Raw genomic sequence first — 144,179 nt, forward strand, 5'->3', positions numbered from 1 at the left:
ACACTTTATGCATATGTCATGCAGTGAATAGTTTTAGAGGTATGTTTGTACTATCTCTCCAGAATTTTTACAGTCTGCAGGACACAAAATCTCTATAAAGTGACTTATTGAAATAGAAGCAGATTGGTAAAACCGTTTCTCTCTTATGAACTGTGAAGAATGATCCTCTAAATGAAATCAGGAAGGAACTGGACAGAATCTTGTTTAATGGTGTGACAAAATGAATCACAACTATTCCAAGCATCCATCACTGCTAAAAGGGGACCACAAATGATCTGTGAACTACTATATATTGATTACTCATGTACTACAAGTGTCGGATTTAATGTTCACACACCATGGAAAGGCGGCAGGGACAGATGGTGCCTTAACTCTTCTTTGATAGATTTTAATGGTGAAATATTGATTTCTATCTGGCCAAGGCCTGTTGTTAGGGGCCAAAGTCATTTGTTGGGTATAGCTGGACACCCAGTCTGCTAGGGGTAATCAATCATTTTTGGCAAGGCAGGTGAAATTCTGAAGAGAAGCACCTTGGGTACCCAAACTGTATCGAGATGAGGCTGAGCCCGACACTTGCGCATGCACGCGCCCTCCTCCCCCCACGGGTGCATACAAAAAGACTCCATGAAATTGTGCTTGTAAAGAATTATTAATGATAAGACATGTTTACTGAGGAGAGTCACAGCGAATCACAGCTGACATGAAATAGTCTGGGAGCCTCGGAGAGAAAATGAGCTTCTCGCTAAAAGGGACTATATTTTATTTAAACATCCGTCTAGGGCTGAAAACTCAGGTAATCTGTTGTGTTACAAGCCACTGGCTGTTCTTGCCATCCAGAGAGATAACAGTGAGGAGCTAATAGGAACACATCAATCACAATCAGGCTGCAATTCCACCGGTGTCTCCTCTTCCCAGCTCCTTTTTAAGCTCCTTAATAACGATGATAACATAGTTCTGGGCTTGTGAGAGGGTTTCTTCCCTTTGAGGGTCATATTCATAAAGCGAATGGCTTGCAAAGTCAGCATCTCACTCCTATGGAAAGGTGGGGGCTGAGCACGGGGAAGGGGATTGCAGGTGGGAGGGATGGGGGGCAGGAGGGGTGGATTTCCCCTGGCAATAAATCCGTGGACGCCCCTCTTTCCCCTGACAAGCCTTCCCATGAGAGGATTCCTGTTCAGAAGCAGGCAGGAAAGGGTAGGCTCTGCCCAGATGTGCCCCAGATGTGGGAACCAGTTGAGGCTGATTTTTCGTTTAGATTATCTTGCTTACCTAATGATTTTTGCTTCACTGCTCAGCTCGATTGTGTTCACTAGGACGGCAGGCTATTAAAATGTCAAGGTGCATTGAATTGTTTTTATCAAGGAAAGAGACCTTTCCAATCAGCCCGTGTTCCCCGGGTTGCATGAAGGCGAAGAAGGGATTGGAGGAGGAAGAAGACCTTCTTCATCATGGGGAGGGGGGAGAGGTGCAGTGGAGGGGGTGTGTGTGTGTTTCTGTGTGTAGGTGCAGATGTGTACGTGTGCCTGCTGCTGTACAGGTGGTAATTAAAATGCCATCTTTTATAACAGGTATGAGACACTTCTCTCATTTGTATTTACAGGGAGAGATGAAACTTCTCCCTGTTGTGCTTTTCACTGCAATCCTTATAAAGAAAATACTGGGAGGAGGAAACTTGTGTGGTTGAATCACTGGCCACGCATACTAAGGAGCTGCTGGGCTGGGCTGAAGGAGAAAAACAAAGGCAAATGCCTTCCTCATGTCTGCACCTGCCTTAAGGCTTGATAAGAAAATAAGTTCACTGACCTACTGGGAAAAACACTGAAGATTGTCCGGTATCACAATATTGAACAACTGGTGACAGGATGATACAAACCCAGCACATTTGGAGACACAAAAATCCCCTACCTCTCGTCACCACCACCACCTTGTTCATATAATTGCAGAACAGTTTATTACACAGAGGCACATCAGATATTGCCACAGATTGATTTTTTTCTTTCTTCTCCTGTAAACTATACCGTACATCATATTGGTTGGGAAAAAATATATTCTTTGGATTTACTTCTCTTTGTTTAAATCATCTCACAAATATTTTGCTTTTCGCCTGTCATTTCTCTTTCATTTTCATTTAAAAAAGATGGCTTTGTTTTTGCTTGTATATGGTTTTGTAGAATAATGACATCTATCCCATCCTCCATGCATCAAGCATCATTGATTGCCCCAAACATCATTGCCACTACTGGGTGTTCATCTTCACACTTGCCACTGGCAGGTCCCTCATCTGCTTTCTGTCTCGCACGTGCCCCTGTCCACAGCTGCACACTCACTCACAACAGGCATGCCCACTTTCTCTTTGTGCCTAGTACTCATTTCTCCTGGCCTGTTTGGCTCTCTGCATCTCCTCTTCACAGGCTCTTATTTCTCTCCCTCCAGATTTGTGCTGCTGTGCAAGTCCACGAGCACAAACTGCTCAATTCTGTGGTGAACTTCAGCTTGGTCTGCATTAAAAAGCCAGGACAAACCAAAGCCCTCCATCTTTTTCTGCATTGTCTTCACTGACTCATGAAACCTCCTCTCAAAAGATTTGATTTCTCAACATATTTAGGCACAGGGAGCAGAGAATACTGAAGGACTACAGGAGTCCTGCAGTGGTAGTGGAAAAGTGGTACACAGCCCTCCTTTCCCACCATGCTGTTGCTCTAGCTGGCCTGAATTTTTGCCCTGCCTTACATTTCCATTCTCATGTCTGTCTCAGGGCTTGTCTCCATGGAAAAATTATTGCACACAAGGCTGGGATGTGAATTAATGGCACATCCCTGCAGTGAACATTGCAGGTACATTGAGGACTTGTGTGCACAAGGACGTTACTGTGGAGGCAGCCGAGGTGTAAATCTCCCCTGTCATGGCACCAGCTCCCCCAGACACACTGCCAGTGTCTGTATGGTCCCCCCAGGCCCAGCTGGGCTCCACAAAGCCAGTGCCTGTGTGACATTCACAGCACATGGGCTTTTCAAACAACAGCCCAGGCGTATTTGCTGGTGTGCATCAACCCATACCCATGGTCCTGACAAACTTTGGAGTATTTATTCCTGCAAGTGGCTTGAGGGTAAGAAAGTGGTACTAATCATTTAGAGAAGGGAAACTGAGGCTCATAAAATGCCCGAAGTGCCTTCCCTGAGGACATAATAAAGTGTGTAGCTGAGAGTAGAAATTGTCACCCAGTCCCTGAATGCTGTACCCTGGTTATTAATACTCTAGTTATTAGACTAGTTTTATTTTCTCCTATTAATTTTTTTCATCTCCTCACTGCTCCTTTCAACATCTAGCAGTTTCCATGCTGTTCTTGCAGACCAAAGCTTCCTCAAGGAGCTGTTTTTGACTCCACCAGCTCCAGCCCAGCCAGAGGAAGTGAGGCTCCTGCACTCTCTTACCAAGTCAAACAGAGTGGATTTCATTGTGGCACAGGTGTGAGGTTCACTCATGGCACCACACAGGTCTTCAGCCTGACTCTGCTCTCAGCCGTGATGAGTCACCAGACTGTGAATAAAGCAGGAAAGGATTAGATTCAACAATTTTTAAGACTCTGAAGTGGTGCTGATCAAGTTTATTAGGTAATGAAAAATGTGTGATGATGCTTAGCCTGCAGTAGAAAAATGCTAGTGCTGGTAGGAAGCTCATAGTCAGTTGGATTAAAAAATGAGTCCAAACAACATAATCAGGAAATTGTCACAGGCTGGAGTATTTTGGTTGGAGGACATAGATGGACCCAGAATGACAAAGGAAGGTAAGGAGAGCAGCACAGCTGAAGCCAAGTAACCTGGAAATGGTCCAGGCCTGTGAGGCCTGGTTAAGGATAGAGATCTAGGCAAGGATGCAGGCTGGGTGTCAGTCACAGTGCCTCACAACAGGAAGAGCTGCATCTCTTTTTTTATGTTCAGTCCATATGCTGATCCTAATGCCACAGTGTGCCCTTCTAGGGCTAGCTGGGCTAAAAGGCTTGTTTTCCCTTCTGAAGCACAGAGGTTTTTCTGTTTATGGCAGGATGCAGTGGGTAGTGGCAGAGAGAGGATGAGCTCACAGTACCTTTTGATGAGATGTCACTGCTGTACTTACCTGCTGCCGAAGCTCCCCAGTCTTTTCAATGCAGCAACAATTTGCTGCTCTTGCTGCTCCCACACCTCCCAGTACACAAACTTCAGAGGCTTTGCAAAACCTTCAAAGAAGATCTAAGTTTCAGCACCAAAATCTAATTTCAGACATCTAAGACCTGCTTCTTCATCTGGTCCTTTGTGCAAGAAAAAACCCTTAGTAGTGGCTATTACATTTAAATGTAAGTCGAGTGGGGCCAGGAGAATTGCTCCCTGAACAGTGCCAAAACCCCTGTTAAGAAGTTAAGGCTGGTATACATATCAATCACACTGGCATGAAAGCACATCAAGGACATAATTGTCCCCCAAGCAAGCCTTATATTTCACAGAAAACTCAGCTGAAGTTTCCTCTGTTAAAAAATGTCTGAAGAGAAAGACACTAGAAAGTTCCTGATGATTTCTTGTGATATCATAAAATAACTTTATAATTATGATTAAAGCTTTATTTTCTTTGGCTTCAGAACTTATCTTCTTCCCTGGCTGCCTCTCCTGGCTTCCCAGTGACTTCCATGGAGCAGTGGAGCAGTTTGGGTTTGGAAAAGGTTAGTCAAACCCCAAGCCATCATGCTTGGCCATGGGGCACCCTTTCCATTGGAATTCATCCCTCTCTGTGGGGGCTTCCAGAATTTTTAAATGAACCCCTGGGCTGACACCATCAAAGATGTGACAGAGAGGCCAGAAACATGGGAGGGACACTGAAATAGCTGGTTCAGCCAAACCAGTTTGGGGGCAGATATGGTCCAAAGTATGCCCAGCTGTGTTTGAGCCTAAGCAGTTGCCTCAGCCTCCAGGTAATCTCATTCCTGAGGCAGTGACCAGTGACAGCCACAGAGCTGCTGCCAGATATGCCAGAGATGTCCTCTCCTGGCAGGTCCTGGTTCTAAGACACAGCACACAGCACAAACCCAATGTCAGTCAGGGCAGACCACGTATGCAGGGTGAGATAAAGGTGAGCAGTCTCTGCTGGTGCCAGCCCCCTGCTCCAGCCAGCCTGGGCTCTGTGCTTCAAGGGTCCTGCAAACATTCCCAATCCACACTCTGTCCTCTTCAGTGTGTCAAGGGGACCTTCTCAAACAGTCAAAACTGTTACAGCTCTGAACTCCTCAAAGGAAACACTGGAAGCAAGGCCCAGCCACAACTAAGGCACATCCTTTATTTTTATTATTTTACACACCACAGATTTATTTGCTTGCAAAGGAGCTGTGTAGGGCAGGGGAGCAGAGGGCATGGCTGTTGTTTGCAGTAGAGCACCTTGAAGAAACTAAACTAGCACTCAGAGCTGAATAATTGGTGCAGCAGGAGGCTGTGCCCATGCTAATAGTTTTTGCTGAGATGAAGCTTATTAACATGTGCACCGGTGCATCTGTATTGCCTCTGGGACTCAAACTCAGCATGGTTCTCTGCTGTGCTGCATAGAGGTTTTACCTTCCTCTGACCTTGCTCTGGCTCCTTTGTCCTGTTCTGCTGTGCTCTGAGTTAACCTTTTGTCTGCCTGGGCTTATAGCCTCTATTTTAAATCCAGGAAACTTTTTCAAGTCTCTTCTATACTAAGGTGCTGAAAGTATTTAGAGTTCCATTGTTATGATGCTTTTGATTTGAGGAAAGTTTCTTGTGAAGTGCATACTTCAAATAATCTGCTCATCTCTAAACTGAAATTTTAAGCTCTTACAAGTGATAAAAAAAATCTCACTCTGTGCTTGCCCTACCATTGTAGTTTCGGGCAAGAGGTGAGCATTCACTCCACCTGAGTTAACACACTGAATCCCTGTTTGAGAGAGAGAAAATAAAAATTAAATTGTTTTTCTAATATCCAGACTATGCCCTTGTTTCATCTATGAGAGGAACAGAAACATAACTTTTGGGGACTAATATGAAATAGGCTGGAAGAGAAAATGTGGTGTTTGCATCTGATCTCTGCTGTGAAGTGCAAAGCAAACCAAACCTCTGTGTTTTGATTTACTGCTGCTGGCACAGTGTAGGTGGAGTATGCCAGCGTGTTATCTCTTCTCATTAAGACCATAACAAAGTCCAGGTAGGGTGTGTGACACACCCAACTTATCACTCTGTGCAAAACAGCCACCTTGCTGCACCAACAACTTCTCTCACATAGTTCAGGCTATAACCCACCCAAGGCTTACAGACCAGAGCAAGAACAAGCCTCAGCAAACACAGGTTTTAGTAGTGTTTTGCTAACAGTGCCAACCATCCAATCTACATATTCCATCTTGAAATGCCCTCTGCTTAGCTGCAGTTAGTGGCTGTCCCAGCCCAAGGCCCCTTTTCAACATTCTTGTGCACCATAGCTGAACACCCACCAATTAATTAGGTGTATTTTGGCCCCAGACAGATTTCAGACAGCATCTGGAGACTCATCATTTGCTGGTGACCCCTCACTGTTGCAGTGCTAACCCTGTAAATGTTTCACAGACAGTCACCACACAAAGCATGAGCAGATTTTGCCTGTTCATCTCTTTTGTGAACTCCAGTTGTTTCGCACCGAATGCAGCTTCACATCTCCAGCATATGTGATTCAGGTCAGGCAATCATCCCACACTGTGTAAATCAATGAGATGAAATGTACCCATTGACAGCACTTACAATTTTGCCCATTACTATGAAATCCTCTTTCTTTAAACGGAAGGTGCTTTTATGAATCCACTGAAGCATAGCTGACAAAGCCTCCAACACCAGCTATTGCCTAAATACTGCAAAACATACCAGTTATAAAAGATACATGTGGTGCATATTTATAAGGATTAGAATAAGCACTTTGTTGAGTTGCCACAGTACATTTGTCCCCCTTTTCAGGTTACTTATAGACCTTGGATATTTTCTTCTTCTCATGACTCAAATAAACACTTCTCTGTGGGCTTACCAAGTCTCTCTGCCTTTCCCTGCACTGACAGTGTGAAATCCTTCCCTGCACTTCTAAAACTGTGTTAAAAAAAGTGCCTGCACTGTAATTATTCTTTATGCTAATATAATAGACTAGTAAATGTTCCTACACTTCTTGTAGGACTAATTACATTTCAATAATGTGAATCATCCCTGGAGCCACTACTGTTAAATATTTTTGGAGCAGTAGCGAGGGAGTTTGTTATTTGTACACACTAGAGAAGTGTGGATTTTTGAAACAGGGTAGCATGGCTTTACAGCACTAACGCTTCTCCTGATGTGACCATGCCAAGTCAGGGTGGATGGAGCAGGGGAACCCATCAGCTGGAGGATTTGCTGCATCCCATCTGATGCACCAACTCATCACACTCAGAAATCAGCTTTTGCAGTGGCAGAAATAAGTTTCGCTTGAGACACCAATTACAATTAGCTCATTAGGAGCTGCTGAATAAAATGTAAATTTTATGGATTGTTCTTGTCTAAAAAAATGTAAGGGATTCCAAACCCACATCTTGTTTAATTGGCTAAATTAAATGATTTACTATAATTTGCAGATCAGCAAATAAATCCAGAAAAGTGTTAAGGCAAGTAAACACGGTAATTTCAGATAAAGCAACAATTCCTTGTAAGTGTCCTATAACATTTTGGCAAGGCATCCTGCCTAGTCATTGGCTTCTGAGGAATACTTTGTTTTTGGACAAGGAGCTGACAGGGGGACAGTCATGTCATTCGTTGGGGTAAGCTGTCACTGACGCTCTAACCTTGCTGCTGTAGCTCCTGTCAGTGTGTTGGTGGTCAGGTGAGTCTTCACCCTCTGTGTTCTGCAACACAGCAATATTTACAATACTCCACAATTCCAGCTGCTGCCCTCCTCTAACACCAGAGCCCTGATCCAGGTGTAGCCATTCCTGTTCTGCACTTGGGTAGATCAATCTGGGTTCCTGAGCCACATCTGTGAGCAGCTACTGGTGCAGCCTGACTGGGCTGCTCTATCTGAACTGGCCCTGCACCAGGGCTGGGTGCTGTCAAACAGGTCATTTGGGTTTGGGTCAGGAACAGCAGGATAATGAACCTGCTGCAGCAGGGAGATAAAGAAGGGCTGGGAGTAGAGAGATGTCCAGTCCCAGGAAGGGCCACTGGAGCAGCTGAATGTGATAGAAATGAGCTAAGGGAGATATGGAAAGGGAAATCCTTGGCAGGAAAGGAGAGACTGAAAAAAGAGAAGAGAGACTGAAAAAAAAAATAAAATAAAGATGAACAAAGGTGAGATTTGAAGACAGAAAGTATAGGTCGGAGATTTTGAAGAAATTTGTAACTGCCAGAAGGAAATGAGCCTTTGGGGACAAAATGAGAGAAGTCAAAATACCTGTATTTCATCTATTCTTTCTCCCTACCAGGAGTTTCAGTTTTTACTTTTAATATTGTCATTGAAGATGCTAAAGAGAAGGACAAGGCCCTGATTTAATTAAGTCAGTGTTGCTCATGGCATCTCATTGGAATCTCTCTGGTCTGCAAGCAAACCAGCTCTTTGGGCTTTGAGTTTCCCACTGCAACACCAGTTTGTAGCTGCTCCTAGCTACTACAGACCCTTTGTCCTGCTGGTGAGAAAAGAACAAAAAGTCATATTCAGAATGTGTCTCCTCCTTCCTAGAAACATGGAATGAAATTATTCTGCTTGTAGTCAACAAACCCTTTCACAGGGTTAATGTTTCTGATATAAAAACAACAACAACAACAATAATAATAGTAATAATAACAATTATTATTATTCCATTCTCAGTTTAATATTTACCTGTTTCCATAGAGATGAAGTACAGATTTCCAAACTATTTACTACATGAACACACAAGACCCAACACCTAGGACATGTGAAGGGACAAGGGACATGGCAAAGAGAATTAGTGAGTGCCTCTGTAGTTTGTCCAGTGCAGACTCAGTCTGTAATAGTAGAAAATGAAATATAGACATTTTCTCAGGCTTTGTTTCAGCCAAAGAAGCTGTGAAATGGGTTTTTGAGCTGTGCTCATGAGTTGTCATATGGAAGCTGCCAATGCATGGCTGAAACGGTTTATTTTTCCTGTCTCCACACCGCCCTCTCCTTGTGTTCCCTTTCCCCTCTCTAAGTTCTTCCTGATAGAAAGGAATCAGAGCCAAAAGTTCCCTAATTCTGGAAACTGAGTGCTTTTGAGATTTTTGCTTATTTTATCTTTACCTGATGATGTGAGTGAACTACAGCCCTGTTGACTACCGTAGTGTTATCCAAGGCTAAATCAGTCTATACCTGATCCACAAAGGAAGCATTGTACAGCCTGCTGGCATTTGATCATGCTGAGGAATGAAAGCCATATTTGAGTGAGGCCTACAAGTGCCTCATTACTGCACTGTAAACAACTGGATAGTACAGTAATGGACAAGGCTCTGAGTGCTACGAACGCCTTCACATTCACTGTATTGATTTGCAATGTGCACAGTGATGGTCTGCTGTAATAAATACAAATGCCATAGAGTAGAAATGTCAGAACAACTTATTAAAAATGTGTCTCTTCCTTGCTCATGCAGTACAGCTTGTACATCTGTACAGCTGCAGGGTTGGGGTGAGGTAAGGATGGAGCTGCAGCTCCAAACTCAGCATTGCAAGAATATAAATTCAGCATAAAAACACAGCCACTACAGGCCAGTCCTTTCCTTTCTCTTTGTGCCTCCCTGTAATAGACAAGGATTCTCCTGTGCTTTAGAACATATTTCATATCACAGAAGATAATACATTGTTTCTCACATCTCAGGAGGGTTCAGGTTGTACCGGGTTTCAGCCTACATGCCACAGGCAATTCTCTGCCCACCTTCTGCCACTTAGAGAACCAGAAATGCTACTAGAGCCATCATTTCTCATAACAGTACAATTGTTTTATGCAAGCATGGAAACACCTCAGCATTTGCCAGGGCTGTAGTTCAAAGAAGACTCTTGTGGCAGATCACATGTGTTCTTCTGCTGGGTGCACATAAAGCCTGCATGTGTACTGTTATATACACATGTATCTCCCTATAGATATTCATGCATAGGTCCTTACTCTTTGATCAAGTTTGTATGACACCTGCCTGATTTGCTGGTCCACTAGATGGTAATTTTCCTTAGGAAAATGTGTGTCCTTCTGTATTTTTGTTGAGGTACCATTTCCCAAGCCATCCTTCTCTGTGACAACTGAGCTGAGCTGCACCTCTCAGCTGGACTCTCTCACTTCTGGCAGAATCCATACACCTACTGGTAGTTTCCTTTAGGGTTTCCCCACATATCCTGAAAAGTCTGTCCAATAGCTCTAAAAAAATCTGTCCCAAACTCTAGCCTATGGAGAAAAGTGAGAAACAAACCAGGAAAATGGCTTTTCTACATAGGAGAAGTGACAGGCTAATCATTGTAACCAAAATAAATAAGAGCTTATTTATTTTGGTTACTTATAAGTGCCGAGTGTGACAGGAGCTGTGGAAAGGCTGGGAGGAGAAGTGGATGGAAATATTTTGCTGGAAACTTCAGTGTGTTTCCACAGTCATGAATATAAAAATTTCCTATGCTTCAGAACTGTACACCTATACAAACATTCAGATAGATATTTCCATGATATTTCCATGAGCACTTTGCAGATGACAACTGAATTAAAACCCATCATAAATTATTAAAAGAGGATTACTGTGATCATCATTCAGACTGAAAAATGGAAAAGTTAGATGACTTAACTCAAATACATGGCTTGTGGCACAACTGAATCTATAAGTTCTGATTCCATCTGACTTTGTTCTTATATTTATAAAATATGTTTTATAAAGTTTAGCAACAGAAAGAATCTATGGCATTTCACAGAAGTCTGTAGATGTAGCTACAGGAACTGCCAGGACCACCTGTTTTTTTGGTGTTGTTCTCATTGTTCAGGTACTCCTATGGAGAGATTTTCTGTAACATCCTGCTGCAGATGCTGTAAGCAATGGGGGAGTCTTGAACAGGATAGAGAAGGTTTGCTCCCCAAAGCCTCCCATTTGGTAGGCGTGTCAGGAGAGGGGAGGGGAGCCTGCTGTTAGCCTCATCTGATGGATAGTCCCTGAGGCACCACTGCCATCTGGTGAAAGCTGGAGCAGCCCATGGGGAGGTGTTAGGGAGCCATAAGTGACAGCCTTAACACTACATTAAGCCCAGCAGAAAGGGACCAGTCTGGCCCACAAAATTTTATTGAGACTTTTCCTTTGGAATTTTTTTTAAAGTCTTTAGATTTCTAAACCAGATCCATAATTCTTCACACAGCCTTTGCACACTCATCAAAAACAATAGGAATTAAACTCTGAGGACCATCTCTATGAGGAAATCACAGGATGGTGTCCTCTCAGGCTCAGGAAAGTTGCTGTAGGTTTGCTACCTTTGCCTGGGCAAATCCATTTTCTGAAATGTGTCAGAAGGAGGTCCCCTGTTTGTGTTGTGCAAATGCCCTGTGGAGGAGCAGGCAGGAGTAGTTGCTTCTGCAACACTGAACACTCTTTATGGTCACATTTGTCAAAAAATGATGTAAAATGCTTTAGGATGTGAACATCTATTGTTTGTTCGGTTCCCTGGGCTTAGGAAAATAACCTGGTTCACATCCAGGATGCTCAAAACTTGTCTTGGCCAGACTGACTAGGCAGATGAGGGGAAAGGAGCTGCTGGCATGAGCAAACTGGTACAGGTATCCATCCATGCTTTGTGAGGAAGAAAGGAGGTGAAGGAAGTAGGAATGACTCCAAAAGCCAGCAGGTGTAGTTTTGTTACTGAGCTGATATCCTGCATGCCATGGGGGAAGCCTACAGGTGTGGTGCCTCCTGGGGGTTGGTCTGTTTAGACCTGTATGTTGAAATGAGTAGAAAACTGCTAGCTAAATAGACCTTGGTCAAGCATCAGCCTCCTGTTATCAGAGTTCCCTGTAAGTGGTGTGAGAGTGAAGAAAACCTCTCCAGCAGAATTGTACTCTTGGCTTAAGTGTCACAATTGGCTGGGGTGATGGATATACAACATTTGCTTTCTCTTTGCATTCTTAGTTTTAGAATCAGGTTTTGTATTTTTTTTTATAATATATCTTGAAAATTTATTATTAAACTGTTTATGGTGTTGTGGGTTATTTTGCCTTAAATCTTAGAATCATATTTAGAAATACTATCAACTGCTGTTTTGACAAGGAGAGATTGCATTACAATCAATATGATATATTATATCCTGGGGTCTGTTGTCAGCAGACAGTATTAAGACATACATAATTTATTAACAATTTCAGTAGGAGCCCAGAGTCCAAAGTGAGAATCAGGCTAGGTTTGGTCAATCTTTGGTTAAGCTTTTAATGACTTTGTAGGTGCTAGGTTACCTTCACTACAGTGCAAACCCATTAACTTCAGTGGAGTTAAATAGCCTGTTGTTCAGGGAAGTAGAAAATGCAGAGACTTAACAACTAAGTAATAGGTTTTTCAACACAACAAAAACAAAGGAAACGAAGAGATTTCTATTTTGGATAATCAATTTTGCATCCTGAAGAGAACACTGGCTAAAGCACTGGAAGCTATGAGAAGCCAATTCTTTACGCTTCCAGCCAGAACCTAGCTAGAGGCCTGAATACAACATGTCATTATGATTAATTATGGGTAATGAGTGTTTTATGAACCTAAGAAAGAAAAGCATTTATTTTTCTGGTATGATAGTGGTAGTGTCTTGTTTTGTTTAAAGCTGGGATTGCAAAGCCAAGCAGATGATGAAACCCCTTTATTAGCTCTTTTGTTTTGCTCTAGACTGTTTACTACACTTGTGGGGCCAAATCCCCATCACACAGTGGCTCTGCCAATGCAAGAGACAAGGATCCACTTCAGAAGCTCTGGGATTTTGCATTTTTGCCTTTTGCTCTGTTTAATTTTTTTTCTGTGTCAGAAACCCCACAGAACTATCTAGGATGCTGCTCAATGAGGTGGTAGGACTGGCCTGTTCCAAGAGTGGTCATACTCTGGGAGTTCATGAGTTCTGGGCCTGACTCAGAGCCTGCTGGAACCTCCAGGAATATTTATCTTTATTTTTGAAAGCCCTCAGACCAAATCCTTGAGGATTTCTCTAGAACCTTCTGGTCAGGATGATGAAAGCTCGAGAGCAGTGATGGCTGAGGGGACAGAGTTGTGACAAAGCAAACGATCCTGCCTGGAACTGCCCGCCAGTGGCAATGCCACCAGCACTGGCAGTTCAGAGTGCTCCTCTCCTTGCAGGCTTGGGAGGTTTCCATCCTTCCAGGGTCTCTGTGCTTCCACACCTGGACCGAGTAAAGACAGCAACATGCACAGCACTGGCTTTGCCCACAGTTGTGTGTTCTTGGAGATGGGCAGCAAGAGGGGATTAAAACCCCTCTGCTTCATCCCTGTGTTTTAGGGGCCTGCGGACAGCAGGGCAGCATAAGGGATTTTGGCGCTATTAGCCCCTGAGCTTTAAAGAAGGGATGGAAAAAGAAATAAGGGTGAAAGGAGAGAAAAGCAGGATCGGGAAGGGACGGGAGAGCAGGAGCCGAGCTCCGGCTGTTCCCCGGCGCACCAGGAGGTGGTGCCCAGCCCCTGCGCATCCCGCGGGCACGGACAAACCTCCTTCTGCCGGGGACAGCGCTCCGGCTTGCGCTGCCCGGGAAAAACACTGCAGCCTTCTCCCCGCTCCTCATGCCTCCCGAACTCTGGGGTTTTGGGTGGTGTTCAAGGCTGGCAATGGTAACTGTGCGAAAGGAGGCAAATGCAGGGGAACTTTACACTGCGAGCTGCTGTTGGCATGCTGCAATAATGGTAATAAAATATAGGTAATACCAAATGACCTCTAAAGTAATTATATTTACAGGACAAGCGATTCTTGCTGAGCAGAATGCAGGCAAAAATGTGATCTGATTTTAGATTCCTTGTGCTTTTTTTTTTCCATCTAGCTCAATTCTTTATTTTTTAAACTTTTTCATTAAATTATACTGAAAATAAATTGATAAGGGTAAAAATAAAGAGGATTTCATAAACCATAAAATCCACGTGTACAAATTGAAAAAAAAAATGTAATGAAATCAAATTATCAGTTAGCTCTTATTTAAAATGGGAACTGCCAAACATTTCCCCTTTCTCCTTACTGGAATAGTGTGCATTAGTAATATGGATTTTAAAATATATTATACAGCTTTTGGTGGTAATATAACAGATCTAATAATTTTTCTTTGTGACAAAATATGGCTTAATTGCTGAATTCCTGAAATGCTGGAAAAATAAACATATTAGTTTCAGGCAAACTGAAGAGTTTATTTCATTTTAAAATCCTCAGTGTGTGATTTCAAAGCTACCGTATGAAAACTCATTTTGCATTGTGAAAAAAGATTATATAGACATGAATTCAGCCTATCAGAAAATAAAAAATAGACTCAGTTTATTTTCCTAAAAGTTCTGTCTTGGTTTTTTGTTTGTTTGTTTGTTTGTTTGTTTGTTTGTTTGTTTGTTTGTTTGTTTTAAGAAGAGCAAGGGTCTGTAAAAGAGGCATTCATTTAAGCTTCTCAGTTGGCAGTGATTAACAAAGTCTGTTGTGGGATAGTTTAGATTGCTTGTATACAAGAAGCAGTATATGCCATACTTTGTCTGGACAAAATGAAATATAGACTTTTTACAATTTATTTTTGCACACCTTTAACATTTCTCCTGTCCTGGCTAACAAATCTTCTTTTCAGGTAAATGTTACATATGTTCCAGGTGCAGAAGCTTCTGCTGTTTTTATGAAGGCAGAGTTCTTCAGGCAGTATGTATATATGTTGTTAGAAGCATGTGTCCATTCAACATGTTATTAAAGAATCTTTTTTAGGGTGCAGGGGAAATTAAGTTGTATAAATATTAAAGAAACTATAGGATTAAATTTGTGCTGAATTCCTTGCTTTTTAGAATTCTGAAAAATGTTGGACAGGTTTTGAATCCCTATCTTCATAATAACACATATTGCTATTTATTTTGCATTTTGCTTTGAAGGTGGTTGACACTTTGGAACTGAGGGGTTGTGAAGGAAAAATGGTGGACAGCTGTAAATGTAAACACCCAAAGCATCATCCAAAACACTCAATAAAATATTATTTTAAATATTAGGTAGAAAAAGCTTTTAGAGAGTAGTATCAGAATCTCTGTAGCTTTATATCAGTGGGATTTCACTGCAGTAAGTAAAGCTACAATGGCCCGTGTCAGCCAAGAGTCTGGGCTATTGTTTTGAATCTGATTTTAAGACTAAGTGCTTTTTGACAAACCTTTAAAAGTTTAGCTTTGCTTATTCAAGAAAATTAATGTTTTGAACTCTGACTTAGAGTATTAAAAAGCCTTTTCAGAATAGAGCCAGATTTTCTGCTCTTTCTAATTTAACTTTCCCTTATTATCTTTAGAGAATGTCATTTTTCAAGCAAAGTAATGCAACAACTTTTATACCATCATTAAGGACCATGGTTTATTGGATTTCATCTGACTACTCAAGCAAACATTTGTTTAGTGACACTCTTAAAGACAAGATTGTACCACAAATATCAGAAATGCTGTTTGAAAGCTTATGAGTTAAAACCTCGTTGCTTTTAAGAGAACCTGGAAAGGAAAGAAAATGTAAAAGCATTCTCTGTGCTGCTTTGAGAAAGGAATTTGGCTCCTCAGATTTTCTTCAAGATTCTTATGTAATAGTAAAAAAATTTGTAGTTAAGTTTAGGAAACCCATGCATAAGATAGAGATATAGCTCCAGCAGTGTGGATGCAGGTGTATATCTGTCACTCTTAAGCAATCATTTTCATTGACAGCTCTTGATAGCAACAATTAAATGTACAATATTCTAACATCATGATGACTTTATCTGGATTTTCCTATTGTTAGCTGATGGAAAGTTTCCTATTTTATTTCTTTTTTTGGAACTTTTTTTGATCTTTTTTTTACCTGGTTAAAAAAATAAAAAAGTGGTGAAACTGCATTTTGCACTTTTTTTATACCCATTGCTGAAAATCTGTCACAGCTACCAAGGAAAGCAAAAGAAAATCAGAAACAGAAGGACTATTATTTATAGCTAGCAAGATACAGTATGGCACCATATGGTAGAATTTATCAAATTCTTTCCTCTCTCATGCAGGGTGAATAGGGTCTGCAGACAGTTCCCTCTTGCAGTCCTTGCTTTGCTGTCGACTCATTCATTTACAGCCTGGGCTGAATCCTGCTCGACCCACAGCTTTTACACCCCTCAACTCACTTCAGAGGGCCAGGTCAGCAGGGCTTGGCCCTCCGTGTTTATTTCTTCTCTGCTAATGCAGTTTTGCTTGAATGCTGTTTGCATTTCAATCAACTGAAACAAGAGGATGGATAAATTAATGCCTGACTTAGCTCTTCCCATCTGATACTGAAATGTAACAGTGCTCTGCCGAGGGTTTAAGTTTGCAGGGTGACACTTACCAGGTGTAAGGTGCTGTAAGGTTAAGAAGCATCAAACCTATAATAACAGTCTGACTTCCTCTTCATTTTGTCTCCCTTTGTGTTACATACTAGGGCAAGGAAGGTCTGCCAATCACTATCATTTCTTTTTCTTGTTCTGTAAAGACTGGGTCGTCACAGCAACAGGCCTGTGACAGGCTGGTATCCATTTAGAGCTCCAGGGGGGTCCTAATAGGATTGAACCAAAAGATCAAGTGAATAGCTTCCTATTTTAGATTTGTAATAACTCTGAACTGCTTGCATATACATGGACCTTACAGTGTTTTGAGGAGACTTTTTACCAGAGAAAAGATCTGTCTGTTTCTAAGAACGCTGTACTTTCGAAAGGATGCCCCTTAGCCTACTCCATCCTTAAAAAGAGAAAAAAAAAAAGACAAACCAAATTAAGCCCACTTCTCTTTCTCCTGAACACACAAAACTGGAAGGTGTCATTTCCTTTCATTAATTCATTTTGCCAGATCAAAGTAAATAGTCTGTTTATGGAGAACAAAGAAGCCCCTTTTTGGTATTCTGTTGAAGTCGCTATCAGATTCAGAAGTTTACTCATCTTTCTGAAATCTGGCAAGGCTGCATGCTGCTGAGATTACAGCCAAACAGCTCATGCAAAACCGGCAAGCAAATTCCATGCAAAACAAATTCTAACAGAGGAAGAATTAGGAGGAGGCATTTTGTTGATTTGGGAGACTCTCTAGAGGCCAGGGCTCTCATTCAGCTTGCCGAGGTTTTGGTAAATCCACAATATTCAGCAAGCAGACGAAGAACCACTGGGGGAGGGAAGAGCTTCATTTTGTTAATGTTATTTTCACCAATTATGAAATCCACCAGGAAATAGATGTTGCTTCATACGTTTCATTCCCAGCCACATTCTTATATCTATTGTTTACTAGGAACAGCACTTTATGTGGAATTTCTTGTAGGGCAAGATCCCACGAGTAAACATGTCAAGATCTAGCTCCAGGAACAGTAAAATACATTTTTAAAGAGGAATAAATTTGGGTAGCTAGTTAATTTTCCTAAAGTACAGCTTCTAAAGTTTCTGAAGGATCTCCTTCAGAGAGCGTGGGACTGTCATATTGCAGGTGGGACTGTCATGGGGGCAGCATTGGTTCTGCTGTCTCGTCCCAAGGCACACAGAACTAACTCCAACCATGTTACAGCTGTGTGTGGAAGATCCCTGATGCTGCCCAGCCAGGATGTCCAGCCCTGGAGGGGTGTGCTTTGTTGTATCAACTTTGACAACACCATGCCAGGTGAGGACACCTGAAGACTTGTCCAGGAAAGACTCTCCTTTGAGTATTCTCCTTGTGTTCCTTTTGTTTTGCTGCTTAGATTATAAAGAGTGCCAGCCTGAAACCACCTCTGAATCTCTCTTTCAGTAAGGAGAATTTTTAGTCCTTGTCCTCTCCACCCTGCCTCCGAAAATTTTTTGGTTTTAGCCACAGAATGCCTTCATCATCTTAAAAACAGCCCTAGACTCTTTCAGGAGGACCTTCCATTGTCAAATAACCTGCAGTTTCTGTACTGAAAGTGCAAGATTCCACATGTCAAGAAATACTCACTAAGACTATATCTGGGTAAGAAAATTCTTCTGTTTTCCATACAGGATATTGGCATGTACATACATCCCTGGCACTTTCAAAAATACAAATTTTAAAAAGAATTTTGCATAGATTAGGGACCCAAAGGCACCCAGTTAATTAGAATTAGGGCATCCCTCTGTGGGAAAGGATTAGGCAGGTAAAAGACTGGGACCATGATCTGTCACCTTATAGGGACAATGGTGAAACTGCAGTTCATTGGTTCAGACCCTGCATGTGGGGTTGAGATACATGACAATGAGCACCAAGATGAAGGGAGCTGGGGGAGGGACACAGAGCAAAACCCAGGAACATCTGGAATGGGCTTTGAATGGATTTTCCTAGGGCATGTTTGCCCTAACCTCAAATTTCTCAAACTTCCTTTTTGCATTCAGCCAAATCAAAAGAAAGACATGGTAAACAGATTTTTATAAAGGTCTTTACAAGCGTTTCTGTTGTTTTCACTCAGATTTCCTGGTGAATATGGTGTAACATGGTCTGAAAAACTGAAATGAATGTTGATGTTTTATGCATATTTTATTATGAATTTTTGATGAAACTTTTGGCATGCTTTCTATAGTTCAAAAAAGAAAACAAAAGAGGACTTTTTCTTTTGCTACAGCTTTCCTTTGAAAACCTATGTCATAAAGACTCATTCTGGCAAAGAAGCCTTAAAGGATCTTCTTAACAAAATGCAAAGAATATCATTTACACAAAAAATCCAAAGTTTTGATGAAATTATCTTAGATACTTTGAATGTTGCCTTCCGGTTGTGAAGAAGACAGAAAGCCTTTATGACAAAGAATGTATAAAATCCTGGTGCAATCCATCCCACACTTTGTTGCTCATTTTCTTGATAATCCACTATAATTCCAAACTTTAAAGCATGACATTTTCATGCCCAAGAAAAAGGAAAAAGATCAAGCCAAGTGTTTAATTTTTCCTCCTGTGTCATCTCTTCCATTCCGCCAAGTCTACCAGCTTGATGGTGTCCCTGGAGAAGCAAGTTTGGTTTCCTGATACCATTTATTCCAGATTAGCTTTCCATTCATGACTGTAGCACTATGCTGTGTCACAGCAACATTCTCCCCATAAAAATCACTAATATTTTCCTTTTTTGCTCTTTTTTGCTCTTTTTTGCTCTTTTTTGCTCTTTTTAAAATTTAGATCTCACTTGGCTGCACTAAGTGGTGAGGAATGTAAGGATTGGTCTATGGACACTTGAAAAATTACAGTTTTGACATAAAAAATGGAGTTCTAAATTTAATATGTTGGTTTGGAATTATTTTTTTCCACACAAAACTTCAGGCCACAGGTAAGAACTATGAGTTCCCTTTTCTTTAAAGGATTTAAAGGTCCATTTCCATGGAGAAGCTACCAGGCAGTGTTGAGGCCTGACCTCACACAAAAGTACAGTCAGAACCTGTCTGCTCAGGGGTGTGTTCTTCAGTCTTCACCTGCAAAAGGAAAAAAACTATTGGGCTTGAAGAGATATTTGTAATGTTTGCTTTTCAGCATGTAAGCATGGCAGTGCTTTGCATATGTGTTTGCAAATTAAGCACTGACTCAGAGGAAAATCTGTGTGTCTAATTCTTCTCAAATCATGGCCATTTCTACCACTTGCTGGACTAAAATTTCTCAATTGACTTCCAAGCAGTTTTCTCTTCAGCAGTTTGATGTCTCTGATAAAATGTTTCAAAAAGGACCTTGAACAAATACTGTGTGACAAAGATGTCTGTTCTCTCCTTCTGTCTTTTTCCAAGCGCTGCAATCCTGACTCCTGTTAGACAAAGACCCTCTCTGTGAAGAAAACAAATATTTTATTTAACCCTGCTATCTGATGTGTGTTCTCTTTTGTCCTGATCTAGACTAAGCTGTCCAGATCAGGGATGGTCACCTTTGCTATTATTCTGTAACCTGTCTGCAGAAGAGTATTACTTTTTGGTTTATGTTGTACAGCACCTGGCTCCTGGCACAGTGCTAGTACAAATAATAATAATGTACAGCACCTGGCACAGCAACACCTTGTGCTCTCCCTACGTGGCACTGCCATAAATGTGATAGTGCAATACTTCCAGTGAACACTCAGAATTACCTCTTACTGGAACTAAATGGATGTGGGTACTCTTGATGATAAATCTGCCCACCCTGGTCTTTGCTTTTCTTTATGCAGTTAGCTGGAGTGAGGGATGAGATTTTTTTTCTGACCAGCTACCCACTTTTCAGCTGCAAGCACAAGAAGATACTTCCCAAAGGCTTGTCTGGCCATGACATGGCAGAGCTGTGCTATTGCTCTGGGTGATGGATCTCCTGGGGCTGCCTTGGCCCTGGGTCTAGCCGTGGCACTTCATGTCAGCCCTGCTTGGAGTAGAGACTCCACCACACTCCCTTCATAAAAGCTGTCTGTCCTGGGATGCCTCTTCCTCTGCAAGGTTTGAAGAAAGCAAGCAGGCTTGGGTAGAATTACAGAGGCAACTCCAGAGGGAAGCTCTGGGATGAGGGAATCACTGTGTGAAAGGGATAAATACTGCTCCGCTGTCAGCATGAAAGTAAAAGGGCACTTAAAAATTAGAAAAAACAGAAGGAATTAAAATTAGCAGTTGTCCAGCCTGGCGTGCACAGAGCTCAGCTGTCCCCCACAGCAGTAAGGGCAGTGTGGGCCAGCAGAGCTGCTGTGGCCCTGAACCCCCCACAGCCCTCACAGCCCTGAACCTCCCACAGCCCTCACAGCCCTCACAGCCCTGAACCCCTCAGAGCCCTGGACCTCTCACAGCCAAGAGCCCCGCACAGCCCTGAGCCCCCCACAGCCCTGAGCCCCTCACAGCCCCGAGCCCCTCACAGCCCTCACAGTCCCGAGGCCCACACAGCCCGCACAGCCGAGAGCCCCCCACAGCCCTCAGAGCCCTCACTGCCCTCACAACCCCAAGCATTCGTCACGTGTCCAGCCTGGCTCCTTCACTCTGCTCTGGGACTCTCCCAAGTACGACATTATTTATATCATTTATGTTTATATTATACCCATGTGGCAGAAATGAGTGAGCCCATTATTGTGGTGGAACTGCTTTCTTCTAATGGAAAAGCCCTGCCAGAGATTTTGGATTCTCTTCTCTTTCGCTTGCAGGCCCAAAGAGCTTCAGCTCCATTAATGCTGAAATATCTTTTTTTTTTGCTTTGTCTGACTAGAGGCCACAGCAATAAGCCTCAGATCTGCCAGACTTGTGAAGGAGTTACACTTAGGAAAGCTCTAGAGCCTTCACAGAGAGTGGGGAAGAGCAATAAAGAGGGAGGCTGGAACTTAACTCTGTTTTTTTCTCTCAGCTAGTTTTATGGGACCTTGTTTACACCAACCTTCAGCAGAGAAAGTCAGCCTGTGGCATGGGAGGCTGTGAATTTTACATAACTTCTCTGCACCAATTTCCAACCATATACTCTGTCAGAGTGCCTCAAAAAACCACCCACGTAACAATACTCTTCCCTAAAAATGTACATTCAGAGCATTGCTGTGGAAAAGCATGTGGCTTGGCTTACTGAACAGCAAATTTCCCACATAGGCAAGCCCTCTGTCTGAGAGAGAGAAGACAATTGGGGCATAAATCTTTTAAAAGTGTAAAATGATAGCTGTCTTGGCAATGGCAGATCTGATAAAGTGTATTCCACCTGGTGTGGAGAGGCAGCATATGGCCACAGTAATCTGCAGTTCAATCAGAAATTCAAGAATTTAAGTCCTAGCATGGAAGGATTTCTTGTCACTGTCTCTCCTCAGCCCTGTCTACGGATAAGTCTGTTCATGTGGCATGAGGCAAAGAAAAGGGACGTTGTTCTGTGGTTGTGCTCTGGGTATGAGGAACGCTGGGCTTGGCTGAACTTTACAGAAATTTCCTTTCAGACCTTCCGTGCTTGCAGGGAAACCTGAGCAGTGGTTCCTGTCTACAACCCACCTCCCAGATCTAAAACATCTCCAAATGTGTACACCAAAGCTTTCCTCCCTAGCACCCACCACACTTATAACACCTTTAATGGCTGATAATTGCTCAAAGTTGTAATTTTCTGTGTTGCTAAGTCCACGAATAGACATAAGAATTGAGTACAGAGAATATCTATTAATGCCTCTTCTAGCCTCGTTCTTCCTAGATCTGTGAAAGGTTCTCTGTTTTTTTCATGTAGTTATAAACTTTTTCCATTTTATTTTTGTGTCATTTTTCTTTTGATTAGACAAAGTTTACAGAGGAATCCACAAGTTAGTATGTGATTGGAGTGTTGGTACAGACAATCTGGGAATTTTTCTTTTCATAATCATATTGAAAAGGTCTACCCAAGCTTCCATGTGAATCAGACATAGGCTGTGATTAAGTTCTGCTGAGGAAGATTGAAAGTTCCTGATGGGAATCTGAAAAGGCAATTTTAATGGAGTAAGGAAAATCTTTCTGAAATCAATACAGGAAAGAGAGGCTGACAGTTTTGTTATTCATTATCTTCTAGTTAAAAACTGTTTAAGAGTATTCCAGATACTTCCTAAAATTAGGGGGAGCAATTGATGAAGTTTATGCTTTATGTTTATGTTTAGTGACCCTAAAGATAGCTTTATGCTGGTATTTCTCAGAAGACAGGTGACCTTCAGCAAAGAGTTAAGTGTGTGCACAATTTAATCCAGGCCCCAGGGGCAGACACTTTACAGCTCAAAGCTTGACCTCTTTGGTGCCTCTTTGTGCTTTCTCCTGGGACTGATGTAAACCTTAATTTATTGAGTTTAGATGATCCTAAATGGACTGTAGGAATATGTTCCCTGCTTTTAGTTCAGAGTTTCATAATGTGACCAGTTTACAGGTCCCATTGCTGCAAGAGTCTGTGCTGAAAGACTGGCCAAGATCTCTGTGCCTTTACTGGAGCACAACCAGGCCAGCTCCAGCACATCTGTGTCCTGTAGATGTTTGAAGGCATCATGCTGTCCTGCAAGCAAGAGAAGAAATAATCTCTTACCAGAAGAAATGGTAGCACTCCAGGACAAACTTCCCACTGCTGAAGTGAGATGTAGGAGAAGTTGCCTTTCTCCCATATTGCTCTTGACCCGGTGACAGGGTTTATAAATCCCAGAGCCTGGGGGCTCTGTGCAGCTGGAACAAGAAGGGTCACAAATTTTCTCCCCGCCCTGTTTGGGTGCAGGGTCTCTGTGACCATCTAGATGTGTCTGTTTCTTTCAATTTTATAAGACTTTTGATCAGAGGGACCTGCAGTACTTTTGTGTAAAGTACTCCAATAAGAAGAGAATCTTATGGGGGTAGACAAATACATATACCTTCCCTAAACTAAAAATAAACTTAAAAAATAAAAAAAAAAAAAAAAAAAACCAAAACCCCCAAAAAAACCCAAACAAATAACCCAAAACAAAAAAGAAAACTGAAAACAAAACAAAACAAAAAAAACCCAAACTAACATGAATAAAGACAATTTTTGGCTGCAGTTTAAAGATAGCTGGAGTCCCTCTCTAGGAAATCAGCTTCTGCATTTTTAAAAAGTACTAGGCCAAAGACAATTTTCTGTCACTACTACTTAATCTTACCCCTTAAAAGGTCATTCAGTGGTACCACTAGGTTTTCGGCATGCCATTAAAAATGGAGAAAAAATGTTCTTATATGGTGATAGCATAATGAAACACAACCTTCCACTGGCCAGTGGGACTCTCGAGGCAGAGATATGTGGGGGTTTTATAGTGTTTGTGAAGGATACTTTATGTTCTGTAACATATGGTATTGTTGTTACCCTTTTGATTTGTAGTTTTGGGCAGACACATTCTCATAACCTCTGCGCCTTCGGCTTTGGAGGTCCTAAAGCTGCTATTGTTCAGTCAGTTTCCAAGCTCAAGAAGAATGTTTTCTTCATAAAGAACATGTTAAATATTACCAGAATTTCAGCATCAGTTTTATATTTCAGGCATATGATTTGGCGTGTTCTACAGATGACGGAACATAGCTTTTAAGTTATGATTTAATTTAGTTTTTTAAATTAAAAAAGCAGCTGTTTCTCTACATATGAAATATGAGTCCTCTGTAACTTCACTTACATAAGCGTTGTTTTCAAGGTATAACATATTGGATAACCAAAGAGCAGAATAAGGGCTGGATTCAGTCTAAGATCTGTCTAGCTGCTTCCTACCACTGAGTGAGTGCAAGGTTCGGGTAAGCTTGACAAATCATTGTCAGTCGCTTGGATAAAGTTTATTTCTCTCCTTTCACAGTTATCACTCTTCTGCCAGACATACCTGCCTCCTTAGCTGAGTAGAGTCTGCACATTGGTAATTAGATTTATGGGAGTTTAGGTGGTGGAGTGAGTTTCAGTAATGGGTAAACTGAAGGATTGCAAAGAGGAAGGCAGATCCTTTGGATTATATTCCAAATACCACCTCTGCTGGGTGAAATGCTCCTAATGCAGAGAAAGAGTGCAAGATCACTTTTATGATCTATTTTAGGAATGTAAGGACCTAGTGTGGGATATTGTGAAGAACTTAAGATTCCCCTCATGTTTATATCTTGCTGATAGTTTGGTAAATCACAAACAGCATGGACTATATATGGACACCTTTACTGGTGCCTTGATTTTTTTCAAATGACATGAAGTCCTCCTGGCTTTGCACAGTATTTGATGTTAGATTTTTTCCCTAATATTTCTTTAGGTTTTGTTTGCCCCTTTTTCATTTGTGCTTTCATGAATTTCTGAAAAACAGTGAATAAGTTGGCTGTATAATATTCTAAGAAGAGTGCAGACAGGATACCCAAATGTGTGCTAATAGCTGTGTTGCTGGCAATGCAGTGCCTTTGTGGCATGAGACGTCTCCTTTCTAGGAGTGTGAGAAAAAGTAACGTCTTAGGATTGAGTTTTTTCACACAAGACTAAACAGCTGTAACTCTGATATCAAACAGCCACTAAAAATTGTTCTTCTCATTCAGTATCTCTTTTGCTTACTGCTATTAGTCAGAAGCAGTTGTGGTGCAGTGGGGAAGCAGTGCTTCAGGATTTCTGAACAGGAAGGGAAGAGGTCCATTTTTCATGCACCTATCTGCTCTCAGGTTTTCACTCATGTCTCTTCTTGGGGCATCCTATGAAGCAGTGATAAAATGAATGTCCCTGACATTTCCTGCACCTCATTCCAGATATTGCACATCATTTATATGCAGTCTAACAATGCAATAATTTTTCTAACATATTGTGGGTAGCTGAAATATTTGGTACTACTTATATGAGGACAAAACCTTAGTTGAAACCTTAATGTTGTGTTGCTGGGATTTTTTAAAATCAGATTCAATGAGAACCTTAGATGAGATCTTCACACGCTTTTCCAGGCTGACCAATCATGGCCATAATTGCTGTGCCAGTGTCAATTGTGATGGTTGTTCATCCTTGGTTTCATAGCTCAGTACCAAGGGGAGGTCTGGGGTAATAATGAGATGGGTAAAAGGCATCTTCCTATTCCCACCTCCTATTAAATCACCAGATCAAAATAGTTGATTGAGAGGATCATTGTCCACAATTGCTTCCAGCAGTCTTTTAAAAATTCTTTCTTTCGTGGAATTGATTAAGATGATTTTTTGAGCTCAAGAGCTTTAATATAAACAATTTCATTATTTTGTTTTATTCTTTAAATGCCATTAAAATATTTATTTAATAAAGTAGCTAGTCCCATGAGATAAGGCAATAATATGATATCACCAGATCAAAAGTTTCATTTATCAAATATTTGAGTAAAATATTTAGCCATTATTTGTCTCTTCCACTTTGTTGTTTTCAAATTATTTGCTGAATTTGATATGAATTTTAAAATATTTCTATGCATGGTCACAACATTACATTTCCTGATGCATATAGTATTTTTTTCTGAAAAACTTTATCCTACCTTGTTGGAAAGGCCTCATGTGCCTGCAAAGCACTGGCAAAAAAGTGGGTTTTGGATAAAGAGCCAGGTTAATTCTTCATGTAGGGAATCTCCACCAAGAAATTCAGCTAAGAAAAGTGGAGTTGTTAATGCAAAAACTTTCACTAGGAAAAGTATGGAATAGAATGAAAGCAATAAATCAGTGATTTAAATAAAGGCTAGAAGTCCATAAATTCCTTTTTCAGCAGTAGGTTAAACTGTCAGGTTTAACAAAAGCTCACAGCTCTTGCTGGTCCTGATTCTGCACATGCTGTTGCTACCAGGTGTCCTGCTCCCTTCTGGGACCTGCTCCCAAGGAAACAGGTCTGCCTGGGACCTTGCCTGGGTGGGACTATGCCTCAGACTTGGCATTTGTGTGGATGTTTCCAGTGCTGCTGTGCAAGCCCTTTGATAATAAATACCAAGCCTGACAAGATTTTCCATCATCATGTATGATAGACTCAGTGTAAGAAGTGCCTCATTCTGGAACTACCATTCTGACTTTTTTTCTTGAATGGTCTGAATAAAAGTCACATAATTATTCATATATAAATATCTCAATAGAAATGACATACTTATATTTTTGTTCATTTGTATATTTTATATAAATTATACATTGAATATTTATTTATTTCTCACTATTTTATCTGATTTTTGATTTGAAAGAAGATCACTGAGATGTGCAGCTGTAAACCACATTTTTTCTTGTCAGGTAAATTACTTGAATTGTTCTATTCCTTCAAACAATCTTTCAGTGTAAGTTTTATCACTCCAGCTGCTGCTGTGTTGTCCTTGTCACAAGTCTCTCAGTGTATCCTACTCAAATCATTCTTCTCAGATTTTATAGTCCAGTCATCAAATTAACTTTGGATCATAATGTTTCTTGTGACAGCAGCAGCTCTGTGGAACACATGCTGACAAATCAGCTGCTCATCAAAAAGGGCAAGAAAGACCATAGGAATTTCAGGGCACTGGTGAACTTCATCAGAGTGTGTTTGTGTGAGGCTTACAAGGACCAAAAATGGGCTATTGCTAGAAATCAGAGGAGATCAGAGAGGGATAATACAGTTCACGAGTCCATTTTTGTGGACAGCATCTGCAGCACCTCTCTGGGAGCTGTTTTGCTGGGGCTTGCACCCTGTGCTTGAAACAAGTCCCTCTCTAAGCTGTTACCTGCTATTCCTCCTGATTGCTGCAATTGTTGAGTGTGGTGAGTGTATTGAAACACTGCCATTGAGGATAAGCATCAGCTATAACTGAAATAACAATAGCAGCAGAACTGGGAGCTGCACTAGGTCCTGCTCAGTCCCTTGAAAAGGAAAGTTAAGTTAATTTTAGGTGTTGCAAACGCCTTCTGTGGGGCATCTGCTCGGCAGAAATTGCCTCTGCAGTTCTCAAAGTCTGGCTTGGGTTAATAAATCTCTGCCTCTCTGTGGCTGCAAACATTTGGCATTTTACAGCTGCAGAAGGTAGAGAAAGAGAAAGTTATGTCTTGTATGGAAAGATAATTCCAGGGCAGCACCAAAGGAGTACACAAACTTCTTACTGCTTGATGCTCTCTTATAAGTAGTAGAGTGTGTTGTTTTATTACAAAACAAAGGCTGAGAGTGCAGAAAGATTGAGAATTGAAAAAACTGAATGGACAGAAAGGAAACAGATTTTTTTGCAGAGGAGACTGGGGAGATGTAAGGAAATCTGTATGTGTGTACATGATTTGTGGCTGTCTGAAGCTACAGAGTGGCCTAAATCAGATTCTTGAAACTGATTTATTCTATACCACTGATAAATGTACTCAAATAATATTGATTCAAGATATTTTCTTATTTTAATGGGTTTTGTGTATATCCAGTTTGAAATGCTCAACAAAGTTATAAAAATGTCCTATCAAATTTATGTACTTCTAAATTGTGATTAATTTGATTTACAAAAATAAAAGTCTAAAAAGAATGGAAACATTCATAATCCAGTGATCTAGTGCAAAACATAAAATTACTGGCAAAATAATACAGTTATGCATTTGAAAAGTGTAAGGAATAAGTTCCAATGATGCCATAAATTCCAGGAAAATATTTTAGCAACTACAACATAGAAATTTATTGAGGCTTGGCTGGAATAATGATTTCTCCTTGGCCAACAAAACACTTTATATCTTTAAATCTATGGATCAGTATCAAAGCTGATTTTATCAGAGTGGCTTCTTTTAGATTTATATGTAATTTCCTAAATTTAAAATATTAAAATAGCAGGTAAATTAAAAATTACTTTATATTTTAAATGTAATAATTTAAACTAAAATTAAAGTAGCTTATATTGCGCATGATAAATTTGCATGGTATGTAGGCTCAGCAAGACAATTCTCATTTTTTCTGCTGGGATGATGTGAGGACCCCTTCTGTCAGTGTTCTGTTCAGTTGTCCAGGCAAACCTGACAGAGGGTGAGTTTGATAGAATTGTCTGAGTTTGGAGGCTCAGAATTCAACCTCTAATAAAAGGCACACTTCTGTAAGCAAGAGAAAACTGTGCTATCCCTGATTGCCATGAGCTGGCAAGAGGGAGGTTCTGTTCCATTGCCTTCCAGGTCCATTTTCTCATGCACTACAGAGATGCTCCCCTGAACCCCTTCTTCTTAGCAGGGCAAAGACAGGAGTGTGGAAGGTCTGACCAGTTTTATTGTCCTCTCTGTAATCCTGCAAGATCTTTTCCCTTCTGTAGTGGCTTAGGGTGTTTTTGTGCGCAGGCAGAGCTGGGGTGCCTGCGATCTATTAATATGACCAAGGGTCAGTTCTGCTGAACCTTTAATTCAGGTGAGCCACAGCCATAGGGATGTTCAAAGGCTGAGAGCTGCACTGTTGACATCCTCACACTGATCATTTCTGTAATGCTCTAAGTGGGTGGAGGTTTAAGTGACTGTCAGGTTAATAAAACTTGATGTTCCTGCCTTAAGGATTTTACTGTCCAAAGTTCAGTTGCATGTTATGAACCAGATTCAAGGACTTTTGAAGTCAATTAAACTTTTTCTACTCATGCTCCAGTTGGTGAAAAACACTTGAGCTGTGCATTGCAGGGACTGGGAGCATGCCAGGGAGAGGCAGAGGGGGCATTGTTCCATTCATCCTCCAAGCAGGTGATCCTTGAAAATACCCTGACACCTGTCACCCTTACAGATGGATCCAGAGACCTGTGTGCTCAGCCCTTCCTGGCTGAAGCTTGATCTGCATGAATTTGTGAAGCCCTTCAGGGCAGAGAGAATATTATGTGTCTGCCATGTGTCTGCTGAAACCTGCTTTTCTCTGCCTTGTTTGTGGTGACATGGACTGATAAAGAGTGCATCATCTCAGGTGTCTTGTAGCTCATGACACCTGCAGGACCCTGTCCATTGCCTCCTTCCCAAAGAAATCATGGTAAAATTGTGGGGATGGCAAACTGGCATTGGAGTGCAGCAGAGATACATCAACACCCGCATTAAACTGTGGGGCGTCTCTGAGGGTTTCAGTCCCACTGGAGCAGCTCAGGACTTGGGGCACATGTGAGAATCTGTTCAAGGACAAGAATAAGTGTTTGAGTCTTGCTGCTGCAGGAATAATGCTGATAAATTTTTATGTGTATTTATAGATGAGCAATTCTCTGTCCAGCTGCTTCAAAACACAGTGTGCCTTCACTACACATCTCTGGCACAGGGCTCACTTGAAGCTTGTGTTTGCAGCTAATGCAAAGCTCTATGCAGAGAGTGTGGCTGCAGTGCAGTAAACAGCCTGCAGAGCTGCAAAGTCCCTATCTGAGCTGGCTGCCTTGTCATTTAACAGTTTAGTTTTAGGGTAATTCAGATCGGAAGCTAGAGTTAAGAATCAGATTTACCTCATTTGGTAGTGGAAATGTTGGTCTGGGACCTGCTTTAATCTGTCCAACATTTCTAGTCTTCAATATGGGTTGCTCATATTTGGCCAGGAACTGAAGTGGTTTCATTGTGGCTATGTGAGAGGGGAAAAATAAATCAAAGGGCCTAATTCTGAAGGAAGCAGCCTATTCTCTTGTGAGAAGTCTTCTCTCTTTTGAGAAGTCTTTGCTTTCATGTAGAGAATCATCCCAGAGTTCTGGCAAACTGAGTGAGGTTTTTCTGGGTTATTTTCTGGGGAAAAGGCCAATAATGCAATTTAAAACTGCACAGAGTCCAAATCTTATTTTTATCTAAATCTCCCAAAAGTGTTGTTTTTTGCATTCATGTCACTTAATAATTCAGTCCTGATCTTCCAGTCTGTCTTTATTTTCTATCCCATTTTGGGGTTTCAAATACACTCCCTTTTCCTCAAACATCCTGTCACATACCAGAGGTGTAACTATATCCACCATCTTAAGTCCAGGTGGCTGGAAGCTGATTCTGCATAAATTGGAGAAAAAAACTACATTCTTCTCTTCTTTGCCCCAAATTAGACTTATAGGGCACAAAACTTGCCAGAATAAAGCCTGCTCCTCTTTAATAGTTCTCCATATTTAATATTCGCACAAACAAAAAATGGTTTTCAGCCATCATTGGCTCTTATTCCTTTCCCTTCTTCTGTAATTTTCAAAGCCCAGATTTCAGTATAACCTGTTAGAAGCAAGAGACCTAAACAACCCCAGACTCATGAACAACCTGATTAAAAATGCAATGTGTATATCAATTACAGAAATAGAATCTAAGAAAAGGTCAGACTCCCATTACCACACAAAACTTAACTTTGTGTCACATAGCACAAACACATAAAGAAAGTGTTTCTCCTTAAATACAGCTTCTGTTAATGAACATCTGAAGGCGACTGGAGCTATTACAGCAGAAGAACTTGCTCCAGCAGCTGGATACTCCTAGGTTGGTGAGGGTGGAGACTATACTGCCATGAGAGCCTGCTGAAGCCTTTGGCTTAGAATTATATGAATCAGTGTGATTTGATTAACCCCAGTGGAATTTTTTAATTCTGTCCCTTTACTTGTGCATTTCCAGTTATTTCATGCAAAGTGTACCATTAGAAACAAACCCAAACTTACAAAAATCTGGGCTGTAATGTTTCTGTAAAGCCTTCACTCTTTATGGACAAAAGCAGGACATTTCCTAGATTCAGCTGACAAGAGCTGACATACATTTTGTGCTTGAACTGTTTTTTTTCTCTACACAGAATTGTATGTAGTGAGATCAAACCTCATCAATAACTGCAATTCTTGGCCTTGTGAGAATTCCTCCATTCTGGTACTGAAACTTCTAAGAGTCATTAGTTAGACATTTGCAGTTCTGAATTCTGATCAAATCTCAAACCAGCTTCACTGACAGACTTCTAGTCTGAAATTGGTGCACTCCAAGCTCACACAAAGCAGCTATAAAAAATAGGTGACCCTATACAATTCTTTTCAGTTTCCAGACAGAAAAATGACCTTCTTTCTATTCATACTCATATAACATTCCTGCAACTCTGAAGAGACTAGGAAAAGTAGTACTGAATTATTTCCCTTTTTCTAGGATACCACAGCTGAGCAAAGTAAGAAGGGTCACTGTGACCAGGGCTAACTAGCTTTTGGAAAAAGCAGCATGATTGTCCAGCTGATCCATGGGTTAATTTGAGAAAACTACAGCAACCATCATCATTGTACAACATTGCTGTCATTAATACACCAGCAAATATATTCACCCTCAAAATTTCTTCTCTCTTTCATAAGCGCTACTCTGTGCTATGAAATCAGTCCTGCTAGGTGAACCCAGCACAACTTTCAAACCAAGTGACAAATTTCTGGTTTTCTATTTTTCTACATGGCAAGTCCAGATAGTTTTTGATTTAATAAGAGTATCCATCGTTAGCCAAAAAAGAAAAGGCTTGTGGGAGTATTGTCTCCATGTGTTATTATTTTTACAAAATGCATTACAAGTTTGATATCTACTGTCAAGGATGAGATAAACAAAAGATGACTGCAATATGCTCTTGCCCTGGGTGAGCTTGCTGTAATACTCGTCAATTTGAAGAGTTTTTCATGGCTCCTAAACTCCTTTCTGAAAAGTTAAAGGTCTCACTAATCTTATCAGGTCGTTGATTACCACCTGCTGAGCACAACAAAGAGCCAAAGAATGTGCATTACCTTCAATACACATCAGTGGTTTTACTCTCTACTTCACTCTGAAATGATCCTGCTTCTTTAAAAGGTGTGAATATTGAAATTACCTTGTTCAAAATGTATGGGGGGTTTTTTGGGGGGGGTGGGGTTAGTCAGCATCTGTTTCAACATCGTGCCAGGTGATACAGTACACTGTGGTATGATAGCAGCTGTGGAATCCTGAGTGCCAGGGATCCAACTCAAACCCGATTGATGAAAACGGCCAGCACAAGGGAAGTTTCCATGGAGGCTCATCCCTTTCCTTTAGCTATCAGTCTCCTGAAACAAAGCTGTAAAGACAGTGTTTGTTGCTGGGAAAGATGTGGAAAAGACTTTCTTCTGCAGTGGAGTAGGAGCGCAGAAGACTTCCTCATTTATAAATAATAATAAGTACAATATATTATTCATATATATCATATCATATCATTTAATGTAGATATTATTATAATAAATGAGGTGTGAATTAGGAAAACATGCTGGTTTTCAATGCTGAAAATTGAACCATATGAGATGCTCCAAAAGCTCCAAGTATAAATCTTCCTTATACAGACATCAAAGCAGCAGGACTTGAAGAAACCCCAGGGGTTTTGTGGAGCTGAGTTTTGACTAAAGATGGGTACAACTAATATGGGTCAAAGCTTGCATTCAGTGGATAAGCTCTCAGTTTGTCAATTTATTCCTATTTACTGGACTGCCAAAATTTGGCAGGAGATACCAAGAAAATATCTATTATGATGCTTTTAGAATTTCCTGTTCTGGTTCATCTTGGACATGCTCCAATATCAGCTTTCTTGTGACATTTTGGCACTACTTTTTCATTTCTCCGTTATTTGTGCTTTGGCATTCCTTTTTCACTAGCTGAAAACTGAACTAAAACCTCTGTAGAGGAGGTGGCAGCATGAGGCTGGCTGAGTTGGACACTGAGGTTAGAAAAGAGCTTGAGCAGTGGGAGATAAAGGAATTTACTGCTTTAATCAGAGTGACATCAGCTGAGGAAATGGGACTGGGATAGTTTCACAGCAATAGCAAGGTCTGGGAGAAAAACATAGTGTAAGATTTTGGTTTTGTATCCAAAATACTGATGGAGAGCTAACCACAGGGCATTCAGTTAGACACTGAACACCTCTCAGCAAGCTACTCTGCAGCACCTGACGCCTGGAACAACTTTCCCATGTCCCTCTGATTCTCCATTTCTCTTTAAATATTTGAAAATATTCTCTTCCCACCCCCCCCCCCCCCCCCCCCCCCCCCCGCCGCCACCATACCCCTGGATTTCTCTGCTGCTCTTCCTACAGTTAGTGTTAATTGTTGTCTAAAATACCCATTATGCAACTGGGTTTTGGGATATTTTGGCTTGCACTTACATCTTGGCTGGGCCTGTGTGAGCAGTAAAACACTGGGGGGTTCACAGGCTGTATCATGCAATTCAGATTAGATGCTAGGGCAAATCCACAGAAGCTAAAGTACTGCTGTAAAACACTTTTTTTCAGGGGTGATGTATTAGTGCCAAGGATTGAGCCCTGTGTCTTGTTAGTGGAGTAATGTTAAGCCAAAGCCTCAGTGCAACAGATAAAAATATCAGCCTGTTTAGGTTCTTTCTACTTTTCCCATCTAGGCATTCCTCAATGTCCAAGAAACTTCTCCAGACCTTCCCCAACTAAGAAGGAATCAGAAGATAGAGCTGTGTTTCAGCAGGCATGCCTACAAACATGCACCTCCTCTCCCTGCTCCCTACCATGTGGATCACTGCTAATTGGCAGATTGGATTGAAGAGAATTCTTCCAGATGCTGCTAGTTAGTGTCACAAGTGACACTTTACTAGCGTAAGTGAAGCTTTTGTGAAGCAGCTTCCAAATCTTCTTCCGTGATATGTGTTGAGCTGGTGGAAACAGACATTTTGAACTTTGTTTTCTAGGGTGAGGTTAGTGGGAGAGGAAGGTGGGTTTTGTCTGGGGAATCTATTAATGTACTAGGAGAACTTAGAAAATGCAAGCCTTTCTACAGATATGCCTGGCCCACTGACTAATACTGCTGGCTGTGACAGGACACCATGAATCTCAGGGTTTTAAAGCCACATTTGCATTTCACAGTCCTTAGGATTTCATCTTTGAATTCCACCAGGAAATCCATACATTGATCTCACTTTTGGCACTATTAAACTCTGAGCTAAAACACTTGGCCAAAGTAACTGTGGCAAAAAGACAATGAAAAACAGTATTTTATCTATTTAAATTTAATACAGGATGTCAAACAAAACAACATCTTAGTGCAAAGTTTTGCTTCTGTAACAGACTGGAAAAATGCAGGTTTTAATGGTGTTGGCCAAGCACAATTCTTAGGACTTATTCCATTGCTCACTGAAGATACTGGAAGAACTCTCACTGACTTTAGTAAGATCAGTCCCAGAATGATGAAGGAAGTGTTTCATGAGGATTAATTCATTTACTTAAAGAACTTTCCCCTCAGTAAGGATTCCTTCTGAACACAGAGTTAATGGACCATCTTCTTCCTTCTATAGCTTTAAAAAAGATAACTTAAAGAAAAGATTAATTTGGGAATAATTGTGGAGTTACCTGAAATTCTAAAATATCAATGAAGAACTTCAACTTCATTCTGTATTATCTCCTGTTCCTCACCTACAGATACCTTTAATATAACCCAATAAACTGAAGATATTTATTGTTTAAATAGATTGATTATTTGTGATTTTAAAAAGTATAATGATTTCAGCACTCTTTTAAAAATTATGCTTGAGTTGGGTCTTTAAATCGTTAGTGTATTCCTGTTCTTTTTTTTTCTTCTTCCAATGAAATGACAAACAGTGACATAAGAACAAAATAACAGTCCGATCTTTGTGTTTTCTAATGAATAATAAAGTGTTTTTAACCTCTTTAGGGATTTAACACCACGTTAATCCTTTAATCCCCAGAAAAACCAATTTTGTTGACATGAAAAGGGGATATTTAACTTCATCCAATTAATTTTCTTCCTTAGAAATACCATGATTATGAAGATTAGATTGAGCAGATTCATTAGAATAACCTTATTTTGTACAAAGTGGTAGTTTTACCAATAGATAATTGTATCAGAAAAGAAAATTTTACATCACAATTACACTTAATTTTCCTCGCTATAAGAAAAGCACATACTTTGAAACCCAGAAAATTCTACCACTTTTTTAATACTCAGGTGTTAGGTATTGGATCTTCTTTTTAACTGTATTTGACAAGAAATGAAAGAGAACAGAATACTCACTACTTTGCCTGTCTTTGCTCTATGACTTCCAAATTTTGGTCATCTTCAAAGTTTTACCTAGGCAGCAAATCATTAAAGCAACTGTTCTGTGTTGATTTTCCAAATGCATTGCATATGTAAATTGAGACAGACTTTTCACTTTCCACTTTAGCCCTTCCAGGAAGGTCAGAATTTCAAAGATGATTTGTGGTACCTCAAAAGGATCAGGCTTTTTTTTTTGAAAAATCATGCCTTGTAGTTTGCTGTGTCTGGAATGAAAAGAATATGCATAAGAGTGAGGCAGGGTTTTATGGATAAGGCATCAAAGTGGTATTTGGAAAATCCAAATTAAATTCCCCCCTCAGACATAGACTTGACGTGCAGTTTTGGTCAGGTCACTCGACCTTACATCTTCCACTGAGGTTGGGTAGATAATGCATCCTCTATTCCAACCTTTTTTTAGTTGCCTCTCCAAACTGGAAGTAGTTTGGGGTACAGGCTGAGGCCACATTTCAATGATATAATAAATTTGCTTTCTGGTACAGGATCAAATATTTTGTGACTGAATGATGAGAAACACCAAAGCCTGGATAGGCTTTCTCTGTTAGGCTAAAGCTGTCACTTCTGATGACTTTGTATGAGTGATCTTTATGCTGGATGAGATATCACTGGATGTACCACTCAAAGAGTGTGGTTTGTGAAGCAGTTTAAGCCAAAGAAAGCCCGGGGTCCTGCTGTGTGCTCCCTCTCCTCTGAGTTAGCTTTAACAGGGCACAGCTGTGCAGCTGGCTGCGCCAGTGAGCTGATCCAGCACAAAAGAAATCTCACACACACACATGCACACACCCTGCACCCAAAATGATAATTTTTTGTTCACAGCTAAATGCATGATCATTGAAGTTGTCGTGAGGGAAAAGATGGGAATGCAAGGCTTGGAGAGGGAAGGTGGGACCACACTGCAGATGCACAGATCTTCATCAGGTTGGTGAAGGGCTTTGCAAGTTTGTGGCCAGTGTAAACATGCTGGCAAAATCTCCTGACACTGGCACAGCTGTACTAGACAAACAATAGTGCAGTAGTAGGTACCAGAATAGCTGGAGTGAAATAGCTCCCTGAATGTGTGCTTGGCCCTCTACCTGAATGGCACTGGCATCACAGAAATGGTGTTGAAAATACTCTTCTGCATCTAAGTCTCAACCCCAGGCACTCTCTCATGCTCTGGTGTTGGCTATTCTATATCTTATTCTGAGAAGTGATGAACATTTTAAGTGTCACTGTGCTTGCTCAGGGTCTTTAGGAATGAAGCACTTACATCTCAAATGAAAATAATATTAGACTGAGATTTTTTTTTATGGATTCCACACTTGATATGAACCTGATACACACTGATATTTCCTTTGCAGTTATTATTTTGTTTTCATAATGCAGATTAAACTGGACAGAACATGAATTCTTGTGATCCATTGGTGGATATTTTGCTGCCTATGACATTGATTTTGAAGTTCTGGTGCTACAGTGTTGCAGTATTTCTTAGTATTATCTACAGCACTCTTTAACTCCTCATTAAAGCACAGAGTTGCACTGAGTACCAGTTTTTGTAGGCTCTGACACAACAACATAATAGTTTCCAAGGAGTCATTACTTTCTGTCATGTCAATAATTGGCAAATTAAAGCTCTTTAAACAGACACCAACAGCACAGAGTGTAAGAGCTCCAAAGGAGCCATTACTGCTTGTGCTGTCAATAAACCATCAATTAAGGAACTCTGATAGGGTTCATTGGCAAAAAGGTTAGAATGGCTCTGAAGGAGACAGTTTGCTTTCTGTAGCTTAGTGTTTATTATTACACCTTTCTTCTATTCATAACTTTTATCTTCTCTTTTCTTATTCCTTTCCTGAAAGTCTGGACAAGTGCTATACCTGCATGACATAGGAATGTATTTTAATGTTACATTTAGATTCAGAATAATTCAACAGTATTGAACCTTTTTTTTTCTTGCTTTGTCCCCACGGCAGTGTGCACATGTGCTCCCACATGACAAAAACAAATGCTGTTCAGAAAAATTGAAGGTTATGCACATGCAGATGCCTTTTGAATTAAGACTTCGCTGAATCCAAAATGCATCTTTAAATTGTGTTCTCTACAGAAGCCCTCAGTGACAATATAAAATTAATATCCAAGCCAAAACCATAAGAACAAAACCCACACGTTTGGTATTTTATTAGGAAGTCAGACCTGGTGAGAATATTATTTTCATCCCCCAAAGTAAGATTCAAAACCATGACATTTAGGGAACAAGAGGTTCAGAGGATTATTACTTTAGTCAGGCAGAGGGATATTTCAGGCTGTAGTTTGAGCCCAATACTGCTACTCAGAAGTTCATTTATCAAAGCACATTAGCACATGCTAAGCACTGAGTTCAGTGAGTCCTAACAATATTCTAACCACTCTAACAATATTCTAACCACTCTTCATTCTAAATGAGCAAAGGAGTGAGCACCCAATCCTCCGTGCCTTTCCTGCAGAGTTCAGTGCTTGCCTTGGCTGACCTATATCTGTGCAATGGCTTTAGGAGGCTTTAAAGTCCCCAGCTATCAACAGTTGGAGGAAAAAAGTAAAGTATCTATTGCCTGAACCCTCCTGCTAACCTTGGGTATGGTCAAAGTGATTTTACATGATGGAAGGGTGGAGAAAGATGATAGAGGAGGAGATAATTTATTTTTTTTATTCCAAGTTCCACCCAGAAACTATATTGAAAAAAGGAATTTTAATAGTAAAATTCAGGGTTTGTTCTGCTTATATGGTATTAATAGGGCTGTCTGCACTACAAAGTCTTTAATCACATGAGCAGACACTGTGCAGTGGAATACCATTCTCACTAATTCACATTATTCAATGAGCAGAGCAATAAGTGCTCCTGTCATCAAGATCTTGGGGGGTTTGTTGCACAGATTTTGAAAATCATTATTTCATGCTAAACAAGAATATTCATTTTCAGTGGCAAAGCAAATCAGATTTAACATCCTTAAGAAATACATATGTGCAGTAACACTGTACTGCAGTGATATGCAGCTTCACACATCTGAATAGTGATGTGTCCTTAAAATATTTCAGATGAGGAAATTTTCACCATCCTTCACCAAAACCCTGGTTTATTCACTGTCCCAAGCCCTGGGATCGAGTTAGGATAGTGTGATCCATGAAGCTTTTCTCTGTGCAGAACCTCACTCAATTTTTTTTCCAATGCTGAAAGGCAAATGACAGAGACAATGGGGCAAAAGTAGAAAAAGACATATCCTGTGTTTAAGTGGGCAGATCCTCAGACTTAGTACAGCTGGGCCTTTTGGATGAGTTTCTCTTGTTCTGGGTTGTCCTGTGCAGTTCATCTATGGCCAAATATAGAGGGATGTTGAGTTCCTTCAGCTGAGGAGTCAACCTGAGCTATGATCTGAATGTAGAAAGTGCTGAGACAATGCTGGATACTCAGCGAGAAGACCCAAGAACAAAAACCCCAAACAAACTCATATCAGATGCCTGTATTGGTGCTGGCTGCTCTGTTCTTGGCCCTGCAGCTGTAAATTGGGGATAGAAACATCTGTTCTGCAAGGTGCTATGGAATGCCATGGGCTCTATGCTTGCGAAGCTGCTGGTTACTCTAGAGAGTGCAACAGACAGAGCTAAAAGAAGACAAGCCATGGATGGATGGATGGATCTAAATACTAGTGTAGAGCTGTATCAAACAAGTAAGCAAAATTATGTACCATTGCTGTCTGGACTGTGGCATATGCTGCGACACTTATCTTTCTCTCAAATTTGGCTGGCATTGTCTGGTAGGCTCAAAAATCATTTGTGAAGTGAAAGGGTGAGGGAACATTCAGACATGACATGGTTGTGGAAGCTCAATTGCCTGAGGAGAAAAGGAAAAAAGGAGCATGCAAAAGGCAGAGATTCCTTCTCCACTCTGACAAGCCATTCATCAGAGGACTTGTGGTCTTAAAGCAGGAATGGGTCTTACCACTAATCCTGCAATGGTGTGATTCCCCAATTGCAGCTCTCACAGGAGCGTGACCAAGAGACAAAAGAAACTCCACACTGGCTGATGTATTTCACCCAAAACTGAATATCCTTAAATTCAAAACTTGGGGCAAGAGTGAGTGTAAGTCTGGCAGACTGTGTTAGCAATCCCTTTTTAAAACTACTGTACTGCTGTGTAACAGCCTTCCCCCACTTAAACCTTCTAAACTTTTCTCAGCAGGCAAGTATAAAAAAAATATTACAGCAATGTGTGACCCTTGAAATTTGCTTCTTCCTGTCCCCCTCCCCAGATATTCACACTTATATTGTAGGAGACAGAACTCTATTGTCCTAATTCATTCAAGTGGTGTATATGTTTCATGCTCTAAAATGAATGTGCATAAAACATTATGCACATTCAAAATTATATTTGCATCAAAATAGATGTCTTGAGGTTTTTTTAATATCTAATGAGGAAAGCCCAAATCTTCTAAGTGACAACCTGATCCCCAGGACTCGTTTAGTGTGGAATTTATTGTTCATTAAGAAGGTGTTTCATATGAGGAAAGAGAAAGTTCTCAGATACTCTCCATCTACGCACATTTTGAGAGCTTTAAACAATTTCTGGAAATAGAAACAGCACTTGATAAGTGCAGAAGTATAATTGTTTGCATGCCCTCAAGCATTGCTGTACTGCACCACTTTTCATCTTGTTCTCAAGACGATTAACAACTAAACACTGAGGGTTAGAGTGGTGCAAGGTTAAAAAAAGATCAGAGCAGGCTGGGCAGGCAGGAGTAGGGAAAAATGTGTATTTGAAACTCAGCAATTTATAAGTCAAATTGCCACTGAATTCTGTGACTGGTTTTACTTGCATGGTGAATGAAAGTAGTTTGGATCTTTCTTTAGTGCCCTGCCAGCATAATGGTGCTTATCAAGAATTGCAGCTTCTTGTTTAGGAAGCAGAGTGTGAAACTGCACCATGCACCAAAGGGTGTTTGTCCACACCTATAGACCAAGGGCTGTTGGGGGCAGGGGCTGTCCCCAGGTGTTGAGTCCCTGTTGGGACAAAGTGTACCTGTGTCTCTGCTGTTGAAGCAATTAAACTTCTGAAGGAAAGGAATAGAGCAGGAAAGAACCTGAGGACAATATCTTGAGTTTTGGTGACTTTGTCTTTATGTGCACCCTTACACAGCCCGAACAAGTGGAGCATTGCTGGCTTAGGACCTGACCTTGTCATCACAAGGCTGGGGTTTTAAGTAGTTTGGAAGTGCTGGTGGGCTACAATAAATACCTGAAGCAGAAGCAGGTTGGTAGAAAGTGCTCACAGGATCAAAAGCCGTTTCAAAAGTGTCCTTAAATAATATATAAAGGAACACAATATTTATTATACAGTAGTCAAGCTCTTTAGACAGCTTCAAGCTGGGCATAGATGTTTTGACAGTACAGTGATTCAGACTTACAGTAGGAATGGATGGGAGATGCTGCATTCAGCTCTCCCTTTGCAAATGCAGCACAGCCTTTCATTGATTTACTGCCAGATTTCTGTGGCATGCTTCACAAGATTATTTTAAAAAAAATCAGAAGAATAAACTAACTGGAGTTATAGAACTGGGAATGTGGGTGAGGTCACAAAATACCCTAAATACAGTTTGTAGAAATATTTCATTGCTGTCTAGGGGATGATGTGACCTCAAACTGTTCGTTTCAGTTGTGGGAAAACAAAAAGGACTCTCTAGCTGTTTTAGTGGGTACTTCACTAAAATTAAAGGGACTAGTCTCAGCCCAAGTCAGGGACATGATTTGGTTGCTGTCAAGGCAGAGGATGGAACAGACACAGTCAGCTCACCCTTATGACTGCGGGAAGTGACATAAGGAAGCTTTGGCTTCCAAACCCACATGATGCCTATTTTGGGGAATACTTATAAGACTTCCTTTTTCTATGCTTTTAACTCAGTATCTTCCTGCAGAATCATACAAATATATGGTGTTACTGCAATGGAAGAGTTACTGTTCTAGCAGCTAAAAAGAAAAACAATAAAGAAAGCATTTTTGCTGATGGATTAATGCCAGATTAGTCTGCAGGTTTTGGTCAGAGACATGTCCACAGCTAGGTGCATTTTTGTTATTTGACATGAAATTCTAGTAAACCTTTTTTTTCATTAATTAAATAAGTTTCTTCAAGGGAAAACTATCTTTTTTCTACCATTTAATTTTCTTTGCATGTATGTTTTATTACCCTATCTGCTACCCTGTAATTAATTGGATTATAGAATAATTACAGCCTTGTTTGCTTTCTGCAGATTACATGGTAATTATATTTGGTATTACCATGAAAAACCAAGAATTTCTAACTATGTCATTACATGGTTGTTTCTACAATACAATACAACTGTTTAATTATACATGCAGTTTCTTTACTTCAATGGAAAAAATTATTAAAATAATGCCAATGCCTCAAAGTTTTGAACAAGTGCCAGCATATTATATAACATTGATAGTATTAGTAGGCACCTGTGTGTGTGTTTGCAAGTGGCTATTTACCTGTGCAGGGTTCTCCTTTACTCTTGCAGTCTCTTCTTTGTAAATGAGATATGTTCCAAATATTGCAATAGATACTGATACTCCTGGTTTTCAGTGTGCCCAGAAAAACTTGGTCCAGAAGCCCTGAGTATTTCCTTAGTTTCTAAAGTCTATTTAGAAATAGCCATGACAAAGGTGAGAAAAAGACGACTGTAGATAGATCTTTCTAACTGCATGAGCTTGGCTTTGACAAGGCTTCTTGTCAGACAAAATATTGGCAAAATATGAAAGACTGAAATCTTCTGAGATTCTTCCCTGAATTATCCTCTGTTGCTAAATAAGCTTCTTTACCTGGATCTTCTTAAAAAGAATGAGAACATCAATGCCACATGCTCCCTGCAATGAGAGGACAGAGCCAAACACATCCAATAAAGTTCAATCTGCCTTTTGTAGCTACACAGAAGAGCCATGTATGGCAAAGTCTACTCTTTTAATGTTTGGGCCTATCATACAAAGCCCTGATTTGCAACAGGAACATGAGTGGCTGGATCCTCATTTCACACCTCACTGATATCTGATGAATGAGGTAAAACAAAACCATGAAAGAAGTAATATCACAGACAGTAAGAGTAATTTTTGGGGTTTCTTTAGTGCGGTGACCTCTACATTAAAGCAGAAGTAGGTACAAAGTAGAAGCAGTTTTTACTGACTCCACCATAGATTCTTGTAAAGGAACAAATTAATAACTGCATGTTTCATGTGGGGAGCTGTGGGCCTGTGGGCCCATGTGAACCACTTTGGAAGAGGCATTACTGGTGAAGGTTCTTCCTCTGTTTGGCTTTTTGTTCTTCTTGGCAGGAAGAACAAAAAGCCAAACAGAGCAATAATGAAAAAATCCCAAACTTTTTCACTTCTTCAAGACTGGCATCTACCATACATATTTTTCTCCTATATTGTCCCAGGCATGAGAAAAGTACCTTCCATCAGCAGAGGCATGCATCCACCAGCACAATAATATATTCGTGAGACACCCAGGTAATACAACCATGTGGAAGAAGACAGAATTTAAAAGTCTCAGACAGACTACCAACACAGTCAGCATCTAAGTGATAAAATGCCACATGCTGTCTTAATGTAAAGCTGCAGGGTTTTCTTAATATCTATTATCAGAGAATGAAATAAAGATAATCAGTTAGGGTAGATTGTCAGATTTAATATTTTTATTTCCCAGATAGATAAAGCTTAGATTTGAGAAGGAAGAATAACACTTTTTCTTTTCTTTAAGTTTTTCTCTTGTATATTTTTCACTTTGATTGGCCCCAGAGTATTGCTTAGAGATTATTGTCATGTTGGGCAATGTCCATAGAGAAAAGGGGAACTAAGAGATCCTTCTGATCCTTCTGTTCATTCTGATCCATTCAGGTGACAACAAGATGTTGGAGGAGCACAGACATCCGGAAGAGACAGAAGTTGACATTTAGACTGTGGCTTGGAATCAGTAGGTAAAATACGATAAGCTAGAAAGAGCCTTGAAAGTAAATACTTCTGTTAGATACAGCTGTGACAGATGAATCAAAGGATGGCTTGTACAGTGAGGGTCAGAGAGGTTTTTAGGATGATATCAGAATCACTGCTGTTCTCCATCTTTATCCATTCTGGATCTGGTCATGCGAATCATTTGGGCCTTTTAAGTCAAGGGAAATCAATGGGAGTTCAGTCTCTGGGGGTCTTGCAAGATTGTGCCCTGAGGAGAGGTATATTTTATACTCCATCCAAATTAGTTTGAATTTGTTCTGTCTGGCAGCAGATAGCAATAGCTGCCAATGCAATCGGTGTCACTTGCTGCTGAAGATGCAGCATGAAAACCCTGTCATTGGACAAGACATTTTGCATCTTGTTCCTGTTGCAAAAAGCTGATTTCAACACAAGAAAATTCAGGAAAGCCATTTCCCAAGGCTTAATTGCAAGGTCTCAGTGTGAATATAGAGTGATCCAGGTCGATAACCTTAATCCCATCCTTGAAACACAAAGGGATGGTCCAGAGCTACTAAAGGGTACCTGGATCCTGCAGCTCTATATTAAACACTGACATTAAAATGCACTTCTACCATCATGGTTCTCTAGGTGGCTGTTCTGGGATTTCTACATGGATAGTGAAACTCATGAATGAAAGAAGCACATCACAAATGAAGGTTGCATATCAGTTGTCATCTGGGGAAGATGAAATGAATGATTAAATTTTGCTATGTCATGTTTCTTTGCTGAGTTTCTGTCACAGAGGATTCAGCATGGTGAAAGCTGCAAAAGCCTCCATGTTGAGTTCAAATGCTGCTTTTTGTCAGCATCAATATGTGCTGTAGTTAAGCATTTTGTTAACTTCAATATTGACAGACAAAATATTTTTGTCTGTCAATATTGAAAATATTTTTCAGGTAAGTACAGCTGGTAAATACTGCAAGCTTTAAGACTGGGAAAATACTCATTAAGCTATCTTAATAGGGGGGAAGGAGAGCCATTATTTGCTGTCATTTTGCACTGTTTGCTAATTATGCTCATCAGGTGATAAAAATGAATAAGTTAATTTAGTTTTTTATTGTTCTGCCTGAAATCCTCAGAGATTCTTAGGGAAGTAATTCTCCCTATTGAGCCTTTCCTCTCTCTGCCTTGCACATTAAGGACCAAAACTATGAAGCTGATGGAAGTGCTAGTTGGTTTTAATGGAAAGTGTGGATTTCTGTCTGTTGTGGTGGTCTTGTCAGTGTTGGGTTAATGGTTAGACTCAGTGATCTTAAAGGTCTTTTCCAACCTAGAAGACTCTTTGATTCTATTCTGTGGTTCTAAACAATGAATCCATAGGTATTTCTGGGAAACAGGATAGTCATTGTGGAGCTGAGCTCTGGCTACCCAGACTTTATCTGAAAGCTTCACATACAACCCATCTTTATCCAGGAAATATTTACTGCTGCTGCTGCAGTATAGTCACATGAGAAAACACCCGGGGATCCGATCACTGGCTCCCCACTGTTACTCTCTGAAGGTAGGGGCAGAGGTTTTGGACTCTGGATATTTTGTCTTTGTTCCCAGCTCAGCAAATGGATGACATTTCAATCTCACTTTCTTACCAGTATTTCTATTTTTCTATTTCTTCATTCATAAAGTACTTTTCCAATTCCAGGTGAAAAGCTGTATATGGTCACAGGTCACAGTAGCTATATATATATATATATATATATATATATATATATATATATATAATATATGGCAGGCGTATATACATATGAAGATTGATTCACAGATATGGCAATTCTGCAATAACCTACTTATCTCTTGAAGTTCCCTATGAATGGAATGAGGAGAGGAATTAGACCTTTGATTCCAGCAAAGGGATATTCAAAGTTCATTGCTTGGGGTTGCTTAGGGAGCCTCTAAGGGGGGAAGAAGTTCAAGTGTCATGAAATCTGAAGGCAGAAGGCCATCTCCTCAGATGGTTTAAATCATTGTGCAGCATAAATGTATCAGTAGTTTGCTGGCATGTTCTACCCCCTTTTTAGAGAAATGTGTTTTAAATACTCTACTATTACTGTGGTTTGATTAATGAAATTCCATTTGAAAATGAAACACACATTTATTTACAGAGTATGGCCTGTGTGCTACCAGGGAGCCTATTACAGTAGTGGTAGAACTTTAAGAAAACTACAAAAGTGTTTTCAGATCTTCTCTTGTTTTGATTCAATCAACTGTAGAAGTACGATGGGTGTTTATGTATGTGTAATAGAAAAAGCTGTATACACTTGGATGAGTAGTAAATTCTGATGAGCTTTCTTTTGTTCTATTATTTAAAGTATTTATAGAACCCATTTGCATTTAGCTAGATGATTCTAGGAGTTTTGTTTGTGTATTGAAATGCCAATTCTAAATCACAAGTACATATTGGAGTAATAATATACAGTGCTTTTTTCTTAATGATTTTTCATTTTGTGGTTGAGCCAAGTATCTATATGGGTTAAAATCTATAATTCCCAGAACTGATAGACAATTCAAAAGGCTTAACAGACTTCATGCATCGCTTGCTATTGAAACTGTATATCTAGAGGAAAACTAATATATTGACCCTAGAAGGCCATTTACTGTTATATGAAATAAACCCATCGCCTACAAGTCTATGGAGTGTTTATTTTGGTGGCTCAAAGGGAAACATGAATACTGTGAGCATTTGGGATTTTTGGGAAGCCCATTTTCAGATCCCAGAATAGCCTCTGTGTTTGATCTAGAGCTAAGTATTAGTTCCAATGGGAGCTCTGAAAAAATACCTATTGTTCCTGTGGTTATATTTATTCCCTGTAGGATGCCACTACCTAAGCATTTCAGAGGTTTTCTTTTATTTTGATCTCTGTGTGTAACACAACTTTTGAAGGGAACAACAGAAGTTCTTCCTGTTTCCCACAGCTATAAACAATTATTTTTTCAGCACTGAATTTTAAATGCACTTAAGTCCTTTAACAGTCATCATTCCATTTGCCTAAAGTGACTGGACACTTCATAGGTTGCTGTGAGGCAAAGAATAGGAGGGCAGCAATACATTTTTGTATCTTTAGGATCCTTCTCTAGTGTACAAAACACTTGGTGGTGAGATATTTAAACTCCACATAACAGCTGCACATCACAAGGAGATTTTTAAAAAGCATTGAGAGCTTCAACAAATACAATAAATGTTCAAGTACCAAACATAATTTCAGACTTGGGAATCTTAAAAGTATTATGACTATTTGATCAAAACTTATTGGGTTAGATTTAACAATCAAAATAAATTAGTAGTTAGTGATCCTTGCTACAACATAACCAGGGATAATAGAATAAAAATAGGCACATAGAAATGCTGGAAACTGCTTTCTAAGAGTAAGGAAGCTTTAATAAATAAATAGGATCCCTATGGAAGTATTGGAAGATGTCTTCTATAATACTGTAAAATGCAATAGACAACACATTCATAAATTTGACACCTTGCAGAAAACACAAATACCCTTTCCTTCCTAGATTCTTGAAAAAATAAATCTAATTAGATGAATATTTAAGATGTCAATATAGAGATATAGTTTGTATTCAAAGAACTGCACTTAAAATCACTCTTCAGCATCAAACAAATATAACAGGCAGAAGATGAAAAAGAAACCTGATTTCCCAGATATGTGTGGGAAGACCTACAGAAGAGATGTCCAATATTGCCTTGGGACATCTCTCTGTGGGGGAAAAGTGATTTTTCAAGGTCAAGCCTATTCTCCAAGAACCAACCTTAAAAATGTGTCTCAAAAGCATCCTTGCTATCAATATTTGTCAAAATCGAAGGCTGACGCTCAGACTGAAAGAATTAAGTAACCTCACAATAATAGGATTAGATGAATTTCCATGTATCTTCTGGTTGATGGTTAGCCTGAAATGAGATAATCTGTAGGGCCTAGAAGACACCAGCATTAGTCTGTTGTGACCTTCACAGCTCTGAAAGGGAATGAAAGATAGAAGCATGAATAAGATGTCCAAGGAGAAGAGACTTTCTGATGGCTGGTGACTTGACAGGAGCTGGTGCTCTCCTGCAGTGAAGTGCATGTAAGCAACAGCAGATGTTGGTCAGTTTTTGACACCAAGTATCAGAGAAACATTTAAGGACATGCTTACCTTTAAGCAAACATTGGTGTGATTGCCTGAAAGAGATATTTTTACATCTGAAAAAATCCTTACCTTGTGGCTGAGGCAGAAAGTATCAGAGCACACTGGTTCATTTATGGACATGATGGAAAAAAATTGACATATAGGGGACACTTGAGGTCACCTATATCCTGTCATAGGCAGTAGATTGGTCCCATTAATCCTTCTTCAGTAATTCTCATCATAAAATGTCAGTTTGCATCAGTTCACTGGCACACTGAGTAGCTTTCTTTGCCACCATCCACAAGAAATTTTCATTAATTTATGTACACTGATTTCCCACTGAAGTGTAACTTAATCTTATTAATTCCTGAAGGGGGTTATGTTTAGTTTACATACAGACAATATAGCATATGCATCCTGTTTTTCTGTTCAAAGGAATCTCTTAAAGGAGGAGAAGAGAGAGAAGAATGATTTTAAGGGAAACGTGTTTTAAAAAAGCTGATGCTTGTTTATTTAAGGTTTTTTTTTTTCTTCTAGTTTAATATATTTTTACATGTGACAGCTTTTATTTCTGGTGATACTTATAATTATTCTCCTGGTGGGAAAGGAAAACTTCCAAGACTTAAAAACACTGATTTTGTAATATGAGGGCGTTCTCTGAGGGAAGTTCCTCCACATGCATTTATAAGAGTTAGACAATGGAAGGCAGCTCATGGAAGAGTAAATACACATCCTAAAACATTGCTCTCCATTTCTCTTTCTAATATCCATGGTTAAATAACATAGGAAGGAAAACCTGCTCTAGGGCATCTTAATGGAGAGAATGAACAACACAAGCAGGCAAAAAAGCAGAATGTGCTTGTCTTGCATCAGAGGATGAGTCAGTGGTGGCCTGGAGTCAAGGCTCCCCAGACTCATTTCCAAGCCCAGTTTGTCCCATGTGATATGGTCACATGGACCAGTTTTGGTGGGTGAAACTTCCTTCAGAGTGCTCTGGCTTTCCATCTGGAGAACACAGAGATAGGTAATTTGGAAGAGCATATGTGACAGTGAGCCATGGTAAATGCAACTGATGATGACGTGATTGTTTTGCCCTACTTAAATAACCTATAGAATTGTGCTTTTCAGAAAGTGTGGCCTGTGTATATTTGATTAGAGGAGTTATTGTGATGGTAAATCACAGCATAAGCTCATTTTCCCCATTACTTGTTTTGTGAGACTTGTGGCTATTTAATATAAGCAGCGAACATATATTTCCTGGAGTCTTGGAGTGTTAAATATGTATGATCCTAAATCTCAATGGCCTTGCAATGTGGACATTTACAAAACACACTAAAAATGGGAAGTGGGAAAAACCAGGCCCAAATTCTGGCTTGCATTTAGATAGGAAACCAAATTTTTGTGTTTCATTATCAATCACAGGTATCTATTTGTGATTTGGCCACAATAGTTTCTTTCTAAAGCAAATTTCTTTTTCAAGAATCAGAGTGCTAAGATGCCCTAATCAGCAACTCAGATTTTCTAAAATAAGAAACTGGTTTTGATATGGTAGGAGTGCAAACTTGTCTCAAGCTACTAACTTTTAATTTACTGGTGTTCTTAGCAGTCAGAAATGATTGAAGAAGGTTTGGTTAGAGGAAAAATTAAAAACTAATTTGCTTTATCCTAAAACATCTTTGAGAGTAGTTTCCATGGAGAAGACACTCGATCCTAAAAGAGAAGGATTTGCCATTGAAAAAATGAATTATACATTTGATGATATCATTTGCAATTCAGCAGACATATGTTAGCCTATGGAATTATGAAACCTTGAAAAACTCAATGAGAGCAAGACAGACCATGTGTGTGTGTGCATGTGCAAAGGAGAAAAAGAGGGAGAGTGAGCCCAAGCAAAAAAGGAGGGAACATTCTGTTGGATCTAATTTTATGATGTGTTTTTACACTGAAGTTCATTTACAAGTGCTGACACTGCTGTGAAATGCCATGAATGTGGGATCTGCCACAAATAAGAATATTTTTAACTAACTTTAGCTGTGGATGATAATTTGTTAAAACAAACAATAGCTATTGCATTGCTGTTGAATGCAAAGATACCACTGCACTCAGCTAAAATCAAATAATCTTTTAGTTTCTATTCTCTCCAAACTGAGCTAAACAGTGGTGTCATAAAATGACAAATTACAGGATGAGCATAAAAGCAGTGCCTTCAAAAATACAATAGTTATACAAGCAATCTATTGTTAATGAAGAATATAATGCAATTTGTCTGTCTGTAATACAATTATGCAAATCAGAGATGGAACTATCCTGAAATCTCTCTACATTCCAAGTCATTAAAATGAGATAATTTATCAAAAAGAATATTACTGATCATGTTTATGTGTTGCACATTAATCCTATTACAATAATGTATCTTTCTACTAATGTAATGGATTTGTGCAATCTAACAGAAAATGACTTTTATACTACCCACAATTACAAAAATATTCAAAGCATATCCATCCCTGCATAATAACATATGCCTAAGACTGTACAATAAACTTATTAAAACAAACAAAGCTTATGAATGTAACCTTCAAACCAATAAAGACAATGCTAAATTCAATTTTATTGCCCTCATTATTTCAACAACTTCATATATAATAAACATGGTGAACAAATTACCTTAACTTTCTTTATGAAAAAATAAAATCTTATAAAAAAGTGTGATACAGAAATTGAGAATTGGTTAAATTGATGCCAGGCATGTAGAACGTGATAAAATCTTCCAGACCAACACATAAGTGGCAATCCATGTACTTGCAGTCCAAAGTCTCTCTAAATCTCAGTCCTCTGACAGATATAATTTTAACAAGTGACAAGTCAATCCTTAAAGTAAGAGAATCTTCTGAAATAGTTTCTTTTATCTGCAGTGAAGCATGTGAAAACATAGTGAGGGCGTTCTTCCATTCCCATGGAAAGATAATATTAGGCTTAAAAATTCCCCACACAGAGGTATATTCAGAAAAGTCATGGCTCTCCCTTTGAAAACTAAAAGGTGCAGAGGAAAAAGCATATTCATCTGTAAAACTAACATTGTACATGTGTATTGTAGTATAGTCACTAGGTGAGGGGTTACGTGCTTAAGAAACTAATACTAATTACTTTCTCCATAATACTGATTACTTTCAACACCCAGATCTGCACAAATGGACTGATGTATAATATTCAGTCCTGTTATTGTATATTTTCACTAATTTCCCTTTTAGAGTTCAACCCATCTTTATTGAGCAGAGTTTGCTGCACTCCTTTTTCATCTATAAAATGCTCCATTAGTTTCCTCAGTAGGCAGATCAGTGTACTGAACTGTTTTCGTCCTGGCAAGTAGGTTTTTCTTAGATGCAAGATGGAAATTGAGTTAGTTGGTGTCAGAATTAATGCAGCTGCATACACTCCTCCTGCTCATCCCATCACTGACCCTCCCTGACATGAAAGTCATACTGTGTTACCCACTTCACACTATTCCTCTTTCTTTGGAAGAATTCTTCTCATTCCTCCTCTTAAGCCAGTAGATTCTGCATATTGAGATGAGAATATATGTTAAAAGAGAGATTGAAGAAGAGAAAAAAAGTGATGATGCTCATGTAAATCACGTGTTTAGTGGTCTTAGCCCACTGTAGACTCAAATGTTTCTGCCAACACCTTCCATGTATGCAGTGTTTAGAAGATCCTGGGGTAGCTGGCTGCAGCTGCTTAAGAGCTCATTTTTGCCCTCTCTAACCCCTGCACTGCCTCCTGAAAGCTGGTTCCTCCTGCATTTTCAGAGCTGTTCAATGGCTTTCTGAATTGATACTAACCTTGAAGGACAGCATATCCCAGCTGGGCTCATGTTCTTACCCAGCCTGTGATATTCTCCTTTCTGCCATACCTGTTTTGCTTCAGTCTTGGAGGAAAGAGGTTTTCAATCTGGAAGCACCTGACTTTAACTCAACAGTTGTCAGGAGCTGTTGTTAGTGACAAAGGATCTTCCCTGCGATGCCTAACATGGATTTATGCTGCATTCTAATAACTGCCTGATGAAAACAGACTGTTCTATTCTGGGCATCTTGACCTAATGTAGAACATATAACACTGGAAATGCAAAATTGCGTTAACCACTCTACAAATCCATAAATCCGCCCCTGCTGTTGCAGCTACAGTATCATGTTCAAAAGGATTTGAATTCTTAAACTTTCCCTCTGTTCTGTACTCTGAACAGGATAACATGATCTCATGGGTAGAAATTCTCCTTCTGAGACTGGCTGGCACAGGTCTCTACTTTCAGCTTTTTATGGCATTTCTTTTTCAAGTGCCCGGGAGATTTAAAATAGTTTTGAACTCTTTGTCAAAGCCGTCTAGTACAAGCTTAGTAAACCTCCTGCACTTGGCAGAACCAAAACAGTAAAAAGAGGACTGGTTTATTTGAAGTCTGGCAGGGGCAGAACCTTCCCTGTCACACCATTTAATATTTGCTCACTCAGATTTATATGAAGTCAAGTCAAGATCCCACAGCAGTTCTTTTGGATCAAGCTCTGTCTTTGCTTCTGTCCTTCTTTAAAACACATATACACTCTAAGGCAACTGATGGATAACAAATATAAAGACTTGTGCTTCTGATACCAATAAGAACAAGTTGCCCTTTATCAGATAAGAACAATTTAAAATATAGCCATGTTTGCCACTTGAGGACTTAATACTTCTATAGACTCTGGGTAAGTATTAATTCAACCAGCCCTGTATGACATGTGCAGACATAAATTTCAAATGCCTTAAATAACCAGCCTGGAGCAAATTCATCAGCCTTAGAGACTTTATGTCATCATAAAACTTGCATAAGGTGGGGTGACAGCTGGCCCTAAGGATCTCAGTGCACTAGAACAACCCTTTTGACTTTGTTCCTCAGTGTTCATCAAGACAATGCCAACCCACTTGGATTCCTGCATGGTAAAGGCTTTCCACACATTTCTCCTTTCTTTTCAAATAAGCAGAAGCTTGCTAAGGTTTTGGACCAGGCTGCTCATCAAATAGAATATTGAATGTATTTTAGCCTTGCTTGTCTCAGTAGAAATGCCTCTTTCCCCACAGAGCCTGTCACAGAGCTTCTGCTCAGCTGTCCCAACAGTAACATCATGTAGTGACTAAGGGGCTCCTTCAGGCTTCTGCTTGCTAATATCACCTAAAAACTGATTGAGAAAATATTTAAATAGCAAAAGATATAAAGCATGTGTTCTCTGGTGTATTTACATCCCAGTCTAATCAGGTCTGTTGAGTCCTTAGAAGAGGAAAGGGGGAAGGTCAGGAAAGGTTTATAAACTTATAGCTACTACTTGTTTCTCTGTATTTTTTAACATCTTGAGTACCTTTAAGCCTGTACTTATCTCTTTTTGTGACACTTCCTAGAGAATGAAAGCTAATATTGCCTTATTTCACACATTTGTTGTTAACACTAAGCACTGTGGGATGCCCAGGTAGCACATCAGAGGTACCTAATTTTGCCATACAGTCTAATTTGCCTGAAATAGCTCAGCTAACCTAGTGACTAGGGGCAATAGCCCTGCTGGTTGTGGCAAACCCACTGAGCTATTGTGCTTTTCGTTTACTGCACACTCGACTGTCTGTGCTAGTGTGTGACCAGGCATTCTGGAGAAAAACAGCACCAATTTTCCATACCATCTAAGGAACTCAATTGGCTGAACTGTGTGACAAATCAGGGCAGATTAAAGTTCAAGCTGGTCAAATTCTGCCATATTGACATCTGTACAAAAAAACCCTATGGCATCCCTGTGTCCAAAAAAAGGCATCATTTGGATCACAGTCACAACGCTCAGATGCAAGAATGAAAAAATACCCAGTGTTAAAGCCAAGGCAAGACTCATTTTTGAGCAGAATGAGGCTGGGGCTTTTCTGCTCTGTTGAGGCTGTAATTACAGCCTCTCAAAACTTGTGTGACATTGCTAATTTGAGAGAAAATGGGACACTGATATCTCTAAGAACATTCAGGGCTGGGATTTTTATTTTAAACTCCATATATATCAGCAAATCAACCCTGTGAATATTAAAGCCATTTAGTATGTCTATATAAGTAATTACAGAAACCGTTCAACAACAAAAGATGGGGAGATGTAAATGTCATCCTCTAAGGAAAACTTAAGAGGTTTGTCTGATTTTAAGATACCTGAAAGTCAAACTGACCATCAAATTCTGTCATGAAATTATGAAATTGTATCATTCAACACTTTTCAAAGAGCAGCATTTTTTGCTAAATATCTCTGACCTACAGAGGAATCATTCTTAGATGGTGTTCTCCACTTAAGATACAGATCTTGTCATTTGATACATCCTATTTTGTTTCATATAGCTTTGTGTCACTTTGTGTCATGAAAAGACCCAGCTCTTTGCCTTAGAGTTTTGATGGTTGAGTGATTCCTCTGCGTTTGGGGAAGCTATATGCAATATATATTAGCATAAAAGAGAGGCAAAGATGCCATAAACACCCATTGCAAATAAGTATTTACTTATGGTTTGGGTCAGCCTAACTGTGTGAAGACAGAGTGCTCCTTGGCACAAAGTGTCAGAATATGTTCCTATTCCACCTCATCAGCCTACAAGGGTGCCATTCATCTTGCAGTGCCACAGCTGAAGCTCCCAGTGAAACTGGACAGGTCGCACGTATAAGAGGTGCAGGAAAATAAAAAGGCATGTCCTGGGCAAGCCTGTCTGAATTTATCCATCATTCTTGTCTTTCTACAGGTGCTTTAACTTTTCTGGGTATCTGGGTCCCTACGATGGGTCCTGTGCATCTTCTGTAAAGATGATGCACAGGACCTTAGGATGCTCATCTGACTGAACTAGCCACTGGTCCATATGCCAAGCATTCACATGGGAAGGAAGAGAACTTGACTTAGCCTTTAGCTCCATCCTTTTTCCCTCACAGGAGATTATTTCCAGCTCTTTCTCAGCATAGGTGAGAGATAAAGGTGCCTGGTACCTTGCCAAATAGGACCTGAAAATTTCAGTTCGCTGCAGTGCTGAGCTTTATCAAAACATTAAAAGAAACTAGCTGAGGCTTCTTTCCTCTTGCAGGTGATAATACCCCATAGCAGAATCATAGAAGAAAACTATTTAGAAAGGATGTTGTGGAAGGATCTGGATTTTGGGGGGCTTCTGAAATCATCTCTTGCTCTGCATGGGCCCTCTCTTGCTGATATGCTCAGCATCCCTTGACATCACCTGTGTTCTGGCTCTGTGGGTGGAAATGAAGATGTTGGTGCTTATCTATCAGTATCTAATTTACAGAAAGCTTTCAAACTTTTCATGCCAAGAAATAGTATTGCAGGGCTTTGGTGTCCAAATAAGGGTGGAGATGGGGAGAGAGGACAGATGAATTTAAAAAGAGTTAATCTGACATAAATCAAGATTGAACAAATTCTCATTTATTTATATCTGTTTGAGACTCCCTCCACAGCAAGGTGCAAGCATTAAATACAGAGGAGATGGCAAGCAGAGGAAAAAAGTAAAAGAGTTAAATGATAGCAGTAATCAGTATTTTAGTGTATTCCTTCTACAATCTAATAGATACAAACAGAAAAGGCCACAACACAAATATTTCCTATTATGAATAAACTAAAGTCGCAATTGAATCTGTCATGCTTGTGATATGAGAAACGGACAATATTCCTGAGCTGTTGCCATGATGGCACTTGAATACAGTTTGTACTTTTTTTGTGGAGCTGAATCAGAAACCCTTTCTCCCCTCCCCTTTCTCGCTTTTTTTTTTTTTTTTTTTGGCCCAGCATGTGTGATTCTTCTTCATGGAAGCTCGAAATGGCTGTGGAGCAGCTCAATATTCCATTTATTTTATTTATAAAATAAATTCAAAGCCTGAAAAGATGAAGTAATTGACTTACTGGGATGACAGTTAAACCCACTAAATTTAATCTTATCCTCTCAAGTACAACATATCGCGCTTACAAATTATCACCCTGCACCAGACAGGCCTGCTCTCTTCACCTAATCCAAATGGAAATGAAGGCCTCTGTTATTGTATTATCTGACTTTACTATCAGCATTAATCCGGCTTAACTCACTTAATGATGCCACTTGTGGCACTATGAAGGCAGCAAAGAAGTCTATAAACTACTTCCATTAAAATGCAAATCTGGCCCACAGAGAAAATAAGTGACACAAAAGTAGGAGAATTCGGCCATACACTGTATTAGCCTCTTGCAGCACAGAACTGATACAAGTATAATAACTGATGCTGTGATTATTATTCTAGCTGTGGATTTCCAATGAAAGGAAGCCAGTCTACCACAGAACGTCACAAAAGTGCTTCAACAAGCCAGGGTATTTAATTTCTGAAGAGATTTATATTTTTTGTTGTCAGGAAATGAACAAATACTTATCAATGTAAAAACTGCTATCTTAAATCTTCCTGCCAGGTTTTTCATACTGATATTATTTGCACCCTATAACACAGGAAATGAAAATCTTCTGTGCCTTTCACATCTCCACTGTATCTTAAAATTCTTTAGTAACAGACTTGCTTCTTTTTTTAACCCCCTTCTGTAAACATAAAGGAAAACTTTTATGGATTAAGTATAAGGAATTACTAATGCCAAAATCCCAACCCCAAATTCCTTCTCCTGAACATTTCTGTTTGCTGTTAATTTAATTATTTTTTTAAAGGGAAGAATAACATCTGTTTTATGGGAAAGTCTGATTTAATTTTAGTGTAAAGCTACTCACATTTACCTCTACCCCTCTCCTCCCTCACACACACACACATGCACACCAGCATATTCTGCCTAGCCATCCCTTTGTGAGAAAAATCATTAATGCCTCCATTACTATGAAAGAAATCCTAGTCAAAACACTAGGATTCGAGTCTCTTTCAATCTCCCTTGAGTTCAATAGTTTCCTCTGCCTTGATAACCCTAAGACTTCATTTCTGGCTTTGGCACAGGGACAGCATGCATATCTACAGGGAGACAGAGGCACAGACCTCCTACTGCTTAAATCAACATTTTTCTGGAGGCTTTGATAGCAAAATGTAAATGCAAGAATTTGGTCCAGCATATTTTATGTGCAGGGTGTGAGATGTGTGATGCCCCCTCACTTTTCCTTGGAAAGCTGATTACTGATAATATTACAATTAGAGATGGGGCCAAGCTCTGCCGTTGGGATTCGTGTTTCAGTCTCGCACATGGGAATTTGATTTAGCTCAGTGTGCTGAGAGGAGCAGCAATGAGATTCAGGTTTGCAACGAAGTTTGGATGATGAATCCCCTCCGAGGCTGAAGAATGTTTTGATCTGGAGCCCTGGTGTGCTCTCTGACAAAGACCTATTCTCTCTCATCCCCACCCACATGCTTACCCCACCCGGAGCATGACTTGTTGTTGGGATGGCCGTTCAGCAGCACACGGATTTGCTGTGATGTCCCATTGCTGGAACACTGTTAAATTGGCTTTTCTCTCACCTGAGGCCCTCACCAGCGTGATCTGCTACCCCAGCACTTCCGACCGGGATACACATCGCTGACCTCGGTGTCACCAGTGCTTCAGCAGTGGCTGTTCAATGCAAATGAAAACATCCACTTTGAGCCTAAAGCCATGCTCTGTGCACTTACAGCAAAGGGGCTTTCCACTTAAAAGGGACCGACAGCTCTGTAGATTTGAGCAGTTTCTCTTTGTAGCTGTTCATGGATGCTGGGAATTGTTGTGGCTTACAGGATGAAGTTAACCCCTAGGCACAGCAGAGCTGGAAGCTGTGTTGTGGCCAAACAGATGTGCAGTGCCACAGACATCCTGCTCATCTGATGGGCTTTGAGCTGTTCCCGGAATGGGCAGCACGAGCAGATGCCAGAAGAGAGCCCAGAAACTGCTGGTGGGGGCACTGCCTTCCACCTGCACAGCACCTTGCAATCCCTGTGCCAAATCCTGAGCTCATGTCAGCAAATGATTTACTGGGCTTTACTCAGGGCTTGTTAGTGGGAAATAATTGCCTAATTTACCAGGGAACTGCCCCAACTCCTGCACAACTTTGGTCTGAGGCCTTTACCTTCTGAGATGCAACACTCTGTGTAAAAGCAAGATAACAGCTAGGTAATTTTTCTTACCATTACACAATAGAACTTCAGTGGGTTAGCTTGAAATGTCATTTTAAAACTATGGAACTACTGAACTACATCTCAACATGAATGCTATTATTTAAATGCAAGTTGGGATTGCTTCAGTTTAGCTGAATGTACTGAATTGAATTGGTGTAACATAAACAAATGAACAGAAGTTTCTAGAGGCACAGGGATTTTTTTGATGCAGACTACAGGAGCCTGTGACAAAAACTGCTACAGATTGTCTTTATCCTAACACTGTAAATGACACAGGACTGGATTCTCACATTCTGTATTTGGTTTTCCTTGCATCATGATACATCTACAGCATCTTCATGCAGACAGCTCACAGTGATATCCATTGTACTTTTCCAGAAAATGGGAGGGTGTTGGACTGGTTGAGCTTCCAGCTGAGCTATTCTGTGCTTTTACTTCTTCTAGTGAATCCAACCAAATAGTGAGATATCTAATGAAATATTGCCTTGTACCATGGATGATACTAAAGGTTTAACATTTAATCTCCTAGAACACTGAATACACTGAATAATTAGCATGCTGCAATATCTGGGACACAAAGTGGTGTGATACACAGTAAATCTTTTTATTATTCTATTGGATTCACAGGAGGCATGAATTTTAGGTGTTTTTGTATAAACAAAAGCACATGTAGACCAAATAATGCCAAATTTATACATTAAATTGTCAATCAAGTTTGCATATGATTCATTCTAATTACAATTGAAGAATGATCAAACAAGTACATGCACAATATTTTATTTTTCCTGGCATTGATACAGGTGTGATGATCTAGTTGTCTACTTTTTATTGACTTGCTAACATATTTGTGGGAAAAACCAGACACATTTGAGGGCTTTTTGATGTCTGAAACAGAAGCACCAAACTTTAACTAAATATCACTTTAATTTAAATATGTTAACCAATGAGATTATTAGAGATTATCTCATTCACACCTGTGGAACAATGAGGGCATAGTGAGAATTGAGAAGAAAGAGTAGTATACCATAAAAGCTATCTCTGTGGTCTGAGGTGGCCTTTAGAGGCTAAAACCAGCCTCTAAATGGACAGACTGCTTTCAGTTGCAGCTTAAAAGTAACAGATGGATTTATTTGTTTGTTAGAGTATTAGATCAAGCCTTGACCTGATGAAATAGCATAAATAATAAAATTTAATTTCTTTTGGAAAGCTCTAGATCAGACCAAACTGTATAGGTATTTTTGTGGGGCGGAAAGCATGAAACTGAATAAAAATCAAAAGGTAGAACTTGCAGCCAGAAATCTCAGCCAGGGGATCTCCTGCACTCCCACCTCAGTTCTTACCCTGCCCACATTTTCCTTCCAAGGTCTGTACCTGGTAGAGCTGTTCAGAATACTCTCACTGGGAAAAATAAACCAAGGAGTTCTAACTAAAATTAAATATCTTGCCTGAACTTTCTTCTTTTGTATCATTCTGGTTTTATTGCTTTCTTTTTTCCCCATCCTTAATTTAAGATCATATTCAGCTACTTTTGTGAGTGTGTTTATACGTATCCTATTATTTTCTGGTTTTATTACAGTTTTAAGTGTTTCTTAGGCACAATATTGAACTTTACTGATCTTTCAAAGTTTTATTTCATAAGGTTGGGGTTTTTTTTCAAAGGAATGGGAATTCCTATTTTTTCCAAATCTATTGCCTACAAAAAGTACTTAGCCAGTCCAACAAAAATATGATTCAGTGTGAGGGTCACTAAAATATATCTCTAAGCAGAAGAGAAGGTGCTGGATTACTCAGATCTCCTTACCAGCATAATTCCAAAGTGTCAGGGAAAAAAAACCCCTCTTTTTTGTTCATAAAGAAATTTTGTCTCTCCTCTTGTGTAGCTCTGTTATTTCTTCTGTTACTGTCCTCTTTTGTCATAATTTTTGGGTAGACAATTGTTCACTGTGTGAAAGTTGCTCATTCATTTCTTTCAGAGGCCACTGGACAAGAGTCAGCAGGTAACAACTCACTGACCTAAAGACCTACCCATGCTCAGATAAATGAGCTGAATGTGAAAGGCTAAAAATCCCATTACCAGACCTTGAGCCATCCTGTCCTTAAGCAATTTTGCAATATTTCTAAGAAAGAAATAAGTAAAAGTTGTGGATTAAGGGACAAATCAGATAAACCAGCAGTGAACCATTCTTCTGAAATAAAATTTTTCTTGTACTTTTGCTTAGCTGTACTCCTGATGCAATGAAATGATAGTCTTAAGAGATGCATGGTCATTGTGTCCTGAGTGAAATCAAGGCAGAGACTGAGGCCTTATTTTACTATCTTGGCAATGATGTCTATCCTAAATTGTTAATTTTCTTTTAAATTTTTTCGTACAGTAGAGAACTGGAGAACCTGTTCAGATGACTACAACCAAATTTCTTTGAGAGATGATCTCATCTTTAGCAAGCCCTGTACTTTGCTCACCATTTCTAAAATTAGCCAAACTACATTTTCCAACAAGATATGGAAACTATCTTGGTATCCATAGCTCAATTTAAAATCTACACCTTTCAAGGTTTACGACTCCTGTCTATATGTGACTAGAAAAATCTTATGGAGACTCTCCTTCAAACTTCACCCATAACCCAGTTTTTCATGGCATTCAGAGTGAGGGAAGACAATCCCTCTGTGCACCTAGGAGAATTAACCTTTTAGTCATGTTACTTATTAGTTGGGTTTGGGATAACCTGTATTTCTGTCTTCTGCTGAGATCCAACAGTTTGTGTACAAATCATTAAGTCACCTGAGTCCATTGGAATTCAGGCCACCTTCAAACCTGTGCTATCAGGGTCCTTCTGAAAAAGGATCTCAAGCTGGTTTTTGGCTGTCGGATGTTGCTGCTGCAGAATGGACAGATAAAAGCTGCCTGAGCAAGGGCTGAGAGTATATTTTCAATTAAGGGATGAGAACGGGCAAGAACCTTGGCTCTGAGCTCAGCCCTGAAGCCTTTTACACTGAAATGAGTCATTGGAGTAAATTGAGTATATTTATAAATATATAACTGGGTGAAGTTCAGCTGAAAATACATTATGCAGTTATTCTGGTGAAAGAGGAAAACAATACCAATTTATTTAGCTTGCAGATTATTATCCTTTCTAAGAATTAATGCAAGAACTGTTTCTGAAACAAACAAAACAGGAAAAAGTTTATCTTCTGAAATGGCTATAATGAGGTCTTTTCAAGGGGTTTTTTTAGTTAGCTGAAGTCACTTGGCTGAATGAACCATGAATTGAATAATCCTGCTGATTAACCTAAAATTTAATTAACTAAAGAAAAAAAAATTTTGCTCTTTCAGATATTTAACTTCCTCATTATATGACTAAATATTCTTTTAAATACTATGGGTTTTTTGAAACCCTCTTTTTGCATCTTGTGGAGCCTGGATTATAAAGTATTCTGTCCCCTAATTCAATCACTCTTCAATAGGATTGAAATCTCTAGTCACTTCTAAAAACCCCACTAGGCACTTCTTCATTTTTAAGCACCTAACTACCTCTAAAAGTCTGGCCCTTGATAATTTTAGAAAATGGTCCTTTCTATCATGCAGAGTTTCCTGCTAGCAAACTGGAAAAGTAATTAGCATATAGATGCATCCCTCAGACGGTAGACTGGGTTAAACTGGATTTTTCTACCTTTTAATAACCATTGGAAAACAACAAGGAATTAATTGGTTTGGAAATGTGAACTGATGGAAAAAGTCAAGCTACAGAAAAGTTATTAACTATGCAACACTGAGAGTCCTTAAAACCATCAGTTAATGAAACAAAGAAAAGAATACATTGAGTGAGAATTGATTTAGAAGTGAAGAAGACAGATGAAAAAGGAATTACACTATAATATGATGAAGAAAATATTCTTGGAGACTGCAGTAGCTGTAATAAAGTGAGAATAGTGGTCCAGGGAGCATCTCTGAGATGAAAGGAGCCCCATGGTTCTGTGATGCTCCAGCATGTTCCCTGCTCAGGGCAGCCTCCCCAGGACTTACCACAGCCCAGCCAGCACAGAGCCAGGTGCTCTGGCAAATGACAGTGAAAATCTCTCCTGGCACCTTCTCTGATCCTATCCAGCCATGCAACACCCCCTCAATGTCCCTCCAGCCATTCAGGGGTGCCAGTAAGCAAAGGGAGAAGAGCTTTTCCACACGGGTGTTGTTGGGGTGCTCCAGTAGTGAGGCAAGACATGCCTTTGAAATCTGTGGATGAAAAATACTGCGTAAGAATGAGGATTTTTTTTATTATTATATAATCCTCAAGGGCAGAATTTGAAATAGCTGCTAGGCAAGTGTTGCCTATTCCCAGTTTACACAAGATATCTTTAATCATATTCTAGTCAGAGAAAGAATTGACTGCAAGAGGAATTATAAAAACTTTTCCTTGCTTTCATCTTTGCTTTTCCACTCAACCTCACATGAGAGAGGGAGGAATCTGCACCAAGACTGATTCTTGACTGTCCTGGATTGTTCTAACACAAGGGAATAATTATAAAAGACACATTTTTACTGCAAATGCCTCCAGGTTCATTTTTTTATTTTAACAGAACCCTGCTATCACAGCATAAAGTAAATATTTTCATGGTTGTGTGCCGGGGAAAAAAAATATCTTTTTTTTGGCTTAGTTGTGTTCATACTCTAATGAGGTAATTGAAAGAAACACTTAGTAGGAAAAAGCTCTTAGTGGAAGTATGATATTTTAAGTGCTGGAACACTTAAACTTTCATGTAAATAAATTAATTTCATAGAAATGAATATAATACTGAAAAAAGCATAATGCTTTATACAAATGGAATTCTGGTTTGTTTTCCAGAGTTTCTAAGGCTCTTGTGGAACTAAGCATGAGGCAAACTGAGGGTGTATCACTCCACAAAGTGCAGCATGGGATGTGTGTGCCAGGATCACCTTAGTGAGCTTCATTGCCTTGCTGTATTTCAAAGCCCAGGAAAATGTCCTCACATGGGTTTGCCCATCAGTCTCATCCATGTGTGTGAAATGGAACTTCCCTACTGCAAGATGTAAGAACTGGAGAGAAGAGAACAGAATGATATTGGGTGGAATGTCTACATTTTCCTCTCAGACCTACGTGAGAGAAGAACAAAACCTTTTACAGAGGTAAGAATTTTTGAGCTTTTACCTCTTGACTAAATCCAGCTTGAGCCCATTGGTGCCTGGAGGGCGTGAGCTGACCTCTGTAGTGCTTTTACCACACAGGCCTCATCTAAAAAGGAACCTGTTTGCGGCCTCAGAGTTTACTCTGTGTTGAGAGCTAAGGTGTGGTAAGTCACTATGTTTAGAAAAGTTCCTTTTAAAGTTCCTAGATCCAACTGAAGTACTAATACAGACTTACCCCATCCATGGCCTATGGGAAGCACTGTAATAAAGGAGTTGGATTTCAATGATCCTTGAGGGTCCTTTCCAGCTCAGGGTATTCCATGATTGTATGAAATGGGAGCCACTGCCCTTGTGGAATTATAATTTCCTGTATTGTAAGATGGTACCTGACACATTCAGGCAAAGGAGCACAAACTCCCAAATTTCTATGAGTTAAGAGAACCAGAAGGTGAACCCAAATGAGCTTGAAACTGATAGAAAGTATTTGTCAGTGAGGTCAGCTCCTTATTTAGTTTGTACCCATCTTCCAAATGGACAGAGATGCATTTCTGAAATCCTTGATGAACCCTGAGTGCTCGCTCATATCCTGTATGAAAGAGCCAAAGGCAGCATTTCAGTAGCACTGGAAAGCTTTGCTGTGCTAAGTCTCTCCTTGTGCCTACCTAAACTGAATAAACTTTTTCAATGTGAGCCAAATACCATTGACTTTCATTTACTTTAGAGAGAAAAAGATATTTGGGCTTTTATTTCTGAAATAGTTTCTCCTAGCCTACCTTTAAAAAGGTGGTGGTTTATTTTGAGGGTGTCAATGCTGCTGAAAGGAACGGTTGCGTAACTTCTGTCCTTATGAAAGCTGTAAAATTAGGCATCTTTGCTTATCAACTAAAGAAAAAAAATAGTTGGGATGATAAAAAGAGACTTTACAGGGAGATCCACTGGATTCCTGTGTATGCTAATGGTTGTGGCACTTCACTCTCTGCCACATGACAGCAAGGCCCCAGTCCACTGAAGCACTTAAGGCTGAGCAGTGTCTTGGATGTCAAGGCACTGCTCACAGTGTGTAAAACTTGGCACACACCTGTGCTTTACTGGCTTAGAGCCAAGCTGAGCAACATGAACATAACACTGTATTTGAATTCACTATATGCAGCTCTCAGTCCTGTATTGATCTGGATTCTGAAGCCTTCACTGAAGTAACTTCTAAGTTTCTTTTTTTTTTTTTTTTTTTTTTTAATAAACACAAAATGAATTTTATATAGTTGCTTCTTTCACTCAGAGATTTGAAAATACTTTAAAAATATGAATGTATTGATCTTTCACTATAGGAAGAGTTAGTAGCAGCAGCTCATAAAACAGATGAGGAATCTGAAAGTAGATGAGTGTAGAGAAGAGAAATCTAACAACAACTGAATGGAATTGGAAAATGAATTTTTCTTGATTGTATTCCCGTCTGCTTTGGGTTCAGTTTCATTAACTTTTTTGGAAGAAAGCTTCTGTCAGGAAAGTCTATGAAAACCCAGTTGTAGTAGACATTCAGAATAGTAGCAGAATTGTTATTTTGATTTTGTAATCTGGCTGCCTTTTAATGAACTTTTTTCTTTACATATGCACTCACATACTCTTTACATTCCTCTTTACATACACAAAAATCTTGAGTTATTGTACTGCTTAGCCAGATTAAAAACTTCTAAAGAAAAACTGAGCATAAAAATTTCACAGAAATAAATTCAAATACATTGTGATCTTTTCTTACCAAGCAGAGAAAAGTATAGAGAGGCCAAGGGCTGTATGTGTATGGCTCATTTTTTATTTATTATCTTTATTGCTACTGAATTTTGCATTTAAAGAGGGAAACTGTGAGGAAAGCATAAGATAAAAAAATCCTCAATAAGAATTAGTGCAAGATAGACAGAGTTTTTTGTTCATGAATAATATGAAGAAATGTCTTTTTTTTTTTAATAATAGAAATTGATTGAAATATCATTTGTACATATGTTAAATTGTGGAATTCATTGCATATGGGTAACATTAGAATAACATAACAATGACTGCAAGACTCAGTGGTTGTATGTGGGAAGAAAAGCTGCAGCCCCTTGAAACAGTAAGAGGGTACATAGGAAGAAGAGCAATAATGCTCACCATTAAGCATTGGACTTTGGAAAGAAGATTCTCTCATAAGCAAGTTATTGCATAATTCTCTGTTATGGGAGTTTCACACCTTCCTCTGAAACATCTGGTGTTAGAATGCAATAAAACACTAAATGAATTTCTGACCTGATGTGGCATGACAATCAATAAAATTCTTTTATTAACTAGCTCTAGTTTTAAAAACTTGTCATAGTAACAGCACGCAGCTTTGCAGAATGCTAACTTGTGATCAAACATTCAATTTATTTTGAAAACTAAATCTTTCCTGCCTTATTGCACATTTCCTCAAGTCTGGGGAGGTTAGCTCAGCATGCCTCACCATCTGCCTTTAGAGAAAACAAGCTCTCGGAGTTGGTTGTTTAACACCTAGTGGATGCTAGGTAGGAAATCTGTAGCAGTACAAAGCAGCTGAGATGCAACCAAAATTGCTTTAGACCAAGTAATCATCCTTTGGTTCATGTACAAATCTTCAGTCATGCCTCTTTCCCTTAAACAATGTTCCACTCAATGTCCTTTCTGCCACCCTACAGCCTCACAGTCCTTTCTGGTATATATGTAAAAATACAGTAATTCCTGATCTTCTGGTAGATATTCCAGTAAATCCAGGGTGGGAATGCAGTGTACATCAGGATACAAAGTCAAAGCTACTATCCCTGCATCAGACATTCATTTGACATACACCAGGTGATGCCTGGATTTTTGGTGTAGGACACAGTGCAGAAGGTTTGCAGCTCCTAGAGGTGCTCTGTGTCCCCACCCTCCCAGAAACACTGGAACTCTGCTGGTGTGGCTGGGCTCAAGGGAGGTTGATGCTGCTGGAGAAAAGGCCAGGGCATCCTGGAATGACCTTTTGGGTCTGTGGAGCAGTTCACAGTGGGAATTCCAGGAATCTTTCAAAGCACAGTATCACAACTAAGATAAAGTCAAGCAAATGCTACCTCATGATTTCAGTGAGGTGAAAATGGAAACCCCTCCTGAGTGCTTGGAAATGCCTAACTCTGACATGATGCCTCCAGTGAGAAACCCTGAGAGGACCAACACTGTGAATCCTCCCCACACTCCTTGCAAATGAAGCCATGCTGTAAAGCAATGAATTTTGATAGTGTGGCTTGCATTTCTCCAAGCAGCCTGAGTGATTTTTTCCAACGGGTACAGCAAAGCTTTAATGTGATATCTCTGTGGGTTTGCATTAAAAACATCTTCAGGTGCACCAAGAGTCTTGAATCAAATGTAAATGTCTACATGAGTAAAGGAAATATGTTTATGCATCAGGAAGGTTTATTTTGTGCTGGGTAGCACAAAAAACCAACATGATTTTAATAGCCATATTTGCATGCAAATGGACTGTAGGCAGTCTGAAGATATTCCAGGAATCCCAAACTTTATGCACCATCTCTGAAGTCATGTTCATATAGAACAACATTTAATTTGTCATTAATTAGTAATTTGCTGTGTGAAAGCCAGCAAACTATCTTGGCTGAATTGACCAGCACAGATTATTCTTCTGGAAATGAGCTGAAATTCAAACTGCTAGCAATTTCCATGAAAATAGAATTGCCTTTTGTCACTTTTATTTTAAAATAAGAATAAAATTATGTCAAAAAACAGCAAATAAAAGGGGTGAAAAATCCTACCTAAAAGACATAGGCAGGAAAATCCCAACTGATATGCCCATCCCAGCAAGCTAAAAAGACATTTCATGCAAGAGGCTCTTTGACACTTGAATTTATTTGAGACTATTTAGAAGATACTACTAAGTGTAAATTCCTTCTCCTAGCATCTCCTGGAAGTCAGGGTAGATTTTGTTGTATGAAATCTTTTCCTCTTTGAAAGTCAATGACTGGGGAGAAGAGCAGTGGGGAGGGGGAGACTTGGCAGACTGCCACCATCCTCTTTCATTATTTCATATGTTAAACGTCCCATCTAAATCTGCATTTGCTTGGTTCACCTCCCTGTATGTCGATGAGGGAATGATTGTTATTTTATACTTATAAATAATATATGTGCATTCAGAGACATTTCAAATATTTAGCTATCTTGAATTCTCACTTTTGCATACTTTCCCCTCCCTATACTCACCCCCTGCCTTCATGTCTGCTACTCAGTCAAAATAAAAGTCTCCCCCATCTCTATCTCCCATTGTTTTTTCCATGGTTGATTGAATGGTGTGCTAGGTTCAGTGAACTTGGCTACTGCTCCACCCAGAAACAACCTTCTCTTCTATACCAATTATCATATGAAAGCTACTAATGTCATTTTACTGCAGCTCTGCTTCATGTTTCAGAATTGAAAGTGGCATCGTGCAGCCCACATTTGCCCAGTTGCAGGGAACAACCCTTCTCCTTTCCTTTTGCCCTGCATTTCAGTGTAAAATATTGGCTTCTTCTTTGTTTGCTACCTCAGTCTTCAATAAATAATTGCTACTTCAGATATGAAAACAACTTTCAATCTTGGATGCTGGTGCTGTTAGAAATATTATTGGATCATGTATGCCTTATCCTCTGAGGGTGAATTGGTTATAGCAGACAATGGAGGGAGCTGGTCTCTTGGAACTTTAGAATGATGGAAATTTCTTCAAACAGAGTTTCAAATAGAAAATTTTGAATTTCAGCACCACACAACAATAAGAGAGAGAGTGTAATGCATTATAAATTTTAAATGTTGATGACAGATGTCACTAATTAATGGTCTGTCTTCAAACCTTGTTACGTATAAATATGAAATATCTTTGTACATTGAATATATGCATGAACATAGATGAATATGCTGTTGGTATTTTGAGAGGTTGGTATCGACAGAAATTAGTTTGTCCTTTACAATAGTGTCTGAGTGTCAAGAGTGATTCTTTGCTGTCCTTACAAGTTTAATAGCCCCATAGCATGGGTACAAAATCTCATTCTGTGCAGCCACCAAATGCAATTGGAATACATATTAAAGAGTAAACTAGTTTTCTGATGCGGAAACAATAATTTCACAGGAACAGGTATAATTTAAATTATGAAAAACATTTTTCTGTGTCTTTTTCCTAGATTTAGTTAGAAGATACAATATATATTTTACAACTGTCAGTGTTCTTATTTTTATCATGTCTACTCTAAAAAAAACCTTCACAAGAATCGACAAATGTTAACAGCTGGTGTTATGAATCTCAGGAGCAGGAAATACAACATGACTGCCTTTACTGGGGCTGTGGGTGAGAGGACACTTCACTTCCGAAAGGAAATACTGGGTTTTCATTATTTATATGTTTGTTGTTCCCACAAAAATGGACCCAAGTGTTTTGAAAGGATTATAAATATGGTTGCAATTTGGCACTGGAGCTGGTTGCAGCCGCTGTACGTTTGTGTCCCTGCTCGTGTGTGGAATTTGGCCAATTCTAACTCTGAGTTGGTCACAAGCAGCCAAATGGCTTTCAGTTTTCTTTTGTTGTAGCTGCATTCCCTACAGGGCAAAAAACCTTTCAGGCTTTATTTCAAGGTACAATATGCTCCTCTGAGAAGATAAATTATTAAAATGCAGTGTCTGCTTGTGAAAATTCCAGCTTTGCAAAGTTATGCTCATTTGGACTGCAAGAAATAACTGTTCTATCCCTCCAGGTCTCAGTTAAGCCAAGACATGTGCTAATTTTCTTTCAACTTTGAAGTTTTGATGGTCTCAAGGAAATCTGTGTTTAAAAGGAAAATGGAATCTGCTTCACCATGAAGGAGTCAACATGTCTGGTGTAGTTAATCTGGAAAGCAGTTTTTCACTAGTATTCAGAGTTATTAGGTGTGAGATCCCATCTATTTGGGTTTATGCATCATCACAGCTTATTTTAAATATCATGCGACAGCTGGAATGGGCAAACCATCTACTGTTTACCATGGAACTGCATCTTTTATTACTCGTCTGCCTAAAGACCTGGGGTGTGATAGGCTCACTCACGGGAGGGGTGGGCCCTCCTCCATCAAGAACTGAGCACTGCTCACTCCTGCTGTGGTCAGGCAGAGCTGAGGCTACAAGGCCAAATAGGTTCTTAAGACAGCCAACAAAAGTGCCAGACTTTCCTGAGGTCCTGATGGAGCCCAAAGGCCAGTATGAACTGCAGGTTTCTGTAAGCAGCTGCCTCCCCTATTTTTTGAGATCTTTAATATTGTGCTCTTTGCCAGGTTATCTGGGTGTTCATCTTTCTGTTACATCCTAGGTTATTGCAGCTACTAAAGAAAATGTGTATTATCACTTGGAATGAGATATATGTTCACATACAGGATGAATGTATAGAGTGAAATATGTGTGTGTGTGCATTGGACATACTGAAACAAACAAGCTAAAAGTAACATTTTGAGACATTTGAGAGTGTTAATATTGATTACTGAATAGATTAAGAGACAGCTACAAGAGGTTTTGTCAGGAGATCAAACTTTACCTGTGTGACAGTGTTAATAGTATGAGACATGAACATTTATCAACAAAACAGTTTCAGCTGCTTGGCAAAAAGCATTGCATCTCTGAAGTGTTTTGTCATACAGCTTCCTCCCACCTAACAAATCATGGTGTTGTTCACTTAAACTTGCTCATGTCAAGGAGAAAAATGTTTCCAGCAGGAGGCTGTAACAGTAAAGTTCTTGATTGAGGAATTTTTCCAAGATATTTTTTATTTAGAGTGCATAATTATCCCATTGTTGATAGAAAGGTGGCAACAAGAATGTCAGAACCAGCTGGTCTGTGGTCCATCTGGCCCTTCTTATCTCATGCAGTAAATTACTCTACTAGACTTTACATGGGAATACAAAACTTCAGCATAGGAGATTTCTTCTCATACATTTTCTTCCAACTGTACATGTTCAGTGACTTATCCAGGAGAGGTATGAATTTGAGAAGAAAATCACTGTCTATGCCAAAAAAAAAAGTCCCATAAGACTGATAAGACTGACATATGCAGAACAGCCATTCCATCTATATCTAAAAAGTTGTTTCAGGTGTATGTCAGGATCACTGATGGATATCTTTAGATGTGATTAATGTGAGGATTAACTGAAGATTTTCTCCTAACCTTCTCAGTCCACACTCCACTTTCTAGTCCACATTGTAACATCTGTGTTAATAATGAAGAAACTCTTCCAGAAATCTTGTTGATGTTTCTCAATGGAGACTACAGTGAAAGAAACTGAGATTCAATATCTACAAAACAAATTTTTACATGGTCAGGATCTTTACAAGTTTTTTGAGTAAATACTAAAAATATAGGTGACCCAGAATATCATTTACCTTGGCATATGTAGTACTGTTTAATGATAGGGTCTTACCAACAAATTCCAGTATTTAGGAGAATCTTGAGGCAGGTTACATTTGGGGAATACTACAAAGAGCTCCCTAGGTCCCTGATATAACCCCAAACAAAAGAGCTACAGGAACAGTGTTGGATTTTGAAATATCAAAACTGTTATTCCTGTGAAATGACATTTTTGCTCTCATAAAAATTTCAGAATTTTCTTATTACTTTAACATCATAAATACATTATTTTTGAAAAATTTCTATGAAATTCTCATATTTCTTCTGTCTGCCCAAAATTTGATTAAAATTTTTTGAAATATTTTTCTTTTCTGCAAGATGACTATCCTACATTTCAGCAGTCTTATTCTGTACATATTACTTTAAAGTTTATCTGATCTGTAACATACTGAAAATTAATGCTTGGTCCATTGGTTATATAATAAATGCCAACAGCTGTCAAAAGCAGAGTGAAGCAAAAGAGGGGAAAAAAAGACAGCATTTGTCTTATAAGACTGCCTCATGGTAATTCAAGAAACATTCTGTGAATTCCACCTCAGTGGGGTATGAAATAAAACCCACATTATGATGGATTGGTAAAACCTGGGGTGGCCCAAAGCTACTTTCTCTAAGATTTCTTCTTCTTTATTTTTATTTTCTGATAGCTTCCCTAACTCCAACAACAGTAGAAAAAAAATTGAGACAGGAAAATATATGACCACAGTAAAGAAAAAAAGAAGGGGGAAAAAAATCTTTTGCAATATCAGATAATCTTGAAATACAATAATATATCTTGCAAACCTGTGAGATCTATAGCAGGCTTATAACTGATCAATTTTCCACCCAGGTTTACAAGAAGAATAAAGACCAGTATAGTTCATAAATCAACATTTCTTAAGGCACTTGTGTCTCTTCTGTCTCCTGAAAGTGATTGGAAAAGTAAGCTATAAACATCAACCTGTTCAATGAAACTGAGGCATACTAGCAAAATGCTATTTGTAGGGCTGTGTATACATAAAGAGATAATGTTTTTGTACTATATACAAGGTAACCATAATTAGGTTTTGAATTTCATTGTATAACAAAGGGCTGTTGATGCCTGTAAAAGCATCAAAGTATTTTGATCCCCCATTTTTTGGCAATTTCACTGAGAGTTCTATTTTTATAGAGGCCCAAACACACCCAAACCTTAGAGCACAGCTTTGCTTTTTGCTTTTCTGTTCTGAACTGGCCACCATGGAGAGTTTCTCTGACTTTACACTGAAGTGAAACTGGTGGAGGGGCACAAATATTTGTGAGGATTCCACAAGCAGCAATATTGACTGGGCAGGACTTGGTATTTCTAACCAAGGACCAAATGAATGGTCTCTTCTCTCTTTGGGAGGACTGCAAACACACAGCTAGGTGCATTCCCCAACATTCCCCCTGTATTTTTAATTGGGCTGTCAGGAGTATTGGAAGACTCCATAGTTTTCCTGGGGCAATGTGAAACACAGCTCTGCAACTGCTTTACCTGAGGCACCCAAAGGTTTGCAGCTATCCTAAGGGTACCCTTTTTACCAGGTGGGCCTCTTTAGGATTCAAAGTTTGGTGGGAAACACACCATCCTCAGTCTGGGGTGAAGGGGAGGCTGCAACATCTGTCTGTGCAGTGATTGCACAGAGCTCTTTGCTGAAGGTCAGTGCTGAAGCTCCTGGTTTGCAGTAGTTGCAGCAGTGTCTGGTTTCACAGCAGGCCAGAAATTCCAGTCTGAAGCCCTCAAGGCTCACTACCCAGCTTAGCCAGGGATCTAAAGCAGCAGGAGTTTGGTTTGCCATCATTCAGCAAGGCAGAGACATGTGCAAACCCATGTCTATCACCAGTTCTTTGTTTAATCCACTTGCTCATATTGCCTCCTCCCTTTGGCTGGGCATTTTTGTTCCCTTCATTGTACAGAAATGTTAACAGGTGTAGGGACACCAGCCAGTCATGGTCATCTGTGTGCTGCATGCACAAGGAAGTTTTAAGAAAATATTTGATAAGTAAAATGGTCCTATAAGATTGGGTTTCATACCACTGTGTGTAAATTTTAGGTTCCAGGCCTTACAATAAGCCTTTGGCTTTTGAATCTCCTTATTTTTCTTTTCGGTTTTTATTTAGACACCTAACTAACTCCTGAGCTTAATTTTGTCTTTAAACCCCAAAAACCAGTGTCCTACCAGGAGCAGCATTCAGTCACCCTGAGCCCATTGCTATCCTCCTGTGTTATAATCCTTCTTTGTCTGGGTTTTTTTTTTTTTTGGCAATGTTAAAATTCCTGTGCATATCTGTTCAGGTAATTTCCTAAGCTCCCTGAGTTCCCTGGGAGCCCCCCTCCCATTCATACTCATCAAATTCTGAGCCCTTAACTCCATTATATATCTCAAATTGAAAGAAAAAAAAATTACTCTTCAGCTTGCTTACAGTCTGCCACGAACACTTGGATTACCCTCTTGCCCTCCAGCAGAAAGGGCCAGATCACTGATATTTTTGTGATGGTCTGGATGCCCCATATCATCCTCACAGAGTGCTGAAAGGCAGGAGGAGCTACCAAGGCTTCAAGGGGGACAAATCTCAGGATTCCTCAGCTGCTGGGCTGGTTGCTCTCTAGATTGCACCTGAAGTTTGAAGAGGAAATGTTGTTTTCACATGAGAAGAAAATATACCTGACAGTTTTGAATACTGAAAGATAGCTGTGGATAAGCAGTGCAGCTAAGGTGGCTTTGTAAAGCTGCTTTGCAGCTCTGACAGCCAGTCAGTGTACTTACTCAATCCAAGCGCTTTTACAGTTAGAATATGTCGCCAGAAAAAGGAAATCTTCTTTTGAGGTGTATTATCTCCTTTCAAAACTGTCCTGGGGGCACTTACTCATCATTATCTTGGAATAAAACAAATGAAAGATTTTTTTAAAAAAAAAATTGTTCAATCCATTTAGAATTCCTGAAGCTGAGTATTTTATATATCTGTGGCTTGATAAAACCAGCAATTAGTTTATGTGTATTTATCATTTATGCTTCTCTACTTCCCTTTGCAGTTCATTTTGAATACCATAATCCTGACAGATTAACTTTCCTACTAAAATTATTATTATTTCCTGGAACTATGAATGAAATAAGAAAACATGTTCACTCTGACTGATGGAGGGAAATCTCATTCTGTCAGATAGTATTTTAAACTGACTCCCTCACAACAACAAAAAAACCCACAATAAAACAAAACAACAACACCAAAAAGCCCTGCAGATAAACATTCATGTCTGTATTTACAGACATATTTAAATGTGAATTTATATCATGTCTTCAGCAACACTTTCTGAATCTGACCCATTTTAATCAATCTGAGAGGGGATAAATACTCCAAATATTCTAAGAAATTAGTAAAAACATGTAGCTTGATAGGGAAAAAATGCCTCAAGAAGGCACTAGCAGGGAAAATGGCTTCAGGGTGACAGCAGCACACCTGAGAACCCAAACAGGGCAGAAACCTAAACAAATCTGATTCAAGTTCCATCAGACCTCATGACAAACTAGGAGACAGAAAACCTGTGTCATTTGCTTTACCCACAGCTTGTGCAGCTTCTTGCTTTGGACCACTGGTTGAAAAAAGAGGCTGCTTAAAAATCTGCATATGGCAGGTGATGTTAATTTAAGTTTTCTCCGTTTTTTCACTTCCTTGGCATTTCACTTTTCTTTGGGTATGTCTGTTTTGTACACTTGGGATGGCGCTCAGTCAAGGAGTCTTTCATGTCCTCGACCTCTTCTGCTTGTAAGCCTTTAATTTGCAGAAAAATAGCTAATTATAACCTTTTCCCACAACAGGTTTTGGGTGGTTTTTTGGGGTTTCTGGGGTTTTTTGTTTTATTTTGTTATTTTGGTTTGGAGGTTTTTGTGGGTTTTGTTTGTTTTTGTTTGTTTGTTTGTTTTGTTGGTGGTGGTGGTGGTTTTTTTGGTGTTTCTTATTTTTTAATCTTGCTTTTAGCACTCCATTGCCCTTAGAAGTAATTTTGTCCTTTCACACAAATTTCATCTGAGACAAAAGACCAGCTGCTTCTGGAAAACAGTGTAGACATGGATGTGCCTGGCTGGATTTTCTGCACAGGTTAGGTGAGGAGACCCTTGCATCTTTCCCTTCTGGCTCTGGTGGGTGGTGAATACAGGTTTGCAATTGTAACATTTTCCTCTAGGACCTGTCCATTGCTCTTCCTACTTTGCTTTATGCCACATTTCAGGGGGGACACAGGACAGCCCAGCTGTGCTGGGTCAGCAGAGGGTGTGGAGCCCTGCAACTCACTCACATGGGGCAGGCTGGAGGGAGGGATGGTGCTGAACAGAGAGGGATGGTGCTGCCTGTGGTCATGGCTGTGGATGCACTGTGGGATCCCAGCCTGGGGAGCTTCAGCCTCCCTCTGACAGCAAAACTGCAGTTGATGCAGGGCCAGGGTACAGGCACTGCTTGAGCTGATAGCTCTGGGCCTTCCTGAATAGGACAATTTGCATTCCCTTCTTGGAAAGTGCAATACATAACTTTTCCAATGAATATGCCTGGGCAATTTTCATTTTGTAATTGCCATCCTTACAAATTTACTATTTGCCATTTCATTTTCACTGGAAAGTGTGAACACAAAACACCCAAAGCCTTTGTAGCTTGCTTTACAGAGGATTATTTCAGGCCTAGATGTAATGTTTGGGATCTGCAGTGAGAGATATGGCTTTCAAGAGGCATCCCGACACTGACTTGGCATTCGTGTCCCACCTGCTGAATGCCAGTGGGATCCTGTCCATTGCTTTCACAGGCTTTGGATCCCACCCAGAGCATTCTCAAAGACAGACAGGAACTGGGAGTGTGGGCTGGATTAGGAAATCACAAACTGCTCTGAGAGAGGTTTTCTCTTTCATCAAAAATTTTTTTGTCAACATTTTCTGAACAACTCAAACAAAAATACCTCTGGAAACTAGAGAGCTTATATAGTCCTGTACAGTAATTTGTGGTATATTTCCAAACTCAATTTTTGTACCATAATGTCTCCTAAATAATTTTAAAGCTGCATTGTAAAATGGATTGTTCTTTAAGCATTTGCTTTGTATTACACTAATTTACTCTAAAATCTAGGCTACGTGTTTCTAAAACTGTTATACTACTTCATAGCAGGGGTGTTGGTTACTGTCTGTTGCTCTTTTATCCTACTCTGATGTTGGAATTTTGAACCAGTTTTTAATGTTTTACTCTCTTATTAAGCAGAATAAAACCCCCCAGTGTCTGTTTTCCTTTTCCTGTGGGTTTTGGTTTTTTTTTTTTTTTTTTTTTTTTTTTTTTTTTTTTTTGGTTTCCATATTGTAGCAAAACAGTTTTATCTTTGCCTTTTCATGTAATGTGTGTGCTCAAAGGCTGTTGTGTTTTTGGCTAGAAACTCCTAGAGACTAAACACAGTTATATTTTCCCCATTTTGACCATTCATCTTCATCTGCTGCTGCTTACTTTCTCTGATAGCACAGTCCTTTTCTCTAACAAAGCCCACATTCATGTGCTTCCTACTTTCACTGCTGATCACCTTGGGTGCTTCACAACCCCTGCTCCTGCTGTCACTTCCTTGCTGACATAGCCAGGAAGAAATCCCTCTGCCAGCTCCCTCCTGGCTCTGTGGGCTGGGCAAGGTGGACTCCCTAACTACCAGAAAGATTAAAATCAGCATCTGCTACTTAAAGCATCTTGTATTCCTGTTGTAGGCTTTACCCCAGTGAGTATTCCAAGTCAAACAATACTGTGGTTGTGAATTGTTGTCTCGCTTGCAGCCTTATTTCTCATTCTTGGCTTGTGTCCTAGGATGGGATCCAGAGCAGTCGCTGACTACAGCGATACAAAAGAAAACACACCACAAAAGAAACACTTGCACAATCTGCTTGCAAGCACACTGCTCCTGTTGTGTGTTTCTGCTGAGCTGGGCCCCAAAATACAGGTAATTTAAATCCCCCAGGATGAAAAGTAAAAAACAAACAAGCAATCAAAGTTGAACTCCTCATAATCTCTTCCTTTTTGAAGAAAGGGGAAACAGAAAGGAAAAATCTTTTAGATACACATTTTAAGTGCTCTTGAGTCTAAGAACTGTGACTGAGAAACATTTAAAAATCTTCAGTCCTTGATGTCTATCCAAAGCAGTGTTAGTAAAATTCTGCCTAACACATCTTCTTACCTCCTCTCAAGAAGGCACCAGACCTTTGTGCAAGGGAGATTACTGCTTCCAAGCCAGGCAACCTACCTCTGTGCCTGAAATCACTTGGAGGATTTGGTGGTTTGGTTCTCATCTCTGGTACACTTTACTGAACCTCAGTAACTACAGCAGTGATCCAGGCTGTAGAAGCCTACAAGAAGCCTATAAGAAGCCTTTTTGTAGGACTGCTAATGGATATCCTAAACTTGAGATGATACCCAGGATTTTCTAACTGATTCAATTTCCCAGGAATCTGGATTGTTTCCCCATGGAAGCACAGAAAGATTTATGAGCTCCCCAGGTAGATGAGTGTGTCCCTATCTGTCCTACCACTGTAGAAGGAAAACAAGGAAGGAAAGTCCAGCCCCACTGAAGTGGAGTTTTGTTTAGAAATGCCCTTCAGGAAATGGCAAAGGGACATAATTACAGTTCTAGTTAGCAGCAGAAATTGAAGGAGGTAAGAAACTTATTATTAATGTTTTAATTATTATTATACTTTAAGTAACAACAAAAATAGAAATAAGACTAAGTAAAATGAACAGAGGAGATGAAAACAGAAGTTGTACAGAAAATTATTTTTAGGGACAATTGAAAGCTGTAAGAAATTGCACCTCAAGATGAAGGCTTGTGTAGAGGTAGGAGAGAAATGGCAGCAAAATTAAAAGATACAAAAGAAACCCAGACACTGAAATGTACCAAATGGAAAAGGAAGAATGCAAAAATAGGGTAGCTATCTTAAAAAAAAAAAAAAAGTGAAAGTATGAAAAATAGGAGGTGAGATATAGATTGGATCACTGGCTATTCTGGCACTCAGTTTGATGCCACAATATTATTATTGTTGTTATTATTACTCAGTTTGATGTCACATTATTATTATTGTTATTATTATTATTATTATTATTATTAGTAGTAGTAGTAGTAGTAGTAGTAGTAGTAGTAGTAGTAGTAGTAGTAGTAGTAGTATTACCCTGGCCTTTTCTTATACAATACATCTCTGGACATATAGTGGCAGAAGACACTTAATGCTGGCAATTTCAGCATGCCAGGATTTTCTGAATGTGGAAGAACTGGTGTCTTAGAGTTTAAGCTATTCCCACTTATCTTTCTGCTTAGGTCATTTCTGGTGCAGTAGAACTTGGGGTTCTTTGACTCTATTTCAGAAGAGAGACTCTATTTCTGCAGACAGAACTACTCCAAATGGGATAGATGATACAAATCTTAATCCAAATGTAACAGAGATTTTGGTGTTTCAAGCTTCCTTCCCCCAAGACAACTAGTACTAAAATTTTGTATTCTTTATATACTGGGATTGAGGAATAATGCTGTGTTTTCACTGTGCAGCTGGTTTCTTCTCTGCCATGGGCTCTTGTCTCATCACTGAGGGCTTAGTGGATGAATGTGAGCCTGTTTGCTCTGTTTCCAGTCCCAGTCCTGTACTAGGGGAGGACAGTGCATTGCTCAGAACGTTTGCTCAGGGTCAGCAGCAATTCCCCGCCCTGCTGCCAGCTGCCCATGCAATCACGGGCAAGTCCCTTTGCCTCTCCAGGACTCAGGCCCGAGGAGCCACATCCAGCTGGCTGCAATGGGAGAAAATGTGTCAAAGCTTCTCAAACTGAGGGAAGTCGAGTGCATTTAGCCTCCCCCAGCTCAAGGCTCTCAGCTCCCAGTGGCACTGGGCAGTGTTGAGGCCAGTGAAAAGGCAGCAGCAGAGCCTGGCTTTCAGCTACTGAAATGTCAGGGGCCAGGGCTTGGGGCGAGAGGAGCCCACTTGGAAGCACAGCTGTGCAAACCGCTTCACTGACCTTTGCAGTGTTCCTCGCTGTGCACTTGCTTTTTCCCAGCTCAGCCACATCTCTTTTGTTCCAGCATTGCTGCTGCTCAGCACAGAGCTGGGCCTGCTGCTTTGTTAGGTCTCTCCTTGGTGCTGGCACCAGAGACACTTTGCCTCTTATCTGGCCTTCTTGCTTCACCTTTTCTCTATCACCCGCCCTATTGTGTCACAGATATACTACCTTGGGATCAAAGCAGTCCCTCTCCACACATATTTAAATTCTAAATTACCTCATCGTTAATCTAGGAAGCAGGAAGCTTTCCATATTAGCTGCAATCTGTTCCTCCACAGCCCTGTGGTTCAGAGGGAGCCCTTGGCTAGGCGGTGTTACCCATCCCTGAGCATGAGCCCCATGCTGTGCCACTCGCCCGGCTCCTGGTGGCTGTCACAACCCCAGGGCTCCAGGATGCCAGTCCTCACCCACATCCACGGGTGACCAACGCATGGTACTGCCCTTTAGAGAGGTGTGGTGACAAAACTTTGTAAAATCACCTGCTGTGGGCACCGCAGCTTTACCTGGTTACCCTGGTTTTCTGCCTTCAGAGTCCTTCTGCCTCCGGCAGTTTCAGTGTAGCCAAACCAGGTCTGCCATGGTATGGTCACAAAATTCATCCTATTTGTGTGCTCCTGTTATTGAACTGTCAATTCAGTTGATTGCTCACATGTATTTTCTTGTGCTGCATGCTTAGATATTAATGCACCTAGCAAGAGAACACAAGAAGCATATGCTCAGTGACAAATTGAAATGCAAGGGAATAAACTGGCATCTTTCTTTTAAAAAAGAATGCTTTAGTAAAATAGGTTTTGTTCAAAACTGAACAGAGAAATTCAAGCATCCATGTAAAATGTAGGCAATGGAATTATCTTCGATATTCCTTGACAGTGATTGAACAACTGGTTTTTTTTTTCAATATATTTCACAACTTGTTGCCTTGAAAAACCGTTTACTGGTGTATAATATTTACCATTAACTGAGAAAATGAGCTGGTACCTAAATGTAGAATTACTGAAAGGGTGTTTATGGTCTTCTTGCTGCCTTCACTAGGACTTAAAGAGGCACAAAGGCAGCGGGCTGGGTGATGCCCTGCCAAGGCGCTGTTTTCTTTTGCAGCCACTAGTGAGTGCTCTTGAATAGTTTTTCAAGGCAGAGTCCTTGAACCGCACCGAACTGCAAAGTCTGGATCTCTGGGTAAATTTGTTGGAAACAGGAGAAAGAAGGTGATTTATAAGCGGGAACTGCAGTGCCAGCGGTGTCCCCGAAACGGGCATGATGCAGGGCTGCAGCAGCAGATGGAGTGGCAGGGACTTGGCTTTATGAAGCAGGATTAAAAATAAAACAGCTGACAATCTGCATCTCCCAGTCACTTTTATTTCTGTCCTCTGGTAATCCTGCAGCTTTTATCAGGAGTTCCTGTTTCAGGCTAGTTGTACCTGCTGTTACTTGTTTTGTCTTTTGCGTGTGTGCACGCCAGCTTGCAGCTACAGACTCTTAGGCAGGTAAATAAACAGCAGATTCTGGGTATTATCCTGGGCTGAAGTCTGAGCCTTGTACAAACAAACATAGTTATAGTTGGCTGAAAAGGTCATGATTTATTTAGATTTGCAAGAAACAAGTTGTAAATTATGGACACATGTAACTAAATTTTTTTGGTGGGCAATTCACCAAGTGAATATTTTTACACTGGCTAAGGATTGATCCTGTCCTAACAACAAAACAAAGACTTTTTATTTATATGCTCGGACAGAGGCTGATTATTAATTAATTTAAGAAATTAATTAATTGAGAAATAGAAACTATTAGCACTATGTGATAAAGTTTTTGTACTTAGCAATGGCAGTTTAGAAGACGTGAGAAGCCTCTCTGGATGTGCTAAACTCTTCTCTTCTGGGATAAAAGTCTGTAAAACTGAGTGGTTCAGCTATCCAAGTTACTTTAAAAATTCTGCTGAAAAGAAAAAAGCTCTATTGCTTGTGATTCTTAGTTAGTCATCAGCAGTTAACTCCAGCACTCATTTTCCTCCACCCCCTCACCCTACACAATTCATACTCATTGTAATTAATTTTATGGCCTTTTTAGCAAAGGGAGACCTCTACATTTTATGCTACATTGCACAAGCAATTGAAAGTTGCAGATGAAAAAAACCCAAGCACCAAATGTTTAGCAGGTTTTTATTCTATTTTAAATGAGCAACCTATTTAAATCAATTATCAGCTTAAAATGAGCAGCCTGATCTAATTAGTGTTAGCCCCTGGTGGGTTAATGAATGAAAGGGAGGTGCTGGGCAGATGTGCTTTCCCCCAGGATATTCTTCTACTGACCACATTGACACAGAATCCTTCTAGGTGGGAGAATTTTATCAAACAAAATTATTGAAACCCAGACCTATAAGACGTAGCACTATTAAATCTGTCAGCAGAACAATGTGTTTTGTGGCTTTGGAGTATTTAGTTGTGTTGGGGGGGTTTTGCCAGATTTTTTAAGACAGGATTTATTAGTGTGAGATTAGTCATTACAAATCCCAAATAAATTACTTTTAGAATTAGCATATGAATTCATTTCTGCAAGACACAAGAATTAAAGCTACTTACAGAAAATGCCAGCTAAAATCTTCAGAATCTTGGTCAATAAGCAGAGATCAGCTTGTACCCATCATTTCTGTTCCTCTCTCCTGATTCTCAGTTCTCCAGTTACTTTAACATAATGTCCTTTGAGCTTTGTTATGTAGCCAATTAGTAAGTTTAATATAGTACATGCAAGTATAAAATATGATAAGTATCATTAAATGTGGCAAAGGGAGAAAGTGATGCTGTTAACGAAGGGTCTCTTTTTCTTATCCCTTTGATGCATTTGCTGACTATTCCACTGTGAGTGCACAGATGTTTGCATTTTTGGAGGATGACATTTCTGTAACCAAATGCTAAGTTGTTGGTAAATATTACAATTTGCTACTGTGCAGGGCTTCTAGGTTTCTTATTCTGGGGGTGACTTTTTAAGTAGGTGCCTCTGCTTTCTCCTCTTCCCCTGTGTTTCCTCCTGCCCTTGGGGGTCCACAAGGACAAGTGGTTCATGCCAGGGACTTTGAGGTACCCCCAGGACCATCTGCTGCACTCTCCACGGGAAGTTGTATTCTCCTCCATGAAAACTCGCTGGTGGGTTTCCTTTCACTTTTACAGATGTAATACTGGTTTTCTACGTTCCCATCAGTCCCTTAAAAATACATTTACACGGTCATGAGAGGCGATAAAATTTACAAATATTCTTGACCAATAACAAAAATATTGGCATGCTGGCACTTATGTGTTACTTGTGGATCCTTAGGCTCTGGTAGATGAATAATCAAGGCTTCCTAAATTTCTCTGTGTAACAGGGACAAAAAAATGTTGATGGTTTATAACACTCTTGAACAAACTCTGGAGCGTTTGGTAGTAGGGGGTCAGCTTCAAATATAGGAAAAATCACTTGTTGCTGTTTTGAAACATTTTGTTCTAGAACGGTCCACACTCTATATGAAGTGAAATTGTCTGATAGTCCTGGGCCACTGGGAGTTCAGCAAAGCCAACTGGTTTACTGGATAAGTTTTTACAGTGCTTTGCTCAATGGTATGCACACATATCTGTCAGAAAAGGTCAAAGGATTTTTAAAGGATGAGTGTGAAACTGTCCTTTTAAAATCTCCAAATAAATGCATCAGGAGATATATTAAAAAGCAACTGTACAAAAGGAACTCTTGACCCACTTGCTCTTCCCCGGTCGTCCATTTCTTTTTTACTTCCATATTACAGGCACTTTCCTGAACTTTCAAATCTTACGGCTTTGTACTTATAAGGGAAAAACTTTAATTAATAAAGAAGGGCTTGTAAACAGACTGATACACACAATTACAAAATATCTAGAAGGTTTAAAACGTTTGCTAAATGACCTTGGTGTGCTCTAAAAGGGCTAAATAAACTGCAGAGTGCGTCGTTTGAAAAGTAAATGAGAAATATGTTTTGGGTTTTTTAAATTAAATGCTAGCTTCAAGTTTTTTGAGGAGAATATCTGCTGCCTTTTGGGAAGACAAACCATGAAAAATAATTTCTGGGGGTTTTTTTTCCTCCTTTTGAAAGAAAAATTAGAACCCAATAGATAATCACAATTTCACCATGAGTTATTACAATGATTTATTCAATTAACCTCATGAATATAAGTCCTATCATTAAATAAGCTAAATTTGAGTGCAACAATTACAACTTTTAGTAACTGGAAGCAGCATAAGTATTAAGTGTTTAAATATACCAATATTAGAGCATGATAATTTTTAAACATAATTACCTCTTTTATTATATTTTGATTAGATTAAAATTAATGCATTATTAAGCCATGATATGTTCTACCATCTACACCTCTGTATAGACAAAGATAGGAGTTCCCCCCCGCACACACCCTTTTTTCAGGTCTAAATTAATTAAATTCCCTTTAATTATAATTTACTAAAAAGCTCTACTTTTGCCACTATTATGTCTTTTGAACTCTGAAATTCAAAAAAAAAAAAAAAGGAAAAAAAAAAAAAGACACCAAACCCTTAAAATGGTCTTTTGCGGGAGAACTGAACTGTCAGCGAATTCAGGCAAAATTAATTATTTCAGCTTGATAAACCTTTTCATCTATTTGACTCCTTATACAGAAAAGCCAATTAATAATGTCAAACATGCTTTGCCTCTGGGGACCGGCGGGTTGTAATGAGTGTGTTTACCACGAGTGGCTGTAGCGGGAGAGCCGCGCCGAGCCGCGCTCTAATCGCGCCACACCTGTCAAGCTGAGTCTCATTATCTGTGTACCAAGGGCAAAGCTCATTTTGTCAGGAGTGGTTTTCGAAGAACTAACAACTGCCTGGGGAAGCATACAGGACTGTCGGCCAGTAGACGAGTCACTTAATTACCAATCAGAGCGGCAGAAGTGAATTCCTAATGTTCTTTAGTACGGACCCAGCTAATCACCGGGATGTGCGTCTCACCTTATCAGGGTGCCTGTACCAACCGTTCATTTCCAGCACCAATCTGATCCACGCGTTCCCAGAGCTCTGATAGGCTGCCAGGGATGCCGTGCTCGGGACACAGCGGTTCACCAGGCAGGCGTTATCCCACCGTGTAACCCGTCTGATCGCCTCTTCCCCTTCCCATCATCAGCTGGTAACAGGGTGGCTCTTGGCAGGGGACGGTCACCTCTGCGGTGACCTCGGGGCTCCCTCTGAAGCACGTGTGCACACATGCAAACTGCTCCATAAGACAAACACAGGGCTGACCTTGCAGTGGATTATATTTCAAAAGCCATGTATACACATTACCTATGCCCCCAGAACTTTCCCATGGGATAAATAGCATTATCCTTACTTTACATATTGGGAATGGAGACAAACTTCTGGCCTGTGACAAACATTTAGCTCTCTGCAGTGCAGTTGAGTAATGCTGTGTCCTTGGGGGCAACTCCTGAAGGACTTGGTGGGGCTGTGGTGACCTCACTTTCTCTGGAGCCTGGGAGCATCTCTTCATCATTGCAACTTAGCATGTTTGTCACTAAAATTAGGAAATGCAAAAAGTCCATTGTTCTCTTCCCCAGGAGCTGATGGTGTTGGGCTCTCCATGAGCCTACTCTGAGCAGTACCAGTTCAAATGCACAACATGGGGTGCAGGCAGGTTTCAGTTCTGAGTTCAGATGAGGTTCCTCATTGTTTTCACTGGGTTTCTCAGATAACCAAGGGTTGCAGAAAAGGGCTGGTGAAATCATCATTAGAATTGAAGAGATTCTCAGCCTAGATTATCAGACTATACTTCATTTGCTTTTTGCCATTTATTTTTAGCAACACTGGTCTCTATACAGAACATACTGCTGCTTTTTAGGAAGCTGATTCTTTCTTACTCTATTTGCAGATGACAAATGATAGGCAAAAAACACCATGCAGGAAAATTTTGCTTAGCATATGCTAAACTAACTGGGGTGAGACCATTCAGATATTCTGGAGTGCTAATAGATATCGGAAAATCCAAAGTGACTGCCTGCCAAAAGAGATTTTGCATTTCATTTATTGCAAAATAGCTGCAGAAGTCAAAAACTCTGTTTATCACAGATGTAAAAAGAGCAAAAATCTCCATAAACACTTAAAAATAAAGTAAGCAGAACTGTTCCTCCCTCCCCAGCAAAGTCATCACCACCATCAAAAATGGTAGAAGAGATTTATGAGATGATTCTGCTAGGTGACACATGGGCTTCTTCTTTCCTGGTGATTGGAGGCATGGAGGGGTGCTGGGCAGCAGAGACCCTCTGGGTATTATCTGGACTTTGTGTTTGGGACCACTCCTTGAGTGATGTTGGGTAAGGTTCTTTTTATTTATTTTGTCTTGTGGGAGTGAATTGTCATCTTCTGAAATGACAGCTACACTCACCTCTCACCAGTGTTCTGAGTGATTAACCAAAGTGAACTCTCTAATTCTAGCCAAATTAATGCAAACCAGAGGAAGATGAGAGCAGGAGGAGGAAAAGTGGAGGGAACCTCAACTACACAAACATCTGTGTCTTAGTGTTATTCATTTCCCTCGTGCCATAGCTTATCCACTGGTGAGGAGAACACGGCAAGCAAATGAAAACAAGTGCAGACACTGTCAGCGTAGAAATGTCCCCAGAGCAGTTTGTGAGCAGCAGGAGCTGGGACCAGGTCAGCAGGATTCTATCCATACTGATTTCTATTCCCTGCTGAACTATCAGATCTTCAAGAAGCCAGCACAGCACTGAAGGCTCACTGCTGGGCTGGGAGCCCCTCTCAGTGTTTAGCTCTGGGGCCACACATCACACCACATGGCTGCTTATTGGAGAAACTACCAAGGAATGCTGGATTCAGGGGCCATACACCACTGCTATAATATTCCTGCCTTGCCCTGCATTTCCTTTCTTATGGTGCAATCTTGCAAGGCAGTTAAACATGTCAAAGTCAAGCTTGCTACCAGTTTTACAAAGAGTAAGATCTAGTATTTCACCCCAAGTTAAGGCAGCCTTTGCCAATTTGCTGGTAGGGCTCTGCACAGGCAAATTAGTGGGAAGCAGTAGAAAGAATCGAAGCAATGAGTAGGGAAAAAAGACAGCTTGGGATAGCCAGCAAAATAGAAATGAACCTTGTAGCAGAGGAAGAAAACAGATGCTTTGTTTTGATTGTTCATTGTCAGTCTCATTATAACTTTCAAGCTGGCATGTTACTTCAGCTTTATTGGGTTTGGTTTCTTTTCCCAGCTTTCAATGCAGATGATGTCCTGATTGCTCTATTCTCAGGCCAAGTACAGCCTGACCTCTCCCTTTAGTGCAGTAAGTGGCATTCATCTCCCTCTTACGCTGGCAAAGGGTGAAGAAGAGGTCAGCAGCCCTAATAATTGCATCTTGGACCTCTTTGTTGGTATGGTTATATGATTCTTTGTTTTCTGTTTTATGACTGACAAGCTCTCAAAAACCTTCTGGCACTCAACTTTTGCAAAACTGATAATTTTAGCTGGGGGAAAACTCTTGGTATTGCTAATCTTTTGTTTTCAGTGGAGGGGGCTTTTATAAAATGTGTAATTCCTAATCCAACTGACCCACATCCAAGACTCTGAATGCATTGAGTCGAAATATTGAATTGGAAGTAGTTTGATGCAATCAAGTATCTGGTCAAACCAGAGCAGTATTTTGAGGCAGATGTCGTTTGGATGCTTCATGCCCCTGTGCTCTTTATGGGCCATTACTGTCCATGTTTTTTATTTTGACCTCCCACATGATAGGCACTGTGGGATCTCTTGGGAAATGGCTTACTGAGAGGGAGGGGTGGGAGGGACACCAAGCTGTGACACCTGGGAGGTGATGGCCAGCTCTTGCTTGGCTCATATTGCCATCATTTGTTACAAAATCAGCCCCCAACTAATTTATTTTTCTTTCTTCTCCTTACTCCAAGAATTAAATATTCCAGGTCTTCCAGAGCTAAAATTCTCACCCCTTTTTTTTTTTTTTTTTTTTTTTTTTTTGTGCTGGAGGTAGGTTTCATGTCTCCATAACAGTAGCTGAATCTAGAGATGGTGGTGGAAATTCCCAGGATGAACTCAGTCTCACTTTCAATGCTATTAGTTTTAATGCCTCCTTTTATTTTTGAGGGCTTTGGGAGTAGAAATATAGGGGATATCTAAGCCCTACATCTTAAATTCTCTCACTGTATGTGATCTCTGTGATCGCTACATCAGAAGTGCCTATTGCAAGATGTTGTTGAGTCCCAAGAGAAGGGCAGAGGAACAGTAACAAAAGAGGTAATGTTTGACCAAACTTTCTTAAATTTCAAACACTTGGACTTATTTTTCTCATTCTCTCAAGACCTTCGGGGAACTAATTCTTGAGGTTTAACAGAAAGAAGCGTCTGATCATTCTCTCCATATCATCCAGGCCTCAAGTCATACACAATATTCTAAAAGCAGCTTTGTGTACATATAAGAAAAGGAGCTGTTGCCTTTGTCTCACAGCCCAGAATTCTGTTTGATTTTCTTTTTGGTTGCCGCATTTTCCCTTAACCAGTCACTTAATCTGATGTGTATTATCACTCCCTGATCTCATTACGTCCTTCCTTGAACTTGCATGTTGCTTGAACTGTCTTAGAGGGAAAAATACCCTTAAGTGAGTCAGTAGTTCAATTCCAGTAATAACTTTACATACTTGTCTGGGGTTTTTTAGTGAGAAGCTGGGCAGTCCTGTGCTTATGTTATCTAGTGAGAGTGACTGGGCAGGGATTTATTGTTTGGATAGTTTTGGTTTTTTTCCACAAAACCTCTCTCCCACATGGAATTGGAGCCAAGGGCTGTGATGCTGTGAGCAGTGGCTTGGTGGGTACAGGGCCAGCACTTTCTGGGAAGACCAGACTTCCTTTCCACATTGCTACAGAAATAAACCTGAACAGTAAACCTGAAACCTCATGGAAACCCTTGGCTTGCCTGGTGCTGCCTGTTTGCTTTGTGTAAAGTCAGATGGCCTGATCCTTTCCTAGAATGCTGATTTTACTCTGCCTAAACTGCCTGGTTGGGCTACCAGATGTACAAAATAGGGATGCTGGATAGCTCTTCTCTGACATGAGGAGATACTGGACACACTTCCAAATATGGAGAAAAATAAGGAGTTTTTAAAAAATACTGTGGTATGTAATGCTAAATATAGGCAGAACAATAGCAGAAAGAAAGTTCTATAGGTTTTTCCAAGCTTGCTGGCTTAAATGATTCTCTCATTCTGTATCTAATGATTGCCAGGCATGCTTCATGGCACAAAAAGTAATTTTGAAGAGGAGACTTTTAAATACTTTTTTCTCTGTTTTTCAGAAACAATTAGAATGTCAAAAAATTCACAGTATCTTATTCTTTCAAATACATAATGCAGTCTTTTTTTTCATTATAGATATGCACTGTGATATTCAGGTGCATTGTAGCTCAAAAAAACATAAAAAACAAACAAAAAACAAAAACAAAAAACAAAACAAAAACAAACAAACAAACAAAAAAAACCCCCAAAAATCCTAACACAACAAGAAAAACCCCAACCAAACAGAAAAACAACAAAAGCTTGAGCCCTTAGGAAGTGGTGGAATTAAGGATAGCTGCAAATTTGTGGGCAGTCTGAAAAAAAACTGTGAGCCTGGGACAAACATGGCTCTAACACAAGCGGCAGAAGGACAGATCTCAGATTTACAAATAAGCACTGACCCATTTAGATCTCTATTGCTTGAAAACAGATCAAATATTTAAAATATATATGGAGAAGTCGGGGGGGGGGGGGGTGGCGCTGGCTCCTAGGCATAACAGTGCACAGGCCAGTTTCTAACACAAAGTTAATTTTCATTCTGAAGTTGTTCTTTGTTAAATGATGCCAAAGCTAGAGGTTTGTGTGATGGAAACAATGCTGGTCTTGAATGAATTCAGAAGTGGGTGCCATCCTAGCAGGAAGCCAGGTTTTTACTATAGCTCTTCATGGGAAATCACATAAATCACTCCTCTTGAGGACCATATGTCCTTCTGTCCCAGAGGTGGGTGTAGGATGCTCTGTGAAAAACATCTCTCTGGCTCCTGGGGCAGCATAGTTAAAGCCTCTCATGGTGTCCCAGAGATGTGCTCCAGCCTCCAGACAGCCGGGGCCAGCGCTCCATGTCAGGGTCTGTCCAGTGTCAGGAGACAGCAGCGGGCAAACACACAGGGGAGACCAAACACTCCCTCGTGTGCCACAGGCCAGAGCAGCTACTGTGCTTCTCCCACCCCTGGGCCTGCCAGCCTCCCACCAACCACAGCTATGCTCTCCTTTAAAGAACAAAACTTCAGGACATCTCTCAACGGCGTTGGGTTTCTAGAAGCACAAAGGATACCCAAGGGGCATTTCCAGAGATCCTTAAGTGTGGTTATAGCCCCAGAAGGCTCCTCTTGTGGAATCCAAATCCTGCTGGAATCAAGACCTTTTAATGTAGAAGAATGGTTGAAATGAGCTTTTGGGCTCACACAGCCCCTCACTGGGCGTCCTGAAGACAGTCAGTTGTGCTGTGAGCTGCTGGCTCCATACTCAGCTTAATCCATCCAGCTTTTAGGAAATTCACCTGGTGATCTTGTCGGACCAAGAGCTACATTGTTTCATCCATATAATAAACCAGCTTAAACCTGTAAGTGTAATCCTACTTTTCCTCTCTTGAAAAAAACTAAATAACCTGACCACACGTGGTATTTTTGTTGCAGAAACAGAAATTACTTTGTTTCAGGTACTTTTGCCTTCCCTCTTTTAGAAGCAGAAGTCCAAACACATCAAAGCCTACCTAAATTTATTTCTGCCCAGTGGATGTGAGGGAGAGAAACCCAAAATCCAGCTGGGATGAAGTGTGTGCTGTAAGCATGATTAAATGATTGTGAATGATGGAGATTGTTTCTGTTTACTATGTGTTCCATCATAAAGCTTTATGGAAAACATTCCTGGAGAGGAATAGGTGAACAAGATATTCCTACCATGAGCACTTCAGGTTCAGAAGTTCACCTTTAATATGAACATTGCAGATTTTTTTTCACACTCTAAGAGATACCTGTTTCTTATTTCATATAAAATGTGCTCAGCAGTCTGTGCTAGAGGTTTCTTGGTCTGTCCTTATTTCTGCTCAGAGAACAAATGTCTGCTAATTCCATACTTGAGAAAGATGTTGAAATATAAATGTATCACCTCCTCTGCCTGGGTAAGCAGAAAGGAAGGAGGGCAAAAGCTCAGGCCACACTGAAAAAACCTCCCCAAGGTGCAGAGCGGCCACTCCTGATCTGCTTGTGCTGACTATAAAGAGCCACAACAAGAAAAGGACAGGAAAAACCCATCAATTTCTCAACTGCAAATAGAGAGAAAACACCAGTTTTAAAAGAAATTTGAGTGCTTAACAGTGAAATTAGGTTCTCTGTGTTTGAAGCTGTATTAAATCCCCATGATCCAATATTCCAAGAGTTAACATTCCTTTATTAACATGGCCCCAAGCAATAGCAAGTGCAATGCTCCTGACAGACATTCTGATGTTTCCTATTGGTATTACATCTAGTTTATCTGAGGAGACATTTTCCACTTGATAAATGTGTCTGCTTAAGGGCAGACTGAAGAAGTCATCTAAACATATATTTTCAAGATGACTAGAAAACTTGTTTCCTTTGTACTTCCACATCTTTAGCCTACCTTGAAGCTCAGAGAAGCTGGAATTTTGGGAGGGGAGAATAAAATTTGAATGAAAATTTTCTTTTTCTTCATGTTAGTAACCTGCAAGCCTGAGGATGGAAGCAGGAGTTGCAAGCTGCTTATGGAAATGCAAGACTGGTGCCATAAAACAGCAGCCACCTGTCTTAGAGTACTTTTCTCTCTCATCTGTATGCTGAGGTCTTTCCTAAAGCTGTGTGTGAGCAAGATGAGAGAGGAGCAAAAAAATTCATACTTTTTGGTTTTGGCTTTTTTTGTTTAATGATTCTTAGTGGATGCAGGTAAAAATCTGTGTCCAAATTACAGGAAAAAGTTGATATGCTCAAAAAAAATTCTTCCAAGCTTCATAAATCCACAAAATATGTAAACCTCTCTTCTACTGCCCAGAAATATGCAAGAAGGAGTGTTTACTGAATGACCAGGAATTGCACTTTTAAGAATGTTTTGCATGTTTCCCATTATGTAAGAATCATATGGGAACAAGACTGAAATTTCTTATGAATCTACACCATAAAATTTAATCCTGGCAATCATTTATCAAGAGACATTTTTCATTGCAGACCTGGATGAACCGTGCTTCATCTGCTGTGCTTTCATGTTAACAAAGGAAAGGATTATGTTACAAAATAAACAAGTCTCCTAATGAATATAAACTATTCTCAACTGTGCTGATAACAAATAGGCCAAGGTTAAAGAGCTAAATAAAGCATATTGCCCTGAAATGCAGTAATGACAATTATGACTTATCATGATCCATTAAACAGATCTGCTCTTTTCTCTTTTTCCATTGGGGAATTTGGCAAAAAGATTGGTTTTGCAGCCTCAGAGCTGTACCACTACTACAGCCACTCCTGGTCTTGTTGGTATGATAAATTACCTCACATAGGCAAGGGATCACTTTTGGCATTCATTAAATCACTATTACAGGCCCACTCCTTTTGCTTCTTGCTCTAGGATTTACCACCCACTTTTTCTGCTAAAGAAGACTGAAGATCAGAGCGCAAAACTTTTGTGAAAAGTAGCAGAAAAGAGGCAGCAAGAACAAGACATTGTACACTGGAGTGTTCTCAAGGTTGTAGCTATTTGGTATATACTTTATGGGCATGTAGGTCTTGGAGAACAGAGCCTTGGGTATTATACATGTATGTACAGAAAGCTTTCAAAATGCTTTAAACCCATTTTTTATAGTGAAAAGAAATAAATGTTCCTGCTGAGGACGATTTTGTTCAGGAACCATTCTAAGCATATGGTCCTGGTTCTGCATCCTGACAGCATTTGCTGTTGACTTCACTGGGACTTTGAGCAGAAAAAAAGGCTGCACAGGAAGACCCACAACTCTTAGAGAGTTCAAGGGGAACTCTAACAGTGACAGTAAAGTTACTGCACTCACAGGTGATGTATTTTTCTCCAGAGCTGGTCTCTGAGCTGTGTGTCTGTTCTCCTGTAGCAGCCAAAGGCATAGTGGATATTTGTTATAGGAGGAGCTGGATCACAGAAGCAGGGGAATATTTTTCTTTGTCTGACTCCAGTTAGTGCTTTGGGCATTGAAGATGGATTATTTCCTCAGGTCTGCCCCGGACTCCTCTGCATACTGGACAGAGACTGGTATTGCCACAGTAGCATCAACACATGGCATGTGGCACTCAAGGGAGATAAAATACCCCAGTCTCCCTCCACTGATAGGGATGAGCCTGATTGCACATAATCTGTAGGTGCTTCCAAACCTTGTGTATAACTGGATATGATAATATTCCTCCTTTCCTACTCTCTGGCTGTCATGTCTATTTAAACTGAAAATTCCTTAGGACAGCTTGCAACCCTTGAGTTACAGGTATCTCATACATTTATCCATGAGATTAACAAGGATGTCTGGGTGCTTTTAAAAGAATATGATAGTAAATATCTCTCTTTCTATCAGTATCTCCCACCCCTACAGAGTCTGAAGTAATCAAGTGATTCTAGACAGTTCTGTCCTGACTGTTTTCTGTTCATTTCCTTTACTCTGCTTCATGGATTGTTCTTTCAGGTCAGCAGACACAAAACCAAATAGCTGTTTTCAGCAAGTCCCTTTCCTTTTGCTGCTGTCATGAACTGGCAGCATACTTGACTATACCCCTTTGTGATTTACAAACTGTTCTAGGAATCAGAGAAAATATGCCTTAGAATAGGATATTATAATGATGATTATATGATTATAAAGATCAGTTTCTGTTAATTGCTGTTTGCAACTTACAGAACAATTGGGAAATAACTTTGAAATTATATGAAATTTGAGACAAGAAACTTTTAGAAAGCTGTATTGGTGGATTTCATTCAATGAATTTTTGGAAAGAAGAAAAGTCATATTAACCCATTTCAGTTTCTGGATATAGTATATCATTTTAGATTAATGCTTTTAACATTTCAAGGTGCCATTCTGGAATACAATGATCTATGGTATTCATCAATTTCAACATCTTTTGTTATAAATTAAGAATAGTACCTTCCGAAAGCTCTCACATCAAAATTTTCATTTGAAATAATAAAAGTAAAGTGCGTCACTCTGACTGACCATATTTCATGTCCCCTTTTCTGATTCTCCCAGCTGTGGTACTGCTGCCATTATTATTAAAAGAGATGGCATAAAACAAAAATAGAGAGGTTGGAAAATGTGTACAACACTAAAACACTAGGGTATTTTCTACCTTCTCTGAAGAATTCACCTGTAAATAGTAATCAAGACCAGCACACTCTCCTGAAATCATTTTCTAAATCTCTCATGCTATTTGGAGACTCCAGGTATCTCAGAATCTGACTGCAATGCCTGAATTCCCAGCTTTTCCTTGCTGGTGACTCTAGTCAGAACTTGTCAGCTGGGCTTCACTCTGTTTATCAAAATTCTTGCTCCACTCCAACACTTGCACTGTAAGCTCCTTGTGACCAATTTCTGTTACATATCTCTCTATAGGCTTTCAGGGACCTTTTTCTTTGAGTTGCTAAAGCAGGAACAAGGAATGCTTTCCAGTGTGTTTCAGACACCTTCCCTCAGTGGATCTTGACCCTCAAGAAGTACCTCTGTTGTTTCTGATCATTTCAGCCTGCAGTTGTGGATATTCATCCCTAGTGATTCCACTTTTTCTCTAATGCTCTTCTCCACTAGGATTTCACCCCTGGTGTTTGGTCAGTGCTCCCAGGGAGGCTATTCCAGCCCCTGTTAATGTGCAAACAAACCTGGCTCAGGTCCCGTGTTTCCAGCTGGAAAACATCACCTTGCTTAGTACAGGGTACTGAAGTACCAAAGAGTATAAATTTTGGTAGAATATACCTGATCCCCTCCACTTGCCATTCCATGCTCTGGAATGGATTTGAAGCCTTTCAGAGGACAGCTGGAGAATAACTTTCTCCATCAGTCACAGCATCTAGCCCCTAGTTGTGGCACCATTCCTGCATTTCCCTGTAAAATCCATTGATTTCTTGAAACTGTGGTAATCTGCATTCACTCCATGTTCTCAATAGGGTTTGGATAATTGTGACTGAATTCTGAAATGCATTTCTTATTAGCCCTTTCATTTTAATGGAGTGCAGAGGCAGAGAGGAAGCATGAGAATCTAGTTTTAACCCTGTCCTTTATACAAGGTTGTGGTTTTATCTACCATTTTACTCTCTTCACAGTTCTTGTCATGAAGCTGGATTGATATTGTGCTGCTTCTATTCTTATTTGGTATGTGAATGAGGTGTCACAATTTCATTGCCCTGTGTACTGTGTTCCCATATCTGTAGAAATATCTACATTTTACATACATCTCAGAAAGAGTAAGGATACAGGCATGGAATGCAAAGTATCTTATACTCTCCCAACTTACCAAAGTCTGTTCAGATGGAATTGTTGCCTCTGGCTTTTTACTTAAACTCTTGTAATACAACCCTAAAACTGGGTCTGATTTGCAAAAATCCTGCTCAGCATTCTTATATTGTCAAATTTAAATAAACTATTAAGTCTGATTACTGGCAGAATAAATTCCACTTCAACACAGCTCTCTTTATTTTAAAAAAGGCTAACATATTATACCTTTATGCCTTTTTGTTTAATAGAGCTATCTAAGTATACCTATGGCCCTCATCACCATTGTATGGAAGTGCTTCCAAAGTACTTAATAGAAATTACAACAACCTCTTTTTCAGTGATGAACTGAAGCTCTGCAGATCATACACTTTCCCTGGGCTCTTCTGCAGGAAGGTCAACAACCTTCATTTCCTTCTTACGCCTCTCCTAGCCTGCCCTTGGGAGTAGCCATCTCCTTTTTGGCTTTCATTACTCCAGCCAAGGCAAATAATAGAGAGACCTTGTTATTAATGTTCTCATTTAAAAATCTATTATGGTATTTAGAATGATGAGGTCTGACTCTAAGTCAAGGGAAGATTAATTACATGACACTAGTGAAAACAGGATGTGACAGTCTTTGGACTGATACAAGGAACTGTCCCAATAAATCTGAGCTTGCACAATTGCCACAGTAAAGTGTGCACCATGTGCCAGCATTCAAAATCTTCCTCTTGAGTCATAAGCAGTTACCAGGACGTCACTTTTTTATCTCTTCGAGGCTTTACTATGGCAAGAAGAAAGGTATTTCTTAATATACATTCCCAGAGAGAGGGATGAAAGGAGCATCTCCCTGAAAGAAAAGAGATTGTTGACCCAACCTTATTTTTTTTCATTCTCTTCCTTTTAATTTTTTGTACTCAAAGTAAAATGTGGGAGTACTGTCTTTCAACCCTAAAACAAGTTACAGCCCTTACTGTACTGTCCCTTCATCTTTTAGCACCTGTTGCTCCAAAATCTCTGTCCTAATGGCCAGCAGTTTTCTCACACTGGGTCTTGGCCTTTAAAGACCTACTTGGCCTAGGATTTGACTCTGGAAAAAGTTGTCATTGCCTCCGTTAGCAGTTAACCCACTGAAATTTATATGTATTTATGTAGCTATAAATAAACTCTTAGTTTATGCAGTCTGTGTAGAGTAATCAGCTAGATCAGCATATAGCAGCATGTGGAGCAGCAACAGAAATTTTCATGCCTCTAATGCCAAGGGAGTTTACCCCCAAAGTCCTGCAGCAATCTGTCTAAAAATGCCTGTTAAAAATTGCTGCACTTAAGCTTTGTGCCCTTATTCAGCTGCCAGGTGAAACAAAACTAATTTGTGTAGCTGAGCAGGCAGACACTCAGGGTGGGCAAAAAAGGATGATGTGAAGGGGAGAACTGCCCATGGGTGGGAAGCTCTTTTCACAGCTATCAGAACCATTTGTGGGTCTGATGGAAGCTCCTCTCCAACCACCACATCCTCAGATTGCCCACTCTGCTGGTGCTGGCTTCCTTCTTTCCCTAGTGCTGGATGTCACATTAATTTGTGCATGGCCACAGTCTGACTGCAGGGGCAGAAACCTTCACCTTGGGGACCAGCCCCAGCAGTTTGCATGTATTTATTTATTTATGCACTCATCCGAGAGGATGAGTAAAGGTAAAGAAAATCACCTCAAGCAAAAATGAAAATTAGCATTAGTTTTGTTTTAACAACCTCAGGCAACTGAGACCTGGCTCCAGCCTGCTCCCAGCTGCACTGAGGCAGCTCTCTGAGCCCCAAGCTCTGCAGTGCCCCTGTGGCTCCAATACAGCCTCTAATTCCATCTCCAGCACCAGCAGTGCTCTGAGATATGGAGAAGTTTTGCCTTCCTTACTCTGCTAAATTTTCCTTATTGTGTCAAGGGGAAGCTAAGATGAGCAAGATGACTTGGAGAAGAATAGCTATCCTTTTAAAATCTGAGGGGTGTCGCTGATCATGGTGGGGAAAGCTGCTGATGCATCTAAACCTCAAGTAACAGCTTCTGTTGGAAGATGTCTGTTGAGCCAGATCTTGAGAGCTGTGAAAGACAAGGTTTCAGCAATTTGCTTCTAAAATAATTTTGAGTGCACTTCTGTTTGTAAAGTAAGGATTTACTGAGTTAACAATATCTTAATTCAGCAGCCACACCTTGCTCTCTTCTAGAAATATTCTCTATTTATGAATGTTATTTGCAGAAGATTGAAAGAAAAGGAGAAACCTCAACTACACATAAAAGTTTGCATTTAAATGACAAGGGCTTCAGTTCAGGTTTCTCCTTTGAGAAAGGTCTCATAGCTTTTTGTCCAATGTGGATGTTACAGGAACAGAAAGATACCAGCCCCTGATGGAGGGTAAAGAGGAAGGGAAGGAGATCACTGCCCTGCACAGCTCTAGAACTCATCTATTTGATATCAGTTTTCTTGATTTGTTGAGGTCCACTGATCTAAAAGCTTCACAGAATGTTTATGCATAAGACAAGATGAATTTCTAGTGACCACTAAGGAAAGATGCAACATAAGGTGAGCACGTTATTGCTCAGTGGTAACCAAATTAGAATTTAGGAATCTCTTGACAAAATTTACTAGAAACAAGTAATTTTTCAAATAAAGTTTTGAAGCAGTATGTAAAACCCCAAAGTTTTCTTCACTGGGACTTTTCACTATGACAGACAAGAGAAAGATGAAGATTTATGGATCCTTGCAGGGTGTGCGGTGACCAAAGATTTCCTGGCAGTGCTGCTGCTCCTGTGCACCTGGAAACCGGGAGTAAACTTGGCGGTGGAATTAGAGTGAGATTGCAAGTTCAGGTTCAGTGTTACCTGAACTGAGCTCATATCCTGGCACAAGCTGCAGAGCAGAAGGGAACTCTCTCTCGTCCATTGACCCTCCAAACCTGCAGAGGTGCCTGTATTCTTTAGCTCCATCTACTGGCACCTGCCGCAAACTGGATGCGTGTAAATACAAATCCAGCTATTTCTGCACCAAAAGCAAGAAATACCTTCCTGCAAATTGCCCATCTGGTAGATATGATTATCTTACTTTTAAACAATAATGAATTATTATTATTTTTGTAATCTCTGTAGGGTGGGGTCTATAATTTCTCAGAGGATAAGACTACACTGGAAATGTGTTACTGGACTACAAATGAATAATTGTGTGTGTGTGGCAATATGCAGTTATCATTTCATGCAAGTATAATTGAAACATCATTAAAAAAAACCATAATTAAGTCTTTAGCAATACCCAGGGGATGCAAGTTGTTTCTATTCCCATTTCAAATATGAATGAACAAAATCTGACCAAAGAATCCTGGCTCCTTTTTGCCTCCTCTGCTTGCTCTACATCTTTCCCTCTTCAAGTTTTGAAAGAGGCCATTGGGTTGCTCTTTCCTGTGATAGACTTGGGAATAATGCTGGAGATGACTTTTTTCTCACTGGGCATTTCTATATCTATATATATTAAGTTTCTTTATGACATCAAGTTTCTTTAAAGCTTATGTATAATAATGGAGTAATAATAATTATTATTACAAGCAGGAAAAAGTGTAAGAATATGCCTAAAGCCTAGATTTTTAGATGCTTTTTAAATAAGGGAAAATGTACATTTCATGCATGAAAAACTTTTAGAGGTGTCTTCTCCAATATATTTTTCAAAGGCTATCAGTTGAGGAGTGCTGGTTTGGAATCATCACTTACAGCAATTGTAGATCTGTATCCAGATTCCTATGGAGACTTCCTTTTCTTGAACTGCTTCTTCTAGATTTCATTTTTCATACTAGTCATATATCACTATTTAGTGTAATGGGAAAACTCTGAAGGAACAATCCTTTGTTTTAAAATAAAATAAATAAATAAAACATCCAAGCCAAATTAAAACTGCTCCTATTCAGAAGGGGTCATTATTTGGGAATATACTCATTTGTATAAGTATACTTTTAATCAAACTTTTCCCATATGACTTCAGAAATATTTGCTTGCTATAAAATAATAATGAAAAAGGAAACAAGACATAGAACCAAAAGCAATGGCTTATTGTGGAGCGACTGCTAGACACCAAGTTCTGGAATAACTTTCCATAACCATTTTCTGATGGCTGCAATTTATTTATTCAGTTTTAAATGAAGGGCATTAGCATTTATGAAATAAGACCAAAGTACATGGGAAATATTTGTTGGATAAGAAAAAAAAAAACTGAAGGTGTTCCACGCATTTTCAGCTAACATGATTTATACATGTGTCTGTTTTTAATGTTGAGGGAAGTTGGATTCAATAGATGATTTGTTTTGCATGGGGAAACCCCAGTTACAGCAGCGACTCAGTAATCCTGCTTTCTGTACAATAAATGCACATCTTGCCTGTGGGAAGCTGAGGAGAATGGGATTTTGACCTAAGCAAATTCAAAAGCAAAACACCCACTGTCTTCCCTGGGACCTTCATTTTAGTTGGGATGGTCCATATTTTAACTTGTTTCCCACAAGAGCAAGGCAGGCTGCCCTTGTGAGTCAGCAAGGGAGTGATCCAAACCCCATGGATCATGGAGGTTTGGATCAGTCCATGCTATTCTTTCAGTGGGCTTTGGCCACACAATAATTTGAGATCAGCTAACATGCAGGATCAACAATTAAATGAAAAAAACTACATGTCAGCACCTAAGAAACAGGAGTGGCAGTGGCAGGCACATGGGATAAGAAGAACACCTGAGAGCCTTAGGCAGGTTTGGAAGCCCATGCAGGGACTCACAGGGGCTGCAAGGGGCACTGATGGTGACAAGGTGAGCTTGAGTCAGGAAAACATCAGCATCTGAAGGGCAGAGGGACTGGTGAATGAAGCAGGAGGAGGTGAAAGACACTGTGTTTCCATTTCAGTCAATTTTACTAATTAGTGGCTGTTTTTTGATGAGGAGTCAATATAAGGTGTATTAATATGGTAATGGTGTTCTGCAGGAGCTGTAGCTGGCTGGGACTTTGGGGGAAGGGAGACAGAAATGTCAATTCGTTCATGAGTGTGAATTTAGCAGATTTACATCTTTGAATAAGAAGCCTCCAAAAAACAGTAAGCAGTGGGGGGTTTTTCCCTCTTAGTCAATTTTATATATCATTTGGCTAATTATGTGTTTTAATATGAAGGTAAAATCCATCTTGCTTCTGAAGTCAGGGAAAAAAGGTCACATTGTCTTGAACGTGCCCCACTAGCCAAGAGCAGCCAAACAGGCAAGTGAAGCCTTCAGCAGCCAAGAGGGGCCAAGGAGATGACAATCTCAAGCAGAAAGTGGCTTTTCTAAGGAGTGACAGTTATTTTATTAAATACTACAGAGAAATGAGAATTGTATGTGCAACATGAGCTCTATGCTAGCTGATTCCAAGTCCAGATTGACCTTTCTATAGCTTTGCGTTATTGTTTATCCAATTCTCTTTGTCTTGGGTCTCCCGAGTACCAGCATGACTGACATCTGCCAGCAAAGATACACTGGCAGAGGCACATATTAACCACTGATCCCTGCCCATCAAGATCTGCTCCAGGTCACCTGTGCAGGCTGGAGACAGGAGCATGGGGTGACACAAATTGTTTTGCTCCTGCTCAAGGACAGCCATTCTTCCTCTCTGAGATTACCAACCCCCAGCCCAGTGCAATCAATACCATGAAATAAGCTGTAATCTCTCCATGAACATAAGCACCCTTTGGGATGTGAGCTGGTCAATGCACTTTGATGTATTCCTTGAAGAGCAAAAGGTTTGGAACCAAAGTGCATTGTCTGGTTCCCAGCTCATGGACAGTTTCTGACATTTAAGGGGTATTTCATACCTGCTAATCTACTTGAGTCTTGAATCTGTGGAAAAAAAAAAAAAGTTAGGTCAGTTTCAAAGAGATTTTTCTTATTTGCTCACAGAACCAGGAGCTGAATAGATTCACTAAATCTAGGAAAGGAGGTGAACTAAAATGGGACAGTTGTGTCTTTGCTGGGAAGACCTGTTTTTCAACTGAGCTTGATAGCTGTTTTCACTTTAACATTTTAATTTCACAAATTAGCAAAAAGTCCAGCAAGCAGTGTCTAATTTTTCTCCTGTTGCATTTTTTGATATATAGAAGTAGCTTTAATCTCTGCTTGGTGTAGAACAAAACCTAGTTTTACAATGTTGCCCTAGAGGCGGCAGCAGAGTACATAAGAAATGAAAAAGCTAACACACAAATGGGCAGAGTTGTGTTTGGTTAGTAGTTAATCTCTATAAAGTCTCACTAAAGAGTTTTACTGGGATAAAGGACTCACATAAAACCCAAGAGGGAATAAAGGCATATCTTTGAAATAGGTAATAGGGTGAAAATAATACTAATATTATTGCATGTTCTGGATCTGAGGGAAATAAGCTGATCTAAAAAAAATCATTTGTTGGAGAGCACTCATGGAAGGAAACTGTTTTCCATATCACAGATTTAGAGAAAAACCAAGTTACTTGCACAGAGCTGTAGAAGATGTTGGGTTGGCAAACTTTAAAACAACTGTGATGCTCTGTGACACATTAATTGAAATGTACTTTCCAGTGCAACCATTTTGACAATTTATATAAATATCAAAGCTTTTGGGGTTTACTGTCAGTCTTTGTTTCTGAATGAGAAATTTATAAAAAACATATGTTTAAAACTGCCACTGAGTACATGTTCAGAAGGATGTGGCTACTGACCTATATCAAACTTTACTCAGTGCAATCATTTGATGAACAGAAGATTCTTCGGTTAATAATGTCGCTTTTCAATAACAACCCAAAGTTGGCAAAGGGGCTACTTTTTGAGATGGGAGGAACAAAGCCTTAAAGCATGGTCCCATTGAAGTCCCATGGGCAATTTGTCATTGGCTTCAGTGGAACCAGGATTTTGCCAAAAATATCAAATGCTTTCTGAAGTCTTTCCATTAATTAGTCTGCAATTAAAAATAATTCATCTTGTAAGTAAGTTGTGCACAGAACCCACACTGCCATAATCTTCAGATCTGACTCCAGGTTTTCCAGCTTCTGGGACTCCTCAGCTCCAGGATTTTGGTTTCTTTCTCTCTGATGCCTGGCTGAGGTGTTAGCATGACAAAATTTTCATGTCACTTCAATTATTCCTGCACAAAGTCAATCTCAGTTACTCTGACTGTTTACATTATAGCAGCACCCAGAAACCTCCAGCCACAGTGAGAACACCCTCACCAAGGGCATGTTGACTTGCTCTGCTCTGCTGGAAAATAAAGTCCCTAGAGCTCAGCCAGCCACCCCTTGGCCTGTCCATGGTGCATCTGCTGCTGGGATGTGCCCAGCAGGGAGGGCTGCGTTTGGAATGAGCCCAGGCAGGCAGGTCTGCCTGTGTGGACTGGTGCTGAGAGCTCTCCAGAGACCCAGCCCATGAAGGGGGTGCCTGGCTGTTCTCAGCAGCACTGTGGACACCACTTCTGCACCTCCAAAGGGCAGTCCTTGGCAGTGGTCCCACAGGCTGATGGGGTGAGTGAGTGGATGTACAAAGCTTTGGCAGAAAGGAGAGGCTCAGTCTGGCTAAGGGCCTGGTGACTCCATGGCCTTGGCTGCATGAAGGGAGTCACAGGTTTTTCACAGTTATTTCCTAGCATCAGAGAGGGCAGTTAAGGCTTTTTAATCTAGTACAAAAGTTTTATTTTACTACCATTATTTATGTTTGGGAAACCTTTACTGGTTTGTAAAATGCCCTGTGTGTCCACTGAAATGCTCTCATTAAAATGCCTTGGCTTCTCCTGCAGCTGATGCAGAAGGACACATCTACCTTGCTCCACTAAATCCTGCAGGCTTTTTTCTGGCCAGAGCTCTGCTTGGGTAAGGAATGAGAAAAGAGGCAGCCAGTTCTGGTGCCAGCATCTGCTAATTCTCTGTGTTCTGGAAAAGCAGTATTCCTCGGTGCTCACCCAGACTGACACAGGAAGGGACAGTGGGTGCCTGTGCATGGTCACTTACAGCTCCTTGTGTACAGCCAAGTGTGAAAGTGAAGGGCCCTCCTGAATAGTTCTCTGGAATTTGTAAATCTATACCCATAGGTATGTTTTCTGAATGCAATCTTCATTTGGGGTGATAATGTCTCTGAAAGATTTACAAAGGGACAGTTTAGAGTAATTTAACACCTAATCCTTACCTGCAGATCCCTGGGAAGCAAATTTCTGTGATATACAAGAAAATCTTTCTAATAATTCATGTGCAGCACTTTGTTTTCAAGACTGTTTAGCTAACCTGTACAAAAATATTTGCAGCCCCTCCTTCTCCAGAAAGCCCCAGCTGATGAGCCGAGCTCTCAACATTTCATTCCTGTGTAGATAGTTTGCTAAATTTTTCCCAAGGCTTTATGGTTTTCAAAAATATATCTTTCATCACTGTATTGCCAAAAAGATGTGGCTGCCTTGAAGCTTCCCTTGGGATTTGGACTGGATATCGAGGATTAGTTTATAACTGGTAACTTATGAACTGCACAGTGTTCTACAAACAACTTATTTTTCTTAATGTAACAGTGAAACTATGAAACCCCATCCTGAAAACTTATTTCTGAAAGGATATTTGAATGAAGTTTTAAACAATACTTTATTTGCCTGTATCAAAACTGATAATTTTTAAAGGACTGTGATTTTGTCTTCATATAATAATCGTTAACTGATCATAAGTCTTGAAAATATTCATCTCTGGTTGAATTTGTATGTGTTTGTTTCAGATTTAGGGGCTTGTTTTTTAGGGGTGTTTTTTCTTCAAATCTGTAAGAATGTCTGAGTTTAGAGTTTGGCTTTTGTGCAGCTGGGATCTGACAATACAACAGAAGAAATCCATTATTTGTAGGAATGGAATCACAGCAGGCACTGGCAGAATACAGCAACGGGAAACTTCTGAAGAATATTTCTTGCTTTTACCTGTGTTGGTGTAAGTCATATGTGTTGGTAATAAGGGCAAGGAAAAAACTAACAAGTAAGCACAGATTTTTTTATTTGAGCACATCTGTTTTATTTCAGTTCAGTGTGATGGCTGGAGGGAGAAAGGGATTTCTTCAGATGGCATGTGTTTAGTTCCAATTCTTGGTAAACTTAAAACAGAAAAAGACATCTAATTTTTCTAATGGATTTCTTCCAAGATGGTTAAACAGAAGCATATCCACTTTTTCTAGTGCCCATGGTGCTCTCTCCTAGATAGAAGGTTTTCTTATAATTGCTTTACGTGGAATATATTCAGAGTAACCACCCCTTTGTTTGGACTGCAATTGCATCTGGAAATGTCTTTCAGGATCAGGGACCACACTGGGAAGCCTGGCAGGAACAATGACTGAAAGCCAGTCACCACCCCAAAGCCCTTACAGCTATCTAGATGAAACTGGGGAAAAGGAAAAGAAGAAAATGTTTTTGCTAAGAAAAGAAATCATTTGCCCATGGATAAACTAGTGGCACTGCAGGATATAGTTGGAGTATATTAAGTCCTCAATATTTTACTTAAGTTCATTTATGGCTGGAAAATTATAACTCATTTAGCCCATGTGTGTTTAGCCATATAACAAAAAACTCTTTTTCCTTCTAATATAGACAGGAACACATAAGCTAGATTACAGTTTTAGCATTACACTAAATTATTTGTTGACTTTCAATATTATGAATATAATAATTTCTTAACTAACATATTGATAAAAGTTTTGGGGAAGAACCTCTCTTAACATGCTCCATTATTATGTTTGTGTCTGAATTTCATTGTCCAGGGAGAACAGAAGAAAAATTACAGCCAAGGTGGACCCTTGCTCTGGTCTCAGCTGGAGGATTCTATCACTAAAGATTGAGCTTTTATTAGACCAGACATGGCACAATCCCTGTGTAGGAGTGTCTTTTCATGCTGAAGTTTCCACTTTTAAAGGATTTGATGAGTAAGAAGAATTAATATGAGTAAAAGAGAAGAAAATTAGGAAGGAAAACAGTTTATTCTGTGACAGTTAGGTCTAACCTATCTCTCTTCTCATTAATGTAAATTTCTGTTTCCACTTAGCTCTTAGGAAGCAGAGTCAGGCCAAAGATGAGTGCTTTTGAAAATCACTCCCTTAGCAGCTTGCAAGGTCAGTGGTGGGTGTTTGTGGCAGAAATGGGAATGAATGATAGTCCATTGTCTTAACCACAAGACCCTGCTTCCTCTTCTAATCCCAGGCTGATTTTACAGGGTTATAGCACATGAAAAAGTCCAAATTTTAAAATATTAAACTTGGCGCTGATGATAAGGAAATGATTAAGAATCAGCTAAGGAAAGGCACAACCACACTGACAGAGAGTCTTCAGAGTAGAACCATATTTTCATCTAACCAGGTTTTATTTGAGCTCCCCTGATGCATACATTTAGTGCATTCTGCTTTTTTGCTTTGGCAAGCACCACAGAAGGCCTGATCCAATTCCTGAGGAAATCAATGGAAGTTTGATTCGAGCCATAGAAAGCCATGAAGGGAATTTCAAGAGATAAAGTGTGGAGCCAGACATTCAAAAATAGCTTTTTTAATATGTGTCATTGACCTTTCTAATGGCTTGCAAATGCAGTCTGATTGCCCTAAGTGAAGGTACTTTATGGGGAAGGCTTGAAATTTGGAGCAGAATAAAGCAGTGAACTTGCTTGGGAGCACGAGTACGATTTGGGTCACGACAAGGAGCTTGGATTCAGCTCTCACCTGCATCTGGATTTCATTCACAGGAGCAAAAATGGAATTAGATAAGAAAGGGACCAGGTTGGGGAGCAATGCATCACTTACTCCTGTGAGGGAGTTTGGAAGCTCAAAGGAAAACAGTGTGTCACTTGTTTGAGTGACTTGTTGGAGTGGTCTGAGTACAAGCTCTTACCAATGAGGTCTCCAAGCCACGGAGAAAGAAGTCAAGCAACTGCTTAATCTTTCATTCCTGTTCAGAGAAGAAAATTATGAGTTTTGAGTTTTGTCAAGGGCTCAGGAACAGGAGCAACCCTTGAGACATTGTCTCTGAAAACTAAAAACAAGGAGGATACAATCATGTTGAGCGGTTCTTATACTGTACCTGAGATTGCTGTGAATCCCTTTTTTCAGAAAACCTCCAAAAGAGAAATAGTCAGCAGCTTAATTCTCTTTTGGACACTCACTTGGGAATAATGGTAGGTCTCTAGAGCTGCCTCTGATCCCTGGATTCCTGGCCTGTAACCACTGCTGCCTTCAGCTGCTGTTTTTCTAAAGATTGTTCAAGATGGTAATTCTGCTGTAGGTATGACAAAAGTCCTCCTGGGATGTTAAAAACCCCAAGCCCTGTAATTTGATGGTCACTCTGGTTCTTGGTGGCATCCTCTGACTTTTCTCCAGAGAGAAGATAACTGGGGCAGGAGGAATATTTTATGATCCAGTTCTGTGGTGCAACAGCTGGTTCCTGGAAAATTCTACCCAGTGACAGAGAAACCTCCAGGTCACGTGCCAGGGAGCTCTGTGCATATCTCCTCTATTATATGGAAATAATGTAAGACAAGTAAAGAAAAGTTTTGCCCACACATTTTTTTCCATGGATTCATCTCATTGTCTCCATTCATAGAGTGGCAGAAATAAAACTTTTAAAGTGTGCTCAGTACAGTGGATCCTGAGGGCTAAGGTGGATCCTAATGCTATCATTTTACAGCTGCTTCCAATTTTTTGCCATCCCCAACCCAACTAAATCTTCAGTGTCATTTAGGCAGAAAAAAACCCTCACATTTCTAGAAAAGCAATGACACTTCTTAGAAAAGGCTCCAGGTGTCATCCTCAGGTGTTAATCTGGGTGTTGCTCGGCTCAAACCTGCATTTCTACTGACACCAATGAAATTCCCTGCACAGATGAGGAATGTGGGTGAACAGAAAAGCTGGCAGTAAATCCTGCATCATCTTCTTTCCAACACAGAGCAGGATATTTCAAAACCAACTTTGTTGCTCTTATTGTGAAGAATACTTGCCTCAAATGTTCTTTCTTTTCTCTTTTAAATGGAAGAACAAAACCTTTTCAGAGAAATGCTGAAACATTACTGCCTTTAGCATATTTTCATCCACAAATATACTGGGATTGGATTTGGTTTTGTGGGGTTTCTTTAAAAATCTAATTCCAGCTTCCTTTGAAGAAGTGAACTTAAATGTTGCATAAGGTTGATAATAAATACACTTCAAATTACTGGAGTGGTAATTACCAGGTGCTGCAGAAGTCAAGTGTCCATATACAATCATGTGGGAGTCCTCCTTACAAGCACAGGGGGAAAGTAGCCCGTGAGATAAATTTCACCTTGACTCAGCACAGAGATTTTCAGAGGTGTTGTACAGGTAGTTATTGTAAGAAGGTCCAGGCAATAACTATGATCAAACATTTTATGAATGTAGCAATGTCAGAAGCTTTTCACACATAGCTTTTATTCCCTTTACTTTGAAAACATGAAGTCTTAATAGTCAAAGTGCTGGGTGGTTTTTTTCTCCTTTATTCTAAGCAGATGTTTTCTGTCCTCACTCTTCCTTCCTCTGTGCTTTCCTCATTGGAAGGAATGATGAGTGTGTGCCAAAAGAAAATTGAAAACCATGTGAAAAACACAGAAAAATTATTTTGTTAGAGAAAAATAAGTTAATGAAGAATGGCTCTGTTTTGAAACTACTGGACCAAATTTAATTTCCAAATTGATTTTAAAGTATACCAGATTCTGTTTTACCAGTTATGCTAGCTTCTGAACATTCTTGTGTGATTATTTTATGAGGCAGGAACTCCAAACAGTTAGAAGGACAAATTTTAATGCAGAGAAGACAGGTCTCTTCCACAGCTGCCTGCAGGTCTTGTCTTTCACTTCTGGAAATAAATGTCTTTTTGTACAGCATGGCAGGCACGGAGTGAGGAGGAGCCCTAGATGCAGGTAGATACTCACCCATGGGCTATTTTTGTGAAGTGGTCTTTTAGTTGCCATCCTTGCTGAAAGATGATGGCTTCCATAGATCCTAACTCCAAACCTGGGGTGTCTGCCCACCTCAGGTCCTCTCTGAACTCTTCAGACTGCAGACACAACTGCTGCCTGAAAGGGGGCTGCGGGATTTGACCACAGAATTTGATGAGATTCTTAACAAATAGCACCAAAAAAAAGCAGCACCCAATCAATAATCTGGGGTGCACAAAGGCTTCTCAAATAGAACCCAGAATGCTTCACATTTGTTCCTCCACTTACTGCTGCTGTTACATCTGCATCCATCCATTTCCTTCAAAGTGAGAATCATTAGACACTAAACACATTCACTTATGTAAGAAGGAAACATCTATGGTTACCTAACTTAAGCTGTGTTTTTTAAAGGCACTATTATTATTATTATTATTATTATTATTATTATTATTATTATTATTATTATTATTACTACTACTGAACCTAGGTTAACACTTTTTCTTTCTTCCTTTTTTCATGATTTGTCTGGTTCTACCTTTCAGGCTTGTATGTACCTGGTGTTATTAAATAGGATGTCATATTTGTTTCCATTGAGCATATGTGTGTGTGAATATCTTCATAAAACATACATAGAGCACTAACTGCTAAAACCTGTGGGACAGAAATCAAGACAACATCAGAGAAAAGATTTTTTTTTTTTTGCCTACTGAGCCTGCTGTGGTTGCTTTTTCAGCTGTTCATTAAAGTTATATTGCTTCCTTTATCTCTTGTGCTCATGGAATACAAGCACCTCCATAATGAGCTTAAATTACCACGAGCTAAGAATAGAAAACTCGATTTCAGTTCTTGGGAGGCTGAAGCTGTGGTGGTGCATGGGTAATCAAGCAATCGTAGCTGTATGATGGTGCTAGGATCCCAGGGCAGAGCTGCTGGAATGTTTATGGCAGAGAAGCACAATAAATATCTGTTTTTTGTGCTTTCTGTGTTTCTTTTACTCCTCCCTTCTCCAGTCTCCTTATACCTTTTGAAATAACCATTGTTGGTCTCTCTCTATTAATATCCTCTATGTGTGTTTGGCCAGCCATGTCTGTCTTTGAAGAGTAGAACCTCCTGTCTTCCCAATTTCTTACTTACGCAGCTAAAGTATGGAAAATTCCTGGTCACCTGAGTCATCAGTCAGAAAAGTGAACTGATAATTGAGTGAAAATGTCAGAACTTGGACTAAAGAGTGTCTGTGCAACAATACCCTCTGTTTCTGGGTGGTTTAGATGCTGTGTATTTCATTCCATTAAATAGCAGGTGGGAGTAAGACTCTTCCTCACACACCTGATCATTAGCAAAGCACCACTGGGGGTTCCTTGTGCAGGGGGATCAAACTTTCTCTCTTGTTACTTCAAGTTTAACAGTTGTTTTAAGTGACTCCTGCTCCAAGGCAGAAGTTTCCCCACATTCACAACACCCCTGCATGCTGCTGCCAAAAGGAGGCATAGGGAGTGGTGGTGGCCAACATCTCCCCAGGTGCTAACAGGTTGCCACTGGCTTTAGGGCACTGTGATGATCACAGGACAGACAGCAGCAGCTCAAGGCTCTGCCTGATGGACTCTGGTGAATTTAACTGTGGTGTCTCCAGAGGTAGCACCCTCCCAGGCACCTTACCCTGCTCCAAGAGCACCCACAGGCAGAGGATAAAAAAACAGGGAGCCAAAAATCAGGACATTTATCAAGAGGTGTGCTGAAAGTCACCTGGATTGGGAAGAAACCCTCTTTACTGTGGCATTCTTGATGAGCCTTTTCATAGTTTTATTATTTGATTGTGATATATTGACTCTTCCCCAAATTTCCTCTCACTGTCAATCTCTTCCTAATGATTAAAAAAACTCAGTCATTATAGCTTGTAAGCTTGTTTTAGCATATGAAATACCAACAAATATCTGCTCCACCAAAACTTATGGATGAAACTTACACATTCAGTTTATTTCTTTATATATTTTGGCTCAGAAATTCATTACTGATTGCATCCCCTCTTCAGAAAGTAACACAGTTTTTCACAAGATGTAGTCCTCAGCTGGAGAATGTAAGTTGATGAAAAGAGGGGTATCTCAGATTGCTGATAAAGACATTTGTGATATAGCACATACCCAGCTGGGACCCGTCCTGCCCTGGTTACTGAGGTCATCACTTCCTCATAAGGGAAGGAACCTCTTGAAAGCACTACAGGTGGAAAAGGTAAGTCTCTGTTTACCCTGTAATTGCCACTTCTGCCACCTCCTTGTGTAAAGTGCTCTTTTTCACAAGTTGTCCTGATAACACTGGGGAGGGAGAGACCAAGGCTCTACCTAAGGGCAGTAAAGTTAGTGGACTTTGGCCCTTAATGAGCAGAAGGTGCAATTCAATTACAGCTCTTTGGGAGATATCATTAGCTTATATCTCCAAGGGTCATTGGCAAAGCTCATTAGCAGGGGGTCATTAGCAGGGTTAGTTGATATAAGGGGAGCTGGAGCCACTTATGCCCTGTGGAGATGGGAGAGCAGATGATGCTTTATTAGTGCTTAATTCCAGGGAGGCTGAATGTCTGCCAGGGGCTTTACTCACCTAACTTCAGAAAATAATTATGTGACCAGTTTGACAACAGTAAGGTACCCATCCCTCTGACCAGAGGATGGATGGGACCAGCACCATACTGACTTGTATAAGAAGTGAGGATTTCTTTGGGAGGGAGGATTGCTTCTTTCCTCTCCCATGGTACATGGCTGCTACCACTGCTGTGGCCCCTTCTCAAAGGGATTCAGCAGCCCTGACCACCGTTCTGATCAGAGAGGGGATGATGCAGGAGATGCTGTTAAGGACAGCACTGGTGATCCTCTACATTTTGGAGACATAAGCTGACAGGACCTGTGGAGAGGCTGTGGGGTACAGGAAATGTTTTGAGGATGATCTGGATTATATCTCTTTTGAAGAACAAATGCTCCCTTGGGTTTGGGTCAGCACGAATGGCTTCAGACACACCTGCTTATCCTAATTAACCTCCATTTGTTAATGAACTACCAAATGGCCTGTGTATCTGTGTAGTCTCCTGGCAACCTTGAAGTTATTCACCTGATTTCTTTTGCTTTCACCTAGGGCTGTCTACTCCCAGCTCCCCGTGGGGCTTGAGGGTTTATAGAAGAGATGAGTCCTGTTCTTATCTTGCCTCATGGTGCCCCACTCTTCTAAATCCTCAGCATTAAGTCACTGACAGCTTTCCTTAGGAAAGCAGTAGCTTGTGTCCATGGCAATGATGATCAGTTTGGTCAGCTCTGAAAAGCATCTGTGTTCCAGAAGGCTGTTTTCCCATTGGAAGTTGCTAATTTGCTGAAGGTTAAATTTGTCTGTGGCTTTGGGACTGTAATTTAAAAAAAGGAATACTGAAAGTGAGCCTTTTGCTAGACAAATCTTTTGCTACAGAAATTTTCCATTTTTCAGTATTAAAATTACTGTTTTCACTTTGGTATTTGATCCAAACAGTAAGAGTGAATGGTATAATAGAAAACTCTGCTTAACTGAAAAGGCCTATGTGCGTGTGATGTCATTTACTTTTGAAACTTGACATTTATTCTGGTTCTCTTTGTTTTGGGTTTTTCCTCTCACCTCAAAGAAGAAATATCAAATTCACATCCTCAAAATGAAAAGCTTACTATATCCTGGTCCTTTGTAGCAACTTGTAGAAGAATGTAAATGGTCAGTGGTGGTGTTAAACAATTCTGATGTCAGAACTTGTGCTCCTGGTGGTAAATGTTTGATAAATTTTCCTCTGCTTAAGTACAGCTAAGACCCTTGTTAATACTTCTCATGGAGATTTACAAAAGTGCAGTTACAAGTCTGCACATTGAGTAATATATCCTGAACTTTCTGAAGGAAGATTGGCAATTTTATAATTATCGTGGCTCAATAAAGATGTAAGAATCACCCAAGGAATATGGGGAAGATGGTGTAAGTTAGCATATCTTACTAAATAAATTGTAGTTGCAAGGTATTAATCCATCTACAGGTCTGGGATATTTTTAGTTAAGCACCAGAATGATTCTCATATGTTAAGCACCAGAACGAATCTCATTTCTAGAGTATGTGGATTTTTTTGCCTATATTTCAAAGAAAGATGAATGATTTCCAGTGTGGTCCCCTTTCCCTGGCAAAAATAGGTGACTTTATTGAATAAAATGCCAAAAAAATTATTAAATTATGTTTATAAACTTTTTGTAAGGGGAGATTGAAAATGAAGGCAAATGTTCTTTTAGCATTTCTGTTCATTACTTAGATATAAACTTGGAGAGGGCATTTTTTCCATGCCTTGTCTGATTCAGGTGTTTTAACTCAGCTCCCCCAGAAGTGGTTATCAGCTATATTTCAACACTTTTTTCTGTTTTTTTTTTTTTATTTTGTTACCTACAAAGGGTATTTAGATGAAATGCCCAAATTTTCAGTTCTTACAGGTAGATGAGATGAATAATTAGCTATAATACAGGTGAAAGTGGTTGATCTCATACTAAGTCTGCCAGTTGATTTCTAAAGCAGAGTAAACCATATGTTGAGGTTACAGAAGTCTCCAAGCCTCTGGGCTGTTCATTGTTTCCAACAATTTTCCTTTTCAATGCTCCACTCAAAACCCTTAAAAAGTCTAATTATTTAACTTTTCTACCTGATGGCTGCTTAAAGCAAAGAATTTAAATGGTTTCTTTTTACTTCAATACTTTTTTCATTGTCAAACAAATAATCTTATGCATTTAGATCATAAACTCTTTGCTGGGTTTAGTTTCTTTCATTTAGAGATCTCCCTTCATAGGGGTGCAGAGAGAAATGAATGTCATAGACCTTTTCAAATGATTTCTAAATTAAGTACAGTGAATTCCTCTGTAATATGACTCATGAGACCTGAAGATCAAAGTCTTACAAGAGATTTATCAAAACCAAACAATTTTTACATAGAGTATATGGTAACTTCAGGTAATGTTCTGTTATTGCTCCACTCAGCACGTGAAAGTGATGAAGAGTGGTGCTTCTTTATTTTCTGGATCCTTCACCGGTTTAAGAGGAAAAGATGGCATCAGGAATCAATTTGGACTTGTTTTGAAGTTTGCCTTAGGTGCTCTTTCTCCTGAGAGAGGCAGAGGGCCGGCTGCTCCCTGAGTACCAGCCTCCATGTGCTCCCTTCCTCCCTTCCTGAGTGATGAAATCCAAGTCCTCTGCTGCATAAATCTGGGAAAGCTCAGTGAAGTGTGAAGCTGACTGCTCTGATTAGTGCTGATTAGTTGCAAGCTGGAGTGTGAATAAGCAGCCTGACATGTACAGCATTTTGTTCTATGTGACAGAAGAAATTGCATTTGCATGGTGAAGTATTTATGGTCATGTTTGTGACTTGCGTCTTCCACATCTGGTCCAGGGTTGTCCTCTGGGAATGGCAGGAAGGAGAACAGGAGGAAAATGTGAAATGGTTCAGCAGAAACCAGAGAACAAAGACAAGATATTTCCTACCCCTGTAAATCCTAATTTGGATAAGTGAAAATTTGTGGCAATAGGCCTTACAAGAACATAGGGGAAAAAAAAAATAAAAATATATATATATAATGCAAGTGAATTTATGTTTCAGTTTAGGGTGTTCTATGGCTTTCCTGCCATAAAGTCATCAAGTTTTCATGATCTCAGGGAGATAAGTAGCTGGGAAGATGAAAGATTTTTTCCTAGTTTAATTTCTTTTTTTCTTTATTGTGTCTTGCTATTCTGATTCTTCTGCTGCTTCTCTTTCCCATTAATACTGTTATACTAGGGAAACTAGGAAAAAATATACAAAAAGAAATTGGATGGCAAGTTGTAGACATAAAAATCCTCATTGTTGCTGTTGAAATAATGCCTAATTATGCTGGTACACTATTAATTTCACATAGAGAAATTTTCTGCTCAGGAATATATTTTCAATCAATCCTAATTTTTTTTTTTTTATTCCATGTAACAACCTAATCTTCAACCAGTTAATCTAATCCTCGATCAATTAGTAGGTATGAGAATAGTGTAAGTACCAACTGTGGCCTGATACAGACACATACACCCTTTCAGGTAGTCTATCATATGTGTTCACTTAAATATAAATGCTATCTTTGTTTTAGCCTGCTTTTTTATTTGACTGTATCAGCTCTTCTGAAAAGCAGTTCTGGATATCTGCAAATGGGCAGATGTTTGGGGGAGCAAGCAGCTGGAGGAGCTGTGGAGAAAAAAAGCAGTGAGATGGATTTTCTTCCTTTTACATCTCTTGGGAGCCCAGGGGTGCCAGGAGGGAGAGCTGCAGCAAGGACTGCTGTAAGATCATCCCCCTGCTCTCCAGGAGCTCTGACTCCAAGGGCTGGCTGATTCTCTTTCCCTCCATGCCCCACCCAAGTCATACTCTGCTCTTTAAAACCCTTTTTTTTTCCTGGTGCAGGCAGGACCAGCCTGTCTGTGCCATGACCTCTGATCTCACCATGTCCTCTGTGGTGCCATGCTGTGTAGCCAGCATGGACAGTTGACACTTTTTACCATCTGATATGGTCTGCACAACTAAATAACATCTTGTGGTTGGAGGTGCATTAATTTCTTCAATTGCTTGTACAGAGTCATCCTCAAGCTGGAACTTGTGGTTCAAACTGAGTCACAGAGCAGCAATATCTGTATGGAAAGGAAGACATGAGGTTAAAGGAACAGAAAATTAGTTTCAGCAAATGCATATATCAGTTTACAGTGTATGAAGGTTTACTGATAGATTCAACTTGTCCTAGTTGTCAGTTTTTTTATTATTACTGATCTATTTTATCAAAATCCTGTTTTTATTGTAGACAACCCTCACATGTCTGGTCTCTCTTATGGTATGAAATTTCTTATTTCCAGTCAAAATTAATTGTCAAATTAAACACTGTGCTGAGATATTCTCACTGTGGTTGGAGGTCCCTGATGTGGATCAGTGAAGGGAGCGCAGAGGTCGCAGGAGCACTGTAGACCATAGATGGGGTCACTGGTTTTGGGTCTCTGTTATTTTCCCACAAAATGAGAGAGCAGAACAAAATGTGAGTGGGACCTGTGTGCTGGCCACTTGTGGGCATTGAGGGTGTGTGAGATCAGCAAGGCTGAACTGTTTCCACCTGGTGACTGCCAAATGCTCCAGCGACTGGGGCAGGTATTTAGATCTTGCTGAAAAAATTGGTTCTCCACAGAAAACAACTCTTTTCTTAAAGACAATAAGGACAGATGATGAGGAGGGCTGATGAGGCTCAGTTGTTGGCCTTGTTCCTTGGAGTTTGCTAGATTTCAGCTAATTAGGGCTTTCTTTATCTGTTCATCTTGTTTCATTTTAAGGGACAACCTAGTTCTATATCAGATCTGACAGCCATGTAACTTTTGAGTAGATAATGGTCAGCTCTAACTTGGATCAATATTACAGCTTTAATTTTTTTTATTTTACAGAAGGAGAGCAAACATAAAACATACTTCTGTTTTTGTATAAAAGACCATTTTCTGTTCTGAAAGGCTGTAACCTAAATTATGGATATGAAAAAGAAGGGGTAAAGGATGAGATGTAACGATAAAAAATAACAACAGGATGAAATCAACTCCTAAAGCCTCCTTGTGTTAGTTAATTCTGGTTTTGGGACTGCCAGATGTGCAGGATGAATCGCATAGCTTCAGAAATGTTCAAATGTCTAGGAAATCATCCTCTCCTATCCAAGCCTGACTTGACCAAGACCTGAGACTGAGACAGGAATCTTCTGTTGTTTACACTTTTATGTCAAATGGTTGAGCTGGGGGTCAGGTGTCTTTTGCTGGGAAAGACTGGTAATTTGAAATTAAACTCTTCTGCTAGAATTTCTAAGGTCACAAAAGGAATATTTAGTTCAAAAGGTATTTATAGCATTCTCATTCCCACTACAAAATAATTGGTTACCAATTCGTTCAGGTAAGACCTAACTGTGCCTGCTCATCCTACCAGATAAATCTTCAGAGATTCTGGTTTGCTTTGGGAAAACTCTTTCCTTCAGCAAAATGGATTTCTGAGTTTCCAGCTCTCTGTTCTTTCTGTCTTTTTCCACACAGAGTGCAGATCTATAACTCAAAAATGCTGTAAAAGGTTTCCCTAGGGGGTTAAGCTCACATCTAGCATTGAAGCTGAACTCCTCAGAGCTCCTTCCTTGAAAGCTACCTTTAGCTGTTCATTGTAGGCATCATCATTAGAGACTATTTATAATATTCATTTCATTCTGCTTTCTTATATTGATATCTTAACCTTGCAAAATCCAGCTTCTGGATCACATGATGTCAGCTATCAGATTACACAAGCCATTAAACAATGTCTTATCTTTCAGTGCCTATTTCCATTGTTCTTAGTACATGTCTTAATTCACACGTGCTGTATTCTTTATGTGCCTGGAAACATTTCCATTAGTTAGTCAGTTGAAATGTGCTTGATTCTGCCCATTTTCTGATAATAAGGTCAATATGTGTTTCTTTCCTGGTATAAATTGGCTGGTCTTTAGAAAAGCAATAAAACCTTTTGCTGCTTTTAAGTAAAAAAGAAAAAAGTGTATGAAGAGTAATGTTTTTCTCAAGTTTTTGCTACAGAAAATACTTTTCATTTTCAGATTTCTCCTGCCTCTGAGCACAAACAAAACTGTCTCTTATCTTGTATATGTACTACATGGATATTGTCTCTTATCAGTGAGATGGATGAGATTCTTTAAATTGCTTTTTCAAATAATTTTACTTCGCTGATTCAATACCTTATAAATGAGGGCTAGCATCCCTCCTTAGGGTGCTTAGGCCATTTCTGCTCTTTTTACAGCATAAAATATTTTGTGTGAAGGTTAACGCAAACCTCCCTTCAATCTACTATTGCCCTTCAATCTACTATTGCCCCCCAATCTACTAAATGCCCCCAAAACTACCATTGCTTTACTCTCTTTTCTCTCATTTCAAATCCTAATGGAAGTTCAAACAGTCAAATGTTTACACAGTTGAAAACAAGTATTATTTTTGAAATTGTATTTACGCATCTAAAACAGAAATGGTATCTGGAACAGTCTTTCCAGAGGAAGCACTCCTGCATGGACCTGTCAGCTTGGAACTGTGGGCTCCGTGCCACCTCGAGCACCCCAGGAAACAAGTGCAGAGAGCACAGTGGTAAGCTCTTGCTACAGGCCTGGCTCTCATCCCTGAGGTAGCTCAATGGATATCCAGCAGGATTTACCACAGACCTGGCTGCAGTGCCCTTTTAGTGTCTGACTGTCAGCTTTGAAAGAATGTCTGAAATCCCATCCATACAGAGGAAAAAGAATTGTTAATGTCGTTCTCCTCCAAAATATTTTTTTAAATCTGAAAATGTAATTGAATCAGCATGCTCATCATTTCAAACTTGCTCTGTAACGGTTTTTTCAACCTGCCTTAATAACTATTTAAAATATAAACCATGGGGTGGTCAAAAAGAAAAACAACAAATTATTGAACAAACTATTCATTGTAACATTAAAATGCAAGACACTCAGGCGAAGCCAATGTATAACTGATTAATTAAGTTAAGAAAAATCAATAGTAAAAACACAACGTGCCTACACAAAAGCCATACTAATGCTAGGCCACTCCAGAGAGACATTTTCTGGGAAAAGCACTTGGCTTTATCACAGTTCCAGCACATATGAAACTGTCCACTAAGGTGGAATTACTTTGTTGGGTCTTTGAAAAATAGCGCTTTAAAAATCCGTGTGGGTTCATTTTAAAAAGTTATTGAAATCCTGACAGCCTTTGAAGTAATGGAAGACAGCAGAACTCCCACATGCAACCTGCACACCAAAGAGAAAAATAATTAAACTGAGCAATCTGTGTTGCCACAGATGCCAAACTGAGCAACCAGTTACAACCTGAATGCACTTTTTGGTTAAGCAGCACAAACACATCGTGACTTGTGGTTTTTTGATCTGAAGCCTTCCAGGGATTCCCCAGGTTTCTCTATGGGGAATTCTGATACAGCTTGGGGGCAGTGGCCCATTGAGGGGCCTGATCAGAATTTGAATCCAGCTGCACTAGGAGGGCACGGGAAAGCAGAAAATACATGAAAAAAAGTGAGAATAGGAAGTTACAGAGCCCTCAAAGAGAGGAGAGATTGTCTAAAGATAATAAGTATGCTTCTGTTCTGTAATACGTTTCTTGAGCGAGAGGATTCTCCCTGGAAATCACCTGCCTCAGCAAAAGATGAGCCTAAAACTTGTCTTCTTTGCCTGATATAGAAAGAGAAATATAGATTAGAATTCTGAACCCACTTTTGTGCATTGGGACTGCATCCAGGGCTGTCAAACACATGCAACTGTTGACCTTTCTACTGCTTTTATGAAGATTGTTGCTTGTGGACTACTGCCACAAGAAAATAGAGAAGTGGGTTGTAAAAGAGCTTGCTTAGACTTGACAAGTTTGCTGAGCGTTTCTTCCCCAAATTTGAATGAAAAAGTCTAAGGTAGACTTCAGATTTCTTAGCTGACACATCCTTGGCTTCAGAGTTGAAAGTGTTTCAACATCTCCATGAATTTCAGCAGATATTTGGGTTCACTTTTAATGTGCTGGATGTCAGCACAGTGTAGCTGAAAGCCAAAACTCCCTGCCAAGAAAGAAATGTGTCCAATATCAATCATCATGTACTTAGCAGCCCGAGTCCTGTCTGGACCAATGACTTTACTAACTTTATTCCCATATCTGGGTTACTTCTTTTTGATCCCATAAATAGGATGATTGTACGACATAGCCTAAAATATCTAAAGTGATCAAAAATAGAACTACATGGAAACTACCCCTTTAGTTGGGTGTATTTTTCCTTGACTTTACAAGAATGTGCATATTTCTCCATAGTAAAATTCCAACCTGGAACAAATTACGAAGGGACAACTCTCAATGGGCATAAATCAGCATAGCAATGTCAATTTACAGGGATTTGAACTCTTGGGCTTTGGGATTTTTTTGTTCCACCTGAAAATTTACCACTTCCACGTAAAAATATCCTCCTTACTAAGAACTAATCACATGCTGTGATCAAGAGGTTGGGGGTTTTACCCCTCTCCTTTCATTGTTACCACAAAAAAGCTGATCTTGTGAATAGGTTTATGCAGCTGTAATGAAGAATGACCTGATCTCTGCAAGGATACACGTGAGGCTTTGTTGTTCCATAGTTTCCACCAAGCATGACATGTCTGGAATGCTTTATGATGACTGCATCACCAAAGTACTAGGGGGTAAAAAAATTGGAGAAGTCTCTGAGCCTGCGTATTGACTTGCTTTACCATTTTATTGGATTAGTCATCATTATAAATCAAATTCTAACTCATGGTTTGATGACGTTGTTAAATTACCTCGGTGCCACCTCTGAGTACTGCCAGCGCTTCGTGTCTTGGGTGCTCTGTAAAAAAAAGTGAGGGGTATGTTTTTCTTCTGAGGTGAGGTTGGCCCTGGAACAAGACAAGGATTTCCTGAGGTTTTGCAGCTGTATCTTGTGATTCAGCCCTGTGCTTGCAGAGTGACTCCATGCTGAGCACTGGGCCTCTCCTTCCTCGTCTCTGCAGGTAGTGCCATCCCAACTAGGGAAGAAGGAAGCAGAGCTTATCTGCTGGTGACTAGCACAAAACAGCCAGGCTACCTTTGCAAAAATAATATTGTCTTCCTCTGAGTATTGTAAATGAAAACCTTCTCTAATTTAAGGGAGGTGGAAATGCTGCAAAGGCTCTGGTACTGGTGGTGAACTATTAGACACAGCCAGAGCTGCTCACTCATGTGTCACGAAGCCTGTGTTGCCTAAAGGAAAGTCTCCTTCAGCTTAAATTATAGATAAGCCATACTTTTTAGAGCAGGGACTTCTGAATTCTTTGCAGATGATAATTGGTGCATCACAGCACAGGACCAGTGCCTTTTTTCAGAAAATATGTATTTTCATAAGCACAATATTCCCAACAATGTGTGCATTCTTGCATATATTTCTGTTGTTTATCCATCTGGAAATTTGTCTGTCCAGACAAGAATACTCACCAGCATTCATCAAGTCTTTTAACCTGAACTGGATGTGGGGAGATGAATGAGCTATCTCTTCTCATGGAGTATTTTATAACTCATTATAACATATTATTTGACTGAACTTAGTCCTTTGCCATAACACTGTGTTTGATATAACGAAAGGTGCTGGCCAAGTGAGACTTGGCTGAAGTTCAGAGCAAACCCGCCTGTGACAAACAAGCCTCAGAGAATTAAGACATTTCCATGGCTAATGAAGGTTGGAACATAACTGTTAGAAGCAAGGCAATATCCTCCCTACCCCCAAGAGAGAGGTGTCAGACAGGGAAGGACCTGCTGGCACTGCCATAGCAGCTGTGACCTGGATGCAGTGAAACAGGGAAAAAAATCTGTGGTCTTGGAGGATTTGAACAAAGAGAAGGTTATACTGGAGGTGTCCAATATTCACATTAACCCAGAAGAAGCCATTGAAGTTTTTTATCTCAAAGACCTCTTCTGAAGATGATGCCAAGGCTTGCTGCAGATGCAGAGCTCAGAAATGGGAAAGATTGTTTTTTTTTCATTCAAGCAGACTTGGCTTTTATGGTGTCTGTGGAAAAAGAAGACCATGATTACTGCTAATGAATTTTTGAATTAAAATTTCCAGTACTTGTTATTGTTCTCATAAATGGTACCTGTAAGAAACATTGCTTGGAGCCAAATTGTTTCAAAATTTCTAATTCACTCTTTTTATTAGGAGAAGCCTAGACTTTTGGTCAGGCCCCACATCAGGATGACTCAGTGTAGCTCTGTTCAGGCTGAAGGCACTCTATGAATTCAAACATGCTGAGAAAACAGCTTGCAGTTTAGCAGCCATGGAAAAACTTCTGGTTTGGCTTTTCTAGAACAACTGTTGCCTCTTCCCTCCATCCAAGGCAGTGTGCAAGTATGTGTGGGAAAGAGAGAAAAACACAGAAATTTCTAATTACAGGAATAGTGCATCTGCTATTTTTAGACCTCCAAAGATGCGTGTTTTGTGAACAGAGATTTTTGTTAGGTGTAATTAAATTAATTTGCAAGGAAGTTACTAATTTCATTGAAAGCTAGAGATCCTCCCAATGCATGATTCATCATAACCCCACCTCAGCCCTGGCCTGCAGGGATAACTAACTCCTTTGGTGAGAAGATAATTTTATTTTAATTCTCATGCAGTCATTGGACAACTTGAAGACAAATGCCAGCTATCAATCTTTATGAGTGAATTATTGTTCTCCCTATTAGGGTGTGGTGGAGTAAAGGATGTCATACTTTAGTACCTATAAAGCTTTTTGGATATAATTTTGTGTGTAAACTATAATAAACATAAAAATCATACTTTATGACTTACATGAGAAATACATTAGGACAACCAAAATTAGAGACTTTGAATAGCAAGGGAGAATTTTTTTTTATAAAGGACATAAAGATTTATTTTTTCAGTAATTTTATTCAAATTAATAACAGAGTGGGTTTTTGTCCCTCTATTTTCCTTTATTAACAAATTATTATTTTTTATCCTTCCACTCCTATTTGACTGGAAGCAATTATGGAAAAAATATCAGTTTTCATTATTTGCAACTAGTGTTAAATCAGTGATACCTGAGCTTCAGAGACACTGGCAAACTCAGGGGGAGTGTTGACTGGGGCAGCAATGAAGGAGCAGACTCTGAAGAGCCCTTCAGACAAACCAAAAGCCCTGCCTTTGCTGTCAGCAGCCTTGGTGGATTTTGCTAGCATACAAAATGTACTAGACACTACTAATAATGATAATTACAGTCCTAAGCTCCAGTGATTTACCTGGGCAGACATCTACACCCTTATGGGGCTCCATAAATTTTAATAGGGCTCTATGTGGGTTTGGAGGCAGAAGTGGGGGGTTGGCATGGATGACTGTTGGGTGACCCTCACTCTGACTGGAATTTGGGTGCTTGAAATTGTCCCACTGGGTGCATCCGTGGTTCCAGGGTGCATTGCTTTGAACAGAGCCATTATATTTGGAAAAACTACTTGGGGATAAATTAACTCTTTTGTAATACTGTGGTTTTGTTTCTCACTTTGCATCTTCAAAAACACAGGATGAGAGCAGCACATTTTTCTTGGTTAGTTAGATAACCCAGATGCTGGTCATTTGTATTTGGCTTCCAATTATTTTTAATTTTGTTTGGGTTTCTTTGAAGTGTGACAAGAACATCTTTTCTGGGGACTGCATTTATGTTTTTTCACAATTTATTTGGTATGAGAAATATATTCTCATCCCTTCAATTCTTGATTCCCTAAATTAGTTCTTGCTTCTATAAATGGTAGTGCAGAACTCAGACAATATATTGATATAAGTATTGCTAAAATGAACAACACTTATCTGTAATTTTTCTTAGATATTTGTCGTCTTTCAGGATCCCAAAGTTCTACTGATTTTGTTTCTAAACTGTTGGTTTTGGACAGGGACAGTTTTGGATTTCTATGCAGGAGTATCTTTAGGTGTGGTCTTTGGGAATTTTCTCCATTACTAATTGAAGTAAATTAAAACAGTATATTGGTTTCTTGATTCATGTTGACCATTAACTTATCAAACACATTGGTGACCCATTGTTTGAATTGCATAAATTATTCTGTTATTTTTAAGTGATTTGATTGCAACAAATCACTTAAAAATAACAGAATAATTTCCAGTATATGCTTTGATTGTGTTCTAAACCCTTATGAATGACAGCTTATTTGTTAGTAGAAAATAATATACAATTCTTTTTATTGCAAATTTAAACTGATTTTGTTCTGAAAGATATAAACTATGAACAATGGTAAGCATGAATTGATGCTGAAATCCACTTTGTTATTAAACTTATCTGGAAGTCTGATATTTGGGAAACATGGTGCTGTCTGCTTTTGCTATATTATGCTACCAACCAATGCCACGATATCCTTGGATTAGTATTAGGATAAATTAAAGAAAAACAAGAAACACACAGCCAGAGCCAAGTTCCTGTGATGAATGTTTGTAAAGTTTTTTTTCTCACAATTTGTTTTGCAATAATTATAAACACAAGACAAGTAGTATTTTACATGCCTGGTTCTAGTATAGAGGCAGTTCTTGATTCTCAGCAAGTTAAAGCACAGAGATTCTGCAGAATTACTTGCTTCCTTGTCTGCTGGGCCCTGATGTAATTCATTGTGCAGCATTTATTTTTTAAATTTCATTTAACAAAGATAAGTCAGGTTAAAAGGGTCCAAACTTTTTGTCTCAAAGCTTACTGACTACAAACTAAATATTTCTGAAAATCATTTCCCATTCTTATTGTAAATGTGCTGAAGTTAGGAGGATCAGGCAAGAGGCTGGTTTTGTGATTTAAACTCTGTGATGGAGAGGCATTATTGCCCTATGATCTGTGTGAGAATTCAGGCCATGGAAGTCGGGGCTTTAAGCCCTTTTTGTTAGTTTGCTCCTCTTTTCTAACTCTTACCACAGCAGTGGTTTGGAGACTTCAGCCCTCAGGAGTACTACAATTTATTATAAGCATTTGCAAAGCCTTTTCAGGATGTCAGGTAGCACATACATGCTAAATGGTGCTAATTCTAAAAAAAAACAACCAAGCAACCTGCCCTAAAATTATTTTGGTTCTCTCCACAATCTGTTTTATTCAGAAAAATTAATAGTATTCCTTCTCTTTTCCATTTTTTTAAATTAAATACTTTACAGCAGATAAACAATTTCCTTCTAATACCACTTGGAAACAGAATCTTTGAAACCATCAGTCACCTGGAAAACTAACATTCACCCAGGAACAGCTTGTGTTTCCTCATGTCTGTGGTCAGGGTGCTTCAGCTGGGTTTGCAGCTCTGTGCACTGCTGCTGCTGAGTGTGTTTGTGTGTTGATGGGCTGGGAAGTCGTGGTACCTCAGTAAACAAAGCAGACACTTTTATGAGATCCAGAACTAATGAACCCTGCTTGGCTATGAATTTACAGCTGCCAACTCTGTTTTGAATTTTTCTTTGCACATCAGGCAGTTCAGAGGTTTCTCCTCTCTATGAACTCTCAAAAGCACTTGATTCAGTTTTTCCATGAGTTGAGTAACTCAAGTATCTCTGTCCTCTATGAATAATATCCTCCAACATAATCCTAGGAACTTGATTAGGAAATTTGGGAATACTGTGAATTTGTCAAATACATTGAGAAGTGGTCCTTGGGTTGAAAACTACAAGAAGCAGTAAAGGCAGGTAGGGGATTCAATCACATAAACATCACTTCTTTAGTAAATCAAACTAAAAATATCCAGGGAGATAGAGGATATTATATGTGATCTTTTCAACCCTTTTATTTATATTAAAGAATGTTTTCTTTTACATTAGATCCCTCTGAATGTGGAATGGCTATTTCAGCTCTGTGCTGTTGTTCTGAGCATGCATATCTGTTGGAAAGTAGCCCCAAAGAGCCCAAAAATTCATTTTCATTTACAAAATGTGTTTTTTAGTTTTTTTTTCCTTAATTACAGAAATGTTTTGATAAAATGGAACTGCAAAGGTAGGGATGAATACCGTGAAAAATATGAGGCAGGTCTCAAATATGTGCAACTAAGAGCTCTTCATAATTCATATTAAACACTCTGCAATTTTTAAAAAAGAAAAGTAATATTTCAGCAGTACTGAGCAGTGTGCTTAAACCACAGATTCTGTAAAAAATGAACTGCATAAGCTATTAGCAACCGTATGCGTCATAAACACCTTAGGCAAGAAAATGAGATCCTAATGCCAAATGCAGCTCAGCTCCATCAGTCTGCATGGAGCTATACTTCTGCAATTTTAGAAGATAAATGTCTGTGCTGTTTTATATGATGAAACTAAAGCTTGGGTGAATCCTCTTATTTTTCACCAGTGATTTAATAAAGGCAAGCTCAATATAAATATTGAAAGGCTGCTAGTATTGAAAATACTCTTTCCCTAGTAGCTGAAATATGTGAGAGCTTTGTCTTTTCATATTGATTGTTCAAAAAGAAAAAAAAAAGTTAAGACTTGTCTATACAAGAAGTGGGTATATTTACTAACTAGTGGGCGCTAAACAGTTTCTCTAACATACTATATTTTATATTGCATTTGTAGAGAAAAGCTTTGAGTTATGTTTCATTCCAGCTACTGGGAACTTCAAACCCCATTTTAATCTCAGCAGAAATAACTAGTGAGCACTTGCCTCCCACCTCTTCGTAGAGATTAAAGAGGAGAAATGTTACAAACTATAGTTCCCTGCACCAATTTCTTAGACACACATCACTGTGGTGACACAATAAAAGAGCTGCATTTAATTGTTTTTTCAGAACTCACAAGTTTAGAAGAGATAGGGTATTTATGTGCCCCATTTATGCTCTCTAATCCATAAGACACTAAAAAATACAAAACATAAACTGCTGGCCATTAGAAGTGACCCTCTGTGCCTCTAAAAATGTTTGTATTGTTCTGCTTCTCTCTCCATGTAAAATACTGAGCCGTAATTTAATCATTAAAAGAATAATGAAAATAAGGAGTGATGAAAATGTAATCAAGGCAGACAATTAATGGTCACAGAAGTGTAATTTTTAAAACAGTTTAAAATATCTCCTGTGCTGCTCTACTGTATTCATGGAATAAACCTACTTTAATTATTTCCTGTTCAGGCTTTCCTCTGTTTCCTTGGTTTTAGGAGGAGTTTACCTAGCAAAAAACCAATGCTGCTCATTTCCTCAGTGGATTAACTGGGCAATGATGAAACAGAAGCTTCTGTCTGCTTCATTCTTTACACAACCTGGTGTTAAAGAGTGACCTTTCACCCTCAGAGATCTTAAGGATTAAGGATGCTTTTAAGTCTCGGTCTGGTTACTAATCCACCACTTTCACTTGATGTTAAATAAGCACTTCCTGATTTACCCTTTAAATCCTGTAAACATAATAAAACAGAGTTTAACCTTTACCTTAGGATTTTACCACTATCTTATGCTCTGTCAAATAAACCTTTATAAGAAGCAGTGAAGAGAAAACTAATAAGCCGAACCCTGATTTTTTTTGATTTTTTTTATTTTTTTTACCTTGGGATATGTAGCAAAACATTACAATATTTTTAATATATTCAGGTCAAACAGTTGTTAGGGTGCATTGGGGTCCTTACACTGTGCAAATAATGGAATTTTTAAAAAGCATTTTTAAACTATTTGAGATAATGAAATAGATGTTTCTTCTGCATTCAGACCGCTGTGAGCAAATTATACTGGAAGGAGTTGCAATGGAAATATATTGAGAGAGATTTCATAATCCAAGGCTTTGCAACTTTCAAGAATATCATTCAGCCTGCAGCCACTGCTTTGTAAAGTCAGGCTCCCATCTGGTGTAAATTGTGCGTAAACTCCATTTGCAGTCCAGGGAATATCTTGACTCACACCAGCTATGGATTTGACCCCACAGAATTCTTTTTCTCTGTGTTTTTCTCTTTAGGAAAATGCATCTAGGCTGATGAAATATTCATTCATGACTGTATTTAATGGTACAAAGTTTTTGCTACTCTCTGCCACAATGTTTCTGTCCATGTCACAGCTGCAAAGGGTGTCATTTATTTATATAAATAACTTCTTACTGTTTATTTATATAAATAACTTCTTACCTATATAAGTAACTTCAATGCAATGCTCCCAGCCTGGGATGTGGTGGGACCAGCTGGGAGCCTGTCTGCATGACAGCTCCAAGGGCTGAAACCTGGGGATAATGGTATCCAGAAAAAGTGTTGGAAAAGCCACTGTCATAATTTACAACCACTGTCCATCAAGTATTTTAAATAAGGTTTGTTTTCGGCAAACATCCAAAATACCTCATTTCAAAAATTCTGAGTTCTGTCACCTTAGAGACTTTCTGGTTTTATGTCTCATAGTTGATAGCAGTAAGTAAAGAAAAATTATCCTATGATAAGAAGTTGATTCCCTCTTCTGAGACCCTAAATCAAAGGACCTTAGTAACAAAGGAATACAGTTATCTGTCTCTATGGGGACCTTGCTTGGCTTTTGATATATTTTGGGGAATATTTATTCTAATTAAATTGCATATCTGCCTTGTATCTTGCAAATATCTGATTGTCTCTGCATCAGCTATTGCTTGAGAGGAAATATAGACAAAGTAATAATTTATATATGCATGATTTTCTTATTATGATCAACAACTCCTTTATCTTCTGCCTTCATAATGCAAAATATCCTGTTTCCTCAATGTTTGCTGATAATGCTGACAGCACTGCAAAGGATTCAAGTGCAACTGCTCCTGGACAATTTTGAGGGACCTGCAACCTAAACTGGAGAGGAGCTTTTGTCAAAATCAATTCTGATGTTTTAAAGCCTCTGAATAATGTCAAGATGTAATTCCAACTAAATGCCAACCTTTCTGGTGTCTGCTGGGGATAGCTGAATGATAGATGGAGTTCAAAACTTGTCAGAATTCATGGGGCAAAAATTATTTGCAACGTCCTTAGAAAATTACGGAGTTTACTGGGTAGGGATGCTTTTGGGAGTTCATGGTTCCCAGAATGGCCTGCTGTCTTAACAGACATAATGTTGGACCTTTTCTTCCAGTTTGTTTGGAGATAAAATTCCTGTTAAAGGCAATAGGAACTGCATCACAGTATGTAAACAAGAAAAAGGACAAAGGAGAAAATTATAAACAAAGGAAATTTGATTTCTGCTTGTCATTGAAATTTAGGAAAGAAGCTGGGCAGGAGAAACTGCTTTTATTTTATAGGTTTTTCATCCACCACAGACACTTGCAATGTTTTGTTACAACTGAACATATTAAAAAGAGAACAACCTCCCCTTCGAAATAATCTCCCACGGATGCTGAAGACCCGAGTAGTTCACAGCAGCGTGGACAACATTCCTCCCCACAAAGCAGAATTTCATGAAATTGGGCAAGAGCAAACCAGCCCTTGGCATAACTCCATGAGATCCATAAGTGCTGAACCAGCAAAGAACCTGGTGTGTCTGCCAAAAGCAGGAGGGTGTCTTTCCACACGACAGAGGCACTTGCTCTGTAAGATCTCATCCACCTTTCTTCATCACCAGCCTTTAGTGAGGGATCCTACATGCAGAGACCAGATGGAACTGAGCCAGAGGGGCTGAAATGGGCTCTCCTGGAGTCAGTGACAATGGGCTCTCCTGGAGTCAGTGACAGTGGGCTCTCCTGGACTCAGTGACAATGGGCTCTCCTGGAGTCAGTGACAGTGGGCTCTCCTGGACTCAGTGACAGTGGGCTCTCCTGGAGTCAGTGACAATGGGCTCTCCTGGAGTCAGTGACAGTGGGCTCTCCTGGACTCAGTGACAATGGGCTCTCCTGGACTCAGTGACAATGGGCTCTCCTGGAGTCAGTGACAATGGGCTCTCCTGGAGTCAGTGACAGTGGGCTCTCCTGGACTCAGTGACAATGGGCTCTCCTGGAGTCAGTGACAGTGGGCTCTCCTGGACTCAGTGACAATGGGCTCAGCTACTGAGGGCTGGCAAATCTGGTGTACAGGACAGAGGAGTGGCATTGCATTTCACTGTGCACATGTCCAGGCTGAACTGACTCTGCAGCACTGGCAGGGTGGTTTTGGGACCTTTCTTCTACACATAAAGGCAGTTCTGCCAAACCCTGCTTGCCTGAGTCAGACTGGTTATGGTGGTGGTCACTATCTGTGGGCACGTTGGCAAAAATAGGATATTTTGCTCTATGATGTTTGGCCGGCTCTTCAAGACAAGCAATGCAGGTATCTTTCTTTTTGTTTTTAAATCAAAATTCCCTCCCAGGAGAAGAGCCTTGGAAATCCTGACAAGACAGTGCTGATCCACCTATCTGAAATGGAAACCACTACTGCTTTGTCAAAAGTCTGAACTCTTCCTTCCTCCCCTAAAATCGCCTAATACCTTTTCTTAAAGTTGTCTGACAGCATGGAACTTGGCTGGGGTCTGCATTCTACCAGGAAAAAAAAACTTCACATCACTCTGTAATCATTGATGGTAGGTTTCAGTGTGAATGCTAATTTGGGCTTCTGGACCTATATGAAAAAAAAATTAAATTTTCTCTACTCTTCTAGAGAGACCTGAGACTTCCTTTCTGAGTCCTTCATCTGATTTCAAAAAGTCTTCATTCAGGATATCCACAAGCTTTGTGTGACTTGGACTACTGCCATATATTCAAGTGAAGTGCCTTCAAGTGAAGGAAATACATAACGAAAAAGGGGAATGTATTTAGAGTGTTGAACTGGTGAGGTGTTTGGCATTTTTTTCTTCTTTGTACTGTTGCTACAACTTTCTTTTCTTATACTACTTCTTTTGTATTTCTAATGTCTTGAAAACAGCTTATATGAGACTCACAGAGTAATTTATGACTTTGGTATATTTCATTATTATCTCTGCTTGCTCATCTCTCCTGAATGAAAATGATTTAAAAACAAGGGTTTTTTCTGAATTCTGGAATAATATAGGTGAGCTCAGAGCTGTGTTGATAATGAATTATTTGCTAAAGCTTTTCATGAAAGTAAAAGTTCCCTTCCTCTTAGGTCCCTTCTATAATTAATAATATCTAGAGATTTTCATAATCATTTTTTGTAAATTATACAAGGAGCTGATGCAATTCCTGTTTTAATGGGGATAAGCTGGACCACTGGATGGTGAGGTGATTTGCCTGAAGTTGGCCAGTGGGAGCAGTGGTGGATAGGGGTGAAACACTGATCCCTTAGTGCAGTTCTCTGTCCATGAAGACACATTGCTCCCATTCACTTTTGGTACCTGAACCTAATTCCTCTGTTCAGCTGCTGAACTGCTGAGAAAGCATCTACAATTCTTGTCTTATTGCTGGGGGTGCCTGCAAGGGAAGACAACCAAGTTCTGGGGAAGAAGATTTGGAGGATTATCCAAAGAGGACACAGAAAGTAAGGCTAAAGAAACCAGAAGAGAATGGGGAAGAATCCCAGGGGCAGATTCAGCCAGCTGGCTGTGGCCATCTCCTGAACTTATCTGGGCTGCTAATGGGGAAGGGACTGAGGATGGAGGGATAGGACCTTGCTCCTGGGCTTGACAAAGTTGCCTTGAGGCCAGGTAGGCTGAGTTCATCTGGGACAGAGCTGCTGCTGCAGAAGTCAGAGTGCTCAAGCTGTGATCTGCTCTGTGCTAACACCAACCATTTGCAAATGGAAGGAAGGTGAAGCAATGGCTGAAAATATAAGGTTTTGCATTTCTCTGCAGCTCTGCAGTTGAATAATGTGGAGCTAAACATATTTCCAGTGTGTGTATGCAATGTGACTGTGCCAGATACATGCCAGGAAAGATCTTAATCAAAGGAGTCATACAGATTTCATGTAGTTACCATTCTTTTGGTATTCCAACAGGTCACTGTATTGTCATTAAAATCAGCAACAGGCCCAATGGTCTTCTCACACCACAATTTCCACAGTTACACTCAATTTACATCCAAATAAACAACAGAGAAAGCTCAAAGTTTGGAGATAATCAAGAAATGGTTTACTTTCAATCTCCTCAGCCAAGAATAACAGAAAGAAAGAAATGGGTACATAAGTATATATATATATAACATTTAAATTTTATAATGTATTGGCTTGACACATGTAGTATTACACTGCATTACTTAGCATCTCTTAAACAAAACAAAACCTTTTACTGAGCAGTTACAATTCAGACAGGTTATGGCATTTGTAGAGTAATTAGCAACTGTAAAATATGACTAACCAAATCATTACTTTTAACTAAAAAAATAGGCGCCTACATTCTTGTGTATAAAACATTCTTTATAAGCTGTGCATGACCAGGAAATATTTTATAACAGCACTTAAGACAGAGAAAATACTAATCAGGATTTTAAATGTCTGCAGTTATAGTCCTGTAAATGTTCTTGAGAATGAAATGAATAGCTTCCAGAGAGGTGCACAGTCAGAGAGGTGATGCAATGGTGCCAGTGGGAAGGAATGGGCTGATGGGAGAGCTACCAGGAGGCCTGAGGTGCTGTGCAAGTCATCCAACATGCAGGAGAGAGACTGGCCCATTACTAATGTCCTCCTTGGTCTGATATTGCTTTGGGTCAAGGATAGTAGCTACAAGTGCTGCAAAAAGAAGAGGAAGTGACATTTAACTTTGCATTGAGGTAAATAAGTACCAGTTAAATAAGACCAAAATTTTTAAATAGAATTAAAGGTTTCTTCTCTGTTCTCCGTGGGAGATCACTACTGATTTTTCTAGCACCTTCCCGGCTTCCAGACTGCAACAGTTTCAGTATCTAGGAGGAGGCTTTTCCCAAGCTTCACTCACTGTGCTTCTTAACGAAGCACTCTGGATTGCTCACCTGGCTTCCCTTTAAATTTACACATCTGAAAAATGACTTCAGCGCCAACCCACTGGAGTTGATCTAAGTTCCCTCAAGTCTCACGGAACTCAGCTCATGTTCATCAGGAGCTTCTCTGAGTTGCAAGTCAGTGAGGTGTGAAATGCTTGTGGTTTGATGATTCACAGAACTCTCACCATGAGCCTTAATTAATCAATCTTTGCAAGGAATTTGAAATCCTTAGATGAAAGGCTCTGTAGCTGCAAAACACTTATTACAATGGCCACCACTTCATGGGGACCTCACTTTTACCACTGTTTTTTGTAGCATGGCAATAGCTTTTATGTTGAAAGGGGAAGAGCTGTGTAAACATGTTCACCAGCAAACATTTCTCAGGCTGGTGGTTAAAATGAAAATATGCTTGACAAGCAACACAACTTTCCTTACAGCCGTGTCATCCCAAGCTGTGATCTTGTCAGGCTGCAGATATAAAATGAGACTGGGCTGGGCCAGCAGGCTATGATGCTAATGATCGAGAAAAATAAAACCACTGAATCTAAAGTCCTCCACTGTGGTGCCTTCTCAGAGCACTGGGAGCCCATGGACTGTTCTCATGTACTGCTATGGCATGAATTAGAGCAAAAAACTGTTCTCATTGCCTGTAAACAATATCTTCATTCTTTGCACAATTACCAATTTAGTTGCCACCATAGCACCTGATGTATCTTCACTGAAGGCAAACAAATCTACCCCAAAGATTGTAGAGTCTGCATCCTGAGCATGGGTGTGTCACTGGATGTGGCTGAGCAACAGCAGGAAAGAGAGAGCTATGAAGGATGATGATAAAATTTTGTTGTATTTGTGTCAGATGTGGTTTTCATTTTCCCACACATAAGCTACTTTGCTTGGCTTGCATGTTCACAGCTCCCAGTTTCACAGATAGATCCTTTTCTCCTGGAACCTGGAGCAGAGTGGTTTGCAATCATCACATGCATTTCTATTTGAAAAGGAATATTTAATGAAAATAACTTGCATGGGCACTTAGAATTTTTCACTGGAGTTTGAGACTCTGGATTTGTCTGATTTTTGGTATAGAAATTGTGTACCCATATTACAGATTAGACATTAAGAAAAAGAGATTGATTAACTCCGGTCTACAACCAGATTGTCATGTCTAGTACATGAAGTCTCTGAGGTGGAGAAATCCTGTTTGGTTTGCAGGACTGTGAAGGACAATTACAGGTGCAATATGAAATTATTGTTGTTGTATTGTTAGTGTTGCACGCTTGCATCCCATGCTTTCTGCCCAGTGTGCCAGGTGTCCCATGTGCAAATAATAACAGAACAAAGAATATAGGCTGTGTTGAGCTGCTGAATTCCCAAAACTGTTGCGATTTCAGTCTTGTTTTGGAGTGATAGCCAATCCCAGGCTTGTCCTTTACAATGTGTAAAAGTAGCTGGTGAACATAATGAGAAACTGGAGCAGGTTTGGGATCTGTAGGTTGCAAATGGAGACTACTGATCATGTTAAAAACAGGCACTAAAAGGACAGGAGAGATGGTGCTTCCTGCAATTCTCTGTGCAACCAATTGAAGTAAGAGCTCAAGGACATGCTATTGCTCTCTGTGTTCAAAAACAGTATTCCAAAATCTGTTGCAAAACACCTTAAAGAAAGGTACTATCTAAATCTCACAGTGCATGTGAGCCACTGTCTTCAGCAGTACATACAGATAAAGAGAGTCTTGTCTATACAACACTCAAACACAGTAATCTTACTTTTCCACTGATTCTATCTTCTGATCTTTCCAACTTGGCTTCTTGCCCATCTAGGTTTAGGTTTGTAATTCACTTCTGATCATGTCTGAAAAGTTCTTGCAAACATAATTTTTGCATATCGTACATGATCTGAGATCAGCTGGGTTTATTTGAAGCTATTGTTTGGTATTGAGGATACCTGTGTAACTGGTTGTGCAAAAACTGCTCATCTAATCTGTTAATGTGTCTAAAACATCAGATGCAACAAGAGAAATGCTTCTTGGCTGATTCCAAGGGTTGGGATAGAGCAGAAGGAGGACCACCCATGTAATTTATATACTGAGGCAATGAAAGGTTTGGAAAGCCCCAGGCCAAAGTTTCTCCAGTTTCAATATTCTTTACATGTTAAATGATCAGATCTTGTCCCAGCTCCTTGAGAGCTCACGCTTGCATCCCAATGGCACAGAAGAAAACTGGAGGAAAAATCAATTTGTACCAAGGGAACTCCTCCAAATGAATTTTTTGTCTGTTGTTTCTATGCCTGTAAGTTCTTTTCACAGTCTTAAAGATTTTCAGTCTGTTAGAAAAAGGAAAAATGAAGTTTTGTTCATGAGGCAGCATCCAGGATGAAGATTGTTTGGGAATGAACAAGCCTGAGCATGAAAACTATGCTGCAACAGCCTCATCCCTGTTGGGTTGCTGAACTCAACAACCCCAACCATACCTAGGCTTTCTTACAAAAGCTTTTTGTGAAGAAATTAGGAGAAACACATTTTTAAAGAAGATGTTTCTCACATTTGAAGAGTCTCCTGGATTTTCATAGAAGTACCAGATAAAATGGTGGTAATGCAAGTAGAGTTTTGAAATTACAGAAGGATAGATTTGAAATGTCCAGTATAATGGAAATTTACTGTTTCCTTTAAAAATAGCTGAATCTGATCATTACCCAGCCATAAGACTACTGTCTATTTGTTGCACATATCCAAGCCTTTCTCCATGTCATATTCATACAATTAATTTTAGTTTTGTGTGCTACTTGTGCATTTAAGCTCCATTCTGATATGACTGCATTTTATTGATCAGTTCATTTTGACTGGTAATATTTATTTAGCACTTGATTCTTTCTAGACTTCTTAGATGCAAGAGAAGAGAAAGATCTGTATTGCTAATTTGCTTCCATCTAATGCATTTGTGAATTCTTACCTTAGTTTCTTGAAGTCCAGTAAAAACTTAAAATTGATTAATTTAATGAAACAACATTGTCCCAAGGTCAAGTAGCTCAAATATTCACTTTTTATTAAACAGTAATTTCATTCTCACTTTCAAATTGCACTTTGTTCAAAGGTCTCATGAAAAGAAATTTCTTCTTTTTTTTCCCCCTGTCCTTCTAAAATAAATGTTGAGAGGATTCAGCCTTCAAAGAGCTCATAGAATTTGATATAGAAATAATCCAAGAGGATTTCCAAGGTGGTAGGGATATGATCCAGGCTACACTTTAAGGAAATGGCATAAAAGCAAATGTTAGAAAAGCTAGATTAATAAGTAATCATTTCTCTGACAATAAAATCAAGTGGAATAGGCCAGACATGAGTGGAATGCATAAGTCATTGCTTTAAAAATGGGCTGGGGCAAGCAGCATTTGGTCAGGTGTGCTCAGGATCCACACTTCAATTTTGAGTCAGCCTCTTAAAAAATGAAGTTAATTATTGTTTGGAAAGGGAACAGTGTGTATTGCTCTGCTTGGAAATGGAGGCTTTACAACAAGACACTGAACAGATGCAAATGGCTGAAAGGTGGAAAGCAAGAGCCTGTGAGACCATGAAGCTTCTGTGTTTTAGAAGAAAGGAAAATGGTGGGTTTTGTTTGCTGATTTTGAGTCCTGCTTATTTGTATGAATTAAGTGACACACAAATACTTTTATGACTGCATTTATTCTCCATAACAATATGAATGAGCCACTGAATAATAACCAAGTCCCTTGTGACTGCAGAAGAAGTGTGATTAAATTATAATCACATTGGATTAATTAATCTATAATATTTGTTCTTTATATGAAAGAGGAAAATCAGCCTTCAACATAAAGGTTATGTACTCATGAGGTCTGTGTCTTAATAAAGAAAAGGCTTTGGGAAAAGGCTTGACAAGCCCCCCAGATATGATATGTTGTAAATGTAGACAGAAGGTTATTACTGATATAAAATACATTCAATGTAATTATCAGCCACAACAAATAATCAGAGAGATGATAATGAATAATTAACATTTTTATTTTTCTGTAGTAATGTGTCTAATAGATAAGTGCACAACATAGAATTAATTTATTATGCTATAGCATTTTAGTAATGAAACCTGTATCATCAAAATATCTCTTCAGTGCAAGATATCAGCTTAAATAACTGATAAGGCTTATTCCTTTGTTTTACCCACCCATTTATACTGAAGATGCCTGAAAGCAAGAACTAGCAAAAGGAGCCAGAATAATCTTGAAAGAAAACCATAATGAAAATATAACATTTATGATCTGATCCTCTAGTACCAGTAAGTCAAAAATTACAGGCTATATGCAAAGAGGACTCCTAATGTATTGCATTAATTTTTTACACATTGAATTTTAATTACATTTTTGTTGGATTTGTTACTGGCAAATTCTGGTCTAAATAAAATACCACTTGCACCTGTAAGGAATCAATTAGTGTGTCGAAATAAACTGTGTTCTGATTGAGGGGGAAAAAAAAATCTATGCTTTGGTGTTGTATATGTAGATTTTAATTACTTAAATCCGCCTATTTGTGCATGGGAAGGATATTCTTAAAGTTTTCAACTGCTTATAGGCCTCATTTTATGATGAGTATTTATATATATATTACTTTTAAATAACAAGAAATTATGTTTATTTTTAATTGATTTTTTTCTACCTGTGGGTGAAAAAACCATTGATTTTATCATAATATGTAGAAGACAGTCAGCTGCACGAGCATCCTCTCTGAAACCCTGGAGCTGTGAGCAGGCATGCCCTGTGTTTTGATGCCCAAAATGAGATTTTTATTTGTTCTTTTAAGTTTTCTTTAAAAAGCTGAATTGTTCAGACGCCTAAAGCCCTTGGACCTCAGCTTATTTCAGTCTCATAGTCTGCAGTTTAGTCTTATCTTTGCAAATAATGGTGATAAATTATGGTGTGTTTCACAGAGTATTGCTCAGGCTGACAATAATGTATTAAGTAAAACTCTGTTTGACAACATACTTTTTTTTCTTCTGCAGTACTTGGGGACCAAAGATAGAGAAAGTCAGATTGTGCCTTGAGAGTGTGAAATACAAAGCACAAGTGAAACTTCAGGGGTTGAACATCAGGGTTTGGGTTTCTACTCCTTAATCATGAAGAAGCCACCAAACAGCAGGAAAAGGCAGCAGTGCTTGAGGTCATGGCTGAAGTGAAACAGAGGCAAAAAAATTGAGCAGTGCTGCCCTGTCCTGCATCAACCAGCTCAGATCTCCTGGGGAGATAAAACAGCTCTTGTGGTGCATTGGTGTGTCAAAGCTGAGGTGTTCAATGTTTTACGGCTTGTTTTCCTGTGATTCCTCTTTAACTGGCTCCAGTGCAGTCCTGAGGATGTCTTTGAGGAAGAAGGGAGGCTGTACGAACAAAGACAGTCATGGAGGAGAATATTTCAGCAAAAAAAGAGATCAAGATGAGGAGAGGGTCTGGTGCTTGGAAAGTCTTGTTTTCCTTTGGTAGCTTGGAGATGCAACAGTCTGATAAATTCTGCCTGCTGTAAATTACACTAATAATCCTCACCAAGACCCACAGCTGCACTTTTTCAGGGTACTGTAGAGATGAAAACACATTGCAAATGCTCCACTGCAAAGACAGGTCACCAACACACAGACCTGCTTCTGGGATTGGAGAAGGGACACTGGTTTTGATATCTTAGAAGACCAACATCTTAGTGGACATGTGTTTGATCGAAAACCCACGCGCAGTGGAGATGAGGACAGAAAACTTTCTTTCCATATTTATATACATAAAATTTCCAATCCCACTCCTGTGAGTTCCAGTGGCACTGCTGACCTCCTTTAGTGTGACATCAAATCATTCTAGGAAGTCATCATCCAAGGATTGTCTTTAATTTACACCACTGGGTGAACTGTCAGTGGTGATGCCCACTTTGAGGAGAGTGGTATAGGCTGAGGAGTCCCTGGGTTGCAGAAATACTTCCCTTAACTGTGAAAATTTAATCACTCCTAAAGTGGGGGATCCTAAGCTCTTTGGAGAGTATGCTGTGTTAACATTCAGAGGCTCCACTGTCTGATTGTCTTCAGTCTGTATCAGGGCTCCTAGCCTGATTTTTTTTTTTGTCATCAGTTCCATCAGTTTCTCCTCCTGAGCAATATTTTAGCATTTCTCTTTCTTCCTTTTTTTTTTTTTTTTTGCACTTGTTCTCCAAGGTCTGCTTATTAAATTACTATGCAACTGCAATACTAAATCTTATCTTTTGACTGTAGTGCACAGAAGCAGCAGATAAGACATGAAGGGAGGGACAAACCATTTGTCTATCAGTAGACTATGAGAAGCAAGAAGAGGGGAAGATGATACTTTTGATGAATATTTGTAGCTGAGCCAGGCAGTGCACTAAATGGCTTTTCTGGTTTTGGTATAGGAGCATACTTGTATTTCTAAAAGCAAAAACTTTTATAAGGCTCTAAATCAAATATGAAGTTCAAAAAAAAATTAAGATTTATAGCTGCCTCCAGGATTTTTCTATTCCCTGCGAGCTAAATTAATCTCCTGTTTACTTCATTGAGCAACGTACAGTCCTAAGTTAAGAAAATTTTTGGGTCATCTTTCTCAGCTTTATCTTCAACAACAGCCTGAGGAAGTTTGCAGGAAGGGATTTTGTGGTCTGCTTTGGGAAAGGAAGTTACAAAGCACTGTGCTGTGGGCACAAAGAGGGTGAAAATGGACACCAGAAATTCAAAAAAGAGATAAGACCTTAACATGGGAAGTTAAATCAATAAACTTCCAGGCTTACTTTTAAAACCACTTCAGCAGTGGCTGGTGTTTCCCTGTTTTAATGGTGGTGACTTGCTAATTGATTTGGTCATCAAAAAAGCTAATGACCCAGTCTACACTGGAAAGCAAAGCTATTCATAATTCAGAAGACCAAGGAATGTAGGGGGTTCATGTGAGCAATTTCTACCAGGCAAAGTAAGCCCCCATTTCCCTCCCCGTGGGCACAAAAATGCCCCTGACTGAGATGTCCTTTCTGGGATGTACAGAGCAGTGCTGCTGCTGGCAGTGCTCACAGCAGGTGCCAGTCCCCCTGTGCTGAAGGGGACTCTCCTGGGGCACAAACTGAAATTTAATTTTTGTTTTTAATGACAACATCAGTTTTCCCTTTCTTTTCCTAAATTATGTTCAAATAGAGCAAGGATTTCAAAATAAGAGTTGACATTTAGTTCTTGTTAAAAAGCGATTATTTCAGCCAGTTGGATGCTGACAAATGACTGAATTCTCTGTTTAAAAAAGGTCTTCAAGAAAAGTATGCAGATTTATGTTTGGGAAAATCCTGACCATCTTTCTATCTTTTCTCAAAGACAAATTTTACAAAACTGAACTGCTCCTGTCATCAGGCTAATGGCATGGTGTCTCATACCCCCTCTAAATCTAGTTGTTATTGATTGGCTAATGCAATATTTAATTATACTCGCAGGGGAGAAGAACTTCTTCATTGTGTGATTCATTACCCCTTATGAATGGGAACTTCTCAATCTTGGTAGATAACCAATAAGCAAATGTTATTGATTGTTCTCCAACAGCAAATAAGGATAATAAATATCCCTATTTGGGGCCTGAATGTCACATTTAAGAGAAGCTTCATATCCATCTGTTAATGAGTTTCTAATCTTTGACCCCCTTGCTAATGCCAGCTGTAGTGTCTTCTTGATCACTACAACTTCCCTGTCATCAAAAGATGACTCTGCCTTGGATGATCTGCATTAATGCAGACTGACTGTAAAAATCTTAATTGTTAAAGGAAAGGCTGGTTAGTACAGCCACTAAAGGCTTTATTGGCTGTACTAAAGCCACTTAGAGAAGATAAATTTCTTTAAAGAAAAAAATTAGTGGAAATTAAAGAAATAGCAAAAATAAGGAGTGGCAAAAACAGGTATAAGAAAAGTTAGTGAAGATTGCAAAAGAGAATTTGTTCTATGACTGGACAAACTTCTTGATGGCTTGCTCCAAATAAAGGAGTTGACTTTCTCATAAGAGACTGGGAGAAGTTACCAGTCTATTCACTACTGCATGTTCTGTCACTGGTCAAATTGATCCCAGGTTTGTTTTTGAAATGTTTCTTCTGGTAGTTTAAGTTAAAAGAGGCTGGGCAGCAATACTGGTGTGATCCTGTCAAGCAGAGGAGAGAATTTTCTCTTTCATATCTCACTTCTTAGACAAAGGCTCAGCTTCTTCCCTGGATGTTTTCCAAAAATCTATACTCTTTCTTTTTACAGACTTGATTGTTTAAGGCCAATCCCTCTCTGTACAAGAGGAATTTATCTCTTTGATATGAAGTTCCATGTAGATAGAGGCTGATTGTGGTGGGTTGATTCTGGCTGGATACCATTTGCCCACCAAAGCTGCTCTATCACTTCCATCCTCAGCTGGGCAAGAGGGAGAGAATATAACAAAAGGTTTCTGGATCAAAACACAGGCTGGGAGAGACCACTCATCAATTGCCACCAGAATGGCCATCATGGGCAAAACAGACTCAGCCTGGGGAAACCAGTTCAGTTTATTACTTATCAAATAGTGTCAGATAATCAAAAGAAACCAAATTTTAAAAACAACTTTCCGCCCTCTCCTTCCTTCTTCCTTCTTCCTGGTCTTAACTTGCTTCCAAATTTCTCACTTTCCTCCCTGCAGCTGTAGAGAGAGATGGAAAATGGGGAATAAAGGGTGAGGTCAGCTTATCACACCTTCTCTCTGCTGCTCCTTCCTCCTCAGGGTGAGGACTTTGCCCCTGCTCCAGCATGGGAAACTTCCCAGAGGATACATTCCTCCAACTTCTCCAGCATGAGCCCTGGTTTAGGGCTCTCCAAGGACTGCCAGGATTTATTTGTTTCCCTGTGGACTTCCATGGACTGCAGGGGCCTTCACCATGGGCTGCAGGGGTCTTTTGCCCTTCCTAAATCTGCTATCCCAGAGGTCCTGCCACCACTGCTGACGAACTCAGTCCTGGCCGTCAGTGGGTCTGTCTTGAAGCCAGCTGGCATTGGCTCCATCAGACACAGGAGCACTTCTGGGAGCTTTTCACAGAAGGCACCCCTGAGCCTACCCCCAGTTCCAAACCCTTGCCATGCAAACGCAGTACATTGATGGAAGTAGATGCTAAAATCTGGATTTTCAGAAGCTAATCTGTTTCTACTAATGTCTTTAAAACTTTCTGATGCTTTTCAGAAGTCTAGCACTTACCTAGCTATAGAAGGTAAATAAAATTAAAGTGTTTAGCTTAAATGATGAAAAATAAAAAAAGAGTCAACCTTTTGACTCCAGTCACTGGAGTTCTGTCAGTGATCTGTAAATCCATATCTATGCAAATTAAAACTTTAGGACATATTCTTGGAAGTCAAATGTTCACAGGCAAGATTGAGTCATCCTGACTTTTAGACTATCTCACTCTGTTCAAATTGCTCCACAGCAAATAGGATGTATTGCAGCTGTTAGGGCAAAAAATTCTGGGTTCAAAACAAAAACAGATGACCTCTCCCAAATGGAACTTGCCATTAGTTGTCTAAATAACAGAATTCCTCCAATTCCCCTCAGCCCAAAGCAGTCCAAAACCCTTTGAAACACAGCTTTCAGCAAACTGTCTTCTGGATGTTTTGATTCTGAGAATGAATAGATTTGCAGTGTGCTTCCTTGGATGAATGATGGGCTTTCTAGCCCAAGCATTGAATCCAGTTATCTCTAGTGAGCTCCATGTGCTGTACTTTCATTAAAAGTCTGCAGTAACTACTTCCTGTAGATTTACACCCTCATCCCTTTATTGTTGGAAATCTAATTTTAAAAACTGTCCTGGGATCCCGTTCAAACGTTAGATTCTTGGCAGGCCTTTTTGTCTGTGTCATAAACCCACGATGGTATCTGGCACAAGTGCAGAGGATGCCCAGTGGGTGCCCAGTGGTGCCAGAGGGAGGGATACAGCAGAGCAGGGCTGGCAGAGATGCTGCATGGACTCCAGGCATCAGCTGATCACTCTGTGCTTGGGACTAACCCAAGCTATTTTCTCTGTCTTCACTGGAAAGCACAAAAATGTAATTGTCCCTTTCCACTGTAGTCCGTCCCTAATTGCATTTTACTTTTATGTCTGTTCTGCTCCAATGTGGACTTCTCCCTGTGCCTGACACAATGTCTGGGCTCTCAGTCCCTATCCAACAATTCCAAAGCTGGACTGACCTGCCTGCAGCAATGTCCTTCATACCATTTCTTTCTCTTCTCTCAGTATCATCTGCAGCACATAAAAAGGAACCACTAATATAGTTTTCTGACACTAAAAGAAAAAGTAGAATGTGAAAAGTTTTTAGAGAGAGAAGAGAGAACAAAAGAAAAAGCATCTTCATACTCTGGTGTAGATCTGTGCTCCCATGTCTTGAAGGCCAAATGCTGTATCTGAGAGACCACAAAGAAGAAACTGCAACATATCAGTGAAGAAAGGTGAGGAACTGAGAAGACAAGGAATATGTTACATAGACCAGGGAACTTCTGGCTGGGAAGTTGGAGAGGATATAAAGTGAATATAGATTTTTACAATACAGGTTTTTAAAAGCTGTATCTGCACTTTCCAACTCATTTCAGAGTGGAATTATTTTTAAATAGACCCTCTTCTTTTCTGCATTTACTGCCTGCTAAGTAAGTTGTCAAAGCAGTTCTGGTGCAAGTACTTAATGGTAAAATTTGTTTGCAAGCCAATATGTTAACCTCACCACAGCACATTTCCCTACTGTGCACCTAATAGAAAAATCACCCCAAGTACTAACTATAAGAAAATTAGATATTGATAAGGATTGAACAGAGGTGATGGTTTCATTTTCTGTCATTAGAAATGCCAATTCCACTCCTTCTCACCAAGTTATTTCCCTTAGAGACAAGAGCATTTCATAGAAGTGACTCTGCTGCTCTGGATCTCTCCTGTGCTGGCTCCAGAGCTTGAGTGGGAAGGGAAGCACTGTGACAGCTGTTGCCCAATGACCTCTGATCCCTTGTGCAAGGCACAGGATTATGTTTTTGTGCAGTCACAGTGACAAGCACAGAGAAAGGCCAGATTAATACAGAGTTCTACCCTCTTTGCTAGAGGAGCACCCTGAGATCAGCAAGCAGGTACAACATGGAGCTGGTCGTGTCTGAAGAAAAGGCAGGACTGCAACAGTGCAGGGCCTGGAGAAAAGGGTGGGGCAGAAAAAGGTGATAGCAATGATATCCTTAAAATTAGCATGTGGTCCCCCTCCAGTGTGGACTAGAGTGTGAACTGGGACATAAAACTGGTCTTTTTGTGCCACAAAAAAGCCTAAAGCCTGGTCTGTGGGGCACCAAAGTCTTATGTAAATGTAGACTGCAGAGTGAATTTTTATAGTTTTCCCACAGAAGTTACATTAAGCAAACATTTTGTTCATTCTCATGTCCTTTGCCATAAAAGACTGGCATTAAAACCTTGGTTTTTTCAGTGGTGAGGTTATTCTGGTTTTCAACTGTACTAAAGGACCGGGGACTCATCATATGCATGCTATAAAGCATTCCTTTATTTGTTTTAAATATTAGTCACATTCACTCATTGGAACAATGGTTTAAAACACCAAAAATACCTTCTTTTCTATCATGTGTTTTCTGACCTTTTCAAAATCTTAACAAATATTCCTACAGATCAATAAGAATACAGAAAAATACAAAACAATGTTTTTACTTGAAGGTTGCATGAGTGAAAAAGTAGAAGGCAGAGACTGTCCAAAAATCTGATGTGATATGATACAGCCATGCAGGAAGATACTGTCAAACAAACAGAGAGTAAGAAGAAGCAAGGAAACAGTTTTATAGGAGTGATAAGCAGTCTGACCTCTCTCTATTGGTTTGTTGGTTTTTTTTTTCCCCAGGAAAAATAAGTCCTATTGAAACAATGAGACACCTCTGTGCATGTCTGTGGTGAGCACTTTCCAATTATGCAAAAGCAAAAAAATAAAAAAAGCCTTGATGAAGAGTTTATAAAGTAATTGAGATGTGAACTCATCTAGAAGTACTGATGGGAGTGTGTGAAGGGCTTGGGAAGTGAAGTACAGTTCATGTATTATTCAAGAAGGAAAAGGCATAGTCAAAAGCAACAGGCTAGGGGGAAAAAAAATGTTCTTTTTGGTAGCATTCTTACTTGATATAAGTGGAATAAGTTAGTATTAATTGATTGAGAGGCAAGATGATGAAAAGTTAAGTCACTTGGAATGATTCTGTATTTCCAAAATGTTAGACCAGCCAGGTCTAGCAAAACCCAGGCATCCAAAGATCTGGGGATTGACATGAGTCAAAGTTAGCTCCAGGTTTGAAGCAGATAGGATGATGATATTTGTTAGAGAAAGAAAAGGCTTGGAAGGAAAAGTTGGAATTATGTTTTTACCCTGCTTAGGTGATAGCTAAATACCAGAGGATGCTAAAGAGGCAGACCAAGACCTTAATTTGCACACAGAGACAGGTCTAGAGAGATGTAAATCAGTGAATTATTAGCATAGGGATGGCAGTTGATGGTAATTGAAGAAGTCGTCTTTGAACAGGCTGTGCTGGGATGGGTAGGATTGGTGTCATTAATAGCAGAAGAAGGAAAGATAAGAGTGTTTCAGCAAGGGTGAAACATTCAGAGGGCTGGGCTTGTAAAAGGCTTTAATTAAAATCATGATGCAAAGTCCATTCATTTAAATTCATACGGGCTTTAATGAGTTTTGGATCAGGTCCAAAGGAAAAAAAAACAAAACTGAATTTCACAACAGGGAGCAAATGGCAGAATTCAAAGCAGGTTGAGAGTGGGTAAGAGAGACATTGAAGCTCCACCTATACATAATGTTATCCTTTGGGACTCACCCAGCAGACACAGGCATTTCATATGGTTTTGGTATGTTACATGATGCCCAGGCAGCACTAACTCTTGTGTCTTTAAGACCTCATACTAAAAAAAAGTCAGACTAGATCTAAAATTATGGCTGGGAATCTTTTCCGAATATATTTCTATACTGTTGATGTAAGACAATCCTGGAACTCAGATAAACAGGGTCAGAATATTTCCTTCTTTTCATGCTGAGCAATACATAGTAAATGAAGTCTGACAGTGCTTCAGACCCCTTTCTGCTAAAATAAACTCAAATAGGTTGAGGTAAAAGACATGACTCCACTGAAATCTATGGGAACTTTGTCACTAAAAGTATCAAGGGTATCAGTGTGGGGTTTCAATAAAGTCTCTGATATAAATCATAGGATTTGCTTTCCCTATTGCACATGAGCTGAAGACAACTTGTCTGTTTGTGGATGCTCAAAAAGTCCGTCAAATAAAGAAAACTTATGATATCTATGTGCATAGGTTAAGGTGGTTAATCTGGGTATGAAGGCTTCATTTGATCTACAGCCCCTTTAGCTGAGAGAGTGTACATGGGGTTCTGACATGCTTTAATTTATGTTGTATTGACTTCTCACCACTAATGGATTTGTTTTATCTTTCTCAAGTACTCAACTAGACAAGCCATTGCTTATACATGACAGAAGAGGATATTTAGATGTGTGGAAGTAGGCAAGCAGGTACCATGTTGATAAAAATCCCTTAAATTTTCAGATACTACTATGTTTATTTAAATATCTTCTACATTTGCATTTTTTTCAGTGGGTTTTTTGTCATTGTTATAGAGAAGTAGCTCTGTGACCTTAAATAACCCAGGCACAAGTGGGGTTAGTTTTGTCTTGTAAATGGCAGCATAGTGGAACTACACAAGTTTAACTCGATTTTATTTCTATCAGTGAGGCAGCATGTCAAGCTGGGATAATATTTTTCCCTCCCACTCCTTGTTAGTTCATTGAAAGGATGTATCTACAACACAGTGAAAAGTGGGATCCTTGTCACAGTTTCTTCCTTTGCAGCAATCAAACTAACCATAAGAAAAGTAGACTCTAAATATTGGAACAAATTTTAAGAAACATGGCTTTTCACTCAAGTCACAAGACAACCTTTCATTTGGGATTTTGGGTAAATAGGTAGGGTCAAGCACAGGGTGGGTGCCTTGTGAGCCACACTTACGTGTAGGGTCTGATGCACACATTCCAGAGTA

Source organism: Serinus canaria, chromosome 7 (genome assembly GCF_022539315.1).
Source record: "Serinus canaria isolate serCan28SL12 chromosome 7, serCan2020, whole genome shotgun sequence".
Lineage (NCBI taxonomy): Eukaryota > Metazoa > Chordata > Aves > Passeriformes > Fringillidae > Serinus > Serinus canaria.